The sequence below is a fragment of the Conger conger genome, chromosome 9 (genome assembly GCF_963514075.1).
Source record: "Conger conger chromosome 9, fConCon1.1, whole genome shotgun sequence".
Taxonomy (NCBI): Eukaryota; Metazoa; Chordata; class Actinopteri; order Anguilliformes; family Congridae; genus Conger; species Conger conger.
The window spans coordinates 15340745-15484923 of record NC_083768.1 but is presented as its reverse complement, the minus strand read 5'-3'; the positions used below and the strand labels follow the sequence as shown (position 1 = coordinate 15484923).

At 46.1% G+C, this 144179-nt stretch overlaps 4 protein-coding genes across 6 annotated transcripts in view; 3 read left to right on the top strand and 1 right to left on the bottom strand.

The window, feature by feature from the left end:
- The window catches only part of LOC133137777 (ETS domain-containing transcription factor ERF-like), a 44789-nt gene extending 20702 nt beyond the window's left edge, over positions 1-24087 (bottom strand). Inside the window, exon 1 of the mRNA XM_061256113.1 lies at positions 23516-24087. Coding sequence (XP_061112097.1) covers positions 23516-23537 — 22 coding nt within the window. The 5' untranslated portion in view covers positions 23538-24087. The remainder of the gene's footprint in view (positions 1-23515) is intronic.
- A 25025-nt stretch (positions 24088-49112) lies between these two features.
- On the top strand, positions 49113-106049 carry LOC133136492 (protein capicua homolog). Of its 2 annotated transcripts, none has more exons than XM_061254031.1 (21): positions 49113-49953; positions 55946-59783; positions 86699-86848; positions 87240-87432; positions 88251-88359; positions 88746-88928; positions 89272-89404; positions 89545-89735; positions 89815-89953; positions 90449-90546; positions 91386-92370; positions 93704-93834; positions 95419-95579; positions 95740-95927; positions 96828-97226; positions 97688-97989; positions 98405-98550; positions 100580-100731; positions 102513-102647; positions 103287-103421; positions 103919-106049. In XM_061254031.1, exons 2-21 carry the CDS (start codon positions 56129-56131, stop codon positions 104197-104199), a joined length of 7866 nt encoding a protein of 2621 aa, XP_061110015.1. In that variant the 5' UTR covers positions 49113-49953; positions 55946-56128; the 3' UTR covers positions 104200-106049. The 2 variants fall into 2 exon arrangements, with proteins under 2 accessions (XP_061110015.1, XP_061110014.1); XM_061254030.1 differs by having other exon boundaries at positions 93704-93954.
- A 3020-nt stretch (positions 106050-109069) lies between these two features.
- LOC133137166 (glycogen synthase kinase-3 beta-like) lies at positions 109070-127160 on the top strand. 2 transcript variants are annotated; one of them, XM_061255249.1, is made up of 10 exons: positions 109070-109441; positions 114263-114447; positions 114859-114942; positions 119020-119130; positions 120273-120403; positions 121591-121795; positions 122540-122635; positions 122727-122913; positions 123053-123130; positions 123857-127160. In XM_061255249.1, exons 1-10 carry the CDS (start codon positions 109267-109269, stop codon positions 123922-123924), a joined length of 1320 nt encoding a protein of 439 aa, XP_061111233.1. In that variant the 5' UTR covers positions 109070-109266; the 3' UTR covers positions 123925-127160. The 2 variants fall into 2 exon arrangements, with proteins under 2 accessions (XP_061111233.1, XP_061111232.1); XM_061255248.1 differs by having other exon boundaries at positions 109072-109441; positions 114260-114447.
- A 1899-nt stretch (positions 127161-129059) lies between these two features.
- On the top strand, positions 129060-142443 carry LOC133136175 (zinc finger protein 665-like). The gene is made up of 7 exons (XM_061253436.1): positions 129060-129276; positions 131051-131208; positions 134371-135376; positions 135588-136053; positions 137114-137211; positions 138968-139392; positions 141608-142443. The coding sequence occupies exons 1-7, from the start codon at positions 129270-129272 to the stop codon at positions 142067-142069; spliced, it is 2622 nt and encodes an 873-aa protein (XP_061109420.1). The 5' UTR covers positions 129060-129269; the 3' UTR covers positions 142070-142443.
- Positions 142444-144179: the final 1736 nt, after the last annotated feature.

Genomic DNA, 144179 nt, shown 5'->3' with positions numbered 1-144179 from the left:
TTTCAGACTAAGAGCAGGGGGACTGAAATAGAAGAGGGGGGGAGAGGGGGAGAGGGGGACGAGTGCAACAGGTGCCCTGTGTCTTCACAGGGCTCCATCACTAGCCTCCAGCGCGTCTCTCTCAGCCCGTTATTTAATAGTTCAGTGCTGTAGGTGTGTCTCCTGGGACTGGGACACACACGCACGCACACATACGCACACACACACGCACACACACGCACACACACACACGCACAAGCACACACAAGCACAAACACACACCCCTCGCCCACAAACACGCGCGCTCACTGCCGAAAACAATAATAGGAAGCGCACATGCGTCTTCCTCTCCGCAGTAAACAACTGCAGCTTTCCTGTTGCTGGAAAAGTGGCCTGTGTTTATCTGATCTGGAGACTACAACCTGTTGCCAGCAGAGATGCTGTAGAGAGACCCAGCTCCTCTGTGTGTGTCCTTCTCCTCAGTCAGCCGCTGCATGCAGCGCCGTGAAAAAAGGTTTCGCCCCCTTCCCAATTTCCTCTATCATTGCAAATATCACACTAAATGGCTTCATGCACTTATACAAAATGTAGTTAGACAAAGGGGAAAAAGTAAATGGCTTAGCTGGTTGCGCCACCTTCAGCTGCAATAATTGCAATCAAACACTTCCTACATTTTGACAGTCTTTCACATCGCTGAGGAATAGTCGCCCACTGCTCTTTGCAGAACTGCTTTGATTTAACAAATCGGTAAGTTTTCTTTCAGGTCCTGTCGCAGCAACACCATTGGGTTCAAGTCAGGACTTTGATGAGGTTGCTTTTGTCTATTACATCATTACAAAACATTACATTCGGTCTAAAGATCTCAAACCATTCAGTGCGACGTATGCAACAACAGACGACATCAGGGCGGGGGGGAGCTGTGTGTGCGTGTGTGTGCATGTGCGTGTGTGCTTGTGTGGGTATGTATGTGCTTGTGTGTGCATGTGTGGGCATGTGTGTGCTTGTGTGTGCATGTGTGTGCTTGTGTGTGTGTGCATGTGTGTGCATGCTTGTGTGTGCATGCGTGTGCTCGTGTGTGTGCATGCGTGTGTGTGCATGCGTGTGTGTGCATGCGTGTGTGTGCATGCGTGCGTCAGTCACTCAGCTCAGCATCATCAATCATAAGCAGCCCCCTCATCGCAGTGGCTAATTACCCCCACTGCTCCAGCTCCGTTTCAGCGCCACTGTTCCCACACTGTGGGCCTGGAGACGCACGTCACCGCGGAGCGCTCCACGCACAGAAACACTGAGCAAACACACGCTTCCTGCGCCGGCGTCCCCGTTTCCCCCGGCTTAAACTGCGGGGACGGGGGCGTTTCGGTCCGGTCTCCCGGCTCTTCCGAGAGGAACTGCTCATTTCCATAAGAATTCAGCAGCGCCGTTAAGAGCGTGTGAGGCCTGTGTTTAAGGGGAGTGTGAATTAGCCACGGGTAATGCGGAGGATAATTGACTGGCGAAGGCTCACAGTGCTGAGCGGGTGGTGCTCTGGGCTCAGGCTGACTCTCAGGCTCTGTCTGAGGCAGCCATACAGGCCTCCCTCTCTCCTTCCTCCCATTCTTCCACAGGGCGATATTTATCTGGAGGAAAGGGGTCCGTCTGCACCGCGGTGCAGAAAGGGCGGGGGTGTGAGGCCTCTCCCTGTCTCACAGGTGTAGCGCTGACTGATCCCCACACGCAGCAACCAGAGCCACGCCGGGTGACCTCACCGGGTGTCATTCCAGGTGATGTCACTGCCTGTGAGTGTTCTAGAACCCCGTGGCACGTTGGTGTTCTAGAACTCCAGTTGCTTACAATTCTCAGCAGTGATGGTTACGTCAGCATTAGAATGCGGAGTTAAGAACATTCTAATTGCATACTTGTGATGTCACACCGTAAAGAGCAGCTACTGAAGGCCATTGGGCCTGGCTGCACCGCGCCCCTCAGGCTCAGCAGGGGTCACCGAAGAGGGTCTGTCCAGGCCTTCGACAGACCCATCTGCAGGCCCCCTCTCCATACTTGGGGGGGGGGGGTGGCTGGATATTGGCAGGGTCAGCACATGCAACTCTTGAAAGCAGGCGTCCCGTAAATGGATTAATTGGCCGGATGAATTGGGCTGCTCCATGGTGCATACGTGCATTAAACACGTGGCGTTTCACTTCCGTGGCGTTTCCTGGGAGACCGTAACACTCAGCTGGAAGTTGTGTAAGCGTGGTGATGTAACAGTGCGGGCAGGTCATGGGGGGGCATAGCCAGTCTATGAAGCTGGACACAATGAGGAGGGTAATAAACCCAGAAAGACACAGGATGAGAAAAAGGGCAGTACACACTCACACACTCTCTCTCTCACACAAACTCTCACACACACACTCTCACACAATTGAGTGCGGCATTACATAACTGAAGCGCATGGTGGAAGCCAGAGCGTGTGAGAGAGACAGAGAGAGAGAAAGAGATAAATAGAGAGAGAGGGAGAGAGAGAGATTCGCCGATCCTGAAGGTCACGGACAAACCGCCCGTCATCATAGGGGATGAATAGAGTTGTGGAGACGGACAGGAAGCCGACTAAAAGCCTGGCTTATAAAACACGTCTCTCCTGAATGAGGTGCAACTTTTCTCCCTGCAGCTGCAGAAGAAGCTCCATGAAAGCACCCTCAAGGATGACACACAATAACCACAACTATAAATACATCCTTCATTCAAGTAATATTTCATTATTTCCTGTTCAATTTCCACGTTGGGGCGCAACTGGGACGCCGGGCTTGAAACGCTGCGGGATCAATGCCCGAGCCGGGGCACGACTGCCACAACTCAGCACGATACTGAACCTGAACTCTCCCAGGAGGACCCAGCAGTATACAAGTACTGTATAGGCCTATATAATGTGACTTGCTCTGGGGTTCATATGTATACATGTACTATACATGGTACGTATGTTTCATCCGGACATTTCATTACATTACATTACATTCTGAAGCTTTTCCACATTTCCACAAGCTTTGTGCTTAAAAAAAAAAAAGTCACATAAGCTTACAAACCAGCTAGCCAAAAGTAACTTTCCTTTTATTTACACACACACACAAAAAAAAAAGCTTATTTATTCAGCTTAGCCGCCTTGTCACAAATAGCAACGCGGCGACGTGAGTGTACGCTCCCGAGACAGTGTTTTAGCGTCGGACACGAGTAAAACGGGTCTAATCACCGTTTACGGGCCGACGGCAGACATGTAATTCCACGGCTGGTAATAAGCAGGCTGAGCGCGGCGTGCAGGTCTGCGCGCACAGCGCCTGGCTCCAGAGAGCGGGGCGACAGCGGGCAGACGAGGGGCGCGCCCCCCAGCTCAGCGCTGCGGGAGCGGATGTGCCGGAGAGCGCAGCGTGAGGGGCGACGAACACTGTCCCCCCACCCTGTCGCCTGCCGTTTACCCTGCCGTTTACCCTGTCGCCTGCCGTTTACCCTGCCGCCTGCCGTTTACCCTGCCGTTTACCCTGTCGCCTGCCGTTTACCCTGCCGCCTGCCGTTTACCCTGCCGCCTGCCGTTTACCCTGCCGCCTGCCGTTTACCCCGTCGCCTGCCGTTTACCCCGTCGCCTGCCGTTTACCCCGTCGCCTGCCGTTTACCCCGCCGCCTGCCGTTTACCCCGCCGCCTGCCGTTTACCCCGCCGCCTGCCGTTTACCCCGCCGCCTGCCGTTTACCCCGTCGCCTGCCGTTTACCCCGTCGCCTGCCGTTTACCCCGTCGCCTGCCGTTTACCCCGCCGCCTGCCGTTTACCCCGCCGCCTGCCGTTTACCCCGCCGCCTGCCGTTTACCCCGCCGCCTGCCGTTTACCCCGCCACCTGCCGTTTACCCCGCCGCTGTTTTTTGTTTTTTTTCCTGGAAGGACGACGCAGACGGAAGTGAGACGCGTGAGTTGCATTACGTTACGTCAGATTTCATTCGGCAGACGCTTTTTTAAATCCAAAGTGTCGTGCTAAGTAGATCGTTAGAACATACAGAGCGGGTTGGATAAGCTCGAATTCACAAAGAAACTCTTGTACAGCCGTGATCATCGTTTCCAGCGCACGTGGCAAATAGGTCAGGTTGGGGATTAGGACTAACTACGGCACCTTGCCAGAAATACGAATGCAAATATGATATGAATATGAGTTCAACTGCGGCGGTGAATCACAGCGGTGGAGGGCTGTACATTGAGGCAGTCCTGCGACCACACCAAACACGGGCACTGCCGTAACGAGCCACAGGGCAGGGCCTCAGACATCACCTGCCTCCACACCGCAGGGAACCCAACGATGTTCCGGCGCTGGAGTGCCTGGGACCCGAAAGGCTGGTGGTGTAGCCACCACAAGGTCCATACACATAAGCCCTTAGGCAAGGCCCTTAACCCCGCATTGCTCCAGGGTCGCTTTGGATAAAAGCGTCAGCTAAACAGCTACGGTAATGCGAGTACATCCGTGAAGGCAACTGTCAAAAAGTTGGCCAATCTCTTCATCGGAATAAACACATAGGTCGGGCCTATTCATGAAGCAGAAGGTGTGAAAATGCGAGCAGCCAGCCAAGGTTTGAGAGCGGGCGGAAGTATAGGAGACGACTCTGACTCAAAAGACCCAAATTGGATTGTGGGTTCCAGCCGTAGGTTAGGTTGGGCCTGCCCCAAATGGAAAGCACAAAACTTTCGAAAGTCTTTTCTCCCCCTGGGCAGGAGCCTACCTTCTGATTGGCGGACATGCGTTTTTAGCCCGGGTTGCGCACACGCTGTCTTTATGCCACACGGACGGAGGCGTTAATCTAATCATCTGTGTCCATTATCAAAAATCACAAGCAAGGAACTGCCGTCACGGCACAAAAAAAAAACATCGAAAAATCATTTTGGTGGGATTAGTGCTGAAACGCGTTAGCGCTTAAGCGGGGGGATTTGAGTTTAGACTTCTGTAGAAAGGTCACATGGGACTGCGTCGGAATGAATGCGAAGCCGAGTGAAGGCACTCGAGGAGAATGAGGCGATTACTTCAGAAGCCATGGAAAATGGCTGATTTGTATACGCGAACATGATCTTGAGAGTACTTCAAAGCAGCCAAGGAAAAGAGTTGGAGGCAGTCCCCCCCCCCGTACCGAAGAGTCGAGGAACGGTTGTGGTGCCGAAGCCCTTTTTCCATCTCCAGTTTCTGCTGCTGGAGGAGTGACAGAGACGGCTAATGGTATAAACTATCGCAGACAGAGAGTGCGCTCTCCGTAATTGAAGCCACACTTCACCCAGCCGTTTCACTCCCCTTCAGCGGCTGAGTCATAGACCACACAGCCGCACGGGCGTCCCCACGGCCTCCCACCCCGACCGGCTCCGCGCAGCCATTTTGGCTCTATTGCACTCCGCGCTGACGCCATGCGCCGGCCTATGGACAGTTCAGTCCACTGAGGGTTGGAGAGAGGGTTGCTGGGAAATGTAGTCCAATGGGGAGACTCGTCGGGAATGGGGTCACGCGCCAGGTCCCTTTCCTTGTGTTATTTAACCATACTGAAACGAGAAATTCACACATGCTCTACATTTGCTGTAGGATACGAACGGAGGAGGAAGTCGGAATATTTGACAAGTGAGGTCAAAAAGTGGTTGAACTAGGGGTGTAAATGGAGGAAGATTTGTGTCCTTCAAACAGAACTCGTTCTGGCCTACAGTCAACACGAAGCAGAGAAGTGTGCCAGGAATGGACGGATGGCCAGTCAAAGGCCCGAGTGAGTAAACAGGAGGCTGCAACTGCCTGTCCATCACAGGGCTGCTTGCTGGGGTGGGACCAGGGGTTTGAGGCTCCTGACCATCCCCTCCCTGTAACAGTGTGCACAGAGGGCAGGCCTTGGACTCAGCACCCAAACTCTGCTGCAGCACTGAGGAGGGCTCAGAGCTGCAGGCAGCCAGCTGCTGTATGTGTGCCTGTGTGCGTGTGTGTGTGTGCGCCTGTGTGTGTGTATGCGCATCTGTGTGTGTGTGTGTGCGTGCGTCTGCATGTGTGTGTGAGCCTGCGTGTGTGTGTGTGTGTGTACACGTCTGCGTGTGTGTGTGTGTGTGTGTGTGTGTGTGTGTGTGTGTGTATGCGTGAGCATGCCTGAGGAGAACACAATGGTCTCAGTGTGCTTGGGGCAGCCAGGTGTGCTGGGTGCGGGCCTGGCGGGTGGGGGGGGTGATGACGGGCAGGCTGGAGGCTCTGAGCTCATTCCTCAACACTCACCACCCACCCTCCAAACAACACAACAAACATGCTGTGTGTGTGTGTGTGTGTGTGTGTGTGTGTGTGTGTGTAAAGGTCAGTTCATGACAAGACTGTATGGAGCATGAGAGCCACTCCTCGCTGAGGTCAGAGCAACAGAGACAGACGGTCAGAGGAAGTCTACAGCGAGAGAGAGAGAGAGAGAGAGAGAGAGACAGACAGGGTGGAGAGGGAAAGGAAAGGAGGAGACAGAGGACCTGGGGACAGTCAGGGGAAGTCTACAGCGAGAGAGAGAGAGAGAGAGAGAGAGAGAGAGAGAGACAGACAGGGTGGAGAGGGAAAGGACAGGAGGAGACTAGGTTCTCAGGGTGAAGAGGCGGCGGGAGATGAGTGAAAAGAAACGGTTAACAGGACAGGACACGGACTGGCCGTCTGTCACAGAGCGGCTCGGCGGATGCGTTTCTGGGCCCGCGCCAGTTTCACATGTTCAAACCGCATCTGCCGATTCTCGCGCTGACATTTCAGGGAGTTTGTTCTGTAAACAGCCACACCGTGACCAGCGCACACTATGAAAAGGCGCTAACGCATATACAGAGGCACGCTCACCCGACTTCAAATAAAAAAAACTAAATGTACCGTACATACGTGGCACACAAATACTGGTACCGAGGTCCGTTTGATCGCTGGGCGAAAAGCCGGAGACTGACGTTCGAGACAGGCGGTTATTCCAGTCCCACCACACCGTGTCCTCAAGTTTCCGTAACGGCCATTTTCACGCATGCGGTCTCACCGGAATGTTCCAGAACTTCACCGTTAAGGGGGTTACGTGTGAATGAGAGTTGGAAGAGTCGCTCTGGAAATTCGGCTGCTCAAGACCTAGCAGCATTAAAGGCATGTCGCGTTTTTAAGTCAGTGTAAAAGATTTTTAAATAAAATTAAAATAAAAAAACGTGAAAACGTGTATGCAACCTCGACTGCACTTCACCAAGACTTCCCTCCAGCAATGTTTCTTGCTGCTGTACAGAAATTACAAAGCAAATGGAGCTTGCGCACCAAGTAAATAATGCCTTAGTAATTGCATACACAGCACACAACTATCATGGGTACGCACACAAAAGCTTCTGCAGTTGCCACAGGAGCGCCGTCATATTAAAATGTAGCAGGCGAGAGATGACTTTAGCGGATAAGATTAGATTATTTTTCATTGGCAAGTTACGTAATATTATCTAGCCGCGGATTAGTAAGTTCAAAACAAAAGGAAGACGGAGATAAACATAAATAACTTTTCCCCTAGAGAAGGTTGCGCAGCTTCAAACTGCTCACAACGGCCGCAACGTAGCATCCGATAACACCCTGGCCCAGTTACCCATGCAAAACCCAACCTGCACGCCACGTCTGCAGTTTCTTCAGGAAGGTGGATATACAGTAACAGACTGTTTTCCAACACTGCATAATTATCTACCAGCTAACTCAATACCGCATACTCGCCTACCAGCTAAGTCAGTACTACATATTCACGTACGTGCAAACTAAATACTGCATACCTACCCACCTGCTAACTCTGGACACTTGCCTACCTTCTAACTCACTGGTGACCTGCTCTCAGATGCATGCCAATACACTCACGAGTATTGCCTGCATCATTGTGTTACAGTGACACACGCATACAAGCTGTTGACGTACACTACCAATATGCGCTTACCTAGAAACCATTTCTAATCTGTGCTCTCTGTGCATACGGACTATGTTAAGGCTTCAAGTGTATTCCAGCGATCGAGCACACGCAGCACATCAGGGCTGCATCACATTGTCTTTCAGCCTCCTTTACTCCACTCGCCCACTACCACTCCTCCACTCCAGCGAGAGTCTGTGGAGCAAAGGAGCGGAGTGAACGAGTGAAGCAAAGGAGTGAACGATGGGGGGGGGGGGGGGGTCGTTGAGAAAATTGGGACAAGCTTCTTTTGGCCGTCAAAACAGCCCCATCATAATTGCTATTATTTCCCGAGCCTACAAACAATCCCCACAGCCAATTACAGATCCCACACGTGGTCAGTCCATTCAAAGCTACAAAATGATTTCTATGTGTCGAGCACAAGTTTCGTCGTAGGATACAGTAGCCAGTAAAACACGAACCTGACATTGCTGTCCGCCTCGAGACACCAATTAATATGTAACCAGCAAAATTGGATCAAAGTAAAAATCTAAACAAACATAACTATTTACTGTAATCCCAGAATCCCAATGTGCCCTATCTGAACAGTTTATGTCCTTGGCTACTGTCAGTTGCATATCACATACACAAATTACACCAAAACATTTCAATAGATTAGTGAAATGTAGCCTAGCCTATATGGTGCTTCATATGAGTTATCGTTTTCCAATGTTCGGTGTTCACATAGAAAAACAAGTATTTCCCACCGTAACATCTGTAACAAATTTATTGGTAATAAATGTCATTTGGAAACGGTTGGTTAAATAAATTAATCCATGCACGTTTACATAAGCTACTGAAATAATGGTTGATGCCGGGTTTATTTAGAGTTATACTGGTTTTATGTACAAACAAATATATCAACCCGCTTCCCTGTTTTAAATAGCTGAATTTGTTTGTAGGACATGAGGCACGAAAACAAACTGACATTTCGGTTAGGATGATGCGTGATAATAACAACACGCAAATTTGGCTAAATATTTTGCATAATTGGGGGAACTCAAGTTCCCTGCCATCTCCACTTTCTGGATCTGAACAGCGCCAGGAAGGCATTCGGTCTCAATCGCATTTCACCCGTCGACCGCAGTGTTCAGAACGAAGGCCCCCAAACCAGACCGGTCCGGTCCTGAGAGAGAGGAGGGGAAGAGCGCCCAGGGAAGAGCGCCCAGGGAAGAGCGTTGGAGCGGGGAGAGGGAGAGGAAGGGCCAGCACTCTCGGCGTCTGAAAGAGCGGCTGTGAGCGGTAAAGGGGCGACTCTCATTACATTACATTAATGGCATTCGGCAGACGCTCTTATCCAGAGCGACATACAGTTGATTAGAGTAAGCAGGAGACAATCCTCCCCTGTAGCAATGCAGGGTTAAAGGCCTTGCTCAAGGGCCCAACGGCTGCGCGGATCTTATTGTGGCTACACCGGGTATCGAACCACCGACCTTGCACCGACCTTACAGGCCGCCCCGACTCTCCTGACTGAACCTCCAGACTCTTTTCCCACGGCCTCGCTCAGCCCGGGGGGGGAGGAACAGGCTCTTTCGCTCCCGCCACACCTGTGTCTGGGCAGGCTTCACCCGGCGCGGTGCGGTACAGAGCAGCCACACATTTACATGCATTTGCTTACCGCGTCCACAGCCGACACCGCTCACGTTTTTACATACCGCGCGTTCCGCCAAGCGGTTCGGGCTTAAGCCCCGGGGCGTAACGGCAGCGTGCCCCGTCTGGGACGGGAACACGCCAACCCTGCCAGTTAGCCATGAGCCCACGGCCGCGTCCTCCGCTTCACCACCGTCTCGGCTCCCACTCGGCACAGAGCGGGGGCAAGGTGACGCACAGGACGCCAGGTCTCCGGAGTCCCAGGACTTTCCGAAATCAGTGTTTTCTACAAATGTATGCGCATTCTGTTAAAAATAACCATTTATTTTGCCGAAATAGGCGAACTCACAATAACAACACAATAAATGTAGGCCGATGCCATTTGTGATTATATTCCGGCAACAGTGGCAGAAGCAGGATGAAGCGGCAGAATTGGCGAGAGGAAATAAGGTGCTACGTATGGGGCCAGTTTCCCAACCGAGATTAAGCTTAGTCCTGAGCCAAATATTTTTCTGCAGAGAATCTCCCTTCAAAATTGAATTTAGTCGAGGACCAGGCTTAATCTGCGTCCGTGAAACCGCCGCAAAATGTTCCGGTGCTCTGATCAAAGTGTATTTTTACCAAACAGGCTAATATCAAAAAGCCCAAGGAGCGATTTGTTTCAATTTACTCACGTCGAGCAAGCTAGCTAGAGCGTGGCGTCTTGTTTTCAACTTTTTATTCGAATGAATAGCTTTCTCTTTGAACGCTACCAACAGCTGTGTCAATATTATGATCAATAAACAACACAGATGTCAGACACCAAAAGACAATTGGCTCAGGGAAACGGGAGTAATTATGTTGTGGCTTAAGTCTGGGCCATGGCCTGTTGAATTCTTGTATTTTTTTGAATATCTGTATTTACAGGACAGTTGAATTTTGCTGGATTTGGGCTTTTCCCCCCATGGCACTGGAACCTGCCACGCCGCTGCGCAGCGCAGACGTTAGGGGAGCGGAGGGCTGGAGTCAGACTGGGTGACACCGCTGTGGGCCCACCCTGGCTGTTCCTCCGCACGCCCAGCCAACCCTGAGATGTTAATTTTAGCCTTCACCCCCCCACCCCCCCCCTCAGTCTGGAACTTGGGATGTGTCGAGGCGTGTGGCGACAGATCGGCTTCCCCTCACACCACCTCAGCGCTGGCCGTAGCACGGACACACACACACACACACACACACACTCTCGCACACACACTCTCGCACACACACTCTCGCACACACACTCTCGCACACACACTCTCACACACACACTCTCACACACACACACACTCAGCGCCAGGGACATTACAAACCATGGAGAAGTATTACAGCATGCCTTTATAATCCAGCAGGCATTGCTGTGCCAGGGAAGGGCCCAGACAGGCCCACTCCTCTCCATGTCTGAAGTTCTTCACTTATCACAGGTGCAAGTTACCCACTAAGGCATGCCAATCTAGTTTTTAATGACACCGTTTTATATAGATTTTATATTTCACAATGCTCTTTAACCAAATGACTCCAAAGTAACCATGTTCCTGCAAATAACAAGTGGCAGAGCAGCCCGAGTATGAAACGTTTCCTCTCTGCGTAGGAAACGAGCCTTAAACAGGTGCAGCCCTTCCACTGACTGTAATGGGATATCCTGTTGGGGCAGAAGCCTGCTGGTGATGCGCAGGGCTGTAAAGACGCCAGCAGAGCTCACTGCACCAGCCCACAGGAATACATGCACGTCCATGAAGGCTCAAAATGAGCACCTGCGACCTGCTGGTAAAGGGTGCGTGTGAGAGAGAGAGAGAGAGAGAGAGAGAGAGAGAGAGAGAGAGAGAGAGAGAGAGTGTGTGAGTGTGAGTGTGTGTGTGAGTGTGAGTGTGTGTGTGTGTGTGTGTGTGTGTGTGTGTGTGTGTGTGTGTATGTGTGTGTGTGTGTGTGTGAGAGAGAGAGAGGGTGTCTGTGTGTGTGTGAGTGAGTGAGTGAGTGAGTGAGTGAGTGAGTGAGTGAGTGAGTGTGTGAGTGTGTGTCTGTGAGAGAGTGTGTGAGTGTGTGTCTGTGAGAGAGTGTGTGAGTGTGTGTCTGTGAGAGAGTGTGTCTGTGAGAGAGTGCGTGTGAGAGAGTGTGTGTGTGTGTGTGTGAGCGGGTGAGTTGTTCAGCTGTGAGTAGGCCAGTGAGTGGGTTGGTCTGTCTGTGTGTGGAGGGCCCCATTGCAGAGCTGCAGCTCTTTACCACAGATGCCACCACACTTCAATTAGTTTGTTTTCTGGTTCTGGTCAGAGTGGCAATGCGTCATGTGCACTGCATCCACCACACCTGCCTTGCTTAGTCCGTTTGAATCGAAACCTGGTGCGCTTCCCCCCCGGTGCGGTTCTTTTGGGCAGGTGTGAATACAGCAATAGAACCCTGGTGCAGACCAAAACAACCGTACCGAGACGCTGTTGAGACTACGGTCTCGTTCCGGTTACAAACAAACTCTGGAGTTGATCATTTGTGGGGAGAACATGATCCGACCCAATTACAGCATCGTGTATTTTGGGTTAAACCGGCCGCCGTAGCGCATTATGGGATAGGGAAACGTTTTGTTTTTCTGGTGGGTCAGCGCTACAAATTTCTGTCCAATAAATGAACGACCTTAGCACACAAGTGGTTTTGGTTAGAAGTCATGGTTCACAAAAAAAATGTAAAAATAAAACCTTTTTTAAAGGTAGTGTGAAACGTAACCACACCAAACCAAAAAAGATATTTGGTTTGGACCAAATCAAGCAAACAATAGGTATTGCAAGCACCCCTTAGAGGGCTGCAATATTACAATGGGAACTTAAGTAAATGATATGGTCAGGATGTGGGCAATTAGCAACAATTCACAAAAACACACAATGCAATGTGTCTATACGGATCCTTAAACTGGTAAGGATCACCTGGAGATTACATTCTACAACCTCCATTAATGATAATGTGCAAAACAATGCAATTGTCGTACATGGACTTTAAAACCAATTATGATCATCTAAATGTTAAAAGACTGTGTGGCCATACAGAGATTCAGCATTATTCCACCTTCAAAAACAAAATTCTTGAATGTGGAGATTTTTTAATGGCCTCGATCGATGTTCTGCCTTCATATGATCCCTTTGTGTTTAACCCACCTTTCTTCACTCAGTGTTGCGTAACTTTGGCTTTGAACCCTATGCTTGAAAACATAGCTCGTGAATGACAGTATTATTACTTCTGTTACAGACTCAAACGCAGGTATGAATGCAGGATCCAACTGGCTGGCTCAGGCCAGGGACGAAGGGAAACGGTCACACAGGTTTTGATTTTCATAAAGGCCATCTTAGCAAAATCTATCGCACAGGGGCGTCACCCCAGCCCAACGGGCAAGATCGTTTATGCAAAGCGCTTACGACTTGTTTGTTGTAACAAAAGGGGTCTTCAAGCCAACAATGGAAGCAAAAATAATAATAAAATTGGAACTCATGGGACTGCTCAAGAATCTGTATTCACACTGTCCAGAAACCGTGGCAGAATACCATTAATTAACACCATTCACACCCAGCAGATAGTCAACAAAAGCAGATGTTACTTGTTGCTTTTCGTTTAGTTTAGTTGCATGTAGTATTTTTGTAGTGGGTATGATTTGTTTTTTTGTTTGCTTTTTTTAGGTTCAGGGCCATTTTTTCAGCTAAATTCGAGGACAGGCACCATAATGAGTTGGAGTTTGAGAACACGCCGTCTTCAGCTTTTGGACTCGAAAATCAAAACGGTCAAACATTTACCAGTAATCCAGAACAAACACAGTAGGGAAGAACTGGAAAAAAATGTTGTTAGAGGTTTACGAGCAGACTGGGAGCAGTCCACAAAAGAGCTGTCACAGTGTGCACGGGTGCCTGTGTGTGTGTGTGTGTGTGTGTGTGTGTGTGTGTGGCATTCTTTTTTTCCTGCTCCAGTGAAACCACATCGAAAAGCAAATTTTACCGCTTTCATGTGTCGGCTTCAAAAATGGAAAATTCCTGTGGGTGAAATGGTGGCGTTGAAACGGTGCTTGGACTCACAGCAAAGCGAAATCTGCAGTGAAACTGGGCCCAGTGTGCAGGGAATCCCCAGAGGCTCACTCGGCTCCCTCGCTGGCTGTGGCCGGGGGTCCCACAAGGTGAGCTGCGGCCTGCGGTGGGGGGGGGGAGGGGTCTGTGGACCTCTGGCCGCAGGGTCTCCCCGACCTCGTGCCTCACCGGTGACCAATCGCACACCTGCGACCTGCCTATACGGACTGGGCAGTCCTCCAGAGCAGCAGATTCCAGAGGAAAACAAACAGGAGTCTGAGGACGTGTGCGGTAGGCCCCGCCCTCCCCCAAATAAGCAAGGGCCTTTCAGAGTCGGGACCGGACTACGCTTTCAATCTGGCAGGTTGATTTGGGGGTTAAAAATTTAGGAGGGAAAAAACGTTCGCACACTGACAAGAACTCTTTTCACAGGGGCGCAAAAGCTGCTTTAGAAAAAAGTGCTTTCGAGTCCTCAAGAGGGCTCGGCGAAAGAACCGAGAGTTCCAACGTGAACATTCCGCCCGTGCGCATCAATCTCGCGCTCGGAATTGACCGCTTCGCCCGCATCTGGACTTCACGGGATCGGAGGGAAGACTGTAGCCCCATTCACGGCTGGGTTCGCAAACGCAAATGCGACCGGCGTGCTTCTGGGAAATGACCTCCAAGTGGAGAAGCGCTTCAGTGGGTCACACGGGCGAGGTGGCGATATTGAATTTTCAGGCGAATTTAACACGCCGCCGTTCCGAATGCACTAGCGGCAGAGGCTGGAAGCCGAACGCCGGCGTTTCTCTCTCAGCCGCGTACGGAGAGCCGGAGAGGCTGCCAGAGGGAGCCCTCCTGGGTGAGGATCTGGCAGCCCTCCTGGAGACAGCGCTGGCCGGTAAAACGTCACGCCCTCACCCGACCCATAAACGGCGCAGTGGTCACACAGTTTATCACTTGGCCCTCAGCCATTGCCGCTAGCAGGAATAGCCTTTTTCTTAGTGAACAAGTAGTCATCCTTCGCTCTCAAAATAGCCTCGTCTTGAAGAAAACATGAAAAATGTGAGGAACTGTTCCGACAACTAACAACGCTTTAGGACTTGGCATTTATTTATGAATAAATAAATGAATTTAAAAAAACACAATGCGGAACCAGAAATTGGTTTCGTCCGGTTTAAAAACAAAAACAAAAACACGAATCGCAGCATGCGGCTCTCTCGGTTGTTTAATTAAAGAAATTAGCCTAATTAGCAGGTTAGCGTAGACAGCGGAGGGAAGACGGGCCCAGCTGGCTCCTGAGTGTGGGCCCAGAGATGGCGACAAGCCACGCCAACAGATAGCTGCTCGCCGATACTCCGGCAACAAGAGGGGCAGTGTATCAGACCACTGCGCAGGCACGAGCAGGAATAGGTCACAGTCTTACTCAGGTTATTCCGCCAGATTCAATTTCACTCCAATGCTCCACGCTAATATGCCACAGACACCGAGTTCGGTTGTCCACCGCTGGAGTCAAAACTCACTGGCTTCGCTTCTCCCTTTTGAATGAGATCGGCCCATTATTCATTTGAAGTGCACTGTGCTTAGGGCGGCCTGTAGCGTAGTGGTTAAGGTAAAGGACTGGGACAATCATGGTTGGTGGTTCTAATCCCGGTGTAGCCACAAAGCCGTTGGGCCCTTGAGCAAGGCCCTTAACCCTGCATTGCTCCAGGGGAGGATTGTCTCCTGCTTAGTCTCATCAACTGTACGTCGCTCTGGATAAGAGCGTCTGCCAAATGCCAATAATGTAATGTAATGTAATGTGCTTACGACTTCTTATCAGCAAAACGAAATGCACTTGCTGTATGTTAGTTAGAGGACGGCACTATCAAGGACGTTTCAAGACCTTCCTCCCGGCTCCGAGATTAACAACTCACACAAACCTCACAAAGCCAGTGTGCTCATCTGGATTAGAGGTGTGAAAACGGTTAGATCTTAAGAGTGGGGGACCATGTTCTGGGGGCGAGAGACGGGCCTTTACAGACATGCCTACCGGGCACACGGCTACACATCCACCGCTTTCCCTCAATCCTCCATACAGATACAGGTTCATATGGAAACACGCAGGAGTGTGTACGGAGAGTCACTGGGGGGATGCTCACTGAAGACCAGAGCGCGGAGGGAAACAAAGTCGAAGGGGAGGAGTGAGTGAGCGAGGGGGAAAGAAAGCGAGCGAGAGAGAGATCTGGAAAACCTCACAGAAACACAGGCTATGAGCAATCTGGCTTCACGGTTTCCACAGAGCTCCTCACTTCAAGAAAGAGAGAGAAAGAAAGAGAGCATGAGAGAGAAAGAAAGAGAGCACGAGAGAGAGAGAGAGAGAGAGAGAGAGAGAGAGAGAGAGAGAGAGAGAGAGAGAGAGAGAGGTTTCATGTCCCATATAGTCTGTGTTGCGGTTTGGTCTCCAGACTCTCTGTCTTTACTTTCATTTTCCTCCAGACGCACACGCCAGACCCACAGCAGCTGACAAAAATACAGCAGCTCCTGAGCTCTGGGAGTCAGATCAGTGACAACACCACCTCCATCTTTAAACAAGTTACCCTCCTACACCACTGCCTCCATCTTTAAATCAGCTACCCTCCTACACCACTGCCTCCATCTTTAAACCAGCTACCCTCCTACACCACCGCCTCCATCTTTAAACCAGCTACCTCCTTCACCACTGCCTCCATCTCTAAACCAGCTACCCTCCTACACCACCACCTCCATCTTTAAACCAGCTACCCTCCTACACCACCACCTCCATCTTTAAACCAGCTACCCTCCTACACCATTAGCCTCCTTCACCACTGCCTCCATCTTTAAACCAGCTACCCTCCTACACCACTGCCTCCATCTTTAAACCAGCTACCCTCCTACACCATTAGCCTCCTTCACCACTGCCTCCATTTTTAAACCAGCTACCCTCCTACACCATTAGCCTCCTTCACCACTGCCTCCATCTTTAAACCAGCTACCCTCCTACACCACTGCCTCCATCTTTAAACCAGCTACCCTCCTACACCATTAGCCTCCTTCACCACTGCCTCCATCTTTAAACCAGCTACCCTCCTACACCACTGCCTCCATCTTTAAACCAGCTACCCTCCTACACCACTGCCTCCATCTTTAAACCAGCTACCCTCCTACACCACTGCCTCCATCTTTAAACCAGCTACCCTCCTACACCACTGCCTCCATCTTTAAACCAGTTACCCTCCTGTCTCCATCACTGAATTATCATCCAGCATCTCTGCTGTAAGAAGAACAGAAGAGCAGTGTTGCTCTTGGTTACATCTCTGTGGTCTTTTTGACCTCCACTTGTGGCCAGACAAGTGAACACACAGTCTGATATGCACCTGCTGCTGCCGTCAATCTCAAAGCCACAAGTGCATACAGTGCAAATACTTCAACAATGTCACACCACCAGGATATCCACCATATAACCCAGTATTCTTTCATTTCACAGACAATTTGGGCCAAACCAACTGTCAAATGAATGACACAGTGCACACTTCTGCTGAATACCATATTCACGAGTCCATCGCACCCAAAACGCATGTTGGCAAACCGAAATGATTCAAAGAGGCGGTGGCTCTGTGATTCTTTCAAATTGCAGTTATAGCAAGTGTGGCTTAAAGCCTGCCTACTAAAGCTACGGCTGTACTCGGTGACCTTGGCGTTCGTGTGACCCGTGTACACGACAGTCCTATTCCCTTCCCACACCCACTCTGTTCACACTACATTCAACTTGAAAAATGAACTGCCATCAGGAATAGAAAACACAGTATAAAAATACAAAGCCAGTCAATGTGGCGTCACCACAGAGATGGCAATCCAAATGCACACGAGTACAAGTGTTTGCGCGTGTGTGTGTGTGTGTGTGTGTGTGTGTGTGTGAGTGAGTGAGAGAGGGAGAGTAATGCAGTGCAGACAGCAGTGATTAAAGTTCTAAGCTGTAATGTGGTAGGTCTGGCCTTTAAAATAAAATGAAAACGAGTGTGTGTGTGTGCGCGCTCTGTGAGACAGTCCTAATAAATTCCTACAAATATTCATAACCTCATATCTTGGTTGCCAAAGTGCATCTGGCCCAATGATATTCTCTGACAGAAGTCCTTTAATTGATCTTTAAAGGCGTGTTTTTGGTGACATTTTGGGCCGGGGTGTTTTATCGGTAAAGCCTGTGAAATTAAGTGGAGTGTAATTAGCATAACAACTGCAGACTCGCTACAGTACGTCAGCGAGGGCATATATACATGCAGGGCTCCATTACAGCCCTGGGTTCAACAACCCAGCCCGCTTCAGCTAGCCCAACCTTTTCTCCCCCCCGTTTTATTTTTTTCTTTTATTTATTATTTTATTTTTTTCTAAATACATTTTTAAAAAACAGGGAAAAAGTTGGGCTAGCTGAAGCGGGCTGGGTTGTTGAAGCACTACAAACGGACCCTTTCTTCTCACTTCCCATCCCCCGGCCCTGTCCTTCCCACTGCACCTTTGCCTCGTTCCTTTGAACTGATAATGGGGCCAGAACACTTGGACAGGCAGGAGGAGGGGAGGGGAGGGGGGTAAAGGGGGCCAGGAGAATAAAACACAAGTGGGGCCCATTAATCCCCCAATAATCAAAGGCAGTTACATTCCCTCCAACCGAGTTCCGCAGCGGGGACCTCCACTGGTTCAGACCACACCAAAGGGCGGGCAGACGGGGGGGGGAGCAGACCCCCGATTTCCCGGCGGCCGTGCGCGGGGCCGACGCCCGCGCGGCGGGGCGCTCCACCGGCTCCGGTCCCGGCGGGAACCGCACCTGGAAAAGCTGAGCCGCGGAATCTGCGGCGGCCGTGCCATTATCAACACTCGCGCGCAGAGAGAAACCGCCCGGGGCGTCCCCCGGACGGCCTCAAATAGCACGGCCGGGCAGGCCGCCGTGAGCGCGCCCCCGCCAGGCTGAGGGCACGGCCACCGCAGCTGCAGAGCCGCCCCTCGCAGCCCTGCTCCGCACCGCTCTGACCACAGGGGGCGCTGCGCTGAAGGGAACGTGCCTGAACACAGCAGCAAAAAAAAAAAAAAAAAAAGCCTCGTTCAGATTTCTCACGTCTTTTCTCCAACTCAGGATTGGACTGAGATTACCAACAGGGAGAAACCTGATCTTTTATATGACTATGAGAGAGAAAAAAAAGGAATTAATCAATGCTCAAAGACGGGCAGGGTGGCAGTGCATTCTTGCCACCGCAAACCTCCTGTACACGACTTAAATGGCACAGTGATGAAAGTTTAAATCATGTTAAGAGTGCAACTTGGATTTCTGATCGCCAAAGAGCCAGTCGACAACAGAGCCCATTGACCTTTAACAGCCTTCTGACATTGCCTTCGGACTGATTCAGAACGGACCTGCAAATGGCCCTCAGTTAGCCCTGCTATGGGAAACAGGGACGAAAACAACCCAGTTTCAGGGGACGAATTTAGACATTCCATCATAACCAAAAAGTAGACTTTCTGGATTTTTGCACAGGGAATTTGCTGGTGTTTTCACAGAGCGCTGGACAGGTCTGTGTAGGGAGAGTAGTCACGAAAAGCTGGCTCTGCTCTCCCCTGCCTGCGCCGGAGTTATAATCATCTGCGAATGTTGTTTTTGCTACATGCAGGTACAAAAGGTGTTGGGTGCCGTTTCTCCCACGATCATTTAGAAATCGTGCAGTCTTGGCGAACGTGCTGCCAGTGCAGGACTATCAACACGCCCCCACAGTCAGTCTCTTCTCCACTTCAGTCCTATGGCTCCCTTTAAACAACCAACACTTTTTTAAGACTGCTTTATTGTGAATGACTTGAAGTTTGTTGGCCTTCCTGTGCTGAAAGCGTATTTCTCCTTGCCCACCTCCACCCACCAGCCAGCTGTCCGCTACCTCAGGTCAATCGAGCTAATGGCGTCGTCCTCCAATCAGACGGGCCTGAGAGGAGCGGACTCCACCTATGAGGACGGAGAATGTAGACTAGACTCCAGCTCCCGGCCGCTGTCACCACAATGTCCAACTCCGATGCGTCTCCAATGGCAGCAGACCCAGTTAAGTTTGGGCCATATATATTTTTTTTTTACATCCAACATCCCCCAAAGTAAATGGTGTCTTCTACATGGGCCCCAGAAGTCAAGTCTCCACAGAACCTTTCCATGGCTGCACAACAGCCACAGCTCTGTGCCATTCTGTCACCGCGTGCCCGGACTACCATTCCCAGGGTGCACTTCCATCACGGAGCGAATGACAGACCCCGACGCGTATGGGCAGTACAGCGGCCGGGGCTGCCGCGGGTGAACCCTCGCGGGAGAGCTTTGGTTTCAGGTGCTTCCAGCGTGCCTCCCGCCTTCCTCCACGTACAGCGCTGCAGCTCCAGGCCAGTGACGGTGAAGATAAGAGGGCACGAGGAATGCAGTGCGGGCAAGTGCTCTGGAGGTGTGACCGAGAGGTCAGGGGTTCACGTCACGGGCTGCGGCACTGCGGGCTAGAGTACACAGAACAGCCAAAACTGACCAAGGACACGAACACCACCGCTTTACAGGAAGAGTCGCAGGAAGAGTCTGCACTAATACCGCAGACTGCTGCACAGACAGATATGGACATTGACAAACAGGCGATACAAATGGACATCTCTCCTATAAGCAGCGGTAATCAATGAGCAAACAAAGGGGGAGAAGGGGGGCGGGGGGGGGGGGTCTCCCATGTGAATATGAATTCCACTATAGGTAAGAGTCATTGTGATCACATTTGTATTCAAAACAGTCGTACGGTCAACAATGCAAAACAATGCCTAGGAAAAAAAAAAAAAGCTTCTATTTACATTTGAGGTTGCTGCAAACCGCACCCATTCAATGTTGATTTCCCCTGCATTAGGGCTAATTCAAACAAAAGGCCAGTTGGGATGAAGGTGGCAGCCCTGCCACGGTGTGAACGACATGGCTCAGAGCACTCAATTCAGAGACACTGATAATGAGGAAGCCATGTAAGTGATCATCCTGAATGTTTCCCCTTTACTGAAACCAGAGAAAAAAAAAAAACTGCATCTTTAAAAAAATTTGTGACCAGCAAGAGCGAGTCCAATTAGTAGCCCACTATAACATGGACCAGAGGTGTTAAAAAAAACAGTTGTACCATCCCAACTTAAAATAATGAGCATTTGCAAATGTCCTTTTTTTTATTATTTTAATACAGGTTTTTTGAAATCACAAAAACCAAACAATTAGGCAAAGGCTGCAGTGTAGGCAAATCAAGCAGAAACTTATCTGGGGGCACATTAGGTCATCTGACTCTTAAAATCACTATCAGACTGGACCATTCGTTCAGCAGTACTACCAAAAAAAGCACAGGCAGCACTCCATTGTACCTGGGACTAGGTACGCCTGCCAAGTTACCCTTAGCCTCTCTATGCCCCCACTGATCAAGGCAAGATAACCCCACTGCTAATGTTAGTACAGCAGGGAGTCACTCTGTATTCATTACAATATTGTACTTAAAAAGCCATATTTCAACAGACGTTTTTTCTATGTGTGGGGGTGGGTACAGGACAAGAGCAGCGTCGGCACAACAAACTCGGCTCTCCCTCGCACACAATCACAATATGCTTTCGCGCAATTTCAAACAAATAATATCAACAGTTCCATCTGCAAAACGGTTAAGATTTTCCGTATTTATTTCAAATAAATGTAGCATTCATCACTACTAACTTAGACCCCACCACTGACACAGCAAATACTTCCACTGTAATAGTTCCCTGTGATTCGTGTCCATCACTAGAAAACCTCAATGTTGGTAAAACTCGTAAAAACTCTGCAGTAAAACACAAATCTTCCGAAAGATCATGACCCTAGTCCGCCTAATGTTGTTGTTTGTTTTGGCAGTCTCATTGATGGCTCGCTCAGTGTGGGTGAGCGCATTATCATTTCAGCATCGATGTGTGAATTCCTTTTGTGTTATTGTCAGTGAACGGGTGGCTGTGATTTGTTACTTGGGGGAGTAAAGTTATTGTTTGCACAGGATGCGTAAGTGGTCGACTGAAAAAATCGGCAGCCCAATGTAGGACATTTAGGACGAAGACAGAATTTACAAAGCGGATTGTATAACATTGCCTTAAAAATACATGTGCATATGAATTCACTGGCGACGTATTTACTTTAATGAAACCGTAGCTACTGTGAATGGATTCGATCTATGCCAATCGTGCTCAGTAGCTATCCAGTTCTACATTTCGGATTAATACAAACTTTATATTTTGAGTTTTTAAACTTCCCCGGAACAACCGCGTGTATATAAGTAGCAAAATCAAGTAAATCGAACAACAGCCGAGTTGCAAAAAAATAAAGTTTCCAAGAGGTAAACTATATTTCAGACGTACGCGGCGGGGGCGTGGGGTTTGAAGGAAAACATGATTTAAAATGAACTGAAGAGGGGGGATCTAACACTAGCTAATATGGATTCCTGATCATTCCACAACTTGTGAGCTAGACTGAAAACATAACTTCCGGAAAAGGGAGAAACTCGCGAGCTTGCTCGCAAAACCGGGAAGCTACAGGGATCAAACCACAGAACAGTATCACAGCATATGTTAGCCGGGAAACTACACATACCGACACAAAACTAGCTAGCCTAGCGTTAGCTGGCAAAGAGGTCGAAAGAGACATGAACTCGAAGCATCTTCAAATTTGATGGAAGTTTCAAAAAGTGAATTACAAATGAAAACGAACACCCCGAAAAATACGATGTTTAAAAATAATAATAACTAGCAAAGTTAGTTCCAAAACTAGCCATTCAAGCTAGCCTATGCATTTGTCACATGTAGCTAAGAGAACGCTCGCTTCCATTTTGTAGGTATGCGCATTGCCCATGTTGCTAGTTAGCAAATCAGCTAAAAGTAGACCGCTAACTACTGTAGCTAACGCTGGCAACATAATCTACCTGCCAAAACACATTGCGTTTGCAATCCAAGTGAGAGGAGGGTTATATTTTGCTAGTTAGCGAACAACTTTACAGATTAAGGTGTGGGAAGAAGTGACAACGTAGTCAAGTTACCTTCTATTAACCCCTCGCTAACTTTATGACTGTCAAAATTTGCATTTCAGTTGTTTTCCCCTTCTCGCATAATAGTCTGCAAAACTCAGTTCTAGTTAACGTTAAAGGAAAATGTTCCATGCACTCAACAGGTCAACGGTGTGCTTTCTGCTCACGACATTAGCTAGCTACGCAGTTATCTTATAACTGTTATACATTTAAGTTTATAAATTGCAGATGAGCAAACTTGAACTAACAATGCCCGAGCCAGTTGCAAGAACAGAAGAAACCCCTCCAAATCATCAACGTTTAACGTTAAATAATGTCATTTTTACGTTAGTTACATAGGTATAGCCACTAGTATGTGGTATCTAGATTAATAAACGTCAGCCTTCTTAATGAACAAATACAGCAATTTACTATTATTATTACTAAATCGTTGCCTAACCAGGCGATTGCACCATTGGGTTAATGTGTAAAATTAACGTGTATGTTAGACAGCCAGTTAACAACTTTGCAGTTAAATTAATCCAGCTAATAGCGAAGCTAACGCACATTTTATTCGAATAACGTTACCGATAAGAAACAAAAAATAATTAACTTAAGTGTCACGTTATCCAAATGCCCCATAAACTAGCTAGCCCCTTTAACGTTAACGCGAACATTAAGTGTGTGCCACAACATAGCTAGTAGCTAGCTAACTAGAAATGGAACAAAATAAACTTTTCTGATGTTGCCACAGTCTCAAGAACTCGTAACGTTAGCTAGCAACTTGCAACGCTAGCATTAACGCTACTCAAAACTCTCAAGGAATTTCCAAATTGAGTAAGTTAATTTACGTAGGCTAGCTGGTTATCCAAGTTAGCTAACGTCAGGACCACCCATTTTAAGTTAACATTTTTTTTTTTTTTTTTACCAAGTGAGCTTATAAAATAAATATCAGAAAAATTTACCCGTCTCTCCCGGGGTTTTCATGATGAATGTAGGTGGGTCAGTTGTTTCGGGAGGTGAAAGTCGGCCTCCCTCCTCCTCTCGCTTCCTCCTAGCGTATCAGCCGCAAAACTGAAACTTTTCTTTCTGTCCCCCTCTTGCGCTGGTTCGCTTCCGTTTTACTGGCTGGTTCAGATTCCCCCTCCACACTCACACTTCCCAGGCCCCCTACGGTTCCCCAGAGTTTATGTTGCTGTTGTAGTTTTCTGAAAATCTCGAGAACGCTGAACGTGGCCCTGGTCGAGGGCACAGTCACTCCGTAAAGCCGAACTTGCAGAGAAATACACGGGCTAGTGGTCCCAATGGACGACTGGGATACTGTGAATTGTGTTGTTGTTTTACCAGTTTGTACTGTGCAGTTGCGTGTAATCCCTATTCCAGTTCTTTCCTGGAATCACAACACCCAGTCGCCGAGTGAGAGAGTGAATCCCCTTTTTTCTGGTTCTCTGTTTTTGCCGACTTTTTTTCTTCTTCTTCCACTCACTCTGTACTTTCTCCTCCCCCCGTTTCTCTCTCGCCTCTCTCGGGGTGTCGTGTTTCCTTCTCTCTCTACAGCACGGGGCCGCCCACGCCGATAGGGGGGAGGAGATCACGCCCACTCGCCACGAGCCCGGCGGCCGGGAGCCATGGAGACCGCCAACGCTGTGTTGTCATTACGTCACATGCACGTCCTACACACGCCGCCGACGTGATAACAAAATGACACAATCACGCCCGATTTACGTCATTTATAAAACACACATAACACAACCTATATATTTCATGGTATTGATAAGACTTATTGTTTACTGCTCGCATTCTATGAATGATCGCAGAAAGTAATGGGCAGATAAACACAGAAAAATATTCTGAGGAGTTTGTGGTAATCATGCATATGAATCAAGGATTACAAGTAAGGTGGAACTCAAAAGGTAAACAGTAAACAATCTAGGCTACTTGCTACTTCCACCTTGGAAGAGCAAGTTGGTCACTTTTTATTGAGGCATGCTCCAAGTACTATATAATATAGACCTGCAATTGACATGGATGTTCACAATTCTGAGAGAAATGTTAGTTAATCTTCTGATACACCTCAATGGGAACACTTCTTGCATACTAAGTTTCACAACAGGCGTGTGTGTGTTCTTGTAGAATGTTCTCATATATGGGGAGGAATGACGTAGATGCAGGTGCCAGATGACATTTGTTGTTCAATTACTTTGGTTTGTAAAAATAACTGCTGAATTAATTAAGGGCATTGGAGGGCCATGGGATAGTTGTGAAGAGTTGCAAATCAAATCTGACATTTCTAGCAAGTTGTCATTACTGATTGTAGCTTCATACTTTTTGTGTAATATGCTTCTTCATCCCTACAGTGCCAGGTACTCTCTTGACAGAAAAAAAAGACATGCCTGGAAGGGCTGTTTGCATCTTCAACGATCTTTATGTTCGACTGTCTCCAGGTGTTTTGGGCATCCGCACTTATTACTTCCTGTGACGCACAGTGCAGCGCGTGACCCCAGACTTGTAAAAAAATAATTATGCATCAATATGGTTTGTATTCTTATGTATTTGGGGGGCTTGTGTATTTGTAAGCGGGGCCCGTCCTCTTGTCTCCGGCGGCTGGTCATTGTAGCTGTCAGTGTACACGGTAAGATAACATAACATTTTGGGCATCCTCAGACCCCATCCCCCAGTAGACAGAATCTGTGTGCCCTGTGGGTAACGTCACTCCGCCGCCTGTATTAGCTCAAAACAAACACTGGTGCTAGCCTATCAGGCCGCTATAGGGACCACTCTGTTATATCTTCACATCATTTGATCATACACACCAGCAAGACCTCTCTGCGAGCAAGACATCACTCTGCTGCAGATATTAGCTGGTATCAAATTCAAAACACTGGTGCTAGTCTATCAGGCAGCATATCTGTTATATTTTCACATCATTTGATCATGCACACCAGCAAGACGTCTCTACAACCTTGGGGTGCCTGGAAATGAACCACTAGGAAAGTTAGTTGGCTAGATCAGGCGAAATAACTCTTTCCCCAGGTTTTTTTAAAATAGAATTGCCCAGTGGCCCTAGTAAATGGTTGGCATTTATATAGCGCCTTTATCCAAAGCGCTTTACAATTGATGCTTCTCATCCACACACTCACACACCGACAGCAATTGGCTGCTATGCAAGGCGCCGACCAGCTCGTCAGGAGCATTTGGGAGTTAGGTGTCTTGCTCAGGGACACTTCGACACAGCCCGGGCGGGGGATCACCGGCAACCCTCCGACTGCCAGACAACTGCTCTTACTGCCTGAGCCATGTCGCCCCTTAGTAGTCATCTTCTCCCATAAGTGTGTGACTCTAACACAGATGGGATTTTGCTGAAGCGGAAATTATCTGCTCTCACAACCTCGTACCTGTTCATTTTCCCTCCCTCTCCCAAGCTCTTGTAAAATAATCTCGGCTCTTATGAATCAGACGTGTCTTTTCAGACGGCTGTCCTGGGCCAGGGTACCGTGTGACTCTGTACAGTGACGATCTGGGTGTTTCAGTGCACATCCTCTGCGGGGCATCTGCAATTCCGAGTTGATGTCAATAATAACAGGTGCAGCCTGTAGCCTATAGGTGGATAAGTGGCTAAGGTACATGACTGGGCCCCGGAAGGTTGGTAGTTCAACCGCTGGTGTAGCCATGATCCACACAGCTGTTGGGCCCTTGAGCAACACCCTTACCCTGCATTGCTCCAGGGGGTATTGTGCCCTACTTAGTCTAATCAACTGTAAGTCAAGCTAAATTACGAATTATTATTATTATTATTATTATTATAACAGTAAGGCCAATTCCTTTGTTTTTGAAATACACTGAATACATTTGGGGTTGAGATAAAAATATGAACATGAGACAACTTAGAACATAGCACATTTTATATCAGACCACCCAACATTTAGGTGAGCAAAAGTATTGGAACAGAGAGTATTTAAAGTAAATTAAAGTAAATAAGACTTAATATTTGGTAGCATATCCCTTGCTTGCAATAACTACATCAAGCCTGTGACCCATTGACATTACCAAACTGTTACATTCTTCTTTTGTGATGCTTTTCCAGGCTTTTACTGCAGCCTCTTTCAGTTGTTGTTTGTTTTGGGGGGTTTTCACTTCAATCTCCTGTTCAGGAGGTGAAATGCATGCCCAATTAGGTTAAGGTCTGGTGATTGACTTGGCTGAGATGCGCTTGCCTTCCGACTCTTCCGACTGATGAGTGGTTTGCATCTTGTGGAATAGCCTCTATCTTGCTGCTCTCAAAGTATTCTTTGAATGGTTGATTCACCCTTGCCCTGTAGGGATTGTTTGTGATGTCACTGACTGATGTTTTGGGGTTTTTCTTCACAGCTCCCACAATGTTTCTGTCGTCAACTGCTGTTGTTTTCCATGGTCGATCTGCACAGCGAGCCAGTGGTTTCTTTCTTTTTCAGGAAATTCAAAGTGTTCCCCAATGCCCAATTTCCCCTTTTTTCTAAGCTTTAAAATGGCTTGCTTTTTTCCCAAAGACAGCTCTCTGGTCTTCAGGTTGCTTTATCTTTTCTAACACAAATGGAGTCTTCACAGGCAAAACCAAGAGTAGACATTCAGAACTATTTATTATTTAACCAATAAAACTAACAGGGCACATCTGGGCAACAAAATGGTAAATGGTTGGCATTTATCCAAAGCGCTGTACAATTGATGCTTCTCATTCACCCATTCATACACACACTCACACACCAACAGCGATTGGCTGCCATGCAAGGCGCCAACCAGCTCGTCAGGAGCATTTGGGGGTTAGGTGTCTGGCTCAGGGACACTTCGACACAGCCCGGGCGGGGGATGGAACCGGCAACCCTCTGACTGCCAGACGAGCCATGTCGCCCCAAGAAACACCTGTCAGTCACATGTTCCAATACTTTTGCTCACCTAAAAATTGGGCGGTCTGATACAAAAGGTGATATTTGCCTATTGTTTTTTCCCTTTTGTCTGTCTTCTCCATGTTTTCTCTCTGTTTTGCCATTTTCTGTTTCTTGTCCAGTGTTTGTGTCTTATGTCCCACTTTACTGTCCGTAGTCTGTTCTGTTAGGCTTTGTATTGTTCTATTTTGCAGTTTTGCAGCTTTTGTTGCTTTCTGTAGTTCTTTTAGTCTGTTCTGCCTTTCATTCCTTTCACCTGTTCTCTATTTAGTGTCGCCGCCTCCCACTCCTTATATGTATTTCCTTCCTGTCATCTTGTGTTTGTACTTTCACTTGTTTGGTCTGTCTACCTGGTTTTTGGACTCTGCTTATCCTGCATGTACCTGTCTGCCTGGATTACGACCATTGCCTGTTTCTCGATCACATTTTGGATCTACCTTCTGTTAATAAATCCTGCCTTCTTCATGTCATCCCTGAGCCTGCTTTTGGTTCTTCTGTCCCACACCCTGACAGATATGTTCCAAGTTGCTTAACAAATCTAGATAAAACTCCCAGGAAATAAAATCTGAAATTCGGATCTGTCATCTCATGTACATCTTTTGACCTCAAACTCAATTGTCTTCAGTGTATAGCAAAAACAAAATAATTGACCTTGCTGTTCCAATACTTTTGGAGGGGACTGTATGTCAGAGTGGTCCAGTGGAGGAGGTCAGTGGGTCTCAGGCATGGTTGCAGGCTTGAGCTGAACCACACAGGTTCTCAGTCATACCTTTTTCATCCCTCTGCCTCTGGCTCACCACCGAGGAGCTTTTAGAGGAACTGGGTTTGAAAATAGAAGGTGGAATTGAGGAACGTAAGAGGCTATCTCAGAGAGAGTGGAGGAGAAAGAAGACAGGGAAGCAAAGAACACTCATTCCCCTCCCCTCTCTCTATTTCCCTCTCTCAGTCACTCCCTCTGCCGCAGTCTCTCCCACCATCTTTCTTTCGAAAGTACTCTGCCTGTCCACAAGTGAAGTTACTGACATCTTCATGCAGTTCCCCCAGAACAGATCAACAGGCTCCCTCTCCCCTCAGCCTTCATTTCCTCTCCTCCCTCCTTATGTCTTCCTCATCCTCTGCTATCTCTCCCCTCACCTTTCCACCATCCCTCAACTCATCATTCACTTTGTTTGCCACTCTTTGTTCGCAATCTCCCAAGTCCAGTGCCAATGTCTTTGCATCCAAGCTGAAGTTTATGCGCATTCATCAATCTCATTCGTCATTTATTATTATTTTTTATCAAATTGAGGCGTGATATGCATCATGTGCACCCACAGCCATACATGCGACAGTGAACCCTGCGTGTACCCCTGGCTTGGAATATATTGGCAATGGGATTATCAAATAAATATTATGCAAAAACACTTGTGTGAGTCAGTCGTGCCGTGTGGCTGAATCTGTCTGTTCTGTGTATTTGTTACCTTCAGAATTCTGACACCACCCACCCCTTGCAGAAGTACCCATCTAAATGCCTGGCTACCCTGCAGTTGTAAACCCTGACACTGGCACAATGACTGCATTTATCTGAACACCGTGTAACCTAAAATACAAAGGCAGGAAAAGAGAACGTAGCATATGTAGCGCTTCATTCAGACAGCTTTTGAATATAGATGTCAAACCAGCTTGTTAAAAATCAAATCAGCGTTCCAGAGAATATTTAAGCAGTTCTGCAGTACTGTAATTTCAATGAGGTAAAACAATTAAGCTGTTTATTTGGAAGGAAAATTGGACTTTTTGGCAAAAGAAAATTTGCTGACTGGTTCTCATTGCTTGTTCATATTCACTGGTTTTAGTTCATCTTCAACAATCTTGAATCTGATTCACAGCTGTCAGTGTACAAAGGCAGAGAGAACACAGGTGTGCAGGGCATCCTCAGACCCACCCCCTTGGAGCCAGAACTGGTGTACCCCAAGGGTAACTTATATAAAGGGTGATTTCTGAGTTACCAAAAGCACTGCCTGCCCAGACATGTTTTTAACAGGTTCATATTTCGAAAGGTCTGCACGGATCCATCGATAACAGTAAAAATACATTGTGTATTTACCTTCTTCTCTTGAGTTACTTTTTAAAGGGTTCCAATTGATGCTCTCTGAAAAAGAAGAAGTTCCTCTTAACTTAACTTTTTGTTTTCAGTCTACAGTACGGCAGGTATTTGGACAGAGATACAATTTTAAAGGGCTGTAATTCCTACACAGTTCACTCCATATGGATGTAAATACACTCAAATGAAGGTGTAGACTGAGCTGTAATTTGAGTGGTTGGTAATTTCGTATTTACATCCACATGGAATGAGCTGGCGGCACGGATGGTGCAGTGGGTAGCACTGCCGCCTCACAGCAAAGAGGTCCTGGGTTCGAATCCCCGTCGACCCCGGCCTCTCTGTGTGGAGTTTGCATGTTCTCCCCGTGTCTGCGTGGGTTTCCTCCCACAGTCCAAAGACATGCAGGTTAGGCTGATTGGAGAGTCTAAATTGCCCGTAGGTGTGAGTGAATGGTGTGTGTGCCCTGCAATGGACTGGCGACCTGTCCAGGGTGTATTCCTGCCTTTCGCCCAATGTATGCTGGGATAGGCTCCAGCCCCCCTGGGACCCTGTTCAGGATAAGCGGGTTCAGATAATGAATGGATGGATAAATGGATGGAATGAGCTCTGTTGGAACTGCCGCTCTTTGATATCTGTAAATTCACTGACCTTACAATTTGAAATCCATTGAAATGATTTCCCAATGTTTATTTTTATTTAATAAAAGAAAAATAAATCTCCATGTACCAATGAACAGTGGTGTCAGCACATTGGTTAGTTTTATAATTCGTGTGTATTGTCATGTTGATTAATTTAGCATTTTCCGTGTGCTTGTCCTTTAGTTTACTGCCACATGTGACAGTGGAATAATAAACCTTTTATTTAGGTGTTCAGCCAAAGTCTTACCTTGTCTGAATTCCTTCTGTCTCAGCGGTGATGATCTGTGATGAGTTCTCAGTAAATTTTCAAATTAAATTGATTGAAATTTAATCTGTTTCAAGTATTTCATTGATTGCAAACCACTCAGGAGGATGACATGATGATAACTCAATTTCAATAAAATCAACCTCTATGCATTCATTTCAATGGTCTTTTTTCAGCATAGCGTGCAGGTTACCATCACCAAAGGCCTAAAGTCAGAGAAAACCCTAAAAAAAAAACTCATTCCGACATGAAATTGACAAATAGAAACAGATTATGTTGATTATCTTTTCTCTTCCTCTTCTCTGCACTGGTCAGCAAATGTGTGGGAATGTTGCTCTTTTTAAGGGCCTGAAGTGTGGGCAGAGAAATGGCTTCAGGCAGTGATAGAAGAGCGGCCTGTAGCGTAGTGGTTAAGGTAAATGACTGGGACACACAAGGTCTGTGGTTCTAATCCCAGTGTAGCCACAATAAGATCCGCACAGCCGTTGGGTCCTTGAGCAAGGCCCTTAACCCTGCATTGCTCCAGGGGAGGATTGTCTCCTGCTTAGTCTAATCAACTGTACGTCGCTCTGGATAAGAGCGTCTGCCAAATGCCAATAATGTAATGTAATGTAAAGAGCAAGGCTTCATGAATCCCTACACGGGTGGGGCTTCGATGTCATATATTTGACTGTGATTCAAACACATTCCATTATTTTTCTATGGAGAACAAAGTGTTTTGAGTGATTCATATAATCAGTGATTGACATCACATGGTAGGTCAACCCATTGTGGAGTTTGTGAAGCCGCATTTGCCGATTGTCAGCTTGAAGGGTTCGCTGGATTTAGTAAGAGCTCTGCTGGAATGAAACGCAATCCTCACAGACATTGAGAAGTCTCCGAATGAAGCCAGAGAATTCCTATCCCCGAATATAATACACCCCTCAAATATGCACACCCTGAGTCTTTTATGAAATAACGTCTCCATCTCTAACCAGAACGGTATGAGAGAAGTGGGGAGTGAGAGGAGCCTCAGTGGAACGCCCCCTGTGTGGCCGACCTACACACAGTGTCCCTGTTAATGGGGCATTGAGACTGATTCACTCTGGCATCATCATACAGCAGGCAGGAGAGTGTTGGCACTGACTGTGCGACGCAGAAATAACACACCATTGAGAAGAGTGGGCAAGGGGCCCCATCTGCATCCACACACACACACACACACACACAAATGTGTGCACACACACAAATACATGCATCTGCACGCACACACACCGACACAATGGAACAGAGAGGATGAGATATAAGTGCTACTGGCAAACATAGCTGGAGACTCACTGAGGATTAGTCAACAGAGAATCAAATGAACAAACAAACAATTTTGGAAAGAGAAAGAGAGGGAGGAATAGTAGAACGGTCTTTTAGGTCTTGTACAGTCAAGTGTTGGGCCCAGAGAAATCCACCCTCACTCAACTCCTGAGCCATATTTAGCCTACAACAATTGATTCACTATACACTCAGTGAGCACTTTATTAGGTATTTTTAAAACTTATTAAGTCTTCTGCTGCTGTAGCCTATCCACTTAGAGGTTTGACACGTTGTGTGTTCAGAGGTGCTGTTCTGCATAACACTGCATAATGTTGTATTGCGTGGTTAATTGCGTTACTGTCACCTTCCTGTCAGCTTCGACCAGTCAGGCCATTCGCCTCTGACCTGTCTTATTAACAACATGTTTCCGCCTGCATAACTGCTGCTTACTGGATGTTTTTCGCACTGTTCTCTGCAAACACTAGAGACTGTTGTGCATGAAAATCCCAGAAGATCAGCAGTTTCTGAGATACTGAAACAACCCTTTCTGGCAGCAACAATTCTACTGTCAAAGTCACTTTGATCACATTTTTTCCATATTCTGAGATTTGGTCGAAAAAACAACTGAACCTCTTGATCACGTCTGCCTGCTTTTATGCATTTAGTTGCTGCCACATGATTGGCTGATTAAATATTTGCATTAACAAGCTGGTATACAGGTTTACCTAGTAAAGTGATTACTGAGTGTATCAATTATCACTATTGTCTCATTGTTGGTCCCTCGTGGAATTGCATAGCATTTGTAATTTTTTGGAGTGGGGCTGTAAGTTCAACTAGGCTTCTGATGACTTTGTGCCCTGATGGTGTAGAGATCAGCCAGACAAGCTTCAGAAAACAAACCAATCACGGTTAATGTACCAAAGTGAGAGGGGATTCCAGTGACAGTGCAAATCTCTTTTTTAAGCCAAAAAAAACCAAAACATCACCCGTTCAAGTCATAATCACGCCAAGTAAATGGGTGCCAATCAAACCCACACCCTGTCCCTGACCACACAAGGAACGTCTGAAACTCATGTGGCTCAGGTCAAACCCAAAACCACTGACCTCCACTGGTCCACGCTGACACCAAGCAAACTGATATGCCACAGGCTGAGGCTGAAACAGAATGCCCGTCAGCCAGCGGAGGTTTACCGTGCCCTGTCCTGGGACGATCCCAACAGACGAGTTTGAATAAAGGCGAAGGCTTTTCCGCAGGTCCATTCATTGTTATTAAGCAATTCACCAGATATTATTATTTATTATTCCTGAGTAAGGGCGAACTGAGGTAGGGTCAGTGAGGCTCTCCCCAGTCCCTGCGGCACTCTGACAGCCCTGAAAAACCCCTGCCAGAAGAGACATGGAAGGAAGGGAAGACTCCGGACGACGGGAAAGAGAAGAAAGGATAGGGAGAAAGAGGGAGAAGAGAGACTGGGTGGAGAGAACGAGAGCGATTGGGTGGGCTCAGGCGACCTGGGGGAGGGGGTGAGGGGCACAGAGAGGCTGAATGGGTTCTTTGTGACCAAAGAATCTGTTTATTTTCTCGGCTCTTAAACTGCCAGGCTGCACGTTCCGTCCCTCTTCTGGCTAACATTTGTCCTGCTCTGGATTTCTCTGAACTCAACTCATCCCTCTCTCTCTCTTTCTCTTTCTCTCTCTCACTCTCGCTCTCTCTCTCTCTCCCACCCTCCTTTTTCGAGGGCGAGGGTGCCCCGGCACGATCGTATCCGTGAAACATTTAACCGCCGCTCAGCGCCTCCCCGTCTCTGTTGCTCTCCGCGTGCTCTCTTTATCTCCATCTTTCTTACCTCCCTTCGCTCGCTCCCTCCTTTAATTTCTCTCCCTCTCCCAGCTGGTATTCGTGCGCGGGGTAATGGGATTACCACACTGCGGCGCAGAGGAAGGAGAGCGAGAGGGCATGAAAGGGGAGAGGAGTGGCAGGAGACAGCGGAGGGAAGCGCAGGCGAGGAGAAAGGGTTCAATTAGCGAAGAGCGGGAGAAACGGCGAGAGGGCTGAAAAAGAGGAAAACAGGTGGAGTGCAGAGCAGGGTGAAAGAGAGGGAGAGGCTGGAGAAGGGAGCGGGGGGGGGGGTGTCTGGATATTGTTTGAATAGAGAATATTGATTTCCATATGCTAACATATGACAGCATTTTAAAGTGTAAAAAAACTGTAATGTTAAAGACCCGTTTAAATCTCTCTCAAATTCAAATTCAAATACCTTTATTTAAATGACAAGTGAATTTCTGTTGCTAAACCACCATAATACAAAGGCGATATTAACACCCCCAACACCACCTTTATCTCTAACTTGAAATCCCTTTTTTTTTTTACCAAGAAGGTCAAAATACCATGCTGAAATATTCATGCACTGATGCACTGGCCTTGTCATTTATGCACTCTATAACTTTGAAAGTTATCTCAAACAAAAAACATGCACACACACACACTCCAGAAATTTCTGAGGCAGAAGCTGTACTGTCATTAGTGAAGTGTCCGGTTCCCCCATTAAAGTGTCAGTAAAGTGCCCTAACTTTACCAAGAGTGAGAGGGTAAAGGGAGTCAGTAAGAGGGAGAGACAGGGAGGATATGTGTGTTTTATTAAACCTGGTCCTGGCAGAATGTCAAACATATGCAAAGAGAGGGGAGAGTGGGAGGGAGAAGGCCCATTAATTTAGTGGGGAGAAAAAGTGAAAGGACAGTGAAGAGTTTGTTAGTGAGGGACGAGGGAGTGAGAGAGAGGGAAGAAGCGAGGGAGAGTGGTGGAAAGAGTGAGGGAGAGAGAACGAGGGAGAGGTATGCCTGGCACTGTGTCAGTTTCTATATTGAGCGCAGCATGTGTGTTGACAGTGTCTCCTGTATCTCTGTGAGGAACACATTCTTCCTATTGGCACTGATCGCTGCTTCCCCCTCTCTCTCCCTCTCTGCCCCCTCTCTCTCTCTCTCTCTCTCTCTCTTACTGCCTGACCCACTCACGCCTTCTTTCCTTCCATAAGTCATTCCAGGACTGATATCAGATTAAAAATTTAACGCCCATGCTTCTCAGAAAGCGCAGGCTCGGAGTCAGATTAAAAACGAACCCTTGACAGAAGTCTCGGCCCCCACCTAATGACCTGGATCAAGCCCTGTTTTGGAAAAGCTGTCAGTGGTGCTCTGGGAATTGAGCAGGAATGGCATTAATGTCACCGGTGATGTGTTTCAGTGTCTGGACAGCATGTTGTGATAGATTTAGTTTGTAGTAGCTGTGTTGTTGTGATCGCACACTTGTTCTGCAGACTCCCACACCCGTGGTGGGTTCAGTCACGGTTTGGGCTGGTTAGGGAGGGGAGAGATGCATTGTGGTCTTGGAGCTGGACTCCCCTGGTGATGTGAGACTCCCAGGCTGCCTCTGCAGCGCGGGGGCTCCAGTGTGACCAGGCCTTCGTCCACCCCCACCGAAAAACTCTGGGGGATGCTAGTGGGCGGGCGCTCTGACTGTTTTCACACCAACCTCTTCTTCTCTCTTTCTCTCTCTCACTCTTTCCTTCTTTTTTTCAATCTCTGAGTGTCACGCTTTCGTTTCCCACCATACAACCTAGTTCTGTTTCGCACCACAACAACACCAAGGACAAGTCTATGACAAACATTCATCCAGCGCATGTACTTTGTTATGTTTGTAACTTGGTATGAATCGACCACAGGGCCCAGAAAAAACTAGCGGTCTAGCATTATACTTCTCCACCGGTGGTCTGTGGGCTGCCTCATTCTGAATGCAAACACATGGCAGAAACAGACTCTCTTGGACCCGAGGGGTGCCGCCATATTGCGAGTGGTGCTTGATTTAGCCACAAGCCTCTGTCACGCCGACACCCACGGTGACACACTGAGTGTGCTTCACAGGTACTGGCAAGGCTGAGGTTGGCATGGAGACTGAGGTAGAGCGAGGGCACATGCAACACGTCACCCGGCTCATGGGCGGTCTGTCGAGCTTTAGCTTTCAACCTTTGCTTCTAACCGATCTTGCTCACATCGCAGGCTCCGCACAGACGACTGCATCTCACCAATCGGCCCGCCCCAGCTCTACACCTTGAGGGCGTAGACACTGACCTGGGCCTTCGGTTTGAAGCACAATATACCAGTGGACAGAGAAGTGTGACATGGCTCTGTTCTGAAACAGTGTTGGAGTGATTGAAAGCATTACGTTTGCATAAACAAATGTGCAATAAAACTTAAATACAGGTGTGAATTTTTGAGGACCTGATATAAATGTACAGATTTTTTTTTTTAAGTTACACTGAGTATTCTTCCCACTTAACATCCTTTCTAAAATATCCATTGTTTTTTTTTTCTCCGAATGTGTTACCTGAGAAACACTGAAGTTCTATTTCAATTCTCACCCTCAGGTTGTTATAGCAGGCTCTCTAATTGCAGCAAGTGAAGGGCTAGCTCAGCTTAATCTTGATTGAAGACCATGATTAATTCATTCACGGAATTTGCCAGAACAAAAGGCTGCTCCCACGTCAACCCTTTTCAGATCACATTGGACACTGCTGTGATAACTGAATGTTTCATTGAAATTAGTGCTATTCATGTATCACTGTATGCTTAACAAATTGCTTGAGAGAGCCCTGCATTAGTTTCTTGTAGTTGTAGAATAGAACTACAAGTGAAAAAAGAGAAACCAGGAAAAGCTCATTTCCCCGCTCAGAGCAAACATCTGGAGGGTCTGTGGCAGGCCTCGTCTGCATGTCAACACACATGGTGAGGAAGACTATTTTTGAGGCTGTGGATCATCTGCGTACACCGGGGAGCACTTGGTGCATGGTTTGTTTTCCACATTTGTCACAGTATTCAATGACGCAACAGCAACAGCCATCTCGCTGGTATAGACACGCGTGTGTGAGTGCACCCAGGAACGATTGATGGGTAGAGATGCAAGGTATATAGTTCAGACTAGATCGATCCACTTTATTTTTTGAAAGGAAAGAACAGAATAAGAAAATACAGTCTGAGAGAGAGAGAGTGGTAGAGGGTTCAAAAAATCAGCTGAGGCACTGGCTACAGTTTAATCGTAGTGCAAGACACTGAAATAGGGTTTTAGTTGCATCTGGAACATATGGTGGGGTCAGCAAAGCGGGCCATATGTATCTCTGGATTTCATGACAACTTCTGCTCTTAGTTGTTTAATAATTCGATTTTTGTAGAACTTGTAGGCTCCTACTCAATTACCAACCTCCACACCAATAACCGCTGCCCCTCAGCACCAGTAATGAAGCAACCAGCAACTCCGTTTCAAACTCAGTGAGGTTCCCTGGTTAAATTAAGGTAAAAAAACAAACAAAACTTTCCAACAACTCTACTCTGAGGGAAGAGGACATGGGTGGGAGAACTAGAAAAAGAACAGGAGGGATATTTGTCAACAAACAGACGTCCTCTGACTCAACAGAGATAGAGGACTCTTCGTCCTGGAGCTGTCATCTGCTCTGTGTCTCATCTCACTGTAGTCATCGCGATTACAATCTCAAGCACAACTCCCGAGACCAGGGCTAGCGCTACTGTAATGCTGCTTTGTGTTGAGGCGTGTGCCACGTCAGGAGCATTGTCACCTCTTGAGGATTGTTTCAGTTGATCAATGGCCTATTTTGGTTTGTTTTTGTTTTTCATACCGAAACGTCCCATGTCCCTGTGATCGTTATGTATTGGACGGTCTCTCACTTACGTGTCCCTTTTCTCCAAATTCAGATTCATAACATTCATTCTCTGGCACACTGTGCACATGCCAGTCTTGCCAAAGTACATACAGTTGAAAACAACTTAACAGTGAAGTTTAAGGAGAAACACTTTACGGGAGATACAGAAGTATATAATCTTTGAGCAATCGATCACAGCTTTTAAAGTCTTTTAATGTCAACAGTACCTCTCTCACCTGATTGCCTCTCTATCAAATTTCAGAAAGGTTTCATGAAGATGCTGTGGGGAGGTCCTCGGAGGTCCACAGCCATAGCAGAAGCACTTCACAGCCTTTCATTGTGGAATTCAGCACCCATTGGGACAGTTGCCAAATGTTGCTCAATGCTTGCCAACTGCCATCACCCCTGGTAATGTCCTTTGCCAATTTTAGATCAGAAAGTGGTTACTGTTGCACAGAAATAAAGAGGCACAGGTTCAGTTTTTGGAAATGAACATATCTGAGACAGAAACATTCTAGTCTATGTGCTGAACAAGTGGTTGAACATTCTCAGTTGCTGATACCAAAGAGGCAGATAGACAGCTGCCTATAGACTGTGTGGCTATTCACATAGGCTAAGATCAGGTTATTGAAAGACTGATTACTACATTTCATACACAGCTCTGTATTTTTTTTTTTTAATGGTAAAATGGCCATTCCGAGGTAAAAGTATGGCACTGTGTCAAGAAAGCTTGTACTGTCAGCTATGTCCACCCCCATTCATTATAGAATCTGGAATATACCCATGATAACTGTCATGGTAAGCATGTTTGAGCATACTTTGTGGTGAGTTGCACGTCAGCTTCTGTCCAAATTCATGGAATGAGTAATTTGCCATTTGGATTTTAATGTTGGATTTGATTCATAAATATTTCTACCAGCTTTGTGTATTTGCATTAGCATGTTTTTGCTTCAAAATCTTTTTCCATTGTTATTTGCTGCATGTTGCATTAAAGAAGTTTACCTGCCAGGAAATCTACTTTCAAAACTATTCTAGGTTTTGTGAGGCTCAGAATATCGCTGTGTGTGTGTGAGAGAGTGAGTGAGAGCGAGAGAGAGAGAAAAAGAAAGAGAGAGAGAACTATAGCTCACATTGCCTTTCAAGAATAGGAAACATTAAAATCTGACGCTTCATTTTCATTATTTGAGAACTACCTCCCTCTGCTGCTCATAAGAGTAACTGCAGTCATGCAACCATACTTGAGTCTTTCAATCAACTTTCAAAGGTAATATGTCCATTCTATTAAAATTAAAATCCCTTACTGTTGTTAATGATTAATGTCCCCGGAGAATATTATGTTAAGGTGGTTCCATAAAAATCTCTGTCTGGACACAGGGGTGTGCAGTAGATATGGAACTATGGAACTATGGAACTTTTTTGAATGAGTAGTGTCTTGGTCAGATTCCCACAAAAGCATCTCTTTGCACCTCATCACCTGATCAACCCCTGTTTTGGATTGGTTTAATAATTTGTTTAAAACTCATCTGGTCATGACTTCTGAGTATAAAAGAGAATTTGGCACTTACCTCTTAATTTGTCAAGATAAATACTGATAGACATTAGAGCAGCACCACAACCCAGTTTGTACATTCAGCTAGCCTGTACCGACCTGTGCAAAAAAGGCCCTGTTGCAGGGCCCTCTCTGATGTACTGTGACTGTGTGGGAACATCATTGTCCCTGGAGGTAACCAGAACTTCACCCAGCTGGCAGCCTCAGTGGCTTTCAAGGCCCCTCATGGGCGCCCTGGCTCCAGGCAGGTGCTGTTTTGGCATTGACAGGGCACGGTGATGGTCTCCTTTTACTACACTCAGACGGCCGCTAATGCGGCCGCTCGGCAGAGCAGTGTGGGAATCTGGAGGTGCATGTGGGACGCTGCCTCGGATTGGCTGGAGCGCTGAGGCTCACGGTCAGTTTCAAATGCAGATTAACCGCTAGCCTCTCAAAACCCAGAGAAGCCCCATTTCCCCTTGATCTGGAGTGGCAGGCGTTCGCCGACCTACAGCACGGTCTCAACGTTCCCTGGTACGGGAGATTTGCAGCTCACCGGTACGCTCCCATGGCACTGTTCAGGAGATAGCATACAGCTGGCAACTGACCACGACGGGCCTGGCACAGCACTACGCACAGACAGGAATTAAGCCCATAAGTCACTTGGATGTAGTCCAGTGCCTGACCCGGGATGCCACACAGCCGGCTGCCAGAAGCGCAGGGAGCCAGCCGAAAGGACAGGAAGTGGCGGGAGCAAGTCTGACGTGCAGAGAGGCACGTGCCAAGGCGAGGACACCAAAGACAGGATGCTTATTTACATGGCCGCCTTTTAACGGGGGCAGTCAAAACCGTGATTTATTTGGACTTATTTGAGCTGCTTTTCTGAGAGCTGTGCTTCATATCTGGATGGGCTACATGCACAGGGCAGACGGAATGACCTCTGCCTCTTGTCTTGGTCAGCTCTGCTGTTATTCCTCATTCTAAATGCTTCTACCCGTGCCGATTACGTTTGAAACACAAATCTCTGTTCTCTCTCCGATTGGCTCTGTAGAATTGGTTTTCTTATCTTCACTTGCTGTTGTCTGCTCTCTTGCCCAATCACTTGGAGCTGTCTTTGACAAGTATATGGAAGTATATAAGTGAGTATGGAACACGGTGAAGGGCTTTTTTGACTGGCCGAGGGTAGGGTGGAAGGTCAAAAGTCCTAAGGTGAGCAGTAGGGGAGATTATGGCTGTGTTAGAAACTGCATAGTCCGCATGCTACTCGTATTTCATTTCAATATAAATCAGCCTGAAATTTAGTAAGAGTATTATGCTAGTATGCGGTGAGTAAGTAATTACCCGGGGTGGTGGTTAAGCTGTCACAGCACATTTGGACCCGATCTACGTCATGTGGCGCAATGGTCACGTGCTACACTTTTTACAGCATATCGACTAATGCATAAGTATCCAGTTACAGTACAGTATTTTTCACTTATTCACTGTATGCAATTGTTGTACTAGGATGAGTGACCCATTAGCCAGGCATTACTATACAATTTATCTCACACTCAAGCACAGAACTATGTTTGCTGTATACAGTATAATTCTGTTTCATGTGATCCTGCTATGGCTCAAATGATATTTATATTCTCCCCATAATTATTTAATGAACCAATTATGCTGTTCTTCTGCAGTCCTTTATCTTTGTCGTGTTTCACAGTATGCTCTCAGGCCTCAATCTCCTCTGTGTCTCTCACCCCGACATGTACACAGAGAGCTCTCAGAGGCATAACTAGGCATGATGGCCGTAAAGTGGAGATGTGCCTGGATGCTGTCTATCCCGGTGCATAATGTGATTTGACCAGTCTCTCAAAGGTAAACAATAATTGGATTTCAAATTCCAGCCAATCTGCCTGCAAAGCACCTTCAATGGGAAGAAGATCAGGAGCTTGGGGGCCTCATGACAGCCTTTGGGAACACTTCTCCCCTTCATACAGTAGGGAATCAAGGGAAGTAGAAAAACTGTTATACCGTATGCCTTTAAAAATGTAGATTGCTGCAAATAATTTCAATCTGCAAGTGTGTATTTGTTCAAAGTTATGTCCAAGTACTGTTATCAGGGGTAGTTTATCATACTTCAGTGCTTCTCGCACTCATTGACTCCGAGGTGGTGAATTATTTGCTTATGTGTGATATGCTAAACAAAAAACTGAATATCAACATGGATGAGAGGAAAGAAAGCTCCCATTTTATATTAAAGATGAAAGTTTTTTTTCATTACCAGAGTACAGCTTAGCACAGCCAGAGTACACACACAGAGCTAATTTCCAGTTAAGAAATGCTATTGTGTTAATGGCATATAGATGTTACCTTTGGGTGCCTAAAGAAACTTCCTGGTGGCAAGAGCTGGTATTCTGAGATTATTTTCAGAAATTGCCAGGCAACAGATTGATTAAGCATTTATTATGTAGAAGACGGGGATGTTATACCTTTAATTTCTCTTTGTATAATACATATACACTCACCAATATTAGGAACTTTTTTACACCTATTTATTAATGCGATTATCTAATCAGCCAATTGTGTGACAGCAGTGCTGTAGATACGCAATCATGTAGATGCGGGTCAGGAGTTCAGTTAATGTTCACATCAACCATCAGACTGCAGAAAAAATGTGATCTAAGTAACTTTGACCGTGGAATGATTGTTGGTGGCCGACAGGGTGGTTTGAGTATCTGATATTGAGAAACTGCTGATCTCCTGGGATTTTCACACACACTAGTCTCTTGTCACATAAATAAACACACATTACTACAGAGGTATGCAGGCGAGCATCTCTGAACACACAATGCATCATAACTCTAAGTAAATAGGCTACAGCAGTAGAAGTCTAAAAAATAAATCTAATAAATACCTCATAAAGTGCTCACTGAGTATATATAATATATAAAGTAATACATTTAGCATAATTTAGCATAACCACACCATGTACTGAACAAAATCTGATATTAGACCCTGATAATGGCAGTCTTGGAGGGCAACATATTACTTGCCATACTGTCTGCAAAGGAGGGTTTAATCCACAGGATTGTCCTTGTCTCATTATGAAATGACAGCTTCTAAAGTCCACCTGGGCCAACTGCACATGACCATGACAAAATTACAGCACAGTTTAGCTGGTGGATTGTGGCATCATAAGAAGCACTTATGAATGTTCATTCTGATATTATTTCAGTGTTTATTTACACATTCCAGAATTAACTAAATGGCAAATGGTTGGCATTTCAATAGAACCTTTATCCAAAGTGCTTTACAAGATGCTTCTTATTCACCCCACCCATTCAAACACCAATGGCGATTGGCTGACATGCAAGGCACCAACCAGGGGCAGTCAGGGGCATTTGGGGGTTAGGTGTCTTGCTCAGGGACACTTCGACACACCCAGGGCGGGATCGAGCCACCAACCCTCTGACTGCCAGACGACTGCTCTTACCACCTTACCACCAATGTCGCCCCTAACTACAAATAATAGAGTGCAGACCTTTGCCAAGGCACAGTAAACTCCCATTGCATGAAGGTACACAGCAAATGTTTCAGCAATCCAGCCATTACTTTTGGAGAGATGTTTGGCCTGGTGGTGGCACTAGAGGAAAGGTCATGGGGTCATCAAAATCAATAGTTTTCTTCTTCTGGGTAAGATTAATTTAATGGCAATCCGGCCATTACTTTTTGAGATACCTTATATGTCAATCACAATTTGAAAGTTTGGTCTGATGCTGGCACTACAGGAAAGGTCACACGGTCATCAAAATCAATAGGGCTCTACCTCTTGGGAACATAAATGTGCACAGTCATGGCAATCTGACCATTACTTTTCTGTCAAGGACAGATGTACAAACAGAGAAATGTACAGATGGATAGACGGACATCATTATATAGCCTCCTTGGTGGCGGTAATAAACTTAAACTCAAACTGAAGTCCAGCCCAAAGTATCATCAGCAATCAGGCTAGACAAAAATATACACCATTCTCCTCTGACTGGAAAAATACTGATGCTATTTACTTTTACTTCTCAAGTCTATTAATTTACCACAAGGTTCCAACTTCATTCATTCATTCATTATCCTAACCCGCTTATCCTGAACAGGGTCATGGGGGCTGGAGCCTATCCCAGCATATATTGGGCGAAAGGCAGGAATACACCCTGGACAGGTCGCCAGTCCATCGCAGGGCATACACACCATTCACTCACACACTCATACCTATGGGCAATTTAGACTCTCCAATCAGCCTAACCTGCATGTCTTTGGACTGTGGGAGGAAACTGGAGTACCCGGAGGAAACCCACGCAGACACGGGGAGAACATGCAAACTCCACACAGAGAGGCCCCGGCCGACAGGGATTCGAACCCAGGACCTCCTTGCTGTGAGGCGGCAGTGCTACCCACAGCACCATCGGTGCCGCCCAGGTTCCAACTTGTCTGAACTAATTGTCCACTGAGTATGTGAGTTGTCATAGAAATGACTGTTATGGTCTAAATAAGAGTGTTTATGGTCTCCTGGAATCCAAATGGCTTCAGGCTTGCTGTGTGACTGCTGATAGCACTCAGAGAATTCTCCTGTCCTGACCGCCACAGACCACAGCATGTTATCTTGCCAAGGCACAGAGCTGGGATAATCAAGATTGATGTGCAAACATTCCAATGCACTTACAGGCATACAACCAGGTCAACCACAAGAACATAACAGTTTGATGATGAAGATATACTGAGGAATAGGATAGCATCTGTATTGTGAGTGCATTCTGCATAATGGACAACACTTACCTTTTTCAGCTCATTTTTGCTTTGGAGGTTTCTCACTGATGAGGTATTCTATGATTCTGCTCTTATAACAGATGGGTGGCATACTTCACTGGCCAGCTGTCTGTTGAATATCGGCTCAATCTCAGCTTCACTGTCCTTTACACTTGAGCTGCAAGAGAGCAGCAATGCTCTGTCCTACTCCTGAACATCCTCTGCCGGTTGACAGGAGCTCCTGGGCGGGAGGGCTTGGATACTTTGGAGTTTCATTTCCAGCTTATAAAGGGTCAGAATATGGTGTTTATTTATTTATTGACTTTTTGTAATTCACTATTAGTTTTTCCATTCTTTTCCTCCAAGAATCAATCAGATTTTATCAGTGCCCACTGCTAGAATCCTTGCTATCGATTTGGGAGAGTGCAGACAAGCACAAGCTCTCCTCTGAAGCATGCAACGCTGAGCACCACCTCCTATCACACTGCAGCTCACAAGTCAGGCTCAAGCAGAGATGAACTTCATCGGCAGCTTGCAGGCTGATTTTCTGGCGCCCGATTAACCAGCAGGGGTCGCTAAAAGAGGGATGAGACACGGATCTCTGCTGACTGAACTCTCCCTAACCTTGGGTGATGGTGCAGCCAATTATGTGTCGACCAGCAGGGCTTGAGTCTGGAATTGAATGGCAGACACTGACCTATCCTTGCACTAGAACAAGAAGAGAGCCGAGTGGGTAACTGGATAAGCCACCCAGCAGCCCCAGTATTCTATTCTAATTGAATACTTTGTGGATTAGTAAACTTCATTTATCATTTACTTTTTTACTTTCAATCTAATTGGTCTTATTTCTGACTCTCTCCTAGAATTTGGACAATATTCTGTAAATGCAGTTGTTAATGATCTTTGTGTGACTCCGCTGAGATCTTTGGTTTCAGCCCCACATTCCTGATATTATACAGTAGTGTACAAAAATGTGGGCACCCCTGGTTAAAAATCCTTTTAATTACTCTACAATTCATATCTTAGTGAACAAATGCAAACCTGACCTCTAAATGATACAAGGTTAAACATGATACATTTCTTAAAATTTTAAAGCAAAGATGACTTTTTATTGCATTTTTTTACAGCTTCAAAATAATAAAAAAAGGAAAAAGACTCTATACAAAAGTTTGGGAACCATGTCAGTCAGCTTGTAAATGCTTCCTGTAGCCAGCTCAGAGTCTTTCAATTCTCACATTTGGAATTTTTCCCCATTCTTCCTCGTAGAATGCTCAGAAATATTCTTCAGTCTCCTTACATGTGCGGCATGTTTGAGATTGGTCCACAAATTTTCAATGATATTCAATTCTGGGGACTGTGGTGGCTATTCCAAAACCTTCATCCTTCTTTCCTGGAGGTACTTCATGGTTGATTTTGAGGTATGCTTTGGATCATGGTCTTGCTGGAATACCAAACCTCTTGTCAACTTCAGTGTCTGGACTGACCTTTGAACATTAGCCTCAAGAATTTGGTGGAATCCATTCTCCCTTCCACTCACACAATATTTCCCGTGCCCCCTGCTGACACACAACCCCAAAGCATAATGGATCCACCTCCATGCTTCACTTTTTTGCAGTGATGTGTGGGTTCTTCTGAACATTTCTCACCAGGTCTCGGGCCATTCTATCTGAAATCTTTCTTGGTCTTCCAATCCTTGCTTTGACTTATATAATAATAATTCTGACAGTGGAAATAGGTCGTAACCAGCTTCATATCCTTGGACAACTGTTAAGAGGAATGCATGGTTGTAAACATCAGACAGATGTGGCATAGAAGGCATGGAGTTACTTCAGAATACAAAGTTCAGCCCCGGAATTATACTCACCTGACTCATTGAAGCCCTAACGAGTAAATCACCTGGGTCTGGGCCTTAGCAATCATCTCTTTTAAAAGTAACAACGAATAATCCAAAATGGTTTGCATACTTTTGCACAGGGAACTTTTCCTGGTAAAGATTTTGCCTGGTAGGGTACTTACAAGAACTAACAAATGAGGACATATCAGTATTGCACTTGTCTCTGAGTCTCATTTAAATTTAGAGTTGTTCTTCTCTTAACTGCTAAACCAAGGCTTTAAAGCCAGAATACCAGAATAGCTCAGCAAACTACTTATCCTTTACTCTCCATCACATTTGCTCCATTCACAAGTTGTGAGCTCTTTGAAAGATCCAATAAAAATAAAATTACAGTTGGATTCAACAGAGCTCTGTCATATGGAATGATCTCCTTTTGCATGTTTTTATTATAGACACACTTCCTTCAAAAGTAATCTTTTAGTCAATCCTATAGTTAAGGACATATGCAACAAGTGGATCACAATGACATATCTGTCAGGTGAGCTGATCTAATCATGCACTCACCCTGTCACTCCATTTGAACAGTCTGGATGTCCTTATGTGCAGTGGAGGGGTGCCGCAGGGTCAGCATTGCTCTTATGGTGTACATCAGTTTCTTCTAATCTTTTAGATATGCCACCACAGCATGTCATCCTGGGACTCCTTCATATTTACAAGCCTCTACATGTACAATAGTTAACTTATAATGTAATTATCTAGTCCCTAACCCAGTTAATTTGTGTTCTCTTACTGGGGACTTCTGCCCCTTTTCCCCACCCTGAGTTCACTGACTGCCTTCTACTGGTTCAAGCCCATGATGCAACCTAGAGGCTGGGATTCATAGCCTTGTTCCTCTGGCCTGCATATTACAGTATATTTCTTGACTTGGACTACAATTTAACAGTGAATTTCTTGGCTCAGTCTATAATTCGTCCAACCACTATGATTATTTGCCGCTATACATTGCCCATTACCTCTTTAGCCTATTTTTAACTATTAACACCAAACTGGCCAGTGGAGGATAGGCTTCCACATAGGCTGGGATACCCTTTCCAATGGAGGAGTTCTTCTCTGCACACTGTTTGAGTGTGTTTTTTCTTTTCGCTCACTTAGTGGTTTTTGGGGGGCTTTGTCTTTTTGGATTTTCTGAAGTAAAACATCTTTGTCACAGTGAGAAAATGCTATACAAATAAAATTAATTCGAATAAATTGATTTCATCTAATAGTAGGTGCTCCTGTGCGTTTCTTCTTTTTGCTGCTATAAACCATGGCATATTTTATTTCCTCTTACCTGTGCAAAACAATGCACCATGCCTTGAATATGCATCAAGCTTCTGCTGATTATTTATCTTTTTACACTGCGCCTGGTGCCTCTGCATTGTTGTGACCAAAAATACTGTATATTTGTTCTGTCTTGGATAGGTTACATCTTAAAACAAGCTGTCATAATTCCTTTTGGGTTCGTACACATGTACAGTTTGTAGGCTGTCTCCTATCAAAATGTCAAAATTTGTGTAAAGAGTTGTATGCGGCTGGCGTACCGCCACATTAATCTATGAAAATGATGCCTCATTTGCCCCCCGACAGCGTCAGATTGGTGACACTGCGCAAGCTGCAGGTTAGTAAGAATTCTGTGCATGTATGTCTGTACAGATTAGGCTGTGCATGAGACAAATTTTGCTAATTGGGTTACATTACTACTAGTGTGTCATGTGAAGCACTGTGCATCTTCCCTCTGTAATGCTTCAGACTGCATTTAGTTTGGTCTCTACTGTGTACCTGCCGCACCTTGTTGACCTACATGGAGTTAGTGGTGGCTACAGTCACTTTTTTTAAACTCACAGGATATTCCTTGCAACTCTACATTTAAGAGAGGAATGAAAGTTCGCCAAGATGCAACAGTTTCTATAGAAATAGAAAAATAGAGAGTAATAAATGCAAAGATTCAGTGGTTCCACTGCACAAAATTGTGCACTACCTCATGTGCCAAGCAGTTGTCTTTCATTTTTTAGCCTAGAAAGATGAAAGGCAGAAAATTGCACTTCACTTATCATGAAAATAGTAAAAATAAACTATGTAGCAGTACTGTCTCCTGAAGCTTGCTCTGAATGATCATATTTCCACAGTATATGTAGGCTAATTTACACCACCATTTCCAATTCCATTAAGCCATTTCAAGCTTTTCTTAGAATGTTCTGAACATTATATTTTCATTATCTTGTTTGTGGTCATAGTATAGTCCATATACAATTTTTTTGCCTTAATCAAAAACCTTTAAAATGCATCATGGCAAACAACACTGAATGAATTCAGCATTCATAAAATCATGATACAAGGATTTGTGATCAAAAGCATTTTCTTGGTTGTTTGGAACTCAAACCTGACTGCACAATTTAAACATAGAATATTGAATAATTTATGTCTAGATAATCATGTGAAAAAAGCAAACTGTTTGTGTTGATAGAGAGAATAAACACAGCAATTTAATTTCACCATATGAGAGAATGCATATGAAATCATCATAATTTCATCATCTGATTATACTATTTAATACATTTTTATTTCTGAGAACCATGAAAATATTGAACAGCTGCAGAATTAGTGCCAATCTGACGTCTCTAATCCAAGAATCATTTTTGAACGCCAAAAGTGCTGCTGGTGTAGCTATAATTGCTTCTGCAGCTCTCAATCTCTTCATTCATTCCTTGTCTCACCCTACATGTTCTTGCTCCATCATGTGCAATATTTCAAATCCCCATATCCTGGTAACTCTTTATTTATAAAAGTAAAAGACTGCAGGGGCTCCTGAGTGAGGATGCTGTATACTGATTTATATAAACCTTAGTTATATCACGTTGGGGCGTGGGGCTGCTCTTCTTTTTTCTGTGTATGCACATGATTATGTGTGACTGCAAAGTGCGGTTACATAACTGTTACGCTGTTTTGCTGCATGTGAACCAGACAGAAACACATATTACTGCACTGTTCTAATCCTCCTCTTTAACTGTGGGCTCAAAGGAGGGCAATGATGGCATTACTATCATACATGTGTAATGGTATACAGAGGAACAGTAAATATAGAATACGAAACAGGAGCAATATTTCATGCATTGAGGAATGACAAATGCCATTATTCAGAGACGGTGTTAACAGACATCTTGTATACGGCACTGCTAATTATAATACGGCTCTTTTTGTAGTAAACACGGGGTTAGCTGAGTTTACTGAAAACCCCGCCTTTTCGTTCCATCTGGTGGCAACAAGCGTAATGACATCACCATTGTACTTGGTCATTGGCTTGGAGGATTCCATCTCTTAGCCAATTGCATTGTCGTTGAATGACGTCATCTCAAAACTCAGCCCAGGTTGGTTGAGGAGGTTGGGCTGGACCTTTGCTGACGTCAGGTGGAGACCGTGTGAGCAATGCGATTGGTTGGATTGGGCAAGGTGAGGGGCTGTTGCTAACAGAAATAGAGCGATGGTGAGAGGAGTGTGGAAAAAGTGAAGAACAGTGTATAGGGAATGTTAAGAGAATGATGCAAGGCATCAGTATGCACTGAAATTAGCTGTTGCATGTACACTTACAGCAGAACTGGCGAAATGAGCAAATAATATAATTTGAAAGAAAACTACTTTATATCATAGTTTTCTCCTCTAAGGAAAACGTTCGCTCTCCCACCAATAAACCTGAGATAATATACGAAAAGAGAAACTAAGATGGGCCGATTGGAATTTTTGCAGCAGGAGTAACTACAGTTGTAAATTGTCTCATAAAACAATGAACAACACATCCCAGAGTGCACCGTTGGACAGAGAGTAGGGTCTGTGCTGTTCATAACTAATTATTCACATGTAGCGTGTATTTTTTGTTTTCAGATTGGCTATTAATGTTATATTTCCTTTGCTTAGCCCACCTACTCGCTGTTTCTAAGCCTCTCTGGTCTCTAATTGGGTATTGTAAACTTTATACAGAAGCGCCGGCTAGGTATTTTCCCACAGCTCGATTCGCTAATGGTCAGTGTCAATTACCTGTAGTTTGACAGTTGACCACGCCCTTCTGTTTAATACCTTAAAACTACAGGCTACTGTACCTGTCAGTGATTTCTGATTGGCTAAACGGACCAGCTGTTAGAGATTCATTCACCATTTTGTGATTGTAGTGTAAAAGGGATTCAGTTTTTCCTCCTTTGGGTTGCTGTGAGAAGAAAGATATGTTTTACCAAGGAAGAATAAAGTAAAATCCTTGACAAGCAACAGCCATGGACGGCAGTGTCATTTTAGCACATTTCCTACTGTCTCGACAGCAAACAGCACCGTAAATCGTTTTTGGGGTGAGTTGAACAAACGAGTTTATATCGTTACTCTCTTCTGGTCTTTCAAGCAAACTATGATATGTTGCTATCTGGCTAGCCCTGTGTTATCTGTGATGCTGTTTTGCAACCGTCTCCGTCTGGAAGAAGAGTAGGAAAGATTTATTGCTGGGTAGCTTGCTACCTAAGTATTGAAACAAGACGAATGAAAAGAGGGGCACGGAGGTGGGGCGTGGGAGTGTAAGTTACAGTCAAAACTTTAACATTACCAAAAATTAGTCTAACACCAAGACTCGGGAGCTTGCTTACGTTAATTAGCTAACCGAGCGCTAGCTAGCTATTTTGGTTACTGCGTCGCAGCTGCGACTGATAGAGCTAGCTACTTAGCACAGCCCTAAGTTATGAACTCGACTTTATACAGTTAATTTGCTACAAAACAGATAACCCATTGCACAACAACAGTAAACTCACTAACTGACATTAAGAATTATTCAATAATTCTCATTTCAACGCCACAAATAAGTTGCTTTGGTTTGGTTGTCTGCTACTTGTCTAGCCGGCTAGCAAGCGACAAGCTATGTACAATTTGATTATTTTAACGTTACTAGTGTACTACGCTACGACTCTACTACTATTAGCTACTACTGCCACTTCTGCACCTGCACATTGAAACGGTATGCTTAGTTTCAACCGAACTTTTTGTGTCCGCTTCATTTTTTATGGTTATTGAGATAAGTTACCCTTTTTAATTTATGTGCATTAACTTATTAATTTGTATTATGTCGTTGGTTAGCGAGCTAGTTGAGTATTGACAATTAGCTAACAGATGTAATTCTTTGCAAAGGGATATTTATCTGTATATTTAACAAGCTAGTTAGCTAACTACCTAGCAGCATTTGTTTCAAAAGAGGCCTGTCTAGCGTCACTCGATCCTGTTTTGCTGAGACCGTAATCTGCTTTAGTTGCAACACTCCCTATGTAGTAGTACCTACTGAGGTAGTGCTAGTAGTTGTAGATCGTAGTAAACTGTTCTACAGCCAATCTTGGGTTTACAACCGTCATGGCCATAACCAGCTAGCTAGATAGATATCGAAACGACTTGTATAAACGATACTAGCTCGCTAAGGTTAGTAAAGTAAATTAACGTTATTTAGCTAGCTAATCCTCGTAGGACAGTTGTCAGTGCATTACAATAATTAACTAGCGAGATTAAATTTAACAGTGACATTTAATAGTATCACGAGCATAGTGTTTTACACAGAACTTTTAAATTGTTTTTAGGTACAATTGGTGGTTAACTATTGCGAAAATATGCAGCTGCAGCGTTATTGATAATCTTGGACTGCATATCTATAGATAGACATAATGACGTTATGTTTTTTCTGACTGCGTTAAGCGCTCATGTTTAGGCTAATTGAGCCCTGCCATTACGTTTCTTGTTATTACGCTTTTATATTATGCTAAATGTGCCAACACCGAGAACAGTAGTATATTTTTAATGGGAGAGTAACAGTGGTTAGTGGAACTGTGTAGATGTCATTGAACTATAATATAGGTGGCTAGCGTTACTACTGATAAGACTTACTGCCTCAAACTGATGTCACTACTGCTGCAACATCACTACAAAGGTTATGTACCCACGTTATGCATTCACTTTGAAGCCACTAGCTACAAACCACTAATATCGAATCAAACCTCATGAGAAAATGGGCTTTAGCTTATGGAATTCTATCAGTGCTCTTACAGCTTTTGCCTGTTGTTGATAATGTGCGTTCCCTGGTGACCTAGTTAAGGCAAAGCTAACCTGATAATGTCCCAAGCCAAACTATGCTCCTTTACGCACACATTTTTAGTACTACACTACCTTCACAGTGACGTGTTGTGCACTAACGTTAATCCACAGTCCACAGGCCTGTAAAGTACACTGAAACATATGTCAGGGCACACGTATGCATGCTGCACATTTGGAGCATGGTACTCCATGCCGACAGATGATAATATAATGACGTACAGGAGCAATTTGGTGCAGTGTGGCCCGTCTGAAGACTCCTGTCACAGTGCAGTCCTGCACCACTGCACAGTGACACAGGCATGGCATAGTTCGCTTTTGTGCTGTGCCGACAGACATTGCCATAGACATCATATTATATTGGACTCAATGCTTTTTCTCTAGAGTGCATTTCTATTTACAATGTCATAAGCTGGTGTTAATTTCTTATCAGTATAATCTTTCTGCATGATCATCTGCATTGGGTTGAGCACTTCTGTAATGTCACCCAATGCCCAAAGGATTCGAGATGTGTGCTATATATTTGTGTGCTCTGTGTTTGTCCCTGGACATTACCTGACTCTGCAGATGTATGTAGTTGGGGCTTAAGTGGTGTCAGCTTTGGGTTTTTTTTTTCTTTCTTTTTTTTTCCAGGGGAATTCCTGGCAAAATAACTAATCACAAGCAAATGTATCAGTCGTATTGTGTCGTATTGAGGCACAGTCATACTGTATGTGTGGCAATACTTTTTGTTATCCGTAATTTTAAGTCAAACACTTCAGTTAAGAATTCAAGAAGATAATTGAAGATATTGAATGCACATGTTTTTCAGTAATTTTCTTGTTCTGCTGAAGAAATTTTGTTTTTTTTAGGGATTCTGTTTTTTTAAGGTCATAAGTCTAGACATGAGACATGAGCTGCCGTTACTTTCAAATCGTGAAATATCAAGGCCTAAGTAATTAGGCTTTTCTTCAGTATTTTTAAATGGACCTACTTATTATCAATAAATGGCCTATACAATGTTAAAGCTAAACCAAGTAAATAACCTTCCAAATTTGCACATAATTAAGAAACTTGATATAGTTGTGGCTGACCTCGGTTTCAGTTTTTTGTTTATTTAAGTAAGGAACATGTATCACCTCTTGCAGAATGTCAGAGTTATTCTTTTTTTCCTCTGTAAATAAATAAGCAGCGAAGGGAAAGAAAGAGGATGTGAAAGAGGCGGCAATGGACGCAAAGAAAACGGGCATTTACGCACGAGGAAGTGACATCATGGTCTTCGACAGGAAGTGTGGATTTGCGCCAAGGCGGCGGCGACGGCAGCTTCGGCAGAGAAAGGGTTTGAAATGTTCACCAGAACGAGCGAGAGGAAGAGAGGGAGAGACTGAAAATAGAGCGAGAAGAATTCCCCCGGAGTCACTCTGGCCGTTTGGGCTAGGAGCCCTGTGTGACTGTGTGTGTGAATCTGCGGACGCACTCGTCTGCGTGCCAGAGCTCTTATTTTCCACAATTTGTGTTCATTATATCACCATGATACAGCAGATTATAATGCAATCTGTCCTGCATGCTGTTGGCTTGGGTATGCAAATGAGAACACAAAACAGAAGGGGGTGAGCACTTGTTTAAGTCTTTTTTCCTCCTGCTTTACTCAATATGATCCACAGCAGATTGCTTGTGTGAAAGTTCTCCTTTTGTTATCGGTCCCATTATCGGCTGTCCAACAGGCCCATTATTGCTGAAATGGTGCTGCTGGGACTTATCGTTCAAATGTCTCATGACTTGTAAGGTTTGGCAGGTTTGGCCCAGCCTGTACAGAAACGTGGACTGATTAATGCCTTTTCCACTTACTTAAAACTGCTATTAATGCACGGTTAAGCAAACGGCAGGGAGTGCTAAATGAACATACGTATGTGAAGTATGGAGGGATCTGTACACGGACAGACAAGGTTCTGATTCTGCTGCAGTGTGTCCTACGCCTGCCCTCAGCTACGGATCTGAGGCACTGAATCAAACTGGTGGCAGCCTCTCAACAGCCAAAATAAAGTCTCGTTTTTGCATTGCGTTAAGTCTGTCTGAGAACTTTGGGTGCACATCCTACACGATGGCGTTTTCCCATATTGAAATTGACTGCATTTTTCAGCGCATTAAAGATCTACAACCCAAGTTGCATGGGTCTGTGTGTATATATTTAAAAGTCTGTATGCTGGTTTTGTGTCCACAAAGAGGTCACATTATGAACCACCAGTTCTTCACATCTGGGATTGGGCCTGGGGGTGGTACCGGAAATGAGCAGCTTTGAACCAGCTCAGCACAAAGGCGCATTAAATTCATTCTGTAAACCACAAACATTTGTGATGGGCAAAAATGAAGTCATCCTGGCATCTGACATAAACGGTTGAGACAATGAACATCAAATCTGGTTAATCAAATTGTATGTTCTTCTACTCAGTAAAACAGTTGACCTTGATAAATGCCCTTTTGGCATTATGTCCTGGGATAGTGGGGAAAATTTCAGCCAATTAGAAATTATGATGTTGCATAAAAATAGCCTTGTAATGGATATTATCTGTATGCTTTTGTTCTGCCTTCATGGGATAAGCATGTAAATCAATATTCTCTTCAGAACAGTATGTATTATATATAATAAAATAACCTTACTCTGCATATTCACTGTATTTGAAATTATTGATTGTGTAGTTGTTGCCCAGGATAATACTGCTGTTCATGCTTTCTTTTTTGATAATGGATGTAGTTGGAATAATGTCAATGTTCCACACCTGCAGCTACCAAAAATAAATGTAGAGCATTCCACACCATATTCTGCCAAGCAGCTGGCACCACGATTCTTTAGATTCTTTAGAACTATGGCATTTCTACTATCTAATAAAATTATTATTATTCCTGAAGAAAATAATGTAAAAAAATGTTTTACCCTTTTTTGCCGTCTCTCTAGCGCAGTTTCTACCAGTTGATTTGCGTAATCTATTTACAATTTGCACACAGTTGACAAATTGGCCTTGACTTGGCTTGATCAATCTTCGAGTCAATAAGCAGAGTTGGTCTAATCTCAATGACTAGTGCAAGCCTGCTAAATGAGACTGATCCTGACTTAAAGCGCGTTTGTGAAGTGGGCTCCTGGTGGCTCCTGGTGGCTCCTGGAGGCTCTGCTGTGGCAGTGGGTCACGGTGCGGGGCCATACGTTTCGCTGTGCAGACTGATGCGGCCCAAGCAACATGAGGAGAGAAGATAACCCCACTGTGATTAAAAAAGATATATAGCTATTATTTTGTGCCAAAAATTGTTTCCTTTAACAAGCTAAAAGAAAGGCGCAATTTGGAAACGTATGAAAGTATCTGCCATTCTCAGGCTGCTGCCAGGTGTCAGTTTACGGACATAATTTCCACCTGCATGGGAGAATTTCTGTACATTTTGACAGCCCCTTTGCCACAGAATTAGTTCCAGGCCAGTACCTCCTTCAGATCAATTTGGCAACCCGAATACCAATCTTGGTCTAATCACTTCTGCTTCTTTTCACTTTGGAGTAACATAAATTAGCCTGTGCCCAGTGGCACCTAAATTGCCATGTGTAAGCAGCAGTGTTATCAGACTTAAGTGAAATAGCTAGCCGATGGAACTGAAGATGTTTGTCATGATAGTGAAAAATAGTTTTTCCACCTATTTCCATGTTTTCTCCTTGTACACAATACACATCCAGCTATTAAATGGTATCAAAAGCCTAGATATTCATAACTGATAATCATTCTTTGCTGTAGGCAACGTGCTGAACATTCCATTATCTTCAACAAAGAATTGCAATTTCAGTTAACTTAAGTGGTGTTTCTAAGCTGAGTGAAGCCTCACACATTTTACGAATTGAATAATTTGGAGAAAAGTTACCACATTAATCCAGGCATTGTTTGCATTTTATTTCCGGCCTTTGTTTGGAAATCGATTCTCTCGGTTCAATGTTCAAAGCAGCTTGGCGTAGCATGTGTTTAAATGTTTTACTCTGTCTTCAATTACAGATTATTTCAGAATCCTTACTTGATAACTGAAACTGTCCCCACAGCTAATTGTAGTGCAGAGTGGAAAGGGACACGAACCTGCTTTGAATGGGCAGTGAAGTCTTATCCCAAACCACAGCAACTCTATGACCACAGATGAAGTCACCAATGCAATGCAATATAGTGTAATGTATTAATAATGATAATCAACTGCTGTCTCTATCTTTCTTCTCCATCTTAGTCTTGAAAAGCCCAAGGACAGGACGGGAGGAGAGACGGAGTGAGAGAAAGAGAGGGAGAGCGAGGGGGCGGGAAAAAGACACAAGAAACTGGGAAGAAAGGACTCAAACAAATAAGAGTGACAGGGAGCAGAGGGAACCCGCTGTGAAGAACAAGAGGGCTGAAAGGAAGCAAATAAGAAAAGATGAAGCCTTTGAAAAAGCAGGGTAGGCGGTCTCCCCCGTCAACCCGGGCGAAGGGGGGGAAGAGGCGGGGGGCAGCGGAGACGCCGGGCGAGGGAGAGAGGAGGGAGATGCAGGCTCGGGGCCCTGAGGCACCGACGGAGACCGCGCCGAGCAGACAGACCCCGCCCGGCTCAGACACCTGTGGAGACCAGCCCGTCAGGTGCGGTGCGATTCCGGACGGGCCGGGGCCACGGGAGACCACAGAGGATTGTGGGAAGCCGGAGGAGCACAGCGGGAGCCCCAAAGTCGGGGGCACGAACGGCAGCAGCAGCGGCAGCAACAGCGCGGCCAGCACCAACAGCAGTCCCAACCCGCCGTCCAGCCGCAAGACGGCCACGTTCAAGGCCCGCGTGCCGAAGAAGAAGTACACCTACGAGCACTGCGCCGCCGCCACCTCCACCCCCCCGCACAACAGCAACAACAGCAACAACAGCAACAACAGCAGCAACAACAACAACAGCGGCAGCAACAACAGCGGCAGCAGCAGCAGCGGTGCTCCCAGCACAGGCAGCCAGACGGGGCCGGTGAGCGCGGTGGCGAGCGAGGACAGCACGGACACGGACGCCCACAGCCACAGCCCGCCTGAAAACCGCCCCACCGACCGCGTGGCCCCGGGGGAGGGAGACGCGGAGGGCCCGCCCAGCTCGGTGCGCTCGTCCTCCACCGACACGGCCAGCGAACACTCCGCTGACCTCGAGGTAGCCGAGCCGCCACCCGACACCGAAACCAATACCGACCCCGTCTCCCGCCACAGCCCCCTCCCTGGCCCACCCGTCCCCCCGCCGTGGCATGACCCCTCTCCCCGGGATGGGGAGGCAATGGAGTTGGGCGAGGTGCTCGCCAAACGGCTGAAGAACCAGCGGGTGCTGGTCCGGCAGCGGCCAAGGGGGCGGGACGGGGAGGAGGGCGGATGGAGGGCCGGCAGGCCCCTGTCGCCAGTGTTTCGGGCGGGTGTTGTGCGTCAGGCGGGGGGCGAGCGCTGCACTGTGTGGGTGCAGCTGAACGGGGCGGAGAGGGCGTTGTGGCACTACCCCCTCCCAGACGGGACGCCCCACAAGCGAGAGCCGGACCTCGTCCTCGACACCCCGCCGCCCGGCCCTGCTCCGGTGGCCATCGGGACCCAGGTGTGCGTGCCGTTCGGTGGGGACGGCGGGGAGGGCGTGTTCAGGCAGGGCGTGGTCTCTCAGGTTGACCCCCATCCCGCCGTGGCCTTCCCCTACCGCGTTGTGCTCTGTGAGGACCGGGAGGTGCTGTGGGACCCGGCGGCCGATGAGGAGGAGAAGATGAGGGCCGGCGCCCAGGCCGTCTGGGTGTCCCGCCAGAGTTTACGCCTCCTCGCACACCCCTGGGAGCTGCCCCAGCCCAAGGAGGAGCGGTGGGAGGATGGGGAGAGGGAGGGGGATAGGGAGAGGGAGAAGGAGGAGGGGAGGAAGAGGGAAGAGGTGGAGGTGGAGGCGGACGCGTTTCGGCTCAGCGACGGGGGGGCCAGGCACAGACACGGGTTCCCGTCCAGGGCTTTGGGAGGACAGGGGTTCCCCTCTGCACCCTCCTCCTCGTCCTCCATCGCCTCCACCACAGTGCTGAGCCTAGCCACAGACAGACACCGAGAGCGGGAGAGGGAGATGGAGATGGAGATGGAGATAGAGAGGGAGAGGGAGAGGGAAAGAGAGAGGGAGAGGGAGAGGGGGCGGGAGTGGGAACGAGAGCAGGCGAGAGAGAGGGAGCAGCAGATGCAGAAGCAGCAGGCTGTCCAGCCCCAGACGCCGGAGGAGGACATGGAGGTTTCTCGCTTCAGCATGGCTCAGCTGCAGGAGGGCGGCGTGGCCCCCGGGGCCCCTCACAGGCACATCCTCTCCAAGCCCCCCAGCTACCCAGGCCCCCAGCTGTCCGTGGTGCGGGCCCCCCTTGGCGCCCCCCCACTGGCGCACCTGTCCCTCGCCCCCCTGGCGGGCCTCCACCCCCCGCCCTCCCCCGTGCTCCAGGGCCCCGATAGGCCGGGGCTGATGCCCGTCGAGGCCCACCACCTGCCCCCGCTCCCGCCCTGCTCTACCTCCTCCTCCTCCTCCTCGGCCCGCAGCTCGCTGGGAGCCCCGGAGAAGACGCCCACCCCGGGCTCCACGTCGTCCTCCTCCTCCTCGCGGTCGCGCACGCCGCTCACGGCCGCGCAGCAGAAGTACAAGAAGGGCGACGTGGTGTGCACGCCCAACGGCATCCGCAAGAAGTTCAACGGCAAGCAGTGGCGGCGACTGTGCTCGCGGGAGGGCTGCATGAAGGAGTCCCAGCGGCGCGGCTACTGCTCCCGCCACCTGTCCATGCGCACCAAGGAGATGGAGGGCGGGGCGGAGCGCGACCGGGGCGGGGGCAGCAGCTCGGGCACGGCCACGCCCTCGGACCTGCGGCTGGGCGGAGGGAGGGGCAGCAGCGAGTTCGACTGGGACGAGACGTCGCGGGACAGCAGCGAGGCCAGCAGCCGCGGGGGGGACTCCCGCCCGCGCCTCGTCCTGCCGTCCATGCTGGCGCAGGACCTGTCGCGCTTCGACTTCGAGGAGTGCGAGGCGGCCAACATGCTGGTGTCCCTGGGCAGCTCCCGCTCGGGAACGCCCTCCTTCTCGCCCGTGTCCAACCAGTCGCCCTTCTCCCCCTCGCACTCGCCCTCCCCGCTCTTCGGCTTCCGGCCGGCCAACTTCAGCCCCATCACCGCCTCGCCCGTGCTGCCGCCCCGCCGCCACCGCCACCTCAGCGGCACCGGGGGCGGGGGCACGCCCAAGCTGGGCACCGAGCGCGAGCGGCACCCCTCGGGCGTCCCGCCCTCCTTCCAGACCAGCCTCACCTTCACCGTGCCCATGAGCCCCGGCAAGCGCAAGTCTGACTGCCCCCTGCCCCCGCCCTCGGCCCAGGACTACCCCAAAGCGGAGATGGAGCACGGAGAGCACCTCGGCCTGGGCTTGGGTCTCAACCCCGCCGCCTTCCGCGTGCTGTCGCCTCAAGCCCAGCAGGGGGCGCCCTTCTCCCGGCCCCGCAGCGTCAGCAGCCGTCCGCCCTCCTCCTCAGCTGCGGCCTCGCCCCCGCCAATGCTGGTCTCCCCCACGCCCCCCTCGCCCCTGCCCCGCCTGGCGTCCCAGCAGGCCCCGCGCGACTCGCCCGTCATCGTGCGCAACCCCGAGGTGCCCCTGGCCAAGTTCACGGAGCGCCCCCTGGGGCCTGCGGCCCGCCCCAGCCGGACCCCCCAGCCCACGGGTGGACTGCAGGTCCCTGTGCCAATAAACGCTGCCACTGCCACCAACGGGGCTGTCCTCCTGCGAGGCCCCGCCCCCGCGCTGGTGCTGGTGTCCTCGGCCCCCTCCCAGCCTGCGGCCGCACCCCTCAGCCGCCCCACCCAGGCAAGCCCCGCCCTCTCCTGCATCTCTGTCTCCAGCCCCATCCTCAGCCCCGCCCTGGCCAGCGCTGGCTCCGGGGGGCGGGACCGGGGGGGCCACGCCGGAGTCTTCGGCGGGCCCCTGCAGCAGCCGGTGGCCTGCCACCCCTCCCCGACCGCCCTGCTACCCCTCATCCTCCCTGCCGAATCTCCGCACCCCGCTCCACGCAAGGACATCATCATGGGCCGGCCCGGGACAGGTATGAATGCCTTTGAACTGTTCTAATTGTTTGGATTGCTTTGAGAAGGGATTCATGGGCTGGCAGGAGGAGTGAGATAACGCACTGAGATAGATGTCAGCAGTGTCAGTTGAGTGGAGTGATGAATGTCGGCGGTGTCAGTTTTGTGGCGTGATAAGGGAGACTTCGGAATGCAATAGGGCAGGCAGTATGTGAACGCTTTGGGCTATCCAAGATGGGAACCAGATAAAGCGATAGGACAAGGGGAGCTTTTATTCAGGTTTGATTGGCTCGCCTGTAGAAGGAAGGCGGCTCTAGTGCTGAAGGTTGTGCTAATCAAAGGGCATGCCTTCACCGGTCTTGGCACTGAAGTATCTGTCAGTGAATGTGCTTACCGTTCTTGGGTTCAGCAAATGCGACCTGCTTATCGTTTCCTCTCATTAACTTGCTCAATTCCTTTTTTTTTTTTTGAGAGAGAGGGTGAGAAATGAAAACGAGTGAAATTACACTGCACAGATCAACAGCTTTTAGTTGCAATTATGGAATAGACGTAGGCTAAATGGATTTTTCAAAACGGAAAGAGGCGTTTTGCATGTCATTAATGTAAAATGAGTTTAGTAATGAACATTTTCTCAGAATAGGTGGGAGGAGGTGTGCTTATTGATTGACATTTGGCTGCACTCTACTAAAAGTATGAATTAGCCTTTAGATTGTTTGGGTCTGTGACTGCATTTGGCACATAATCTCCTCAGCTCTAATCCCGTTACCATTTTGACTGATTCTGGAAGGGTTGGTCATCGGCAAAGATGACGTGAGAAATGAATGCCAGGGAAACTGATGGGATATTGAACAAATGCTTAATTGTAGATACTATTTGTAGTTGCTGAAAGCATGTGTATGTTTTCAACAGATGTCACGGTAACTGGTTAAAATAGCTTGTGGATGTGTCCACAATTGTTAATTGTTGTTGAGTCCCTTTAGTTCCTTTTTTGGATCAATTTCTTGAGTTTAAACTGAAAAAGTATCAATTTGCCATGCTAAAATAAAAAGCATCCAAAAGAACAAAACGCCAGTTTAAGTCTGCTATATCAGAGGAGTCAACTATATCAGTTTGGTCTTTGCATAACCCGTTTGCTTGTGGACTAAGATGTGTGCCATGGATCAATGTCACTCTGGAAGCTTCTAGGTTCTGAGAAAAGGAAGCTAGGATTTTAGTCAGAATTGGCCTGGAGGACTTCCATAGTCCAGCTTTGCATGAATTGGAAGGAGGGGCACCAGGACCAGAGGATTTTAAATAATCCAGAGCAAGACAGATGTAATTCCGTATTTCACAGAGGGGATGATGTTCTTTTCGGGATGAGCTGCTCCTTTGTGTGGCACACGTCCTGCTGAAGACCATTTCTGTGGAGCTCAGCGTTTGTTTTTATCTGACCATAAAACATAGTCCCGAGTGTCATTACATACATACGGTTTGTCCAATTGGCTCCACTTTCTTTTTATATCTTGCGGCTTATGAAGAGCCCTTTTCAGAAATTGTTTTGTGATGAAGACGAACACCGTTTTAAATCCCTAAAATCCCCAATTGTTTCCAGGTTATAAACATGTCTTTCTGTTCAGTTTTCATTCAGACCTTTTGAGGAATGTTTACAGATTTTGTTTGTCCATGCTCAGTAAATGTATTCCAGTCTGAAGGTTTTCAGGAATTTGAAGTAAGTGTGAGTTTTGTCAGAACCAAACGGCAATTTGAGGAGACTGATTTTTGCCGTTTCAGAATTAGGAAATGGTTTGAGGCGATGCTGTGCAGTGCAGTCTACAGGGCAGTTGGCTCTCAGACCCATTTGTGAATCCACCCACACGGACGGGTCCAATTTTCCGGATACTTTCTGTTCTGTAATCCTGTCTCTTCCTGTAATCCTCTCTGCTATCCCCGGTTGCATAAAGTGAAAAAATGCATAAGGAGGGCGGACTGCGTTCTGCGTTCTGCGTTCTGCCATTCAGGTGGCTCCTGAAAGAGTTCACTGTGAATTTCTTTATGATGAAAGAAATGCTGCTAGCTATATTAACTTAAGGCGCAGTGCTTCCCCTAGGATTTTATTCCAGCAGGGATGCATAGGCAAAATTTTATACAAGTGCACGCACACAGCTGATGCTTGCAACTTTACTCCAGCTGAATTGTGTCTCGGCTGTTTCACTAATGTTAGTGGCAGCATTTTGTTTTCATGTAGCTTTCATCCATCCTTCACTCCTATGCGTTTCCCTCTCAGTACTGCAAGAGACACACATAACACTCTCTGAAACGACTAACAATGACAAAGTTGACTTAAAAGCAAAAGTAAAATTTACATTTCCGTATGTTCCTCCTGTGAAAATTTAGTTCAAAAATTGACATTTTAATCCAGAACTATTTCTTCTATTGCTGGGACTCACAAACTATGTCCGTGCAAGTTTCCACCAGAGCACACCAGTATTCTTGGGCAAAGTGTCAAATGTTTTGTTCAGTGTTTAGCCAGCTGTTTGCTGTGCTTGGTTTGCATATCAAAACCTCACAGCATACAATAACCAGCTGTGAACTTTACTTTGTGAAATTGTACCAAGACAATGTAGAAATTCCTTTAGCTCGCAATGCCGGACTACAAAGAAGATATTACATTAGTCATTTGGCAGACACTCTTATCTAGAGCGATATACAATAAAGTGAAAATCAAGTGCGCTGAAAACCCTAGAGGGAATTATGGTCCAAGTGCTAGGGTGATCACATAGATTAAAAACTTGAACGCTTGTAGAATAATCAGTGAAACTGACCAAGACGTAGCAATACCACAGTTTTGGCAACTAGAACACTAAGAATAGTAAATGATAAGAGTGATAATTACAGCTTGTAGCATGATTCATTGTACATTACAGGGAGGATAGGAATGGAGTAGTTGACCGTTGTTCTGCAAAAAGAAAGAAGAGAGTTGGTTAGAGGCAGCTCATTCAAGTGATTTGGATAGAAAAGGAAGAACAGATCCTGGATGGTAGTTCTGGATTACAGGCTTCTTCAGGAGTGGGGTGATGTGGGCCCTCTCTAAGAATGAGGGGAAACATCAAGAAGGAGTTCACAAGAGCGATGACAAACGGGAGGACGTCTTGTGCGAGTGCCTGGAGGAGAGTTGAGGGGATGGGTCGAGACCACAAGTGGTGCGGAGTTGGGAGAGAAGGAGTTTGTGTCTTGAGAGGGGAGAGAAAGTGGAGAAACAAGGGGCAGGCGCAGAGAGGGCGGCCGTGAAGGAGCTGTGGATGTCTGCGGTCTTCTCATCGAAGAACACTGCCAAGTCCTCCGCAGCAAAGGACGACTGAGGTAGGGGAGGAGGTGTGCTGAGGAGAGAAATGGTGAACAGTTGACAAGGGTTAGAAGTGGACTTTTGGTTTAATAGTAATCTACCTTGGCGGCGGTGATGGCAGAAGAGCATGCCGCCAGGAGAGACTGGTATGATGAGAGGTCAGATGGGTCCCTGGTTTTCCCCCTGCTTACTTTCAGCTGCAGGTTGGCTGGCCCTGGAGGTACGTATGGTGGCCCTGGAGGTACGTAGGTTGGCCCTGGAGGTACGTATAGTGGCCCTGGAGGTACGTAGGGTGTCAGACATCCATGGACTGGGAGGAGAACAGCCTGCAGGCCTAGAGACAAGAGGACAGAGAGAGGCAAGTGCTGAGGAGAGAGGAAAGCAGAGTGGAAGATGCAGAGTGGGGAGATTGGAGAAGGATTCAAGAGGGAGGAGAGAAGCAGTGAGAGTGGAGCGCGAGAGGAGGGTGAGGAGGAGGGGAGGGGAGGGGGAGAGAGGAGGGTGAGGAGGAGAGGTGGTTACGGTGGACTGTGATAGTGGGGACAGGAGGGGGTGTGCTGACTGGGGTGTGCTCGCGGCAACTGGGTAGTCCCAGCAATACAAAAAAAGGCAAAAAAAAAAGTTTTGAATGAAAATGATTTACTGTGGTATTATATTTGGAAAGAGACATTGCTGTTGTGTTTTCTGAAGGTATTTGGATTCACTTGAAGTGCATTTCTTTGGGTCAGACTACAAACCCGCAAATGCCGTCTACCCAGGGCTGGATTGGCTATATAGTCTACATGCCCACGGGCATGTGGGCCGGTCTAGTTTTGGGCCGGTTTGGGTCGGTATGATTTATTTATTTATTAAAAAAAATAAATAAAATCATCTGAATCTGTCATGTAACCGATTGTGGTGGGCCGGTCTGAGCCAAATGGCAGGGCCTATTTTTTTCCCCAGTCCAGCCCTGCGTCTACCTGCCACTCTGCATAACTGTGGGCTTGGCTAGTTGGTGTCAATAGCCCTAGCTGCTAGAATGAAAGCTGGCTGAAAAAGGGCGGCACACTGAAGTGAAGGCCACGTGATGCTGCAGAGTCGAACCACATGTGGTTTTCCTGCAGTGTGATTAGTGCTAAGTGAACTGAAACGTGGTTGTGCATGTGAGGTAAAAAGTCATGTGGAAACGACAAAGTTAAAAAATAAAAAAACTCCATTGGGCATAACATCACTGGGCAGTGCCATAGTCAACTCTTCCATTACTCAGCAAAAGCACACCATTTACATGCAATCCTCACAGTTCCACCTCTGTTATAATAATGCCATTTCATCTAGAGTGAGGAGTGAAAAAAATAATTTTGTTCCCCACTGTAATGCACTGGGTGAATGTCCTTCCTGCATTTACTTTTTTTGTTAGGTAATAAAAAGCGTGGGACCACCAATGCTCAGAAGTTACAGGAACAATGTGATACCTTAGCTAGATCCACAGGCATTTTCTTCATTATAAATATCCTTCTTTCTGAATAATTGAATTGCATGGTAAACAATACAGCATTAGCAACAATACAATATTACCTGCTTTTTTTCAAGATTGGTAATAGCATTACATTGGTATTGGAGGAGAACGTGAGCGGCAGTGAATATAATATATATGATATACAGTATGTATAAAAATATTTAGTTGCATTATGTCAGTACCATCAAAATTGCATTCTGATGGTATAGGCCTGTATAAAACCACTTGTGCATAGGGATAAACATTTCGGACCGATCACACTCCAGTGGCGAATAAACTCTGGATTCATAACTTCAGCTCCGTAAATATCCCTACGTCTTGCAGGCACAGATTAAAATGTGCTATTACGAAAATGGAGAAAGGCATATTCAGGTTTATTCATCTGGGCCAACTGTCTGCCCTCTGAATCTTTCATTAGTACAATCGAATGCAAAATAGGTGCTGTCACATACTGTTGTATTTATTTGTTAATGACAGATCAAGATCCAAGTCCAGAGCACCGTTAAATAATTTATTTCCAATGGAAAAAAAAAAAGCCTGTATGTCTGTGTGCATTATGATAAATATTTATGAGTTAATTATGCGTATATATCTTGGCCCATTTTGTAGTGACAGGCACTTTATTTCCAGTGTATTTCAGACATATCATTAGAGTTGTGTGTGATTCCAGGGCCTGATAGTGCTGTAAGACAGTCCACTGTGACTGCATGGAAGGCACTGGGGAGATCTGCACACGTCTTGCTGCAATCGATTAGCCTGTAAGGCTAAGAGGCTGTCATTTCCCCAGGCTGAACACTAGCCCTTCCAGCAGTTCCCAAAGTGGTCCATCAGGAATGTGGACATATTGACTCTGCATCATGGGAAACGCAAAAGTGCATTCCTGATGATGTCATCGATGGGGATATTCCTTACTACAGGCACAAAGTGGCCAAGGGAGACTCCCAACACCTGACGTCACTAGTCAAAAGCAAACCTCCGCAAAAAACAATGTTAAAGCATGGCCATCAGCAGGATTTTAAGCGTAAGCCACACGGCCTCTTGAATTTACCCGTCTGTACCCTACTGTAGTGCATATTCACATACTAAGGCAGGGGTATGTTTTTATATGTGTCGCATCATGACAAAGGGGGTAACATCACACAGCTCTCACTTTTACAGAATACTTAAATAACTGTCAGATTCAATTTTGTTCAATAATGAGAAGTGCAGATTTGGAATCTTCAAATACTCGTCTATCCATTCCGAATCACAATGAGAAAATCCATCCATCCATCCATTATCTGAACCCGCTTATCCTGAACAGGGTCGCAGGGGGGCCGGAGCCTATCCCAGCATACATTGGGCGAAAGGCAGGAATACACCCTGGACAGGTCGCCAGTCCATCACAGGGCACACACACCATTCATTCACACACTCATATCTACGGGCAATATAGACTCTCCAATCAGCCTAACCTGCATGTCTTTGGACTATGGGAGGAAAACGGAGTACCCGGAGGAAACCCACGCAGACACGGGGAGAACATGCAAACTCCGCACAGAGAGGCCCCGGCCGACGGGGATTCGAACCCAGGATCTCCTTGCTGTGAGGCGGCAGTGCTACCCACTGCACCATCCGTGCCGCCCACAATGAGAAAATGTGAAAAAGAATTACAAATATAAAGTCCGGTCACATTTCCTGTTGGTCCTCCTCATTCTTCTTTGCTGGTGCGTCAGCTGTAGCTTTCCAAATGAACTGGTGATGAAAATGACATATATGGTAATTGACCGTTCCTAAGCTCTGTCCACTCTAGCGACCACAGTGTAAACATTCCTTCAAGATGGCCCTACCCATTAGGTAAACTCGCCATGCTCTGAACAGGACACAAGGAAGTGGCCGCTTCCACCAGAAGTTAACATCCGTTCAATAGTAGTTTTTCCTCTCTCTGTGGTAGTTGCTTATTGACTATCCCAGACACCAAAACACTTTGATTGATGTGAATTGGACCAATATTTATAGAGAAAAGGACAAATAACTGCACAAGACCGAAGGTTCGAACACCCATTCACCTGCCCAGTTCGTAGTCTCTGGTTAGCAACAGCTTCCCCACTACAATATCACAGTGTATCAGCATTACCATGTCACTGTATGCTGAAATTGATAGGGTATGTGACTCATTTTTATGAAAATCGAAGGAATTTAGCTTAACACACAAAAACCAAAGCTTATCTAGAAGTGTTTTCATTTATTTATTCGTCATGAAATTTGCATTGTTCGGAACATAGTGAGCTAACTCATAGTGAGTTTACGTTACCATTCAGCCAGCTACTGCAAGAAATAATTATCTTGTTGTTGGAGATCAGATGGCCTACCATTTCTTTAAGCCGACAGCCTTACATTATGTTGTTGGGGCAACTCCTCGTTTGGGCATCCAGTTACAAAGTGCTTTTATTCACATTTCAATTGCGAATAAAAAGAACGTCTTGGAATAAATACAATAAATACATTTTTTGTGGTGAAAAGTCCCATCTTGTTTTTTTTTTTGTTGGCAAAAACCCATCTACGTTTGATTGAAAAGTAAAGCTTTACTCGATGACATTCTGCAACACAATGAATGCAATATACCCTCCATGGCTTTTTCCCCAAATGCATGTGTTTTTAAAATAAAAGACTTGACTCACTAAAGAAATGCAGACAATTTGTGCCATTTTCAGGAGCGAATGGGTGGGTAACTCAGTCAATCCTTTGAAGAAGACTTCAAAAGCTGCAATATAGAGGCTCTACCACAAGATGCAAACCACTTGTCAGTAGTCAGAATTGGAAGGTGATGTACAGAGATGAGCCACAAAAGTTCTGGAACAAAGTTTTATGGACTCATGAGACCAAGTTTAACCTCTATCATATGTGATGGAAAGGCCAGTGTGGAGAAAGAATGGATCTGATCATGATCCAAAACATACAAGCTCATCTGTGTAGCACTGTGGAGGAAGTGTCATGGCTTAGGCTTACAAGGCTGCTTCTGGAGTGGGCTCACTACTCTTTATTGATGATGTAACTCATGATGGTAGCAAAGATGCTATGATCTAAGTAGTTTAACACATCTAGGTGTAAATACCAGTAAATAGTCTCAATGCTGAAATTCTGAATTCTTATCTCATGTTCATCTTTTTATCTCAACCCCAAATGTAATTAGTGTATTGCAAAAACAAAGGAATTGGCCTTGCTGTTCCAATACTTTTGGAAGGGACTGTACGTGTGTGGAAGTGGTGCACCCTAACCCAGAGCTCTGGCAGGAAATGCGGCAGTTAATTAGGGTTGCAGTCCCACCTGCACTGGTGCCCTATTTCCCCTCCCAAATCTGTCAACAAGAATGCAATGGCTCACATCTAATGATGAATGAAATGTAGAGGACTACTGAGAGGATAGCAGTTGTTTTTACAGCATGCGGTGGATGAAAACTGCATGGCGTGGTGGCCTCTGACTGGCTGAATAGCCCATTGATTGGTTCCTTTTTTGTGTAGGCGGCCAGGCAGCACCCAAAGGGCAGATTGCTCTGACTGCTAGAAGCTACAAGCAGTCAAACCAGCATGAAAGGAAATAAGTGGCTAAACCTCATGTTTCCAACTGTCAGATGGATATATCTATGTAGAGAATCCATTGTAGTTGTGGATTTTAGATTTGTACTAATATGATATTCAAGGCATATGTTTTATTCTCATTCATTTAATGTTATTGTCCCCTCTAGAAGTAAGGTCAGAAATACTATCTGCTCTGACTTTTAAATATTTTATTGCCATCTGTAAAAAAAAAATAATAAACCCAAAAAAACAAATACATTATATAAATATGTGGAATACTCATCTTTAATTTGAGTTTGTGTTATTCACAAAAATTGTTTACTTAAATAGGGCTCACCAAGTTAAATGTACACTGCTTTGTTTTTCAAATTATACAGAGGAAAGTAGTTTCCAAAAACAAATACCAAAACTAAAAAAAGAACATCCATCATAACCTCTTGTGTGAGCATGTGAGCATAACCGTTTAAAAGCACATTAGTATGCAGGAAGCAATAAACCACTGAATTTGTAGTTTCACCTCCCACCGCAGGCAACAAAAAGTGATTATGAGGGTCAATTTGGTTGCTGAGTGCTGGCATTTCTGAACAATGTCACCAATTGTGAGTCCTTTATTAGATCTGATCTGCTACATGCCAGGTGGACTCTACATTTAAAGCAGAGTTGAGTTTTGCTGCCAGTAACAGCCTGTTTCTCCCTCAAAATGAGACCATTGTACAGATTAATACCAAGCAGGTCAGTCGGCTAAAAGGAAGTCTCTATGAGAGAGCTTTTCATGAATTCACTTGCTCTACACCCTGAATCATACGAAATGAAAGCTGTAACTCCTCGGGGGTATTCGAGAAATTAGGCCTCGATATTTGATAGCATTGTAGCGTTTGTGTGAGGACAGTATCATGCTTTGAAGTAATGAAATAATGCTTTTGCAGTGAATTAGAAGGAGGTCGGCGACGGCTGTTAATTTCCTGTGAAGCGATGTAAGTTCTAGTGCTCGGCACGTTGGACACCAGAGGGAGTTACACAAGTGTGCGCGGCGTTCGTGATTTATATGTTTTATTATTTACTCTTTATTGCTATATATTGCTGTGCCTTGCCCCTGCACTGAATTTGGGAAGATGGATTTTAGCTCTTGCGCTCTCTGGTATTGGATGCTCTCGAAACAGGCTCAGCTTCAGCTCTTCATCCCTTTGTTTGTTTTTAGGAGTTTGTTACAAACATAAAAGCTGACACATGTTGCTATGACCGATAAGGTGCTGTGCAATAGTTGACCACTCGTGAGATCATTAAGACTCTCTGTTTTATGATTGTGGTCTCTACTGTACAGTGCTGGATTGTATTTCATGCTGTGTGTTACAACCTCTTGGCTAGGGCTCCCATGAAAAATATTTTTGTCTCAGTGAGGCTCATCTGGACAAATCAATGGTAAACAAATAAAAATATAAATTCTATATTTTTTTATAGAATGCCCAGCAAAATGCAATGCCCGGGTTGCAGCTTGTAGGCCTGTTCCATCACAGCGTTGTCATCGGGCAGTTTTGGAGTTTGGAGATGATTGTAATTGAGTATGTGCGTGCTTGCAGTTAGCCAACAGATGATGTGCAGCTGATGCAAGCATATTACAGCCGTCTGATTGGCCATAGCGAGTGACGAGGCGTCAGTTACCGTGTCGACTGCAACTCCCCCTCCCTGGGTGGCTGTGTAGTTATTTAGCATGACCCCTGCCCTGCTCGGTACAGTCAGAGTCTGGTTTAAATTTTTCATAGTTTGAAAGTAAATCACGGAAGCCATCGATGCAGCAGATTGAAATTCATCTGTAATCACCTGCCTCTTGCAATGGGGTGTAATCAGTAGCTCCTGGAAGTGCGGTAGCACACCTTGTAGAACTCGTTATAGTCTGAGAGGTATTTTAAGAGTGCTTTAGGGAGCTTGGTTATAACAGACCTTTTCTTGTGGCGCTTTTGAAACACCTCTGAAAAGGTGTGCTTGTTGCATATTCCTTTCTAGAGACTTTTCTATGGCACTTCTTTTTTAAAAAAAATGCAACCAGCATATGAAAATACCTGTGAATGGAAAATAATTATCATGACATTCCTGCTCTCATTAAATACATTTATATGATGATATGAACAGGAGAATGTAGCCAGGCTACCAACAGTTGAGCACACTATCAAGCTGTTAAATGCAAATGCGTAGGAAAATTAACAGCATTGCAATATAGTGGTGACATTAAAAATGCTCTGGCTAGAGGTACAAATGTATAATCTACATTGCATGTTGTCCCTGAATATGTTAGTATTTGTCAGGTTATTTGGGAAAAAAAAGGTTTATCGGATCATAAGAAAAGCTGAAAACTGACTGACAATTTTGGATGAATTAAAAAATATCTTTTGATCTTTCAAGGCTCATAAATTTGCCTATCTATGAAAACGGGAATGTATTTAAGCTAAGCTTGTTCCAATTAGTCTATCAGTGAAGCTATCTTATCGTATCAAGTTATCTGTTTAAACAGTTTCAAGCTTTCTTTGAACAACACCAAATTTACAAAGCCTTGAAAACAAACTGAAGAATTGGCCTCCCCACAAACACACCCAACCATTTTCAATGTTCCAATTTCGAATTGATGATCTTTTGAAACTGGTCCAGTTGCTGAGCCAGATGAGCCATTTTATTCCATAGTTACAGGAACACCAAAGAGTGAGAATTTTCAGGGCACTGTTGCAGCAGGTGTGCTGTGTAGACATGTCTCATTTTACATCGACATGTATTTCACCAGATAGAGAGCTAGTTAATCTTCAGCTGCATTTACCCTAATAGAAGTGTGTTGTGTAGACATGTCTGATTTTTACATCGGACATGTATTTCACCAGATAGAGAGCTAGTTTCTCTTCAGTTGCATTTACCCTAATAGAAGTGTGTTGTGTAGACATGTCTGATTTTTACACCGGACATGTATTTCACCAGATAGAGAGCTAGTTTCTCTTCAGTTGCATTTACCCTTATAGAAGTGTGCTGTGTAGACATGTCTGATTTTTACATCGGACATGTATTTCACCAGACAGAGAGCTAGTTTCTCTTCTCCAGATAATGGTGTGCCATGTCCAATTTCTCCATTGCATATGTTTTTCACATAATAGAGAGTTTGTTTCTATTCAGCCATATTTTGCTGGTCTCTTGCTCCAAATCTATTTGTATTGACCCACAATTGGTACAAACACCCCTATTGTAACGCAAATATTTGATTAATTTAGCTCTTGTTCATTCATCTAAGCTATTGTTTAGGTTACCAAACCAAATGCCTTTCCGCTATCACTTTTTTTTTTTTTTTAGCAGCTATACTTTTTGAGAAAGTATATGTTGGATTGATAGTTGACTGTTGGCTTGGCTTGCTTACAGTGTAAGAAGCCTGACTGCATCTGGTGGCTCTGAAAGGGGTAGCGGTACTCTTCCTTCCCTTTTCTCTGCAGAACACACGTCTCTCAATCCCGCCCCGCGTGGGCCTTTCCACTTTTCTGAGCACCAGCACGGGGATTTTTCAGGAGGTGACGCAGGGCAGCCAGGAGTCCCTGCCCTCCTAACTCAAAACATCCCTTCACGGCTTCAGGTTCTCTTTTATAGTGGATGACGCCAAGTGTTAACGAAAAAAGTGTCCGTTTTTAAATTTGCGTGTTTGAATTTGGTACATGCTGAACTTGTCAGTTTCACTGAGTACAAATGGGTATGTGTGTGTGTGTGTGTGTGTGTGTGTGTGTGTGTGTGTGTGTGTGTGTTGCGGTGGATATGCACAGACATGCTTGAAAAATTGAAAATTGACCTTCTGAAATCCCCTGGGAGAGTGACAGATGGAGACAGAAAGAGAAAGATGTGTCTGTGTGTATATATATATGTGTATGTGTGTGTGTCTGTGCAATAATAGCTGTTTGATAGGAGTTTCTGAATGTCTCGACCTCCTGCGATTATATAGATCTCTGTATGTAGCCGAGTACAAGGTAGTGGGAGGGTTAAAATAGCAATTTAGTAAAACTGAAAAGGAACGTTGACAAACTGTCTGACTCAGACCTGCCCAGACATGTAGAGAGAGCGAGAGAATGAGAGAGAGAATGAGAGCGAGCGAGAGAAAATGGGACAGCTAGAATGAGAGAGAGGGAGAATGGGAGAAAGAATGAGAGAGAAATAAGAACTAAGGTGGTAATAAAGAATGTCTGGCGAATTTATGGGGAGTGGATATGGAATGCTTCACGGATTGAGCCCCAAATAATAATTTTAAAGTGGAAATCTATGATTTTTTTTTTTTTTCATGTGAACAAATACCATATTTGAGTCCTAGTCCCACTGGCATTTCTCTAGCAATGACCATTGAGACCATTTGCCTTGTTTAATATCATTTCTATATTAGAACATTTAAGTTAGTGGAGGGCCCACCATTCACACCCAGTATGGAAATGTATGCATGGAAACCATGGAAACCTGTTGAAGAAGTGACTGTTGTGCCACTGTTACGATTGCAGAGATGCGTTGTTTGTGTGAAACTTACTTCTGGCAGTGACGCACAGGAGTTTGAGTGGCATGAACACAAGAGGAGGAGGAGTTTGAGCACAGTTGTCATTGTTTGCAGTAACTTTACAACAATGGATGAAAGCACAAGTAGTAAAGTGACTCAATAAATGGGAACCACCCTGACCATCAGAAGAAGGAAAGCGCTTGAGAAGGCTGGATGTCACGGGGAACTATGCAAATTGAAGTGTAGTATAGACCTGTTATGACCACCAGTCACCATGGGTGGCCGCTAAACCACCAAGACCAAGGAAATCGTAGATTGGCATCTTTGGATATTTAATACAATTTTTTACAAAAATTTAAATAAATCCTGACGATTATGATGGTCTGGATACTGATTCTCCCCTGATGTACCCTCGATGACCTCTCTAGTGTGGGTTCATGAGGGATAGGGATAACATTGATAACATTTAACAACACCACAGTACGCACACTTGCTTACTGTGGTGTTGACCGTGGCGCTCTGCGTCATTACGTGGAGTCTGCACGGGCGCAGGGCTGTGAGGGTAAATGTGCGAATGAGACTGAACTTCAGACTGCACTCATTGCCGTGAATACGACCCCTTATAAACTTAACATAAAACGTCAATAAATCTATGTCTGCTAATAATTTTCCAACATATGTCATGGGGTCAGGGTTGTAAACCCATAAGCGTGGCATAGGGGAGTTTTAGTGCACTGCATTATAAATAAGAGGCTGATAAGAATCTTAACTGTCTTTTCAACAATCTGGCATCGCCAGTTGCTACGTTTTATTAACGTCACAGTTTTTTGTATGACATGAATATGAATGCAATAATAATTTCAGACATTGATGATTCAACAACAAAGGGGCAGAGAGGATGGGGTTAAGGGTGCCAATAATTCTGGAGCCCACTGTATATGAATTACGTGTTACATAGATCGGATGACCTTCTTTGGTTGTTTTTCTGTCTATTATTATGATTTTGTCTTTTTTATATATTGTCGCGTCCTTATTCCTATGAATTTCGGGTAATCCCACTGGCAAAGTCCAGTGAAGTCTGCACCCAAACGGATTCTCTGGAAATCCGCACCAAAGTCCACAAGCCCCCTTTCAGACGTGATTTATTGCACAACTGGGCAGCCCTGGCCTCTCCGGACTGCAGGGAACACCAGTCATTTGGGTCCAGCCGATGTGATTTGTATTGGTGGGATAAGGCAGTGGTGGAGCTACGCAGTGTTATTAATTAATATTATTTAATCTGTTCTGTGAAGCATATCTGAAGAGCAGACAAAGAAAGTGCTCAAACTCTTGAGTTGTTGTTTTTTTTTTAACACGGACAAGAAGAGATAATTAGTAGTCGAAATCGAAAGACGAAAATATGTTTGTCAGTATAAACAGCGGGAAAGTGAGAGGACGACTTCTTCACCTTTCTAGCCAGTAGCACTGGGCAAAGTGCTGCCCTGCCTCATCTCCTGCTGTGCATTCCCTTCAGTTTCACATACAGAATGACTGCACTCTCTCTCACCTTCTATACAGACACACCATAAACATCCACGCTACACTATACAGATGGCAAAACCTTTATGTACGCACGCACGCACGCACACACACACACACACACACACACACACACACACACACTCACAGGCACGCACCTCATATCCAGATACACCGTGAACATCCACATGTATGTAGAGGCATGCAGTAAGTGACCACTTGAACATATGCGTTACGCAATTTCTATGAAGAGAAATTTATTTAGTCTCTCTCTCTTTGACACCTCTCCGCTCCTCGCTGTGTAAAGGGGACGCATTGAAATCTCGTACGAGTTCAGCCGGTGCTGCGCCCCCGTATTCCATGCATGCGGCTGAAGCGCCTGCCCTCCCCTCCCCTGCCCCCGCCTGCCAGCCCGCGCCCGCTCTCTGCTGCTCAGCTCAGCTCAGCTCAGCTCAGCTCAGCTCAGCTCAGCTCAGCACCAGCTCCTCCCTTTGTTCCACCTCAGCTGCTCTCTTCCCGCTAACCTCCTGGATTCTCTCACCCAGGCAGGCCTTTGATAGTCAAGAGTATGACGTCCGTCACGTAAGCAAGGCGTGTCGCAGACACCGGTCGACATTAATTGGACTCACTCGCTGAATAATTGGTAATTCACTGAGTCGGCTTACCACGGAAGATTCCCGCATCGGCCTGATCCAGTGCAAGCAGGCAGGACCGCTATAAACAAAGTTGATTCCAAAAAAAGTCTTTAAGTCAAACCGCAAATCCCTTCAGCACGTGGATGTGTTGGTTGTCAGGTGGCAGGGATGTGTAGAGTTTGGCTGTATTAAGGTGCCCTGCTGTAAAGGCTATGGGCTGGTCAAGCTGGTCATAATGGTCTACCTGGGTGTCAGCAGTTCAACCAGCATGGTCAAACTGGTCATAATGGTCTACCTGGGTATGAGCTGGTCAGCCAGCATGGCCAAACCGGTCATAATGGTCTCCCTGGGTATGAGCTGGTCAACCAGCATGGCCAAACCGGTCATAATGGTCTTCCTGGGTATGAGCTGGTCAACCAGCATGGCCAAACCGGTCATAATGGTCTACCTGGGTGTGAGCAGTTCAACCAGCATGGCCAAACTGGTCATAATGGTCTACCTGGGTATGAGCTGGTCAACCAGCTTGGCCAAACTGGTCATAATGGTTTACCTGGGTATGAGCTGGTCAACCAGCATGGCCAAACTGGTCATAATGGTTTACCTGGGTATGAGCTGGTCAACCAGCATGGCCAAACTGGTCATAATGGTTTACCTGGGTATGAGCTGGTCAACCAGCATGGCCAAACTGGTCATAATAGTCTATCTGGGTATGAGCTGATCGACCAGCTAGTGCTGTTAGCCTGTCTGAGTTGAACCAGTCAACCAACTACTAGCTGTTTCAAAACCTGGCTTGAGCTTGTTTTTTCTGCTGGGTAAACATCACATCTAGCCTACCTGTGCGTTTGAAGGAAATGGCGAATGCAGCTTTGTTGGTAGGCTATATGTGAACACATCATTGAGAGAACTGCATTCACTCTGGATCACTGAGAGAATCAGCAAGTCAGATCAGACTTTCTTTTGGTGAAATTACTTGTAAATATCAGTGAACAGCCTAGATGAAAACATCATCCAGATAGGTCGTAATATTCACGGAGACACCAAATCGGCTTATCTGCATACAGTGTCGAGTCACAGGCTGGTGGCCAGCTGCCACATTTTATTGACTGAGAGGGAGAAGGTAATGCAGTGTCAATCCAATTTTGTCAATGGGTTGTTCCACACGCCATGTGACTCCCCTGGGAGGGAGATGCAGGAATTTTTCCCTGTTGATTGCCAGAGGGAGCGCGAACGGGTTCCAGTAAAAAAAATATATATATACATTTACACAATAAACTAAAATAAAAAAAGCTAAAGAAAGTTAAAACCGAGCAACAGCTTTCCAGCTCGTTGCTTGGACCTGATCACCTTTCAGCCAGCCAGCTCGCACAACAGGCACTCTGGAGCAATCTCCCAGTCTCGGCCCCGTACGGTGGAATCAAGCACACTTAAGCACCTGGGCTGATTAGTTAAAGGAATATACCAACATTTTTGGAAATACACCTTTTTTCCCAACCTACCCAGACTTGGACGAGATATTAAAATTTTTGTGCATTCACTCGCTGTTTCCATGTTAACATAACGTGTTAGCTTAGCATTAAGACTTGAAGCCTAAGGGAGTCAGTAGCCTACCTCCTTCAGAGCGAAGAAATACACCTTTGAAAGTAACTACAATGCGGTCTTATTTATACGAGGTATCTGAAATAAAAAAATCCTTTCATCTTCCGCTGGTGGTGCGCAGTGATCTGCGCACTTTCTGAAGGTAGAGCTAGTGCACAAAGTGCGCCCACTCACTTGTAAACAAAACTCAGGTGATTAGCTAGCTAACACTTTACTGCTGATCATGGCTGACTTTGTAAGAGAGGATGAAGATGATTTCTTCTGGAAAGACGATGGCACAGAACCTTATCTGTTTGAGTCTACAGATGTGGAACTACTGCTTTTGGATGCTGAGAGGGCAAGGAGCGAGGCTTGTGTAAATAAGAGCACTTTGGAGTTGCTGTGCCCAATAATAAAATTAAAGCAGACCTCTGAAAACAGTTTTACATATCTGTTCAAGCCTTTGTGTTTAGTGTTGCGTGTTTAGTTTTGACCTGGATAAACATCCTGAAAGACAGTTGTTTTATTGTTTTATTAATAATGGAGAGTGATTATAGTATTCATATTTTCTAGTCACAGTATTCCATCTAATCTGTTGGGGAAATCTTGAAATGGCTCCTTGGATTAAAACTGTCATTATCAAGACACGTAATTCTGTTATACGTGTAAACCTTTCTTTGTGAAAAGCCATTACACTTTTATAGCAAAGTACAGTGCCAGTGAATCGGTTTCCTTTCAGTCTATTAATAGCAGTATTGCCTTGTCCAGTTATTTCACTGTATACTTTTACCACGTGAAGCTGTAACTGTAAAATTAGATTAAGTGCTAACACTGTAGCCTCATTTGGGTGTGGTGTCCTCAGAAAAAGAAGACATTTGAGACAACTTCAGTCCTGATCTGATCTGTTTGTGAGGTGCTGATGTTCTGGAAGAACCCAGAAGTGCTGTTACCTTCTTTTGTATGTTGCCGAGCGATCTTCATTTACTGCGGCCTCTCCTTCTCTTTCACATCCAAGCGAGAAGCATAATTCTCCATCTGGGAGGCTTAAATAGCACGTAAATATAATCGGCGTTACAAATGCGAGTCCTCCTCCGTGCCGGGAATGCAGAATGCTCACGCAACCTTGAATTCCTCTTTCAAGCGTCGGCTATCTGTGTCAATTATCTTTAAGTGCAATACTTTTAGTCTGCAGTCTCCTATAATTTAACCTTTAACCCCAGTCTTTTTTGTGAGAAAGTTTAAGGCAGATTGACCACACAAACTAGAAAAAGTCAGAGAAGGGCCAATCATCAAAATGAGTTACTGTACTATTTGGGCTCCCTGTTGAAACTGATTAGTGTTTGATTAGTGCTAATCTCTTTAATTGACTTTTTTCCAACAGAAAGTGTGGGGACCAGCAGGGGAAATATACCTTTTTTTATTTTGTGAGTGGATCTGTCACTCACCAATCTGCAGAAATGTGCGGCTGCCACAGGTCTGCTGTTTCCATGGAGACACTACAAACTGTGCTCTGGCCTTTGTCAGAGATAGACGGGTGCCTGTGCCCTGGGAGGACCTAAGTGGGCCAGTCTTACAGGCCAGTTTGGATTTCTATTGTAGAACCCAGGCTGTAGGAGTACAATACATCACTTCAGTGTACAACAAGCAAAACATGTCGCTGCAGACACGTTAGTCGTAGACAAGAGAGAGACACAGTGCAGTGTGCAGCTTCCATTTAATGCAGTGTGTTAGGTTATGCACAGACCACCTTCTGGGGACGTCTCTGTGTGCAGGTTTTGCTTCCAGCTGGGCTCACAGTTAGTGGGGTCTGATTGAGTTGCTCGCTGAATACTGATCTTTATTTTATTTGAGTCTTCATTTAAGCTAACACGAAAGAAACATGGGAGCATAAACGTGTGCTGGTTTAAAAAAGAGCAAAGGTTTCTTCAATGTTCTTTTATCTTCCACTTTGGTGCGTGTCTTAAACTGGCTTAATTAGTCGTTGAAATTCTAGACCCCGTTGAACTACAAATTGCTCTTAATAAACTAAAAGTCGTCTGCATTGCTAATTTAAGGGGCTTCAATGAAGAGAAATGAACAGAAGTACCTTTATACCTCTGTTAGATGTTGTTGAAAATGTGTTCTGAAGCAAACGGCTAAGCCAATGCATAAATAACAGCAAATCCATATCAGTATTCAGTTAGCAGCTCGATGTAGCCTCATTAAGAGAGTGCAGCTGGAAGAAAAGCCAGGAGACGCATCGAGACCCCAACAACAGGCACGAGACACTGCTCTATCCAGTTAAATTCGTCATCAGATTTTGGTACGATCCACCATCGCGGAGTTATTCAGACTTTATGCGATTAATGTGAATTTAGGTTAACTATCGATCAATAATAGACCTAGCCGTCACACAGCATGTGTTTTAAGGAACGCAGACAATCGTCGGAGAGACTAAATGTGATTTGGAAGTGGAATCTTTTCATTGCGAGCCAGTCATCGCACGATATCGACCGCAGCTCACTGTAACGTTCTTTCCGTTGACTGACACACTACGCTACTACGTTTGGTTTTACAGTGGAAAACAAGACAGCCATACCAGGGCAAGGAGGCCTGGTTCAACATGAGTGGCAAAGGGGAATGACTCCTCCCGCATAATAATGCGTGTTACTGTGTTTAACATAGAGTCTGGGTTTATGAACCCTGGAAACACACAAAGAAACTTGTTGCCACAACAAACTCCATCACTAGAGACAGCGTGCTGAATGTCTTGAAATATATTCCCTCTTTGCTTCCGCGTCATTTTCTCTCCACGTATAACCTGTATAACAATTTTTTATGTTTGTAGAAAATGTCTGGAGCTGATTTCAATATTTATATGCAATTGCCTTTTGAGCAATGTGGTCCTCTACCACCACTGGCTTCAAGTTCTTGATCTCCTGCCTTTTACAGATCCGTGATATAAGGGGAAATCTCTTGGCTATATGAATTCACCAATGTATCCGTTTTCATTATTTTCCCGTTTAAGATTGAGTCTGTATTCTAAAGAGTAGTATCTCACGGTGAAATAGAAATTAGTATTCCATTCTTTAAGTAGTGAGTAATCTGGCATTCTCCATTCCTGTCCCTGAATTGGCAAGTTTTTTTCCTCTGACAAATACTGCCGCCCAGTGGGCACAGATGTGAACTACAACAGCCGTGTGAAGCTTCTGCATTGTTGAAAATGGCGTTTAGATCAACCAGTCCTGCGGGACTGGTTCTTCATTCACAGTTGGCTGGTAATTAGCCCGTAATGCCAAAGCCATTTTTTCTCGATTAGCATGCATAATTGTCCATGAAGTGAGCTTGACTCACTAACTGCCAGTAATCCAAATCGAAATCAGTCCAGGTTTTTAAGGGGTTTTCCAGTCAGTGGCAGCCTCCTCTAAGAAGGTGGTGTTTCCTCGATTCTAATTCTGCCACATGATTGGCTGATTAAATATTTTCATTAACAAGCTGGTGTACAGGTCTACATAATAAAGTGATCACTGAGTGTATGTTCCTACTGTTGTACAACATGTAAACCACCTGTTTGAAATGTTGACTGTAGGTAATAAATTGTGTGTAGCTAAGTGAGTCAGTTCATTCTCTTTGATCACAGCAACAGAGGGAAAAAACATTTCTTCATAGCTGTTCCTTCTCCACCTCCCTTTCTCTCTCTGCACAGAATGACTTGTGGTCTATTTTTGTTCTCCTTGCTATTTTTCCTTCCCACCCATTTCCCCCTCAATTTCCAACCCTCTCTTCTCTTTCTGTGTGTGTGTGTGTGTCTGTATGTGTGCACACTTATACATGCATATGTGCATGCATGTGTGTGGTTTAGCTGTGTGTGTGTGCGCGCATGCATGCGTTAATTGGTTGTGTGTGGGTGCACGCATGTGTGTCGATTTTGGTGTTTGTGGATGTATGCGTGTGGGTGGATTGTGTGTGTGTGTGGATTCTGTGTGTGTGTGTGTCTGTATGTGTGCGCACTTATACATGCATATGTGCATGCATGTGTGTGGTTTAGCTGTGTGTGTGTGTGTGTGGGTGTGTGTGTGTGTGTGCATGCATGCGTTAATTGGTTGTGTGGGTGCACGCATGTGTCGATTTTGGTGTTTGTGGATGTATGCGTGTGTGTGTGTGTGCGCGCGTGTGTGCGCGCGTGTGTGTGGATTCTGTGTGTGTGTACGCTTGTGTAGATATGCCCATGTGTCTCATGCCTTACTTTGTAGGCCTTGCTAAGCCTGCCCTAACCTGTGCTTTAGGAGGTCACTTTCTGTTTAACAAAAAAAAAAAAGAAAAGTTTTTTCAAATCAGCAGCTGGTCTGGGGAAATTCCTGCAGTCACAACTCAGCTCCTGCCCTGTGGTTTCAGCTAATGTCTGCCGTTTGTGGAGGTCTATTTTAAAATCACATGCACAAACACCAGACTTTATGTTGCGGTCAGAGCCAATGACGAGAACGTACTAACTGTGACCGGCGTGGTTTGGCCTGGCTGTGCTTTATGGGCGACTGCACTGGGACTGGCGCACATTTAGCCACGTTCAAGTAAACCAGTGGCCTCGCCGCTGGACTGTCTAATGGAAACGGGGCTGCGCTGATCCTGAGTGCGTCACTTTCTCAGCTCTGTGGGGGCGGAGGGTGTAAGCTCTTACGCATTTCTCAGACGAGTGCGCTCTTACATAAGCCCGCTGCACTTTTCTGCTCTTGTGCGCCCGCTCTGCGTGCAGGTCTGTTGGTTTTGAGGTGAATAATTGAGTAGGAAAATGATAAAAGGGGTTAAGCCTCATTTGTTATTGTGCGTGGTAAGAACACGGCACCTCTCCTCCATTTTCCTTTTTTTAAAATAGTGCAGGGTGATGGGTGTTGACGGATACATTCCGTAAATTAACTCTGCGCGCGGGCGGGCGGGCGGGCAGGCGTGTGTGTGTGTATGAGGTTATGTACTTGCAGTGTTAAAAGTCTTTCCCTGCTGGAATAAAATATTAATTTGTGTGGCATTGTAAGGCCTAGTTGAGACCTACAGCAACATTCAGAAAGATAAACGTGTTCATCTGTGCTCTTTCTGTCCCTTTTTATTTTGCGATTAGTGGACTTTGTACTTGTCAGCAGAAATGAATGGCCGTTTTCCCTTGTATAAGCCATATAGTATGGCATTCATCACAAGTAGTTGGATTAATCGAGCCACAATGTGTGACTGTTTAATACCTTTGGAATTGCATGCAGGCATAACTGAAGCACAAAGGAACTGTAAATGAAAAGCCTTATACGTTCCTCTCAGTGTGTTCTGTTTTTATAGTTTTGACACTTCTTAGTTTGCTTATTTTTGACCACAAATGGTTGGCAAGAAACTTCAAATAGGAAGTCACCTGCAGCATATTGTCTTCATTATGTTTGAATATGGCACAATTTGTTTAGAGTCTGAATCAAAATTGTTCACCAAAAAAAAGACACTATGCCATTTTTATCCCATGTTTCTTGTTTCCTAAATGAGACAATATATAGGATTTTCTCTGATTCCATCAGACAAGTGTGCACTCTCCCCTGAGACAAGTGTGCACTCTCCCCTGAGACAAGTGTGCACTCTCCCCTGAGACAAGTGTGCACTCTCCCCTGAGACAAGTGTGCACTCTCCCCTGAGACAAGTGTGCACTCTCCGCTGAGACAAGTGTGCACTCTCCCCTGAGACAAGTGTGCACTCTCCGCTGAGACAAGTGTGCACTCTCCCCTGAGACAAGTGTGCACTCTCCCCTGAGACAAGTGTGCACTCTCCGCTGAGACAAGTGTGCACTCTCCGCTGAGACAAGTGTGCACTCTCCCCTGAGACAAGTGTGCACTCTCCCCTGAGACAAGTGTGCACTCTCCCCTGAGACAAGTGTGCACTCGCCCCTGAGACAAGTGTGCACTCTCCCCTGAGACAAGTGTGCACTCTCCCCTGAGACAAGTGTGCACTCTCCCCTGAGACAAGTGTGCACTCTCAGTAACACGCTGCTAGCCACTTCACTCTGGAGTTCACCAGTTGAGCTGTGCAGTCATTGTGTCAGTCAGAGCAGAGCCCTCCACATGCAGCTGCTGCAGACAGACTGCAAGCGCCCGTTTGACCGGACCGGAGGGGTAGCTGTTGCATGGCGAGACGCAGGACTGAGGCCCAGTGTGGGTAGAGATCATGGCCAGTCACATCTCCTGTCAGGATGGCAGCAACACTGGCATAGTCACAGGTCCATAACGCACGGAGGGGTGCGCTACACCTAAAATCAGTCCACAAGATGAGCTGCTTAACGGCCCTGCAGTATTTCAGTGGCGGGTAATCGATTGCTTTGGTCTCACACATAGATATTTAATAAAGATGGAGGTGAAATGACCCTGAAGGCAACATGAGCCACTGATCAAATGACTGCCGGTTTGATGGGTGTAGCATTTCAAAACTGCCAAAACTTACAAATGGTGGCTATGCTGTAGGGAATGTTGGATAAATCTAGGACCGATTTTATGGACACAGATTAATCTTAGTCCTGGACTAAACTGGGTTTTGTATGAAGAATCTCAAGAATCCCCATTAAGACTAGGCTGTGAAACTGCCCCATAATATATGATATAACAGGGAAAATCACACTGTACGATATAAAAAAAGGACAGTAGGTCACTTTGGAAAATATTACATGCCTGGCAGTGCAAGTAGTGAATTCAGATAATAAAAAATTCAAGTTGACAACAAAACGTAAAGGAATAACTAAAAAAAAAATATATATATATATATATCAAAGACTTTCATTTCTTTAAAAGCATAAAATGTTTAAAATATGCTTTGACATGCTTGGGGTGTTTTCTTTTGTGCTCTTCTTGTCTGAAAATGCTGAAACCTACCTAGCCTCTGGTGATCTTCAAAGCTGATTTGCCTGAGGTACAATTGTATTAATCTATATCACTTATAGTGCCCTCGTGTGGTTAGAACCATTGTTGCACTTCAGGCATTTGGGGGGAGGCTGTGCTTTTAACTTATTTCAGTGTTTCTTTAATTTATTTTACTGGCTTTCTCTCAAATCCATTTCGATCTGTGAATGAAAGATGACAATATTAACCATAATTATATTAAATGCCTGAAACACGGCTGCACTGGATTAAAATGTACTAAAAAAATGAGGCCCAGTGCACATACAAGTATTTTTTTTCACAAAGTGGATTGACCACTGCATGCGCGTGATTAATCTGGTCCAATCACAGTCGAATGCGTTATACATTGTAAAATGTACATGTGATTGACAGTCCTACTACCAATCAAAGAGACGATGAGCGTCAGAGCCAGGTATGGGGCGGAATGTGGCTTTTGTTTTGGACGAGACTACAGAAAATGGACAGTCTTGTTTTGGGTAGAGATAGATCGAATGAGAGACGTAGGATGTGTCTGAAATTGCACTCTCGTGTACTTGCGCACTCGTGTTCTTATGAGTGCACCAACAAGTCAACTATTTGGAATGCAAGAACATAAAATATATTCCTTACATTCCTTTGTAGTTGATTGCATATTTAAAATTCCAATTTCTTCTTTGCTGTGGGCTCTGAAAACGCAATGACTACAGGGAACGGAAAATGTGCCCGAAGCCGCCTTGAATTTTCGGTCCCCCACTAGAGAACTAGTGAATTAGATGTGAACTTGCCAGTTTTTGTGCATGAGTTTGGGACACACTTGATCACATTACCGTTAACTTCCGCGCTTGATTTACGCACCAACTAGTCCACAGTGCGTAGGACTAAAGTCTGCAATTTGAGACCGCCGTAATGTTTTCCAAGAGCGGATGAGTGTCTGACCAAAGCCTGACAGGATTGCAGGTTGTGCGTGTCGTTTAGAACAGCAGTGACATTGAATAACGTGCAGACAGCATACACTGGCCCTAACTATCAGTCGCTTAGATCTACATTACATTATATTACATTATTGGCATTTGGCAGACGCTCTTATCCAGAGCGACGTACAACAAAGTGCATACCCATAACCAGGGCTAAGTGCGCTGAAACACTTGACAATTAAGCCAATGTTTCATAGATCTTATCACTGAATCTGCACCATGTGCAATTGCGCATTGTCTCCTGCAGTTCAGAGCCTTTGAGGTTATCTGTTTTGTCATCCAGTTGGTACATTTGTTTGTGTCCTCGTTAATCTTAATGCAATTCTGGCGTAGTAAGGTCTCATTTGCTGGATAAAAGCGGGGTTGTATGAGTAAAACTAAAGGCCTAGCGCAAGTTACTGCATTAGATAGCTGACATATGAGAGATTCTGAAACATTGCGAGCTAGACACTACAAAACTAAAGATGGAAGAAATATACATAACCAATAAAAGTTGGCTATTCAGCGTCATGAATTCTATGTGCATCGTATGGTACGGTGGCTGCTTAACTTCAAAGTCGATGAAGCTGACCTGTCTATAGCTACATTATATAATTTAGATATTTAAATAAAAATAAAACTTTGTGTATTTAACGTTAGCCGACTATGGTCTGTGAAGATGTATCACTGTGTAACTCCTGGTTGATACGGAAAAATGTACTGCCCTGTCAACTTCGCGAAAGAAACTGATGAGAATCTCCCGTCACTTGCAGTGTGACTACTGTCTGGAAGTACTAGCTATGCAAAGACGAGGATGTGAAAGAGGCCTAGTCAGTGCTTGCCAAGTCCGCTCATATTAATGCATTTCAGTGTTATCCATCTATACTGTGATAATATCGAAGCGATTATTCTCTCGGTTACAGTGTCAGAATTACTCAAATGAAGACTACTCTTAAACTGTAAAGTCTCGAATGCTAAGTGCTCTTCGCTACTGTGACATTACCTCAGTTACAAGTGTAACATCGTAGTAAAGGTCTCGAAATGTTAATGTTTGACCAGCTAGTTGGCTAACCTCTAGTAAATTTGCATTATTTAATACCTACGTATGTTGATAGGTTCATTTCGCATGCTATGGATCGAAACTTCTTTTCCACCTAATAAAGGCAATTTGCTTGTTCCGTATTCTTGGTTTGGCTTGCTTGATTAGCATGACTGAATCCAGGAACTTGATCGAGAATCGGAGAACACGTGCCCAGCGTAGCCTAGACTGACTGCTTTTGAACACTGTCAGACCTGGATTTAATTATTTTTCATGCATCTATAAGGACTTAAAATGCCAGTCTTATTAAGGATGACATTAATTTATACGTTTACTGTGTAACTAGGCTCTTCGGAGTGTTGATAAATTAAGAATGTTTTCGGCGGAAAGTCATCAGCATCCCCCGCGAGGCTTGAGTATGTTCGGTCAGTATAATATCATCCTATCTATACGAGTCGTGATAATCTAGCTACTTATTATCCATCAACCACTCATATATTCCATTACATTTAGCACACGTGCGATTAATGTATTTACATGATACTGTCTGCCTTAACTCGACGAGTTTCAGGTTTGCTCATTTTGCGCTATCTTACTGCATGCGTGTGTAACATTTTTCTTAGCCAACTGTCATAAAAGGATTACGAATGTGTCTTGTTTAATTCCAGTAGGCCTAACTGGTGATCCATTAATAGTGATGGGCAAAAGTAACATAACACAGTTGATATGATATATGATAGTGTAGCTAGTACTATATAGTTGGTTATGTGATTCCGAAAGCAAGTAATCCGAAAAACTGATTAATTTTAACGCGAGTTCTCTGTTTACACCAGGAACAAATGTTAGCCTAATTTGTTGTAAATGGGTCGTGGTGCAGATCCTTCATAAACATACAATAGCCAGACACAAGAGCACACGTGTGCATTAAACTAACAAACGGCCATTGATGAGCACCGACTGCCATGATGTCTTGTGTTTGTAGTCGGACCATTTGTTTTAAAACTTGACAAAAGGAATGGAAATTATTTTTTTCTTTTATAAAAACTGCCCTTGGGTTGGCAATGACATGTCTTATTTCAACAACAAAACTTTACTTGTGGTAAAGTGTACTCCTACAAGATTTAAAAGGCAGACCCCAGTGGAGTGTCCTCAACCATTAGCTCATAAAGCTAGACAGTCGCAGACTAAAGCCATGATCAGTTATTGAAGAGAAACTTGAGTCCTGCATACCATCGTTAAGAACTGGCTTAATTTATACTGTGTATTGCTGCAGCAAGTTGAAACTAGCCTATTATCAACTAAGAACACTTATTTCTGCCCCATTGGATAATGTAAATTATGTGTGATTATACAGTTCACATGAGCAAGGTGACAATGCTTTGTTTAAATGATTGTAATTCCACTTGTTTTGTAAAAGAAAGATGTAATTTCGTACAGTGCCGTATTTGTGTTAAAATCTTCCTCCTTCTTTCTCCAGTGTGGACGAATGTGGAGCCCCGGTCAGTGCCTGTGTTTCCTTGGCACTCATTGGTCCCTTTTCTGGCACCGAGTCAATCAGAATCATCTGCCCAGCCAACTGATGGACAACAGCCTGTAGATCAGGCTCATACAACCAATCAGAGCAAAGGTAGGATCAGCACAGTCTCGCAGTAAGAGCACATTTGAAGTATTTTAAGAATTATTTTGAGCGTTTTGTGTTATATGCACATTATGTGTCATGCACCCCTGTGAGGTGTTAAGGACAACAACATCTACTAAACAGAAAACACTGAATGACTTCATTACATTCGTTACAAGGTCTGCATGCAGTGATACCTCTAATAATCAGAAATTATTACTTTAATGTTCCCTGTCACCGAGATTCTCCAGTGTAAGAAAGAGCTAAAATCCTGTCACATCCAAATGAGTGTTAAGATGTTGTTATTGGTGTTACTCTGACAGTTGTAACTGAAAAATGAAATGTCAGTCTGTGATTGCAGTAGTCTCTTTCACCAACATCTCTTTTACCAATGCGTCAGAGCCGCAGTGTATAACGGCACCGGTGACCGACGGGCGCACCGGCTCCCCACACGTGGAGAGGGCATCCCCGTCTCGCCCACCCGCCACCACGAAGACGTCCCCCCCTCCGGAGCGGGAGAGAGAGAGGGAGAGGGAGAGGGAAGCGCAGAGACAGAGGGGAGACAGCGAGACAGAGAGCGATGTGGATGACCCGTAAGCATTTGAACTGAAAACACTGCTGTGAACAATGCTAAAGCTGCTAAAGCTTGGGAATAGGAGGTTGCCTGTGAGCTTGTCTGTACTGTGAGCATGTCTGTACTGCTGGTGTGTCTGTACTGTGAGCATGTCTGTACTGCTGGTGTGTCTACTGCGAGCGTGTCTGTACTGCTGGTGTGTCTGTACTGTGAGCGTGTCTGTACTGCTGGTGTGTCTACTGCGAGCGTGTCTGTACTGCTGGTGTGTCTGTACTGTGAGCATGTCTGTACTGCTGGCGTGTCTGTACTGCGAGCGTGTCTGTACTGCTGGTGTGTCTACTGTGAGCGTGTACTGCTGGCATGTCTGTACTGCTGGCATGTCTGTACTGCAAGCGTGTCTGTACTGCGAGCGTGTCTGTACTGCTGGTGTGTCTGTACTGTGAGCGTGTCTGTACTGCTGGCGTGTCTGTACTGTGAGCGTGTCTGTACTGCTGGTGTGTCTGTACTGTGAGCGTGTCTGTACTGCTGGCGTGTCTGTACTGTGAGCGTCTGTACTGCTGGTGTAACTACTCAGCCTGCTGGCCCTGCACAGCCTGCTCCAGTCAATATCCACTTCTGTACCATTGCGATGTATCGACCTCCTGTTTAATAGCACTTTACACTCAGTAATCACTTTATTAGGTAGACCTGTACACCAGCTTGCTAATGCAAATATTTAATCAGCCGATCGTGTGAATGCATAACTTATCGTTGATGACAATACAGTTTTGATTTTCTCATTGTGCAGCTCGCTAGCGGTGCAGATTAAACCGTATCCCACCCCCTTTCCCATGGCAGGTTTTTTTCGGGCGTGGTCCCTGACGCTGTCCTGTCAGCATCACCTGGGAAAAGGCGCACTCAGTCCCTCAGTGCTCTTCCAAAGGACGACAAGAACAGCCCTGGGAAGGTACGCGCCCGTCTGAGCGTGGCTGGCATCTTCTCTCTTATTGGCTGTGCTTCTGCGCCAGGCACCCTCAGGTCACTGACACTGATGGAGTCTGCTTAACGCCGCCTCTGTCCTCCTACCCTCATCCTGTCCCTCACTCTCTTTCCATCTCCCTCTCTTTCCATCGCTCTCTTCCTCTCTTTCCATCACTCTCTCCCTCTCTTTCTGTCGCTCTCTCCCTCTCTTTCTGTCGCTCTCTCCCTCTCTTTCCATCACTCTCTCCCTCTCTTTCTGTCGCTCTCTCCCTCTCTTTCCATCGCTCTCTCTTTCCATCGCTCTCTCCCTCTCTTTCCATCACTCTCTCCCTCTCTTTCCGTCGCTCACTCTCTCCCCCTCTCTTTCCCCAGAGGGAGAAGGACCACATCCGGCGGCCCATGAACGCGTTCATGATCTTCAGCAAACGCCACCGGACCCTGGTGCACCAGAGGCACCCCAACCAGGACAACCGCACCGTCAGCAAGATCCTGGGGGAGTGGTGGTACGCTCTGGGGCAGAAGGAGAAGCAGAAGTACCACGACTTCGCCTTCCAGGTGCGTTTCCCCACCCAGTCCCGTCGCTCAAGATCTCCTTTTCACCTCCCATTGGGTGCCTCCACCCAATCCCGTCGCTCAAGATCTCCTTTTCACCTCCCATCGGGTGCCTCGCCTAGAAAAACGAATGCGCTTATAAACTGCTGCGAGATTACATTAAATGTATTCATAACGAAACATAATTTAATGGAGCAATTGAAAAGCGAATTATGAATGAAAGGCCGAGGCGGGTAATCGAATTGATTAGCTATTTATAGAAGGACAGTGCTGGCTGTGGCTGGTCCGGTGCCCATGCTGATGCCCTCTCTTCTGGCTCCCTCCGTGTCCTCCCCTCCTCTCTCAGGTTAAGGAGGCTCACTTTAAGGCACACCCGGACTGGAAATGGTGCAACAAAGACAGGAAGAAATCCGTCCCTGAAGGCAGGGGAATGCCCGGAGGCAAAGACGTGAGGGAGAGGAGTATGTCTGAAACCACTGGTGAGGGAAGGTGGCTGTGCCTCTCTGTTATACTGTGTGTGTGTGTGTGTGTGTGTGTGTGTGTGTGTGAGTGTGAGAGTGTGTGAGAGTGTGAGAGAGTGTCTCCCACCTCACTTTTCCCCTCTCCTTTCACCCAACAGATTCTCCGCTCGCCCCTCTGGGGGTGGAGCTGAAGGGGGCGGGGCCCGGTCCGTCGGGCGTGGCCGAGCAGAGCGCAGGGGCGGGACCCATGACCCAGCTGACCCGCCCGCGAGCCTTTTCCCAGAGTGCCGTGCACACCCTGGAGAAGAGGGAGCGGGAGCGGGGGACCGCGCCGGCCCTGGAAGAGCTGGTGAGCTGACCCAACCGATCAGCGCTCCCCATATTCCTCGCGGTCTTTCCCTGTGTTCTGACGCTCATCCCTGTCTTAGATGTGCCGGGACAGAGGGGCCCAAGGCTCGGCACGCGCCCCGCCCTACTCCCAGCCCCAGCGCGGGGTGAGCGAGGACATGACCAGCGACGAGGAGCGCATGGTGATCTGCGAGGAAGAGGGCGACGATGATGTCATCGGTGGGTCCGCGGTCCTGGCACCCCTGTGATGTCACGAATGTGCGCCTCATTGCTCTGTGTTGAAGTTTTTGCACCCGGCTCGTGAGTACGTCTGACTGCGGGATGCGGGAAGGGCACAGACACGTTGCGTCTGTATCATAGAGTTCAGTGTTCTGTGCAGCCCACACTCTTCCGGTACTTCCGGTTCCGCATTTTTAATGCGACTGTAATTATGAAGTTTCAAATTCTCATTAATCTTTCCCAGAAATTTTTGAATCGCAAATATAGTATGGAATTAGAAAATGAATTCTCTCCGTAAGGTTTTGTTAGCTGCGATAGTCACTACATGCTACGAGAATCGCAGGACTTGAGAAAAAGTTAAGAAAAAAGTTAAGAAAGTCATAGACATTTTTATGTGGGCGTTTATACGTATATGGGCGTTCACTAGATGAGGATTAAGGAGAAGTGAGCCATTTGAGACACAGCCAAAGTCTTGGTTGTCTTTGTACCCCACAGATGACTCCTACCCTGGCAGCTCCATTGACCTGAAGTGTAAGGAGAGAGTCACCGACAGCGACAGTGAGAACATCTCTGCTGACGAGGCTGATGGAAAGGTGCCACCATTCGCTTCAAACCTTTTAATCTCATTTCAATATGTGTCTGTCACATGTGCACTCAGTGATCACTTTATTAGGTACACCAGCTTTTAATGCAAATATTTAATCCACCAATCATGTGGCAGCAACTAGATGCATAAAAGCATGCAGACGTGGTCAAGAGGTTCAGCTGTCTTTCAGACCGAATGTCAGAATTGGCAGGAAATATGATCTAATCTGTGGAATGATTGTTGGTGCCAGACGTGGTGGTTTGAGTATCTCAGAAACTACTGATCTCCTGGGATTTTCATGCACAGCAGTCTCTAGTTTGCAGAGAATGGTGCGTAAAACAAAAAACATTGAGTGAGCAGCAGTTCTGTGGGCAGAAACGCCTTGTTAATAAGAGAGGTCAGAGGAAAAGGGCCAGGTTGAAGCTGACAGGAATGTGACAGTAACACAAATAACCACTCATTACAACAGTGGTATGCAGAAAATCATCTCTGAACGCACAACGCGTCAAACTTCTAAGTGGATAGGCTACAGTAGCAGAAGACTTAATACGTCTAAAAAAAAGAAGTCTTAAATACCTCATATACTCAGCACATTATTAGGTATGTTCATAATATCATGATCTCAAAAATTTTATGTCAAATTCTCTCCGTCATGAACATTGAGCTAGGTAGGGGTATATTTGGGGAGAAATTAGGAATGCTTTTTTTTTGGGTTTAAAATATATATATTTTATGGGGAATGTATTTAGTAAATTCTTGATAAATGTAAGGGCTGTGACTTGTGTATGTGTGTTTTTCATAATACGGTCTATATGATTTAAACTTTTCTCAACTTCTCTTCTACAGCGCTCCTTTGCTCCAGGGATCCATTCCTCCTCTGCCTCCTCCCCCTCAGTCTCCTTCTCCTCCTCTCTGGGGGGGAGCACCTCTCTCTCCTCCTACCCCGAGAGCAGAGGAGGAGGGGCCTCGGAGAGCCGACGGCGGAGAGGGAACGAGGGCAGAGGAGGAGCAGGAGGGGAGGGAGGGGGTGGCAGGGACGGAGCCGGAGCCGAAGGTGGAGGGTCAACCCCCGCCCCTTCACTCCCCGCTTCCAGCCAGTCCCTATTGGCCAGCTCTGCCCCAGGCCCCGCCCCTCTGACCCCCCTGGGCCTGTCCCCCATGCTGGGTGTGGGCCGGATGGCCTCCACCATGGTGACCAATGTGGTCCGTCCTGTGCTGAGCACCCCCATCCCCATCGCCAGCAAGCCCCGCGAGGGCGGGCCGCCACTCAGCCCCGTCGCCCCGGATACGAAGCTTGCCCTCCAGCCGCAGCACCCGCAGGCCCAGCTCCTGATTGGAGCAGGAGGAGGAGGGGCGGCCAGAGGGGGTGGGTACTACTCCTCCACCTCCCCCTGCCCTGTAAGCGTAGGCGCCGTCGGCAACGGCGGGCTGGTCACCAACCTGGTCTTCCCGGCTCCGCCCACTGTTCAGCTCATAACCCCTCCTCAGCCCACGCCCCAGCCGCTTCCGGCCACGCCCTCCGGCCATAGCAACGGCCCCGTGCCCCTCCCCCTCCTGCAGTCCCAGTTCCTCCCCGGCTCCCCGCTGGCGTCTCCGTGCGGTGGCAAGGCCATCACGCAGGTCCAGTACATCCTGCCCACCCTCCACGCCACCACTCACTCCAAGAGCCCCTCCCCTCAGCAGCCCCTGCAGCCAACCAGTATCTTCACCCTGCCCACAGCTCCTCCCACTCACGTCTCCTTGGCCAATGGAAAGCAGTCGGGGGTTGGGCCAGGAATAGCGTATGCCACCAGTCCAGCGGCCGTGGGAGTGGTCAGCCCCGGAGCCAGAGGTGAGCGGGGCGTGAGGGAGGTTCGGGCTTCAGCACTCAAACCCGTTACATTACATTTTATTTTGCAGACGCTTTTATCCAAAGCAACGTACAAAACAATCATATATGATTGGTTGTAATACCAGAAACATGTCCAGTACACAAGGTAGACAGGCCAAGTTTGTAACTACCATACCAAGACAACTATAACTTTAGGAACTACAGTACCGAGACAAATACAAATTAAGAAGTCCTAGATTAAGGTATGAAATGCAAGGGGGTAAAGATAGGTGACAGACAAGTGGCAGTAGGTTAGGGGACTCCTGCAGAGGAGTTGAGGTACAGTGTGAAGAGATGAGTCTTCCGACTGGGGAGCTAGGGTGGAGAAGCCAGAGCCATTCACACTGCTGGCAGGATAACCAAAAGCCACGGCCTGCTACAACACTCTCGCTTCTCTCTCTCCCCACCTCCCCTGTGCACACCCCAGTCACACCCACTCCCACATTCACTCTCACATTCACATGCACATGCACACCTGTATGTTCATGTGATTATGATCAAGGTTGGGTATTTGTCACAGAAAATATTGTGTGAAGAGTTGTTGAAAATCACAGAAACCCAGAAAAACTTTTTTAAAAGTGTGTTAAATGAATACATCTGAATTAATAAAAGTTAAACGCTTTATTTAGCTTGCAGAACTGCTGTAACAGTGAAGTTTTAAAAAATCAACAGGCGGTAACCGGCTGCTCAGAACGAATGGCCTATGATTAAAATGCATTGATAGTGCTGGTGCATAATTGGGTCCGTCGTGGAAAGAAAGAGCGTGATGTTTTGACTTTGACAGCATGCTGTTAGAAATGGTGCTAAAAGTTTTGTTTCGGCATCCAACATATTTGGTTTGGTGAGGGACTGTCACTGAAAGGCAGGAAGGAGCGCTGTGTCAGCGGGGCTGTCAAATATATGAATGGACAAGGACGGATCCCAGCGCATTCCAGAATCCAGAAATGTTGTTGCACTTTGTTTCTCCCAGCGTCTCCCAGAAAATATAGTTAAAATGTGTATGCCTATAATAACGCTATATTAAGGTTGAATTCTAATCCAAAAAGTCACAGAAAGCACAAAAAATGTGGAAAGTCACGGGACTGCCCACAAAAAAGGATAAAATCGTAGAATCTGTGACATCCGTGACAAAACACCCAGCCTTAATTATGAATCCTAGTTTCACTTGGACTTTTAATAGCTTTAAGAGGTTGGTGAAAGCACCATTAATTGTCTTGTTTTCTGAATAAAAATGAATGAAGTTGGAGAATCTGCTTATTGAGGACCCCCCCCCCCCCCCTCTCTTTCCCTACAGGTCACGCACAGTCTCCAGTGTTACAAGGCAAGATGCTGGTTCCCATGGCGACTGTGAGAGCCGGTTCCGCCCCCCCTCAGCAGGTGGCCCCTGCTCTCCCGGTCCAAAATGGCGCTCAGCCGGGGAGCAAGGTAGGCGTCTACAGTTCTGACCTTCTGAAGGAGGCATCTCCGCTGCTCACCTCTCACCCCCGGGCTGCTCTGCTGCTGCTGGAGCTTAATTGCCGTGGTGTATCATTGTCACGGCACCAGGCAAGGCTGCCTTTTACTCTCTCTGGCACAGCCTGCTCGTTTGTCTTCTGACAGATTGTTGTTTAAGCTAATGCGGGCACTTCGCTATGGAGCCCTTCAGAGACTCTTTTTAATGGGACAAAGGGGACCGCTTACAATAAACTTAGATAACCACACTCTTTGATACATCATTCTGACATAAAAAACACATTCGCGTACATGAAACTCGCCGCTCGAAATGCAGCCCGACGAGGGCATCGGTGCGGTCGCAGTCTGCCTGAAATTAACGTCTTATTTACGAAGACTGCGCAATCTGCCAACGGGACTGCCTTTCACATTTCGTGAAAGAGGGAGATCTTAAACGGCGCAGTTAAAACACATTAAATAGCTTTTTTATATAATATTGAATATTGTGGCATATTCCTTGTATTGGCTGCCATGTAAACGCGTATCCAGGGCATGAAGAAATGTGTACATATTCCAGCTGTGGCCGCCATTGTCGAGATGTAACATTGCAATGAGGTTGACTTTTGCCAGGAAAGAATGGGAACGGAATTTTATTTCTCCCAGAAGCGCAATTATTTGTATGGCTGGTTGTTTGTCACGGAACTCTTTCCCTGTTTATTTTCCGTGATTGCTTTGGCGGATAACTGATACAAACGCAAAACCCTGTTTTTATTATTTTAGCAATGCCGGTTAAGCATGCTCTGTTTCTAACAATCTTCTGTTAAAAGGCAAAAAGCATGTCTTTCTGTGATGGACAAAAGTGATTGAAAGCAGCATATCAATGCATTCAGCCTACACATATTTTACTAGCAACAACAAGTTTTTGAAGCTTCAAACACTTGTCATTTCCCCACAGCTTCGCATGAGATGTTGGTTCATTTATTGGTTAATATTTATTAATATATAAATTATTTTCAAAATATTTTTTGTGACAAACACCCAGCTTTAATTATTGCTTGGCTGCAATCATGAATTAATATACATTAATATACAGAAACGTACAACAAATGTCATATGTGCGCTTGAAAATCATCGTAAAAGGCTTAGTAAATGGTCCATGATATACAAGAGGTCTCTCACTGTCGTAATCTGATCTCAGAGACTGCTAAACAGTAGCCAAATATAAATGTTGTGATTTGATCTCTCAGTTGCCGAGGAAGTATCAAATATTTTTTTGAGCTTTGTGATTGCCGTCGCTGTCTGGTATCCCTGGCAGCTTGCTCCCTGGGCCCAGTCCCAACGTGACAAAAACGGCAGCAATTTCCCAGCTCAGTTCACACAGGGCTTAGCCACTGGAAGAATGAAAGGAGGCGCCGATATGGCCAAAAGCCAGCGAAAGGACAATGGTTAAATGTGGTTAAGTACTTGTTAAGTCATGATTATATTTGCCGTATTGGTAGACTGGAAGCTTCGTGGTGTGGAACTTTGAACAGAATCTGTGCTCTCTGTGATTTGACGCGCCTCACGTCTCCTGCTCAGATCATCCAGATTGCGCCCATGCCAATGGTCCAATCCCAGCTGCCCACCGGGGGTGCCGTGCATGCTGGGAGCCCCTTCCCTGTGTCCGTGGCGACAGCGACAGTGATGGCTTCAGGCCCCGCCCCTTCACAGACGGTGCTACTTCCACCCCCACCCACAAGGTACTGTTGCCAGGGAACAGAGTCTGACATCACAATGCACCCCCACCACTCCCCAGCGCTGTAGTGACACCACTGCTGAACGCCAATGTGTTTCTAGCATTAGTATCGCCGTTGAATGCTATTTATTAAATTGTGTTCCTCCTCCTCCTCCTCTTCATAGGATCACATATGTTCAGTCCACCCCTGGAGTCCCCACCCCGCTGCCGCTGGTCTCCACGGTGACCGGGTCCTCCCCTCAGCCAGTGCAGCCCCCTCCTGCCCCGGCGTACATGCCGTCGCCCCTGGCAACTCTGGGTTTCACGGCAATCGCCCCAGCGGGCCAGACCTTGGTACAGCCCCTCATAGCAGGTCAGTTTACTGTAAGAGTCACCACTGGTGTGATAAACAAAAGGTATCCAGTGGGTCGTCTTCCCCCTTAGTGACCGGGTGTGAAAGAGTGAGTGTTACAGGCATAGTCTTCCCCCTTAGTGACGCAGTGTGAAAGAGTGAGTGTTACAGGCATAGTCTTCCCCCTTAGTGACCGGGTGTGAAAGAGTGAGTGTTACAGGCATAGTCTTCCCCCTTAGTGACGCAGTGTGAAAGAGTGAGTGTTACAGGCATAGTCTTCCCCCTTAGTGACCGGGTGTGTGAGAGTGAGTGTTACAGGCATAGTCTTCCCCCTTAGTGACCGGGTGTGAAAGAGTGAGTGTTACAGGCATAGTCTTCCCCCTTAGTGACCGGGTGTGTGAGAGTGAGTGTTACAGGCATAGTCTTCCCCCTTAGTGACGCAGTGTGAAAGAGTGAGTGTTACAGGCATAGTCTTCCCCCTTAGTGATGCAGTGTGAAAGAGCGAGCGTTACTCATTTAATGTGTTTCAAAGCCTTAGTAATTACATTATAATTATAGCTAATGTTATAGTATAAACAATGTAATTGTATTTAATACATTGAGCGGAGCCAAAAGATGCGGTTCCCATCACGATGGAGTAGAGTGCTCACATTTGCCCTCTGGTGGTGGTTGTGTGAAAACAAACCTAAGCCACTATGTATTGTGAGTAATTGCTACAAATGACTACTCGGCCTGTTACAAGCCAAAATGCAACGTGGCTGCCCCCTACTGTCGGAACCTAGCAAGTACTATTTCCCGACCAGGGGAATTCTTGCCACAGAGGCAAAATGTCAAATGAAATACGAAACCACTGTAGGCATAGTCACCCCTAGTAATCCAGTATAGGAGTGCTAATGTCATTCTCCTCTCTTTTCCCCCCAGGCCAGCCACCCCTCCTGGCTCCAGCACAGTCTCCCAACTGCCCCCCGCTCACCTCCTCAGGAGTCGGGGGGCAGATAGTCACTGCCATTTACCCTCCGCCCAGCGTCACCCTGGCAGCGGGGGTGGTCTCCGTGACGACGGTGCCCCCTGGCGGGGCGTACGCGGGCTCCTCGCCCTCCCCCCCGCACATCCTGCCCAAGCACCCGCAGACGGACAGACTGACGGACAGGCCCGCCCACGTGCAGGCGGAGCCTCTGGCAGAACCTCCCACACATTCCCAGACGGACAGGCAGGGGGAGGGACTGGCCTCAGCCAGGCCCCCCGGAGCCTCAGTGGCGGCCCCCAATGGTGTGGCGGGGCCACTGCAGCCCAGGAGCCCCACACTGCCCTCGCACATGGGTATGGGCTGACGTACATTTCATTTGATTGATTTTCACTGTTTTTATGTTTCTCAGGGCTGGTTTTTCCGACTATACGGCCTCCCAACCAGATCTGAAAAATGTCACAAATGCAAGCACCTTCTGATTGGTCAATGTGTCGATGCTTGCAAGACAATTCAAGCCGACAGTGCCTGTTTTTTTTTGGTTTTTTGGTTTATGGGCTCCCAAAAAAGTCTGATCGGTGCGGAATGGTATCTCATACATAGCGAGTAGCGAGGTTAAGGCCTAACGATTTGGTCCCAATAACAGTCAGGGGCCCGCTAGTCATATACTGTACGCCTGCCTTTAGAGAAGCTGCAGGCTCTTTGGGTTTAAATAGTCTTCGCTGTGTCTTCCTGTTTTTAGACCATCTCTCCTGTTTGCTCCTGCGGTTGCAGCTCTCCTCACGGCTGTGCTGTCTTTTTTTTTTTTTTTGAGCAGGCGCCGCACAGGACGCCCCCAAGCTGCCCTCGGTCTCAGCGAGGGCCCCTCAGAAAGTAAAAGCCACGGTAGCCAGCATCCCTGTGGGCAGCTACGAAGCAGGTGGGCGGGGGAGGGAGAAGGAGAGAGAGAGGGAGAGGGAGCGGGAGCGGGAGAAGGAGGCTGCCCGTGGGGGCCGTTTCTCGTTTGAGCCGGAAGAGTGTGGGGGCCCCGGCGAGGAGGGCCCTTCGGCGGGACGTCCCGAGGGCCACAGCGATGCAGACCGCCCCAGCAGTCGCAGCAAGGACGGAGGTGCCAACGAGGTAGGCCAGAACCACTCACCGGCACAGCGCAATGTCATTTAGCTGATAATCTGTTATGTAGCTGACACTTTTATCCAAAGTGTCTTAAAGTTGATTAGACTAAGCAGGGGACAATTTTGTGTTGTTTTATCGTGTTGTGTCACGTCCTGATTGGAATTAAATTGAATATAACAGTAAAAAAAAGTTAACTTCAATGGCAGTGCCATCTGGACAGCCATGGACATGGAGTTCTTTATTGTCCTAATCAAATTTTACTGCGGTGCTCTCATCCATTATAATGACATCCGTTTTGCCGTTTACCATCGACCGTGATCCATGTGAATGCAACATAATGCCCCCATTCAGGCTCACACATTTATGAGAAACGGTGGGCATTAAGGTATACATCTTCCTCTCTCTTTCGTTTGTGTGCAAGGATTCCCTCCCCTCCTCACCCTTGGCCCCATCTTCTGGGCCGGACACCCCTCTGGCACCCCCGCAGAACGACAAGGATGCCCACCTGCAAAAGAAGGCCAAGTCCCGCCCCCCTCCACTCAAGAGGACTTTTGACTCAGCGGACAAGTGAGTGACAGACATGCAGAGCCATTGGCAAACCAGAATCTGATCAGAAAGAAATGTATTCACATCAGTAAACTATCAAATATATAGATAAGAGTCAGTTTGTGTAAACGGAGGGACTGAGTCTCACTAACTCTCAACATTACATTACATTACATTATTGGCATTTGGCAGACGCCACTGACTCTAAACATAGGGACTGAGTCTCACTGACTCTCAACAGAGGGACTGAGTCTCACTGACTCTCAACAGAGGGACTGAGTCTCACTGACTCAACACAGGGACTGAGTCTCACTGACTCTCAACAGAGGGACTGAGTCTCACTGACTCTCAACAGAGGGACTGAGTCTCACTGACTCTCAACAGAGGGACTGAGTCTCACTGACTCTAAACAGAGGGACTGAGTCTCACTGACTCTAAACATTACATTACATTACATTATTGGCATTTGGCAGACGCCACTGACTCTAAACATAGGGACTGAGTCTCACTGACTCTCAACAGAGGGACTGAGTCTCACTGACTCATCAGAGGGACTGAGTCTCACTGACTCATCAGAGGGACTGAGTCTCACTGACTCTCAACAGAGGGACTGAGTCTCACTGACTCATCAGAGGGACTGAGTCTCACTGACTCTCAACAGAGGGACTGAGTCTCACTGACTCTCAACAGAGGGACTGAGTCTCACTGACTCTCAACAGAGGGACTGAGTCTCACTGACTCTCAACAGAGGGACTGAGTCTCACTGACTCTCAACAGAGGGACTGAGTCTCACTGACTCAACAGAGGGACTGAGTCTCACTGACTCAACAGAGGGACTGAGTCTCACTGACTCTCAACAGAGGGACTGAGTCCCACTGACTCTCAAGAGAGGGACTGAGTCTCACTGACTCTCAACAGAGGGGCTGAGTCTCACTGACTCTCAACAGAGGGGCTGAGTCTCACTGACTCTCAACAGAGGGGCTGAGTCTCACTGACTCTCAACAGAGGGACTGAGTCTCACTGACTCTCAACAGAGGGACTGAGTCTCACTGACTCAACAGAGGGACTGAGTCTCACTGACTCAACAGAGGGACTGAGTCTCACTGACTCAACAGAGGGACTGAGTCTCACTGACTCAACAGAGGGACTGAGTCTCACTGACTCAACAGAGGGACTGAGTCTCACTGACTCTTAACAGAGAGACTGAGTCTCACTGACTCAACACAGGGACTGAGTCTCACTGACTCTCAACAGGGACTGAGTCTCACTGACTCTCAACAGAGGGACTGAGTCTCACTGACTCTAAACAGAGGGACTGAGTCTCACTGACTCTCAACAGAGGGACTGAGTCTCACTGACTCTCAACAGAGGGACTGAGTCTCACTGACTCTCAACAGAGGGACTGAGTCTCACTGACTCAACAGAGGGACTGAGTCTCACTGACTCAACAGAGGGACTGAGTCTCACTGACTCAACAGAGGGACTGAGTCTCACTGACTCAACACAGGGACTGAGTCTCACTGACTCTCAACAGGGACTGAGTCTCACTGACTCTCAACAGAGGGACTGAGTCTCACTGACTCTCAACAGAGGGACTGAGTCTCACTGACTCAACAGAGGGACTGAGTCTCACTGACTCTCAACAGAGGGACTGAGTCTCGCTGACTCTCAACAGAGGGACTGAGTCTCACTGACTCTCAACAGAGGGACTGAGTCTCGCTGACTCAACAGAGGGACTGAGTCTCGCTGACTCTCAACAGAGGGACTCCGTCTCACTGACTCTCAACAGAGGGACTCCGTCTCACTGACTCTCAACAGAGGGACTCAGTCTCACTGACTCTCAACAGAGGGACTCAGTCTCACTGACTCTCAACAGAGGGACTCAGTCTCACTGACTCTCAACAGAGGGACTCAGTCTCACTGACTCTCAACAGAGGGACTGAGTCTCACTGACTCTCAACAGAGGGACTGAGTCTCACTGACTCAACAGAGGGACTGAGTCTCACTGACTCGAAACGGAGGGATTCACTGTCTGGCGCTCCTGTTCCAGGGTCCTTTCCGGAATGTACTTTGAGGAGCGCTTTGCGGAGTTGCCGGAGTTTCGTCCGGAAGAGGTGCTTCCGTCCCCCACCCTGCAGAGCCTGGCCACCTCGCCCCGCGCCATCCTGGGCAGCTACCGCAAGAAGAGGAAGAACTCCACCGGTGAGAGAGGGAGGGAGGGAGGGAAGGAACAGGGAGGGAGATGGGATAAGGAAGTAGAGAAGAAATATGGGCCAGCTGACCTAGAAAGTGAATGACTCCAGCAATGAGATGAGGAGAGAGAACATGATCTCAGATTACCCGATGGGGCTGGATGGAGGGGAATGGAGTGCGTTAATGCCACTGTACTGTCACTTTTTATACCAGCCCTGTACGGTCCTGCACAACATTAAAAATGAAGTGAGTTATGCTGAGCTGAGAGTCTGCTTATGAATCCACCTTTTACTGCCTCTGAACCATGAATAACTCTGATGAGCATTATTGTCCATTGTAGGACTCCAGTCATACAGACCCCGTTTACACTTGGTTGCGACTTAAATATCCAGACAGTGATTATCCTCATTAAAATGCAAATGTCATTTTTAAGAAACTGAAATATGCCATACAAATTTTATATTTTTGTAGCGGCTACCATGTTTGCTTTCCGAGAGGCGGAACAAGGCAGGGAGTGGGTTGTCTGGGTTTTGCATTTTACGTGCAAAATATCGATCAGGTTTCAATCTGCCTAACCGGAAATGCATCTGACTACCAAGTGTACATGCAATGTGGTTAAATCATTTCCTGATACTATAGATGCAAATCACATGAAACGACCAAGTGTAAATGGGGTCCCAGTAGCCCTTCAGACAGGGATCAGCAACTCACTCTTCGTCCAAGAGGGCAGAGAATGGCTGTTTTTCCCCATCATCCCTTTATATTTGGGAGTCAGGTGTGAAGACAGTCCAGCCAATCGGTAGCACATATAGGAGTTCTATGTATTGGAATGTGTTCTGAGGGCAGCATTAGATGTGATTGGTTCTGTCAGGCACTCAGGTAGAGGTAGAGTCACTATTCAACATGCCTGGACAACAGACTCGTGGTTTCCACAGTGTGGTGGTTTGCTTGATGGTCTCTGATGCAGGAGACCGAGGCGTTCAGGTTCCTTTCCTTTTCTCTTTGTTTTACTAACTTTTAAAATTATATTTTATATATAATAACAGATTATATTTTTCAGCTTCTCTTGTTCTATCATTTTGTTCATTGCTTTTAATTTCAGTGATGACTTTTGACCCAACATAATCTAGGTCTTAATGGAGATCAGGCTTGCACTTCCTATTCCAAATGATCCCACCTCCTCGCTTTCATGATTGGGCGCCTGATGGAACCAATCACATCTACATCTAATTCTGCCCTCAGAACACATTCCAATAAATATAATGTGCATCAGTAGCACTAATTACCCGGGAGAAAAGAAAACCAGGGCTGGATTTGGATTTGAGGTCCAGAGTTGATGATCCTGTCTTAGAAGCTTTCACCCCCTCCCCCTATATCATGGGTCTCAAACACAAATTCTGCAGGGACGGTATATGCTGGTGTGTGTTTGATTATTGTGCTTAATATAATATAATATAAGCCGCACGCCTTGTTTAAAAGGCCTAAATTGTCTGCTGACTGAAAGGAAACCACTGTGGTGGCCTTCGGGCCTGTAGTTTGAGACCCCTGCCGTGTATTCAGTGTCTCTTTTGACCTCTTCTGGGTATACCACAATTTCCCAGTGCTCAATTTCCTTTTGAGGAGTTGGGGGGAATTTCATTGCATTTTTCCCGACATTTTCTTCCACTCAAATGTTTTCATTCCCGTTGGAAATGTTCCACACTGAGGCCCGTGTGGCAGTGTGACTGACGTGCTGTACAGAGTAACGGTGAATAGACGGGCTGCCTGACTGAACCCTGACCCTTCCCCAGACCTGGACTCCTCCACCGACGACCCCATCTCCCCGAAGAGGAAGAGCAGGCGCCGCTCCAGCTGCAGCTCGGAGCCCAACACGCCCAAGAGCGCCGCCAAGTGTGAGGGGGACATCTTCACCTTCGACAGGGCAGGTACGACCCCGCCCGCCACTCTTCTTTCTGTCCCCTCACCCCTGTCCTCTCTCCCTCCCCCCTCACCCCTGTCCTCTCTCCCTCCCCCCTCACCCCTGTCCTCTCTCCCTCCCCCTTCCCCCCTGTCCTCTCTCCCCTATCCTCTCTCCCTCCCCCCTCACCCCTATCCTCTCTCCTTCCCCCCTCAACCCTGTCCTCCTACCCCTCACCCCTATCCTCTCTCCTTCCCCCTCACCCCTGTCCTCTCTCCCTCACCCCTATCCTCTCTCCCTCCCCCCTCACCCCTATCCTCTCACCCCAATCCTCTCTCCCTCCCCCCTCACCCCTATCCTCTCTCCCTCCCCCCTCCCCCCTCCCCCCTCACCCCTATCCTCTCTCCCCTATCCTCTCTCCCTCACCCCTCACCCCTATCCTCTCTCCCTATCCTCTCTTCCTCCCCCTCCCCCCCTCACCCCTGTCCTCTCTCCCTCCCCCTCCCCCCCTCACCCCTGTCCTCTCCCTCCCCCCTCACCCCTCACCCCTATCCTCTCTCCCTCCCCCCTCACCCCTCACCCCTCACCCCTATCCTCTCTCCCTCACCTCTCACCCCTGTCCTCTCTCCCTCCCCCCTCACCCCTCACCCCTGTCCTCTCTCCGCAGGCACGGACTCAGAGGACATCCTGGGGGAGCTGGAGTTTGACAAAGTGTCCTTCTCCTCCCTGCGTCGCACGCTGGACCAGCGTCGAGCCTTCGTCATGCAGCTGTTCCAGGAGCAGCACGGCTTCTTCCCGTCAGGTGACCTCCCTCCCCCTCACCCATTGGCCAGCCTCATCTGTCTCTGCCCATTGGCCAGTGTCATCTCTCTCTACCTATTGGCCAATGACATCTGACATCTCCCTTTACACTTTCTTCCCTCACTTACTTTTCTCTCTGGCGGATTAAACTGCCTTTAAATATGTAGACCTAAACATCCTCACCCATTGTCCGGGTGGTTAAACGCATCATTACCATTAAGCATCACCACAGTTGGTCATAGCTTGCAGCTCTCACCATCATTTGACTTCCTACTTGGACAGTCTCAGTATCTCAGAAGTCAAATTCGTACTGGTACATGACATCGGTTTCGCTGTGCCATAGTTAGCTACATTTTTACTAGGCATGAACCCATCCACTTAAACAGATGATTTAGGGACTGAATTCAGCCGAGGTCTGAGAGCTGCATGCCCTTTCCTGGCCCTTTCCCGGCCTCGCTCCGGCGCTAACGCTGCTCTCCCGCCTTCTCCCCTTCCCAGCCCAGGCCACTGCCGCCTTCCAGGCGCGCTACGCCGACATCTTCCCCAACAAGGTGTGTCTGCAGCTGAAGATTCGGGAGGTGCGTCAGAAGATCATGCAGACCAACGCGCCCTCGGAGGCGGGGGGTCCGGACAGCGCCGCCTCCTCCCCGGGACCCTCCAATCCCCCGCAGGGAGAACCTGGAGGGGCGGAGCTGGCTGAGAGGGAGGCGGAGCCAGTGAGAGAGGGCAGCCCCAAGGGGCAAAAGAACACCGGCGAGTCACAGGAGTCCAGCAGATGAGCACCAGAAGAAGTCCTCCCTTGTGTCTCCCTAGCTAGCAGTCTCCATACGCCTGGTATACATGGGGAGATTCGGAAAGGCTGTGCAAGGACTCAAAGGAATGGGATGTCCTTACAAACGTACCCACCCTCCCCACCGACACTGAAACTTAGCCAATGAGCGACCCACGGAAGACTGACCACTCTACACGCCACTTAAATTGGTGCACCATTATCATCACTATTGTAACCGTCAGGCTTTCTGCTGTTTTGTGTACCCTTGGCACAACGTTGCAGTCGTACATTCACAGGGACTCCAGTCGCAGAGCTACTTTTGTCACTGGACTTGACCGAGCGGAGAAGGGCTTTTATTCGCTTCTGAAGAGAGGTGTGATCTTGCGCCACCTCTTGTTGGCTCCATCGGTTTGAAAACTCGAGTTGCTGACAAGTGTTAGTTTCAGTTTAACGTTGCTTCCGATGTATTCAACTGCTCTCCTGTGATTGGCTGTAGCTGGCAAGCGGTCAGCTCTGAATTACTAGCCAGGATGGAGGGCAGTGAGGGGAAGGCAGTCTGAGGGTTGTAACGGGTCAAATTGTAACGAGAGCCTGAGTTTAGACTCAAAACAAACTGCAGTGACCTCTTGGAAAATTGTCAAAACAAAATAAGTGGAGGAAGAGAACGGTAACGCTTTCCTCTCAAGACAAGCGGTGAGTTTTAATTTTAATCGTTAAAAAAAAAAAGTTAACTCACCCTTGTGACGATATTATGATTGTTATTGCTGATCCTCTCAGTGTTGATTTTGCGGGTCTCGTTTTGGGTAGATTAGCAGCCTCCACCTCTTATCTTTTCACCAGAAAATGAGGGGATCTGTAACAGTCACCCCCCCTCCCCCCACCTCTTTCAACCCCCCAAAAACTCCCTGGGTCTTCCTTCTGACCTTTGCCCCCCTCCACCCCCCTTTCTTATTTTAGCTTTCATTTTATTGGGGGGACGGGGCTGGAATAGAACATTTTAAAGTTTTAATGAAAAAAAGTATTTTTATAGATGTATTAATACTCCCCTTTCCTCTGTCCTCTTCTAAGCTTTAAGCTTCAGATTCCCACCCCATATCATTCCCTCTCTCCCCAACTGATCGTCACTTTCTTCTCTTCTGTTCTCCTTACAGGGAGCAATAAGAGGAAATTAGGTTTGGGTGTTACAGTAGCAAAGTCTTCATTGTGCAAGACTGGTCTGACCCATAGATATTTACTGTAGAGTCAGACGACTCATCAGAATAATATAAATGATATTAATAAGATTCATAATTGAGTGTTACAGACATCAAAGAAAAATACAATTGTAAAATAAAAATAATTTTTATGTAACTACTTGTTTTGCTGATAAAGTAAAAAAAAAAAAAGATATATTATATATAAATATATATGAATTATTCTGAGTGTATCTGTACCTTTCAGTATACAAATAATGTTCAAATATGTATGAGTGAGTGTATGTTTCTTGTACTAAAAGACTGTCCAATCGGAAGTTGTCAAATCTTTCTGTTCACCAGACGCACTGCTATAGGGAGAGCAATGAATACAGGGTTTTGAAGGATGAGAGAATTGAGATGAAGTCGGATGGTGTGCTGTTTTGTTTTATTGTATTAATTGAAACTTTGACCGATTTTTAACTAAAAAAATCAAATTTGCAGTTTCAATCATACAGCACCTGTATGTGTGTACTTTGTATGTATGTGTGTGAAATAAATTGTTCTTATTTTGAGAAGGAATTTTACAATGAGACTGATGGTGAGTGATAGTTCCTAAACAGGGCATGTTGACCATGTGCAATATTTCTTACTTAAAAAATAATATTAAAGACTTAACACAGTATACTGTCTACATGTCATTTTTACATGAAAGATAAGGGGAAAGGAGAGTGCTGTTGAAGCAAGTATCAACAGTTCTCCAGAGAAAAATGCCCACAAGCTGCTACAAGCTGTTACTGAGACGCAGACAGTGGTTTGGCTGTTACTTATACAATGCAGCTAGTATTAGTAGTACTACAGTTACTCTTGATTTAAAATAACCAGTTTCTGTAGCATACCACATTAATTCTTCATATTTGTGATTTCTTCCATCTGCCATTCCTGTTTTTAAGGGAAGTAGGTAGAAACTCACTGGACCAGGCCGGAGTGTGTTGCTTTAATTAGTTTTGTGGTAAGGAGGAATCATTTGTGGATGGATCTTTCCAGAGAAGGAGATATTACTGACTGATGGGCCATGTTGAAGATGAAGAAAGGGGTTGCGGATCCATGGGTTGAGAAGCTCAGTTTTAAGTGCGGAGGCAGCCTGGGCTATGATGGACCAACTAATCATGAGATGGCTTTGGAAAAGTTTGGGGAGGGATTGTGTGTATACTAGTGGTTCTTTTGAGATTTTCTTCTTTGAAGGGTGTCCAAGAAGATACAAAACTGCATGGGGGGGGGGGGGGGGGTTCTTCTTTAAAATAAATATATATATATATATATATATATATATATATATATATATATATATATATATTTTTTTTTTTAAAGCTAGAACAAGAAGACAAAGCTAGAATATGGCTATATGACTGTCTTTAATTGCCTTGAACATTATGCTGTTCCAGGCTATCCACTATTTCAGAGAACACAGTGTTCTAGCTTTAACCGGTTTCCTGCTCCATACTTAACTGTAACGTCACAACTATCACCAGCTATTCTATTTATGCTCCTTCAGTTGATACCCTGGGAGGATACAGGGTAGTAGAGTGCTTTGTTTCATTTTAAGATGTACTTTACCCCGAAGATGAAAACGGCTACAAAACAAACAAAAAGGAAAAAACCCTGTGGTCATTGGGAATGTAGATTGTAGAGCATGTGCAAAAACAACTTATCAGGTTTAGGGTCTGAGCAGACAAATTGTTCACATCTAAATGATAAAATATCATAAAAGTATTTACCGAGGCAATGTACTGTATGCATTTAAATGAGTCTGCTTAAGGTCTCCTGATATCTTCACAGAATGGACTTGCATGAACTGTTATTTTGTTCACCTCAAGTGCCATTCATGATGGGAACAGCAAGCTCTGGTGCTTGTATATTATTATCCTTCAGAGGACCTTAACTGCACAGTCTCTTCACCTGTTTCCAGCAATTTGTAGAACGGCACTCGCGGTGGTCCTAAGCAACGGTAGAGTAGTTAGGAACGAGCAGCTGTCTGAAGATAGACGCTGTGGGTTTTTTAAAAAAGCTATTAATATACAGTGTATTTTATATGTATGTGTAGTAATTATTCACTACTCTTCATATCAGTGTTGAATAGCCTAGGCCCAAGGTTTTATTTAATCTTGCACAGATACATGAACTACTGCGCTTACAGAAATACTCTCACTACACTAGATCAGAGGTCACCAACCCTAGTCCTGGAGAGCTACTGGGTCTGCTGGTTTTTGTTTTCACCTTAAAATCAGCACCCTTCTGAGTACCAGGTAACCAGGTGAGGTGAGTTAGCTGTGTAATCATCTGCTCTAATTGATCAATTAAGTGCAGAGTAACAGCGAAAACCAGCAGACCCAGTAGCTCTCCAGGACCAGGGTTGGTGACCTCTGCACTAGATGATTATGGTTTTGTAAGCAAGTGGGTTCAAACTTGCATCATAAAATGCCCACATAGATTATTTCATTTATACAGCTCAAACACAAAGTGCTTGCCTGTATCTCCATACACTGCAGACTATGAATAATTGGGCCCTATATGTCAGATGGTGTGTATACACCAATAACTGAAGTGGAGGCATTTCCTCCTACATTGTACACCTACTTATTCATGTGATTATCTAATCAGCCAATTGTGTGGCAGCAGTGCAATGCAATCTTGTAGATACAGGTTAGGAGCTGCAGTTAATGTTCACATCAAACATCAGAATGGGGGAAAGTGTGATCTGAGTGACTTTGACTGTGGAATGATTGTTGGTGGCAGACAGGGTGGTTTGAGTATCCTCGAAACTGCTCCTGAGATTTTCACACACACAAGAGTTTGCAAAGAATGGTGAAAAAAAACAAAAACAAAAAACAAATCCAGTGAGCAGCAGTTCTGAAGACACCAGAGGAGAATGGCCAGACTGGTCAAAGCTGACAGAAAGGTCACAGTATCACAAATAATCACACATTACAACAGTGGTATGCAGAAGAGCATCTCTGAGCATACAACACATCATAACTCTAAGTGGATAGGCTACAGCAGTAGAACTATATAAAAAAAGTAATAAATACCTAATAAAGTGCACTTTATTAGGTATTTATTACCTTTTTTTTTTTTTTACTTCTACTGCTGCAGCCTATCCACTTAGTTATGATGTGTTGTATGATGTGTTGTGTGTGTGTGTGTATATATATATATATATATATATATATATATATATATATATATATATACACATACATACACATACATATATATATATATATATATATATACACACACACACACTTGTTGAACCAGTCTGGCCATTCTCCTCAACAACAAGGCGTTTCCGTCCGTAGTACTGCTCACGGGCTGTTTTTTGAAGCTGAAACTGAAGCTCCTGAACCGTATCTACATGATCTTATGGATTGCACTGCTGCCATACGATTGGCTGGTTAGATAATTGCATGAATAAGTAATTCCTAATAAAGTGCTATATATAGTACGTGGGTGCGCGCACGCGCGTTTGTGGAGGATTGTGGGAATTGTAGTTTTATTACGTGTTCTGGCTTCTTTTGTGTGGAAATCTAAGACGGAGCGCCATCTCTCGTTCAATTTACAAATGTCATTGCGGTCCTTGTAGTTGTTTTGGTTTTTCAGAGATACTGGAGTCATTTCAGAGAACTGCTACTTCGAACTTCGTTTCCCAGGAGGCAATGCAAACAGTCAATGCGTCAGGTGTAGCTGTCCAGACAAACGGAGAGGGGCACTCAGCGATATGCTTTTAATGCGGTCTCTATTTTAACGATTATTTAGCTAAGTCAACGGAGACCCAGCCGTCGCTCACCTGGCCCAATTTAGCGAACCCCATCCCCCCCGCCCCGACACCCTCGCGCACAGTCATGAGTGGCAGCGGGCGGCCCAGGGCCAGCTCCTTTGCCGAGCCACCGGGTGCTCCCGGAGCTGCTGCAGCCGCTGCCGGATCGGCCACTGCGGGGGGGAGCACTGCAGGGAAGTCCGGTGCTGCACAGGCCTCAGGGGGCAGTTCGTCTGGGTTCGGAAACTTGAAACTAAGCAGTGAGTATTTATTATATTTGAACTGCCCATAATTAAAACGGACGACGACATGAGCAACTTGTGGAGTTATCCAGTAGCTAGGTCTGCTAATTATATGTGAAGAGAGTCGTCTGGGGAACTAGTTAGGCAAATGTTAGCTAACGTTAGCTAGCTAGGATTAAAATAGGGCTTTGGTTGATGGTGAACAGCTGTTTTGGGCGAGCTTTCTTTCATGCATTGGGTAGAATTTGGGTAACTGGTCGTATTGCATTAAATGTACATCTAGGCGTGTTTCGTGTTGAAGGTAAAAGGCAGGAGTTCTGGTTAAAAGAAAAATACGGTGACTGAATACAAGCAAGCAGTGTCTGCTTCCACGTAGCTAGCGATACCAGATCTTTGTGGTTCGCTGGCTAAGTTAGTTTTCGACCTACGTTAGCTAGTGTAGCTCCACTTTTGGTCGGTGTCCATACACGAGGCCATCGGCTTTATCTTGTTAAAGGTTCTTGGGTAACGTTTGACTACTGAAGACCCTCTCGTCCGATTGCATGTCTTCGCTTGTTAGCCATTTACGACTCCGTTTCCTTGCGAAGTCTGTAGCCAGCTAACGTTAGCTGTATGTAATTGCATTTAGTTTATGTCACATAGCTCGCTATCAAGCCTTCTTACGTGTATGCCCCCAGTTAGCTAGCTAGCTAGCTAGCCATCAACGTATTTATAAAAATGTATTCTATGTAATTGACCTTCATGTAAATCGTTAAACAACGTTCGCTGGCTAGCTAGAGTTCAGCTAACTGATTTTTTTTACCTGTATAGCTTTCCTTCGTTAGGTAGCTAACCACGGTTGATTAGCTAGGCAGCCTAGCAAGTTGGTTAGCTAACGTACAGTGTTGAGGCTAGCTCATCGAAAGGCCACTGAAATGGCAGATAACCGTAAGTTTGTGGTATACCTAGCTGTGCTGTCGAAAGATTGTTTGAAGGTGGAGTTGAGACATTCGAACATGCAACACTCAATTGGCTACTAAAACGGTCTCTAAGAAAGTTGGGTGAACTGACGTTAGCTAAATTTCGTTTGTGATTACAACTGTGATCTAGTTCACTGGACAGTAGCTAAGTAACAGTTAAGTTTGGTGAATAGAAGTCAGAATTGAACTGACTAACATATTTGATCAGTCGGAAGGCCAAGTCTGAATTCCAACAGAGGACTGGGAAACGCATGGATACCATCTCGTTGCAACGTCAGCCTCGCTTGAATTATCATTGATCCGAACGCTCATTCTCCGGACAAAAGGAACATATTCCACCCAATGCTTTATTATTTTCATTTTTCACAAACAACGTAAAAATCTCATGTCGAGAAATTAGGATTTGCACAACTGCTCAGTGAACGCTTTCCGGGCATGCATTGGCACATACTAGCTAAAAGTCTGTAGCCTCAGTAATTATACTGTAATGTGGGTAGTTTAAGAATATATCGCCCTTCAGGCCTTAATATGTTCGATGTTACTTCATGTTTCCTATTTAGTTGAAGTCTGTTGGGTTACCAGTCATGAACCAACTGCCGCCGGTCCTTCTGTGTCCAATATGTGCTCTTTCAGCATAATTAAGAAAGAGGAAAGAAAATGTGCTGGGGTGTTTAGAGCCACAAATAAATTATGATTTTTTTATGCGAGTATTCTTCTAATCTATATGTTCTGGAATTTGCCTCCACTGAAACATGAAGTCTGAATTGCATCCATGCAATCCCAGTGCACAGTGATTGGCAGTGCTAGTGTACAGTATAATATTTAGATATTTTGGTGGGAATGTGGTGAAAATTAAAATCATTTGGATTTCCAGGCTGGGGCTTCACCATCTGATCATGTGTGATGTCCATCCTGCCGTTGTGAATATCACTGTGGAAATCCATTGGTGTAAGACAGCATCCCAAGTTTTTATCCTTTAACTGGAATATAAATGTGAAAGCTATATAATTTGTGGGCCTAATGTATATGTAATTGCAAATACTCTCAACAATGTTCAAAGGATACTGCCGCAATGGGAGATTCAAACGTTCAGGACTGTATACATTATTACATTACATTTTATTTAGCAGACAGTTTTATCCATAGTGATGTATAAAACAGTGCATATCAAGGTCATACAACAAACACGTCAGATAAGGTACAATTCATATATGATTGGTTGTAAGGCCATGAACATATGTCCAGTCGACAAGGTAGACTACCATACCAAGACAACTACAACTTCAGGAACTACAGTACAGAGACGCATACAAATTAAAAAGTTCTAGATTAAAGTATAAAATATACAAATTCTGTGTCGATCTAGGGTCCAGTCTTAATGCTGTTTTCAGTTATCGATTGCTGTTGCATGACATAATTAATATCCTGCAGTAATAACAAGTGCTCCAGGACTCAAACAATGAGCCTTCCATGTTTTTACTCCCCACTCCATGTGTCTCCCAGAGAGTATTTGTGAAGGTTTGAACTTAAAATCAGTGCAGTGTTGATTCATTTAAATGCTCCCTGTGGGGGAAGAAAGAATGGCAGTGCTTTGTTTGTACTCTAATCAGTAATACTTGATGGGGTACTTGTATGGAAAATGGAGGATTGAACAAATCACTGTATACATTGGCAATCAGGTGATAATGTATACATTGTATGAAAATATGTGCATGTGTGCTGTTATAAGACTTAACACACATGCACTTGCAGTATTTTGCAGACACCAATTTAGCTGAAAGTGTATGTGTATTATGAATAAAAGTACAGCAGCTCCATTTGTGCATTTCTGGTGTGAATGGTAGGTAGTATCAGCGTGGCAGACTGGCTACTTCTGTTGCACTAGGAAATGGAAAGGAACCATGCACCTAACCTCATTATGCCATTTTCTGAGACGCACAACTGTGGGGGAGAGAGGCAGAGGTGACTTCATAATCACACACAAGATGTTAAAAAACAAAAACCACATTAAGATGAAAAACCAAGCCAGTAAGCCCTTGAAGCACCATTACTTGGTATCGGGTCATTCTCCACACTGTTACATCACCTCAGTATCTGTCCACTCCTAAAGCTCAACATACAGGAGCATTGTAAGCACGAAGGAGCCCTGAGCATGAAATGAATGTGTTAATTTAGAAAAGGCTTATAGTGAGTGCACGCTTTATAAAACATACCCTGAACACAGCAAATGATTGTTCACACTGTTCCTTCCTGCCTTTCTTCACAAAATAATGTGATTTAATCTGACAAAAGAGGCTTTATTCTTTTTTCACGACCATTATGTTTTTTTTGGCCTTTCTGTATTTTGCGTTTTTTTCAGGATACTTGGGTCAATTCAGAGTAATTCCCTTTAGTGTCCTTTCGAAACCTAGTTTAACAAAACCTTTTAAACCTTTTTCTTGGAAGTTGTATTGCAGCCGGTCATTTTTAACCGACTTGGCATCATCAAAACCTGTCATTTTTGATGCTGGAGCTGTTTCAGTCGCATAGTTGATTTATGTTAGGCGGTGCATTGCATGCATAGTGAGGTATAGTGAGAATGGGTGTGGCATCCGACCATGCCTCAACACGCATGCTTTACAGGGAACTCTCTTGCACATTGTTGCTCAGCATGACCGGTGCCTTCGCCGAAACCATAATGGTTACACTGAAGAGGGAACCTCCCGCACCAAGTCACAAAACTGGCCCGGCCCAACTTGTCCAGTAAAATTAGCGAAGAATGTGGTTATCGAATGCTTTTTCTCCACAATTTGGTATGCGTGGTCATGCTCGCAGTGCAACGCATGACCAGGGGCCACAGCATGCACTTTCCCCGGGAGCATGCGATGACTCTTCTTTTCAGACCGCCCTCTGGTACTCCGCTGCCAGTGATGGGGGTGCTGTGGGCCTGCAGGACGCTGGAACGGTCCCTGGAGCCTGTCCAGGCCCAAGTGGGATGAGCCCCCAGCAGCACTCAGTGGTTAAAACCATAGACATTATTAGTTTTCTGGAGTGTTAAAATTCTTTTTTCCCCATCATTGAATGCATGCATTTATCGGTCTGATTTTGATGTTTACAATTAGTATAATTCCGTAGGTTGAGCCTGTCCCCCAGATCTGACCCTGGGTCAGGTTTGGCTTGTTTTTATGCAGTATTGTGTTTGGGGACTTTGTGATTTAGAGATTTTAACTGAGGCTGGGTTGCATTAAATTGTATTTTATATGGCCAATGCTTCAATGCAAAAAAAACAAGAGGGTTCAGAGGGAGGTAAGAGAATGCCGTGTCAGATTTTTATTTGATCAGTTGGGTTTTTAAGAGAGATTGATCCTGTTAAAATCAGGGGTGTTCAAATCTGGAGGGGAAAATGCCAGCTGAGAATTTGAGTCCACTAATCGATGCGTCCCGTTCAGATCGGGTATCTGTTATGCCGTGATGTTTTCCTTGAGGAGTTTTCAGCAGTGCTAATTGGTAGTACACAGATGTTGGCTAAACATTCGGCGTGAAGGAGGCCCGTTGCGCACTGGTGGGTGAGCCCCTATGAATGGCGTCCGCCCGCCCGCTGCAAGCAGAAAGCCACACCAAGGAAATGCGCTGTTTGTCACCTACCTCGGGGGACAGTCTGGTCTGAAACGGCTTTAAGAGTGGGAGCCGCTCCCTCTGGAGCAGCGTTGGAGGACAGCACCTCCCATGTGACTTCCTCTGAAGTGGAGGGCTGATTGTGGCTTGTCCCCCCCCCCCCCCCCCCCTCCCTGTGGATACTTCCAGGGCCAGCTGTTGTTTTGGAGACTGGAGACAGCCGTTGTGGGACAGTGGGTCTCGTGCTCTGGTGTTGGATAGTCACTTTCGTTGTGTTTCCCAGGAGACAGTGGTAAGGTGACCACGGTTGTGGCCACGCCGGGTCAGGGGCCCGACCGCCCGCAGGAGGTGTCCTACACCGACATCAAGGTCATCGGCAACGGGTCCTTCGGCGTGGTGTACCAGGCGCGCCTCATCGACAGCCAGGAGATGGTGGCCATCAAGAAGGTCCTGCAGGACAAGAGATTCAAGGTACTCGATGCTGCGGACATACTGGTGATGAAGCCACATTCAATATTACAGGGTATACACCTCTTATGCCCACGTTTATGGTTGTAATGGAATACATTCAGATACTGTTTTTGCTGTTGAATCAAAAGGATGACTAACACCACAAGAAATGAAAGCCAGCACTCACAATTGCTAATAAAATGCTTGCTTTTTGTTCCTGTATGCACATTCTGAGTATGTGTAAAAGAATGCGGTAATCCGTAAGGACTGGAATGCGGCCCACGAACTGGCTCTATAAGCAGTCAGTCGTCACCCGTGGGTGTAACGCGACTAAGCTTTCTGTATCCTCGTGCGACGTGTAGAAAGCCAGCTGTGCGTGCTGCAGTAACGTCACCTGTCGTGCTGTCACTGTGCTCCTCGCCCCTCCTGCAGAACCGTGAGCTGCAGATCATGAGGAAGCTGGACCACTGTAACATCGTCCGGCTGCGCTACTTCTTCTACTCCAGCGGAGAGAAGGTACCGTCCCCCGCCAAAAACGCTCCAGTGGGGCCCACTGTCACTGTGTCTCACTGCAACACGTTCTCCCTCCTGCTTAAGATTCCTCAGGCATGGATTAACCTTAGTCCTACATATTTCTCAATGGAGATCTTCATCGAGTTTTATTTTAGTCTAGGGCTAGGCTTAATCCACGTCTGGGAAACCAGACCCGTGAGCGGTTAGATGTGGGAAAGTGATGACGATTATGGCAAGTTGAAAGTGTTGCTTGTCGTACTAATGACCCTCAGGGAGCATGTTGCTGGGTATAGGGTTTAGGCCCTTGTGTGCCTCGTGGCCCCGAATGTGATCGTGCCTCTGCACAGTGTAGCCAGGGCTAGTTTTAAAGCAGCCGTGGCTCATTTTGGAACATTCTGGAAACAAGTTGTGGTTAAACGCCAGCGAGCAGTTGTTGAATTGTTGTTGCTACCCAGCAGGACAGAAGCTGTCAGGAGAAAGTGGTGCAGATTCCCCCCAGATTAATGTGATCTTCCATCTGTCTCTGTGTTGTGCTCCGAACAGTAGAGCTGTCCCTGCCAAACACATCCGCCCGGCAAACAGGCTCTCTCTGCTTCTGCCTTTTACGCAGCAGTTCATTTTAAAGCTAAAACTCTTTACGCTTTTGTCTCAACAATTTTTTTTAGTGTTCAGCTTTTCACCAGTGAAATGACGTTCAGTGTCAAGTAAATCTTGCCTGCACGCTGTTGTGCGCACTAAGTCTTTATGAACTATAAGCCTGTAGAGCAACTCGGATCATATGAATTGCTATGCTCTGAATGATTGCTCGATTTAGTTTAATGCCCTGGTGTATTGTAGCTACTCGATTCGCTGTTAAAAAATGCATTTCATCATGCTCAGTTAGCTTTAAGTGACAATGAACTGTGCATTTGTAATGTTTTAACTGGAAATCCCAGCCTGTGGGAAGGTTGCCATAAACTCAGTCTGCCTCAATCCATTAAACCACAGAAAAATTAGGGTTTAATGGAAGAAATGCAAGTGTGCAAAAGTTAAAAGTACTAAGTAAAAGTAGGTCAAGTTTAATATGACCGGAATAGTACAGGACCTGTTTGTTGGAAGAAAATAAAATGCTTATTACTGAATTATCAGTCTTTTGTCCATGCCCTTATGATGAAAGATGAAGGGCCCTCACAAGGATCCGGCTCTTTCAGGGATAGCTTTTTGATAGATTTTTTTCCAGGTCTTTCATTTTTCTTGGATTTTGCCTGCTGAGCCGCTGACTTCAATTTGAACCCGGTCAGTTGGAAGCCTAGGCTATTGTAATGGCCAGGTAAACTTGCGTTCACGTCACCGTTTCTTTGCTGACACGGATAGGCAGTCTGGATTATCGTCATGTGCGGGTGTCAATTTCTAGACCAGCCTTAGCCTCTGAGCTGTGGAAGCTGCATTCTAGGGCTCGATTTCGCGGTACGTTACGCATCTGGCCTGCGTTCCCCCCCTCAGATCTATCCGAGACACGGGGATAAGCCAGAAGTCCTCCCCAAAGCAAAATGGACTCCTGCCCGCACAATTCAAATCGCTGTGGATAACTGTGTGAAATACTGGCTGTTCATACCGCTGGTTCCGTCTGACCCTGACGCGCGTATCGAGCAGCGTGAAGTCGCGGTTTCTCAGACGAGGTTTCACTCTCGCTCAGCTCCGCTATCTGCCCTGTGCAGTCGCAGCCTGAGCTGCTCATCGCTTCCGGTGGTGAAAATATCTTCCTCCTCCTAGCCAAGGTGTCACAGTCCCAGGAGCCTTGAACTTCATGCTACAGTGGAAACGCATTTCGTTTTACCTTTTTATTATTATTGTTTTTTTCAGGCGGTCATCAAATAATGGAGATTAATTACCATTTTTCTTGAAATATCTGGATCCCTGTCTTGACTTAAAGCGTAACAGTGCACGCTACTAATGGATTTGCTGATCCAGTGCATAACCTCCTTTTATACAGTGATGAGAGTGGCTAGAAGCTTCTGATAGCTTTAATTCCATGGAAACCTTTATTTTATTCTTTACTTGGAATATATTTATTTGTCACTGCCCTGCGCCGTTTTGGTGATATGCGAATGGTGATCTTTTTGGTAGGGATGCACAGAATAGGAATTCTGGGGCCGACATCAATCAATGTTTAGCTGCCGTTTTAGCTGATGTTGATACCTGTTGCACAAATAAACTTTAATCAGGTTTACACACTCATAGGAGAAGTAGACTTAGATTAGCACAGTTGCAAGGAACAACTTTATTTAGATATAAATATTTTGACTTACTTTGTTTTTGTTAAAGCGTATGTGTCGAGAGCTACAGTGCCATGGGAAAGGATTTCCTTTATTGCATATTTGGCACACTAAATGATTTCAGATCTTAAGACAAAATGTAATATATGCAATCTGGTTAAACACAGAGATCAATGAAAGAAGATATCATCAAACACTGATATGCCATGTGAAAAAATAATTGCCCCCTTAAACTTAGCTGGTTGCACCACCTTTAGCAGCAATATCTGCAACCAAACGCTTCCTATAATTTGAATATAGTCTTCTGCATCACTGGAGGAATTTCAGTTACTTTTCTTCGCAGAACTGCTTTAAATCTGATAAATTGCAAGTTATTTCAGCTCCTGTCACAGCATTTCTATTGAGTTCAGGTCAGGAATTTGACTAGACCACTCAAAAACTTTTTATTTTGTTTATTTTCAGCCATTGAGATGTGGACTTGCTTTTTTGCATTATTGTCTTGCTGCATGATCCAATTAAGTTTCAGCTTAATTCATTTTATGGACTGACAGCCAGACATTCTGCTTAAGAAACCTCTGGTACTGAGCAGAATGTATGGTTCCTTCAGTAATGGCAAGCACACTACCACCACAATGTTTGATTTGGTATGCTGGATTTGCTGCATGCCAGACATAATTGGACTCATGTTGTTCAAAAAGTTCCACAGCACCGTAGAACATCATCCCAAAATGCTTGGGGATCACCCAGGTGTTTTTTTTTGCAAATGTGTTATGAGCATTGATGTTTCTCTTGGTTAGCATTAGTTTTCCGCCTTACTACTTTACCATAAGAAAGAGACCGGGTAAAAATGGGATTCATGGTAGAGTCATGAACACTGACCTTAGCTGAGGCTAAGGAGGCCTTCAGGTAGTCTTCTGGGATCTTTTGTGGCTTTCTGTAGCTGCGCCCTTGGAGAAGCTTTCAGTCCTGCTAAGTTTTACCAAGTGTTTGCCTACATTTCGAGATAATGGCTCATCGTGGTTCAGTGGAGTCCCAGAGGTTTCCAAGGTTCAATATGAGTGAGGTTTATATTCAACAGGGCTGGCTCACAGTGTTTACTCCAGTCCCCTTTGGTTTCGTATGGTAATTTTGCATGGCACTAGGTAGAATCTACCACATAGCTTTGCTTGTGGGTTTCGCTGGTACAAATGACAATAAAGTGAAAACAAAAGAAGAGCAGATGATTATGATTAGGTTCAAACATGACTCTCAGTGGCACCTCGAATGCATGGTTTCTGTGGAGCATGTACAGTGCCCAAAATCTTACCATCTTGTGGGTGGACCAGTGTGATTACATTGAGGCACGGTGTTTGTATTACTCTGATCTGTTATCTTACCCCTCTCAACCTCATTCATTTCAAACAGATGCTAAATATATAGGTGCAAAAACTGATACAATCGCGCTCAACCACTTCATAAGAGTGGATTTGGGTGTAATACCAACAACTCAAATATACTTCTGGTTCTCACACAAATGCACTTTGCGAAATCTTATTTTGGAAGCAGCAGGGGGAACAAAACTGTTGTTGCTTTCACTAACTGCTAGTAAATAAGAATAGAATATATTACACGGTGCATTTCTGTGTGCGAATCGTTTTATGAAATCTATAGCTGCTAAATGATAAAGGTAGCTAAAACCACTGTGAACACAATGGGGAAGAGCAACTATGGTCCCTTTCTCTTCACATTACTAAGTCATTGTCAGCGATGGCATGTTTCAGAGTGAGGGATTGGCGTTATAAACGAGAGCTTTATATAGCCATGTTGGTGATATTTCTTTCTCCAGAAAGACGAGGTGTACCTGAACCTGGTGTTGGACTTTGTCCCAGAGACGGTGTACAGGGTGGCCCGGCACTTCAACAAGGCCAAGACTACCATCCCTGTAATCTACGTGAAGGTAATACTGCTTAACCATCCTCAGACAAGACCGTCTGTCTGTCTGTCCCTCCCTCTGTGTGTGTGTGTATATAGTCAACTCTCCATATTTTCAGGAAACCAGTTGTTTCCTTCTATGATACAATTTCCTCTCATGTTGCTCTTTATATACACCACTGTCTGCCACTTTCTTGCTGTCTGCCACTTTCTTGCTCTCTGTCTCTCTCTCACTTTCCTCCCTCCCTCCATCCCTTGTTCCCCAGCAACTTAATCTCTTTTCAAATCTCACCCATTATGTTTACTTTTAAATACTGAAAAACTATAATATTTATACTGGCAGCCTTCATCTGTAGCTGCTTATTGGCCAATTTGTCTGGTCAGGTGTATTAAAATTTGAATGGCAAGACAGTGTTTTAAGAAACATTAAAATTTGTTGAATAAAAATATTTGAAGGGTATACATGAAGGCCAGGCTTTGCAAATTGACTGCTGTTTGGTGAATACAGTCCCCCCCGGTGTGACAGGACACAGGCTGCTGCTGGCATTGGGCGAGCCAGCCAGCGTGCACCTGAAGTGGCCATAAAAATACGCATTGTCACAAGCAGGTGTTTTGAAGTCCTTGAAGTTTGAGTTGCAGTGCAAACGGGGGCAGTTCCCTCCCCGCACCGGCACATCGTCCCCACCCCGCCCCCCGCTCTCCACGGCGTGCTGCCCTGCTCCCCTGTGTGTACCGACCGAGTGGGGTCGCTGGGGCGCCCTTCCCCGGCCCGTCTGAGCGCCAAAAAGCCCTCCTCTCCCTCGGCCTGCTGCGTTTCATCACGCCGAACGTTCGTCTCGTTAACGCCCCGGCCCCTCCGCCGTGTGTGCTGACCGCAAAGCTGTGGAACCGGAGGGCGTAAGAGTGATGGAACGGTTCGCGCGGGGCCGATTCGCCGTGTTAAAATAGCTCCTGGCTCATCGCTCACCATCGCTCAAAGTGGAGAAAGTTCTGGAACTTTCCCTGAACTTTCCCTCCAGTTGAGAGGAGAGCTGGAGCGGGAAGAGGAATGGGAACATGGCCGTTGGAGATGAAGCGTGTCCTGTTGGTCATTACTCAGCGCGTCTCTGGGCTGCATCGGCTGCAGTGACGTGGCTTTATGTAACCGCCCTTCTGTCGCCCCGGCAGGTGTACATGTACCAGCTGTTCCGCAGCCTGGCCTACATCCATTCCCAGGGCGTCTGCCACAGAGACATCAAACCCCAGAACCTGCTGGTGGACCCAGAGACGGCCATCCTGAAGCTGTGTGATTTCGGGAGGTAGGTCTGCTGTGCCCCTCTCCTCTGGCTCTCTCCTGATGGACTAGAGCAGGGGGGAGACTCACTCCATTAGGATACTTGCTTTGTTATATTAATCTGGTGCTGTACATACTTCATATTTGCCCATACACAAGGATTTTAATTTTCTTATGCTTAAGAAACAGCTTCTAATCACTTTCAAAGCATGTTAAAGGTACCATAATCGGTAAGGTATTTTTGTGTTAAAACATTGTTCAAAGACCATTGTAAATACCTTCCTTTCATTGAAAAAGGCTTGCATGTTTGACACTACCAAAACATTGTATAGCTGTACAAGAATCCAAGCTCATTGGTTGAAAATTGGTTCTAATTGCCATAGCCAATGGCATGGGGTGGGGCGGGAGAGGGAAGGGGGATAAACAGTGTTGTGGTTTGAGGGTGTTTGATGCTGCAATTCTTCTCTTGACCGTTAGAAGTTGGAAATGACCCATTTTACCTTTAAATATTTATGTCACTAGAATCCATTGCTGTCGGCTAGTTTTGATTTATACCTTATGTGTTTTTAATGCAAGCTTACCAGCATAGATCTTTCCTTGTTGGTGACTTATCTCCATATCATTCACTGGGAACAGCTCTGAACAATGGGATTCATGCAAGAACATATTTTTGTATTCTTATAAATTTATCTTGGTTTTTTTCTAACTAAGGGCTCATACGAGTGTGCCACGTTGGATTTCCATTATAATACAGTTTACACGGTACTGTAGGTGGGTTCCATTGGATAGATGGCCAATGGGATTAACGAGAACAAGGCACGACTTATATCTGATTGGGTAGACTGTGGTTCCTTTTGGCAAAGTGTTTATCAACAGTCCACCATATATTATTACGTTTTGCCAAACTTTGTCTTTTTCTTTTAAACAGTCCCATAAAATACATTTCTGAAAACATTTGAGGTGAGAAATAAGCAATGCAGTTGCTGAATCTGGATTCATATTTGAATGCCTAGGTTGAATGTTTGAAGTTCGGTTTAAGCAATTTAAGAACAAATCTGTTTGTACAAGTGGTTCTTGCATGAGGCCCATTGAGACTAGGAATGGGAGAGTATAACCCAGCTTGTAGCCATGTTGTAGTAATGGGGGGGCGGGGGGGAAATATGTAAAAAAGGAGCTGTGTTGAGGCTGGTTGCTAACCTCCCCTGTCTGTAGTGCGAAGCAGCTGGTGCGTGGGGAGCCCAACGTGTCCTACATCTGCTCACGGTACTATCGCGCCCCAGAGCTCATCTTCGGGGCCACCGACTACACCTCCAACATCGACATCTGGTCGGCCGGCTGCGTGCTGGCCGAACTGCTGCTGGGACAGCCCATCTTCCCCGGGGACAGCGGGGTGGACCAGCTGGTGGAGATCATCAAGGTGAGGCATCGGGCTGCACCATGGTGTCCAGATTCATCCACAGGTCATCTAGACCAGCGCTGCCCAAACCATTTTCCTGGAAATCTACTATCCTATTCGTTTTCCCACTCTATCCCTAACAAAGTCCACCTTATTTAACAGTTAGAGATCTTGTTGAGCTGGTAATTGTTTGAATAAGGTGTGCCAAATTAGAGTTGAAGTTGAACCTTACAGGACGGTAGTTTTTCAGGAGCGGGGTTGGGCAGCCCTACTAGGGACTGTCCAGATGGTCAGCTCCTTATCCTCCTTATTCCTATACATGGGCGGTTGTAGCCGAGAGTGGGTTTTCCATCAATGGCCTGATCCCGTTATAAATGCTCGTAGGGTGCATCAACTTGGGATGTTTTTGAGCAAACATTCAGTGTTCGCAATGCAGAGCTCAGTGTTGGGGGATCTGTAGAACTTGTGGTCACCGGTCATAGTGCTTAAAGGATCATATATCATGACCTTGGAATTATAAGGTTTTGAGATATTAAACTTCAAGGCTTTCACATAGTAATGCAGCAAACTGTAAGGCAGGGCAGTTCTTTATCGATCAAAATGACAGAAGCCCTAAAAATACTATCAAGGTACGGTATCAAAATCCTATCAAATTGCCCTATAAATAACATATTTATGCCATGAACTCATTTTTGACTCATTCTTGTCAAAAATTAAGGTTTCTATTTGCGTCTGAACCTCCTTCTCGCTTCGATTCCCTCCCAGGTCTTGGGGACCCCGACGAGGGAACAGATCCGAGAGATGAACCCCAACTACACAGAGTTCAAATTCCCACAGATCAAAGCACACCCCTGGACGAAGGTAGGCGCTCTCTTTCCCCTGCCCTTTTGGGTCCCGTATCGGCGTCAAACGGCTGCCTGTGACCGAGCCTCCGTCTCGTCCCCTGCCTCAGGTGTTCAAGCCGCGGACGCCTCCGGAGGCCATCGTGCTGTGCTCCCGGCTGCTGGAGTACACGCCGGTGCGCCGCCTGTCCCCGCTGGAGGCCTGCGCCCACGCCTTCTTCGACGAGCTGCGCCAGCCCGGAGCGCGCCTGCCCAGCGGCCGGGACCTGCCACAGCTCTTCAACTTCAGCCCCGTGGGTCAGTCCGTCGCCCGCCCGCCTCGCCGGCCCCTTTCTTCCCAGAGGAAGGCCGCGCTTTATCGATTCGCCCCCCCAACCGTTGAGTCGAGTCTGGGCGAAGCGATGCGAGCGTGTTTAACCTCTCTCTCCTCCCGCAGAGCTGTCCATTCAGCCGCAGCTGAACCCCACGCTCATTCCTCCCCACGTCCGCGCACAGGCCACCGCCTCCTCGCACGGTACGCTGCCCTTTCGGGTCCTCCCGGTGCGCCTGTTGAAGCCGGTATCACGGCCGTTTAATGACCGTAATAATGAATGTTTTTCTTGTGTGAAACTCTCTCTCTCTCTCTCTCTCTCTCAAGCCTGATTGATGCTTTATCTGGCAGCCTCTGTATGGAGCGTACTGTCCGGAGACTCTGGACAACAGCGTGTGCTACCGAGACTATAAAATAGCTTTGTTTGAGAATTCGGATCAGTACGGAGCATGCCGTACAGTTAAAATAATTCAAGTTTTCTTTCATGTTTTTTTTTTTTTTACTCCGTTCTGACCCTCCGCCAACACCGGAATCTCCGGAACCACCATATGGAGGCTGGCAGATGAAGCATGAATCAGGCCTTACCCTCTTGTATGCATAGGATGAATTGCAGAGCACCAACGTAAAATCTTCAGTTAGGATTAACACTTCCCATACTTCTTTGATGCCAGCCGAGGTCTTGTCATAGACATGTACAAAAATATACAAGTGAACCTGCAAAGATGCTTCTGTTGGCATGATTTGAATTCTGTCATAATCAAAGTCCTTTTGAAATTCAGAGTTATTTCAGTTGTAAATTATTCAGTTCCCTGCTCACATTTTGTGCCTGCGTACCGAATTTGAAAGACTGGAAATGAGCTCTGAGCTCAAGGACAGTGGCAGTATAAATCATTAGCTGTGTGTGATGCTGTTTCTCTCCTCCTCCTGCAGAGGGCGGTGTGTCCGACAGTCCAGCCCAGCCCAGCTCAGCACCTGGACCTCTTAGCAACAGCACCTGAACACTTACCCATATGTGCCCCCCCCCCCCCTCCCTCCCCCCATTTCCCTGAATCTCTTCTGTTTGTCTGTCTCCCCACCTCCAGACTTCCTTTTCTCTCCCTCTGCCACCTCTCATTCCTCTTTTTATTCCTTATCGGCTCCAAACTGTAGTAAGCAGATGACACACTTTGACACACGTGCACACACAGACACGCAGTGATACGTTCCCGTTAGCCCACCCCATTACCTGACAGCAGCTCTAGTGTAAATGTGTAGTTCTGCAGTAGGGTAGCAAGAGTGGGAGTGTCATTGCCATAGACAGTGAGTCCAGTTTTCATGCACAAGTTTAGACTGCCTGGTCAGTGGAAACCTCACTTTGGCCCAGTATCTGTACCCGGATGAACAGAGTCGGTTCAGATCCGCGACTCATCGTCCGGGTCCCTCTGAATCTCATTATTGCCGGTAGTACTATCTGCAATATTCCAGATTGGGGTTTTGTTTTGTTTCTTTATTTTTTTAACAGGAGTTTTAATAAGGGAAAGGGGCAGGTGGTCTGTACAGTTAGCACATTTTTTTTTTTTTTTTTTCATTTTTATTCAGTAATTATATTTCTTTTTAAATAAATGTTAATTTATTTGACTCTTTAGACTTTTTTACGATGATGACAATGAAAAGATATCAGTGTTCTGGCAGTATGCACCGCAGGGTCGATGCCTCATTGCACAGTCAGGGTTACTCTCCCCTGCAGCTCTCTCACCTTCGCCAGTTGACACCGTAGCTCAGGACCAACAACACTGACGACTAGTGGTGGATCCCAGCGCAAGTCGCAGTCTCGGGAGTCCATTTGCACAGACAGAACCGTAGTGTGGATTCGTACTGTATTAATATCTCAGCTGCTACTTTCTTGCCAGTTAAGGCCAGTTTGTGATGGCTCTCTGTTTCAGAACGGGCAGGGAGGTCTCTGCTGCGTCAGGAGAAGGTATCCCCTGCTGTTAGACCAGTGTCCACAGATGGCACACCTCAAGTTTAGTTGGAAAAGCATTCATCCTCTTTAATTCTCCATACTTCTGTCTGTTCTTAAATGGTCAGTTTACAAGCTAAAGCAGGGTAATTTCCTTGTGGTTATAAATGGAGAAAAGAGGCTGGGGTTTTTATACTTTTTATTAAATTATATTTAAAAAAAAGAAAATGGAAACTGCTTCTTTTTTTTTCTTCTTTTTTTTTAACACTTGCGTGTAAATGTATTTATTTTTATTTTTGAATGGACATGGAAGATTATGATTTTTATTTTGTTTTGTCAGATTTAAGTTAGGGTGGAGATGGGCTGTGAGTTCTGTATCGACATCCAAATGTCCCACAGTGGGTAGAGCTGTTGCTGGCTGTTTTATAGAACTGTTTTGACATTGAAAAATGTTGATGCGAAAGTCTTAATGTTAATTGTTTCAGGAGGGACCTTTTAAAAATGGAATCTGCACACCCCCCCCCCCCACCATGTGTATATAAATGCATCAATGTCAATAAAGCAGATATCAAACTGAATGGAGAGGAGTTCTTAGCATCACACCTGTTTTATCAAGGGAGCAAGGGGGCCTGAGCGCTGGCAAGTGCAAATTTGTGTTGGGGCCAAGTACTAATCGCGTCAAATTCAGGCTCTGTTAAGATAAGTGCTTGAGCACTGTTGCACTGAAGCTAGGGTAGATGACTCGCCAGAATGGCTGCATTCATTCGGTTTGGCAAGGTGCAAACTGCCTGTTCTCTGTTGTGCGCACGCTACCTCACACCGTCTCATCCAGTTAGAGTTTAGGTTTTTCTTTTCTTTTTTTCCCCCCACCCCTTTCAACCAGATGATTGCACTTGCATGCCGTGGTATGCACTTTGACTGTATGTGTGCGTCTGTGTGCATGCGTATCTGTATGCGAGTGATTGAGAGGGGGAGAGTCTTATGAACTTGAGTGGGGGAAAAAAGTATGACTGAATTGTCAGTGACGCGTGTGTATCAACAGTCTCAATGTGCAGTGCATATTGAGCTGCTGTCGTGTTTCGTTTATCCAAAAATCTTGATTGCATGAATTATTGTGCTGTCATCACTGCTGTTCGCATCAGTAGGAATTCAATGGTGGTCGGTTGGTACATTAGTCTTAATATTCACTACCACTCGCCCCTCACTCCCACTACTACAGAGATGGAAAGCTTAGCTGGATTCTTAACTTTACAGATCTCTCCCTGTCTCTTTTTGGAGCCGCCTTTCCCTTCCTTCCCCTTTACCTTTCTCTCTTATGATTAATCTGTAAATATTGACTACCTTTATTATTTTTTTGTTATTGTTATTATATTGGGGTTTTTTTCTCTTGCGTAGGAGGGCTTGTTTGGGTGTTTCCAGTCTTCAATCACTTCAGTCTCAAGTCTGTAAATACAGTTATTTTAAGTCCTGGGGTCAAAGGAAAATCAAAATGGTCTTTTTTATTTTTGTTTCTAATCTCTCTCCCACCATTTCTCTCTGGCTGTCTCTGCCACCTCTCCTCAAATGTAATTTTGTTGCTGTTGCTTTTATTTATTGTTTATGTTGGGGATTTTTTTTTTTTTTGGTTAAAGTACTTGACATGCAGCGCTGTCAAGTTCAACATATTCAGATATTCTCGAGAAACAATCAATACATCCAGTCAACCACTATACAGTGATTCTGGAGCCATAATATATCAAACCAGTTTAATGTGAAAGTGTGTACCTACGTGACTTACGGCTTACAGTGGTGGCGTGGGTGTACATGGTGTGCATTCCTGAATATGCCCGAGCCTTCAAGGACAGTGTGGGGAATTTGTGTATTCAGATATGGACATGGATGAATGGAATTCAGGAGACAATGTTTCACGCTCTTTTCTTTCCTCTCCATATGAGCGGTGTTGTTTGAAAGACTGCGTGAAATATGTTGTGAAATGTGTGAGTGTATGTGAAAGCTTGGACCTGCTGCTTGTGTCTCGAGAGAAGAGTGTGCGTAAGCGTGAGTATCATCAGTGTCTACGGATTGAGAACATGTTCCCCGATTGTTGTTCCCGTTTTTGTGTTTGTTCCCAGTTGTACTGCCAGCCCCAAATGAAGAAATTACTGTAAATGTTTCTTAACCTTTTATTTTATGGGTTGATTTTAATTTGTTTGCGTTCTTATTCTGACAGCCTGCCCTGGGTGGATGTTGGTGGGAGGGAGAGGGAGACTGTGTTTGTTGGTATAAAATGAACTCAATAAAGTGATGAAACTGAAATTCATCTTGGTGCATTTTTGCTTTTGTAAATTGCATCCAGACATGCAATACAGTGCATGCGTGTCTAAATCCAATTACGACAAGCATCAAAATGACCAATAAACAGACAAATTAAAGAAACTCTGAATTCGTGGAGAAACGCAATGAATGCAAATGCTTCCGTACAGGTGAACTGCATGATACTGTAAGGCACTGTACTGGGCATGTACCTGAAGCTCTGCTGTGTTGTCTGTGTACTGGGTGTTTGTTATGTACAATGTGTTTGTGGCTTGCTTTCTGTAAATGTTTTTACTGTAAAAGGCACATTTCCACAAAAGTGGACAAAGATCTATGGTGCAATTAACATCCTATCATGGTCTGTGGAATGTATATATATATATTTTTTAAAGCTAAGCAGGCCCAGTTTAATTTTGGATCAAGATGGCAAGTGAAAAATATCAAAGTGACTTTGAAAGAGGGTTAATTATTGGGGCATACATTTGCTCACATAGACTGTTCAACTGGCTAGTGTTTCAATAGAAACAGTGATTAAAGTGACATCTGCATTTAGAACAATGGGAAAGACATCAGTATATGGGGTCTGAAATTGTGGTTGAAAGCGCATATTCAATGACCGTGATGCTTGTACATTCGTCCAATATGTAAAGGAAAAACAAGTACACATCAGACTGTCAGCTAGAAGAGTCTGTCAACAACTACTTGGAGAGGGATGTTACAGTAGGCCTGCAGTCCATAAACCCCTCATTACAAAGCACACTTGAGAGCTCAGTGGTGCAAAAACCAGACACTGGTCTACAGATGTATTTAAAAAAAGTGATATGGTCAGGTGAGTCATCCTTCACTATATTCTCGCCAAGAGGGTGAGTGCATGTGTGGTGTACACTAAGAGAACAATACAGGCCTGATACCTACAGGGAGTGGGTTAAGTGTTTAAGTGATAAAGTTCACCTTTATCCTATGATGAAACATTTCTATCCTGATGGGAGTGGTCTCATCCAGGATAACAATCCGCCCATCCACAGGGTACAAGGGGTCATGGAATGACTTGAGTATGAAAATGATGTGAATCGTATGTTTGGCCTTCAGTCACCAGACCTCAACCCAATTGAACATCTATGGGAGAGTTTGGACTGATGTGTTAAGACCGTGCTCGCCACCACCATCATCAAAATTGCAAATGAGGGAATATCTTTTGGTTCTTGCATGACCCCTCCAGTAGATTTCCAGAGACTGTAAAATCTATGCAAAGGCACATTGAAGCTGTCCTGGTGGCACGTCAGGCCCAAAACCTTACTAAGATACTTTATATACTTGATTTTTTCCGTTTGTCACCTGTCTGTATAAATAAAATCTGGCACTTTCTTCCGGCTCACGTCACATTCAAGATTTTATTTTGTCGATTGGAGTAATTTCCTTTTTCAAATATTTAAATGTTCCAGCCCGGTAAAGCATGCTATGCAGTAACTGCAGTAAATTTAAAATTAACCCAATTCAACTTCTAAAAGAATGACAAGCCACAATAGACGTCGATATTTGTGCAGGATAACATCTATCTGTTTACAAACGATATTAAAACTAGGCCTAGCTATATGTAGCTACATAGCCTATATGCACCTTCAAACGCGTTTTAGTATATATATAGCTAGCCTGTTGACTTTGACTAAACAGACAAGAAGCACTTTTGAGCACACTAAACTGTATAAGAAAAAATCGCAATGGTCTCATACCGTGTTGGGGGTAGCCTAGCTAGCATAAAGCAATTTAGAACTTTTTTAAAATCTAACTGTAAACTTCACTTGTGGGACATCAACGGCATGTTCAAACGATATACATCTGAACGACTAGACATCGTATGTTTCGATGGTTCGCATTTCTACGCATGCGCTCTTATTTTTGTGTCATTTCAGACCACAAAACTGTTTCACAACTTTCAGCACCGTCATGGCGGAGGCAAAGCGATGGCGCCATTTTGTAGCACTTTGAGAAAACAGCCTATCTCTTTACCATAGCAATGAAACCATTGGTCTTTCTAACACAGTGATCAAACCAATCCGGAACGGTCTTACTGGGACGTCGTCGAGGATTTTGACAAAGAATGTGATATCGTCAATGCGCAGTAAGTAAAATGTTTGTTTAGTTTTAGTTTTTCCATTACACGACACACAGTACCATTTCATGTCGTTATGTTCGCTTGAAGCACTTCACGTGGTCAGCACCTGAGATTCCTCGATGCTATTTCCTTGGCATACAGGAGCATAGACATTTTAACCCGCGCGAGAGAGGAGCGGCCATCGTACCATAGAGCGTAGAAAAATAATGTAGAGGGAAGTCTTTGGGTCCGCTGGGATAGTTGATCACCTTAAGAAGTTTCCTATTATAATAAGCGTACCGAGATTAAACAGCAACAGAAGCTGAACAAAATTAAAATTATGTTGGTGATTAAGGTAACATTTGTTATCTCAGAAAATAAACAACACTTATAGCTAGCTAGCAAGCTAACACAATGAATGTGTGAATTCCCATATAATTTAGTGATTCCAATATCCCTACAACGTTATGCATTCACTTGGTAAACGCCCCCCCTCTCCAAAAAAATAAAATAAAGAATGAAATGCTGCCGTTGCATGTTTTCTTGTTATAGGGAGTTTGTGTTCCAATTGCAGTTATAGACGCCAGGGGGCGAGATGTTGTGCAAGTGGAAAGGTCCAGTGGTTATCTGGCTGTGCGATGCTGTACTTCAATGCAACATATCAGGCCAACGAATTTAGCTATCCCTACTTGGATATTATTAGCCCCTCTTATCCTTTGTTCTAGCATGACCCCAGTTTATAATTGAAAAGTAAAACCAGCATTGTTATGTGCTTAATTGGTCGGCAGAATTGTGCAGGCCTTCTTTAGGGTATTATTTTTGGTCTAGCATTACCAGATAATGTTAGGATATATGATTAAGGATCTGTAGTGCCATGAGCAATGATGGCTAACATTGCAGTCACAAAGCAATCAATTATATCAATTAACCATTTACAAATTCTCAGAAAGCGAATGTAGCTAACTGTAGTTAAATGTAGCAAGTCATTGTGACCCCTTCTACTGTGCCAAACTATTGCTCTGCTAATTGCTTTGGAAATTATGTCAAACACTGGCAGAGTAGTGTGCTGACATCAGAGGTGCAGTAACTACTGGTTACCTAGGTTACACAACCAGGAGCTGGCCTGCTGTCTGTGTATTGTCAGTGGCAAGTAATGTTCTGAAAGCTATCACATTAGGTAGGTAAAAACAGAACAGGGATGTTAGTTCATTTTGTCTTGAGTACATCTCTTTTTTTCCTTTTCTTTTCTGTTGCTGTGCTAATATTCTCACATTTTGTATTGTAATGCCAGATGGCTGGGCATATAACTACCTGTAGCACAACTGCCTAAAACAAATCAGTCGTGCAATATACAATAGAGATCGATTTTGAAAATTGATGTGTGCAGTGCTCTCCAAAATTATTACCATTGATAAAGATGGGCAAAACACACACACGCGCGCACGCACGCACGCACACACACACAGAAAGTATGAATCAGAAATTGTGTCCATTGAGTCGCCTGTAGTCATTAGCACGTTTTTCCCTATGGACATATGTGTGGAGGTGGGCAGCATGCGACTGACCATCTGTCTGCAGCGCGAGGTGCCTCTCGCTCACGCTGTGAGTCTGTGCAGCTAAGGAAGGAGAAAAGGACAAAGGAATGTGCCCCGTGTGGCCAGCACAGGACACAGTTAACGGGGGCCGGTGGCCGGTCTGTCACGTCCTCTGCATGGTTATCCCCTTTAAGTGCAGTGTCAACAGAACGCAGGGCCAACACTACGCAGGGTCTCATGTGGTGCCTGTGTTCTCTGCCTGTTAGGGATGGACAGCGGCTCTTCTTCCCTCTACATGTGCTCTCCTTGCTGCCAGCTCTTTGGCTCTCTGGAGGAAGTTCTGTCCCACCAGCTCACCTGCCACTCCGATGACACGGGGGAGGAGGAGGCTGCCCCTGCAGCGCCCCCTGGCACACAGACTGAGGTACTGCATTAAAATAAAAGAGGAAATGGGGCGGGGCACATTGGTTGCATTCCTAACCACCTGTTCATTCATGCTGACAGGGCATTTAATGTGTTGAGGAGAAGAGAGTTTTGTTGAGCTTAAGGGGTGTGAACTTGAATGGCATCTATTAAGGGGTTTGAACTTGAATGTTGTTTTAATAGGAGTGACTTAAACGGAGTGTTCTCCAACATGAATGCAGTGCAGTGGTTTTCATTTGAAAAAAGAAAATCTTTCGCATTGGCACCTATGTTTATTTGACCTTAATTGCTGGAGTGTATGTATGTGAATTATTAAGCTATGTAAGCTCCCTGTGCAATGTGGCAGTTAGCAGCAATTGTTTTTCAGTTACTGGATATCGTGACCTTTATTTCAGCTAAAATTATTAATTCTTCTAGCATTAACTACATTGAAAACTTTCAACAACAATAACAACGAAATATTGGTCATTTATTATCTTAATTAATTTATTGTTTATTAATTGTTTTGTTGGTCGTAGAGATCACTGATTGGTATCTAAAATATTTCTCAAGCTACTGCAATGAAGCTAAAACAATAGGTTGTTAAAGTTGAAGCTAAATCATTTTGAAAGTTATGTTTAGAGCTTGCGAAAGTGTTAAGAAGCTGATTGTGCCTGTTGGAGCCTGCACTCCACTTTTTTGCAAGGTTGAGTGCAAGGTTTTTTGCAAGGTTATTTCATTTTTATGACAGAAACACACTGAGCCTCATAAGAATATATAGATGATAATGACAGGGACAGCACTCACTTTTCCAGACATCTGTTTCCTTTATTTAATGTTGTCTCATTAAGCTGTGATGAAAGCTGAAAAAAGTTCACCCAGGAAATATTTTTGCTTATATTTTTCATGCATCTGTCTGACTCCCTTGAAATAGCCTCCTATTTAATATGTGCTTCGCACATCTGACAAGACCCTTTCCAAGGGTTTAATGTTCAAACAATCTTGAATGATTGCTCAGAAGACTTATAGCCCAATGTAAAGTTGATTTTGATGTGCACGGTAAAAGATAAAATTGATGTAAAGTAATTGATCCCTTTTCAGGGAGCAAATTGAGCTTTCCAGCAAAAAAAAGAAAATTACTGGAGCCGTAATGGCCGCCGACGTCCTTGAGTGCGTTTCATAAATCACAGCACTGTTCCTGCTCTGCCATGTTTCCCGGTGAAGAAGCTCGCCTTACGGCTCTAACTTATCTTCATCTGCTTAAGAGAGGCATCATAAAGCAAGGCACTGTGGGTGATGGGCAGGTTGCATGTTGTGCGTCAGGCAGGGGAGAACCTGAGAGAGATGCAGGCCCCCCACATCTCTTCTTAATGAATTGCTCGTTGGCTGGCTGACAGCCGAATCAGCTGTTGTGACACCTGGTAAAACCTAAGCGCTGCATGGTGTTTCTTGGCCTGCGTCCTTGTCAACTGCTTAACCGCCACTGCTTTGACTTCATTAACTAAATGACCATTACTGCTCTGTTACATTAAGAGGCCTTTCTGTGAAAAGCTTTTATCGGGGGAAGGCCGGACCGCAGTGAGCTTCTGTTGTTTAAACACAAAGGCCCAGTTAACCTTGTATCTTAAATAATTTGGCCACAACACTGCCTAAAATAGGAAGTCATTTCTAGTAAATTTTGGGTAGTCAGCAATGTGTCACCATCTATAGGATGTGTTGCCCTTCCAGAAATGATCTCTGCAGAAAATGCATGCCACTTTCATGACCCCATCTTTGTGCCAGATGCTCCTTATATGTATATTGTGCAGCGGAACAATAGAATTGATGAAGGCACTAAAGGGAAGGGGGCGGAGCCAGGTGCCATGCCAGTGAAATGTTGAGGCTTCTGTAATTTGATTCTGAGAGAATCAGATTGAGTGGGAGGGGCAGGGCTGTCTGTTAAGCACCTGACTTCCTGCTTCCCCGCAGAGAATGCCAAGATCGTCTCTGAGCCCGGTTCTTAAGGCTGCAAATAAGCCTGTCTGTCTGAGTATTCCCTATCAGAAATGTGAAATCTACCACTGAGTGCCCATAGACACTGAATCATTTATCTTACAGAAAGGAGGATGTTCCATTCCAAGGGTATTTTTCTGTTTCACCTCAAGAAACCAGAGAAATTTGCCAAAGGAATTTTCTGCCTGAAATCATAACCGTTTCACACTTTGACGTTGGAAAGAAATGACCCCCTCCAGCGGGGCCCGGGAAATCTGGCCGGCACCTTCTGAAATCCGCAGGATACTGCACCTGTAGGTGAAAATGAAGGACAGGCTATTGGACGGACACGCCTGGCAGCCACCCAGAATAATTCACTTTAAGAGAGTGACGGTGCAGGCGTTCACTGTATCATATCGGTGATGGGCATGGGAACACCCTAATATCCTAATAGCCTGATTGAATGTGAGGCACACCAAGGAACATTCTCAGCAGACTCTTATCAGCAGAAGCGCAAGCTAATCTTACTGAAAACTTTTATGCAGTCGTGTTGTTATGACTGCACAGCAGATGTATTGTTGTATGATATAGTCTGACTGACTGCCGTTTGTGGTGATGGCGAATAGTTATGGGTGTGAATAGACATTGTAGGACGGTGCTTCAGTCAGGGATTCAGACAGGAAGAGACAGTATTTCAGGGGTAGGCTTTATTGCAGTTCACTGAGGGACCCTACAGGGGCGCAGGGTTTGCCTTGTGGCTGTAGCCTCTCTTTATTCTGCCCTCTCCCTTTATTGTTTTCTCCCAGTCTGTAACTTTGAAACACTGTTTGCCTTTTTTCCCTTAATTTCCATTCATTTGGAAAAAAGTGCTTTGCTGGCAAGGTTCCCCTTTAAAGCAGGGATATCTGGCTGTAGTTGCGGAGGGCTGCAGTGTCTTCTGGTTTTTCGTGCGTTTCAAGACTTAAATTCATTCAAGTCGCTAATTGGCTGGAGTCCCAACACCTTGTTGCCAAGGCCAGAATTAGCCAGTTGATTGAAAGGAAGCCACAAAAACCCAACAGATGCTGCAGCCCTCCAGGACTCGAGTTTGACACCCACGTCCTAAAGGGACGTTATGAACTAAGCAACTGTAAAGTGCAGTGCTGGAAGTTGCAGTGAATGACACTTCCCCCGAGTTTGGAGAATAAATCTCTTCCCATGTTTCTCCCCTCAGTCTGTGCTGCTGTACCAGTGCGCTCAGCCCAGCCCTGACCTCCAGACTCCCCAAGCTAACCCCGCCCAGCAGAAGAGTGCACCCTCCAATCCCGTGTTGCCTCCACAGGCCCGCCCCTCCCTCCAGAAACCCAGCGGCCTATCTCGACAGAGCCCCGCCCAGAGGACCCAGAGACAGCCCGCCCTCAGCTCCGCCCCCCTCATCCGCTACCAGTGCGGGGACTGCAGCTGCCTGTTCGAGTCCCTGGGCCAATGGCAGCAGCACCGCAAGCTGGGTCAGTGCACCAGGACCGGGGTGGAGACGGGCGCGGACGGGGCGGGGGATACCGGGGCGGGCAGGGTGCAGGGGGAGGTGAAGATGGAGGAGCAGCTGGAGGAGGCAGGAGAGGAGCAGCCAGACCAGGCTGAGGGACATGAGACGGACGGAGTGAGGGAGGATGAGGGAGGTGAAGAGATAGGAGGCGGGGAAGGTGTGGGGCTGAAGGACTGTGCGTGGAAGGAGAGAGCGGTCAGCCAGGATCACTCCTACCTGCCCTACGCCGGAGAAAAGCAGGAAGAGGATGAAGAGGGAAAAGCCAACCAAGCTCAGGACCAGGCCAATGATGAGTCTGGAATGACGGGCAGTTCAGAAACCCAGCCGACGGACCTCCAGGCTGATGGTGAAGGAGAGGCTGGGGCTTCAGACCACAGCTTCCTGTGTGTGTGCTGCGGGTCCGGTTTCAGCTCAGAACCGGCACTGGTGGCCCACCGCAGGAGCGAACATGGCCTGCAGGAGGCGCTGCACCACTGCCCCGTGTGCGGGGAGAGCTTCATGAACACCACACTCTTCCTCTATCACCGCAGGCAGCACCGGGAGAAAGAGGAAGGGTCTGGGGCCGGGCCGGGGCCAGGGGACGGGGTGAAAAACACCAATAAGGCTTTGGGGCTTCTCTCTTCCTCAGCGCCCTCTGGTGGAACGAAGAGGAAAAACTGTTCAGGGATCAGTCCATCACAGAAGAGCCCTGCAGGTAAGGACCACAGGGTGGTGTCTGAGAACCTTAGAAGTCTCCAGAACTTATCCTGTTGCCAGAGCTTTTTTTATTTTACTTACCAACTCAACGTTGTGGTATAATCATAACAATTTCATTGTTGAGCATTGAGAGCTGGATGGGGGCTTTCAAAGTGTGTAAAAAGCCTCAGAATGACATGGCCTGTTTCCTGCCCCTCTGGTGTGCGTAGCTCCGGCAGGGGCCATGGCTGACGGTGAGGAGCAGCCGGAGGGAGGGGACATCGACGGCGTCGCCCCGCCGAGCCCCGCGGGAGCGGAGCCCAGGCGGCCGCCCGGCCCGCACGCCTGCCCCGACTGCGGCCGCGTCTTCAAGCGGCGCTGCCACCTGCTCACCCACGTCTACAGCCACACGGGCAAGAAGCGCTACACCTGCGACACGTGCGACAAGGCCTTCTCCTACAAGAGCAACCTGGCGCGCCACCGCCACACTCACGCCTGCGCCAAGCCCTACTCCTGCGAGCGCTGCGGCAAGACCTTCACCCAGTCCGGCACGCTCAAGCAGCACTGGCTCATACACGCCAAGGCCGACGCCCTCAGCCAGGGGGCTGAGGGGAAGGAGGTGGTGTTTCAGCTCCCTCACCCCTGCGTCGACTGCTCCTCCAGTTTTAAAACGCGCACTCAGCTGCTCATTCACAGGTACCGTGCGTGTGGCCGCCGGTGTACTGTTGGTGGTGAGGGTAGTCGGCAGTTTGTCACCAAATACTTTTCTGCGCTCGATTGATCTTGTCTGGTGCAAGTGAGCCAACCAAGAGGACCAGAATGTGGGGTTTGCTCTTTCTGAGAGTATTTAATCGGTTCCCAATACACCAGACAAGCTTAGTATTTGAATCCAAAACATTTAGGTATTTGACCCAGGTGTGATACAGAGGCTGAAGCAGTGGTGATGTAAGCAGTTGTGACTACTGGGGATATACTTGGAGGACTCACTACTCAGTCAGTGCAGTCCATGCAGAGATAAATCTATACTCACCGAGCATTTTATTTGGTATTTATTAGACTTATATTTCAGACTTCTACTGCTGTAGCCTATCCACTTAGAGTTATGATGCATTGTGTGTTCAGAGATGCTCTTCTGCATACCACTGCTGTAATGTGTGGTAGTAAAAGTATGTAATATGAGTTATACAATGGTTTTAGTGGATTGGGGTGTGTTTTACTACTGTGCATTGATGCTTTTGAAGAAACTTTGAGATAACCCCACCCTGACCTCACCATCATATAACTAATAGGTTGAGAACATTCTGGACATGATCCACAATCATTCCAAGCAGTTTCATTTATGGTCGCACAGGGAACAACCATTGGCGTAACCTCCTCCTCAAATCACCTGAATGATATTTAATGTATAAAGGATAGTTTAACTGAATGTTGGGAGAAATGTGTTGACGCTACTCCTATGTGTGTGTGTAAAATTAAACTGTTAAGTGAATTGGGTGTGCTGACTCCTATCCTGCGTATCCGGCTGAGATCATCTGAGCCCCACGCCCACCCACATCATTTCTCCTTGTGGGTGGCCGTGTTTAAAGTTGTATCTGATCTAATGCCAGTTTTCACTGAAGCATATTTCGACAGTGGTACCTATATGTCTGAACGAAATGGCATGTGTAATTTGAGGAGTTCTGATGTTTCCTCAAAATAAAAGGATGAAGGATGTGTTTCATTCTCTCATGTTTTGTTTTTGTTTTTATGTGTTCAGACACGTCCACACCGGGCAGTACCCCTTCTCCTGCTCTGACTGTGGCCAGACCTTCCTGCGCAGAAAACAGCTGCAGCTGCACTCTCTCAAGCACCAAGGTCAGGGGTCACTCTGAGGATCAGGGCTAACCGTGACTCAGCTTTGTTCTCTTTCGCCTTTGCACCCGTGTCTGTGTGTGATGTTTATTTTGCCTCTGTCTATAATCTGATTTAGTTAAGTGTAGGCAGTTCATGAGTTGGGCCCTTGAGCAAGGGCCTAAACTCCACATTGCTCCAGGGGGAATTGTCCCCTGCTTATCTAGCCAACTGTAAGTCGCTTTGGATAAAAGTGTCCGCTAAATTACACATTATGAATTATAAGAGAGTCAAGCCTCAGTTGAATATGCATGTGTAATATTGTGTAGGGTTGCCTGCTGATTCCCCCCCCCCCATAAATTAATCTGTAGATTTATCAAAAAATGTACATTTTTAAACATGGTAATGCTAAACCTGTTGATTAAATTAAATATTCATATTCATATTAATACTTTAAATATGAATATAAATATTCCTTGAAATCTAATATAATGCTCGCTGAAGGCCTGCTTCTAACTCCCTGTCCTTGACTTAATTGGCCGGCAAATTAATTTGACGCACTCCAGACTGCAATGGTGCTTTTCTTTTTGACGCTAGCTGAGCGTAGCTGAGTCAGACTGGTTGTTGGAAGTTTGCCTATTACCATTTTCATCTAGCTGGCTAACTTTAGCTCTGAAAGGATGCTTTGCCTGCAGGTGACACTGTAAACTGGTCGCACTGCTCTTATATGAAAAGCTCTGTTGTGGACTTTGTTTTTGAGGTTTATTTCCCATCTGAAAACGAAAATAAAATGGCCTTGTAGACTGTAGCAGAAATAACAACCTAGATGTTGAGGACTTCCTTTCCCCAAGATAATGGCGCATTACCATTACGTACTTAAAATGTTAAAATTTAATATTGAACAGATTTGTTTAACTAGAATTTGTATTCCATCAAAGCATTTGTTGATTCATTGGACCTATTCATATGTTAAATATGCTCGAAGGAGTATTACATTTGTATTTCATTAAATGGTTTTCAGATCGATCTACAGATGAATTAACTCAGGACAAATTTAGCCAACTAATTTCACACAGACTACATTTTTAGTATTGCTCAATATGAATTCAGTGTGACGTGCTGTGCAAACGTTAGTATGGTATTTTAAGTCCTGATGGTACAGGGCACTTCTAATGCAGTACAAATTCCCTTTAATTGGAACATCTGAGAAAAGGATGAGCGTTAACCTTGATTCCCACAGTTACAGCTGCATGAATCTGGCAGCCTCTGTAGCGGAATGAGGTTGCGTGTCCATTGCCGTCGTCTCTCGCGGTCGCACGCTTCTTTTACGCCCGAGGGCCGTTCATGTCACGCTGGTGCGTGCGGAGCTGCAGTTCCAGCGTTCCTGCGGTTACAGTTCTCTTCCGTGTCTGAGGATTCTGGAGCATTTCTGTGGCAAGGTCAGCTGACTCACTGCCACTGCTATCCATCATTTTAGCGACCACTCCGCTGCCAGTGCTAGTATGCTCAGGAGAATGCCTCTTGCACAGGAGTTTCTGAAACCATATTGCGTATTGTCGTGCTTCTTTAGCACTGCAGGGTAAATCTGCGTCGCATGAATTATGGGGTTGCGCTGCTAGAATTGCCTGGAATGTTTCGCTCTGAATTGCTTGCACGCTACGTGTGTATTCAATATTTTATACATTCCGCCGCGACGCCTCACTGTTTTGGAAAAATAAAAAATAAAAAAATTAAAACCAAGTCAAAACTCGTTTTGCTGCATTTGTCGCTTTTCTTCCAGGTAAAGAGCCCATTTCCTGCACCCGTTGCTCCACCCAGTTTTTAAACCAGGTGCTGCTGGACGGGCACCTGCAGCGCTGCCTGGGGAAGGCGGGGCGCGGGCGGGGCCGGAGCGCGGGGCAGCTGGAGTGTGACATGTGCGGCCATCGCTGCGTCACGCAGGAGGGGCTGGACCTGCACCGGCTCTCCCACACGGGCCAGACGCCCCTCCGCTGCCCCCTGGCGCCCTGCCGACGCCGCTTCGCCTCCGGCCCCGCCCTGGAGGAGCACGTCCTCGCCCACTGCCGCTCGCCCCAGGACCCCGACACCCCGGGCCCCGGCCCCAAGCCCCGGCCCTTCCACTGCCAGCACTGTGGGAAGGACTTCACCACCGCCTCCTCGCTCAGCGTGCACCTGCGCATTCACACAGGCGAGAGGCCCTATCAGGTGACAGACTATAGCGCCCCCTTCTGTCCTCTGAGCATGTTTTTCCTCACTGCTCTTATTATTTTTTATTGTTTATTTAGTGTAATAAATGTGTAATTTATTATTGTTATTGCCTTACATTTATGGCACTTGGCAGACGCCTCTTATCCAGAGCGACATACAACAAAGTGCAAAGGCGTACCCATAACTAGGGATAAGTGCGCTGATAGACCCTGGAGGGAAGTACAATTTCAACTGCAATTACCCGCAATTAGACCTGCAGTCCTCTCAAGCGCTCGCCTCTGACAGTTTTCCAAACTACCGGGCACACAGTACTACAGGTCAGCTAGCGCAGCCTGTCGGGGTTGGAGAGCCATTTCTCTCAGTGACACATGGTGGTGCCTCGGCCCGTCGGAATGCCCTGCCTCTCCTTCGTGACAGTCTGCTGTTCCCGCCACGGGGCACGGGTTAGCCTTAGCATTAGCTTCTCCAGTGCCCGAGGCACCTGCAGCCTGTTGAGTCAGGTTTTAATGTGAACTACTTCACTTTGATTGATGATGTTGTCAGGGGCAACCAACACAGTCTAGGAGCGGTTAGGCAGGAGTTCAAGGCCAAGTGGTTGAAAGGTGGAGAGATGGAAAGATTCATCTCCATTTTCTGGCTGTTATATCTGGCTTATATCATCCAAAATCAACCAAATGCGAAGGAAAAATCAATGCACGCAAATGACTGAATAAAAGCCAGTTTATATGCACTTGCCCTTTGATGCTTTCCCTTTTAGATTGCTGTGTATCTCTCTTTGTACTCTATTTTTAATGTCAAAACAGCTTTTCAGATGTCTCCCTTAAGCTTTCTGCAGTGATGTTGAAATATGCTGTGAAAATGATCTTATGATAATAATTCAATTTTGCTTGAAGTACCATATCGGTATGATAATGTGTAAACATCTCCATCGAGTGAAATGGCACACAGAAAAAGCAAACATCCTGCCAAGAAATTCCAAATAAACTCTAAAAGGCTTTTAATGCACTCGCCGCCTGTGAAGTCAGTCAAATAGTTTTTTCTCAAGCAACTGGCCCGCAGTTGATCCATTAGCATTGTTATTGTTAAAACATATCTATTTCATATTGTAATCTGGCCTGATAAAACGGTGGCCACATTTGTTGTACTGTATGTATCCTGTGTGAGCTTGTGGCTGTTACAGTAAAGCACATTTGTTCTGTGCTCTGAACAGAGGTCAGAGCAGGGTGGAGTAGAGCGTTTAAAAAGTATAGAACAGGGTAAGGCTGTTGGGAAAATGGAAAAGCTGTTCTGAGAATCATTTTCAAAGTGTGCATTTTTCCAATCCAGTGAGCAGGTCTGTTAACGACCCCATCTTTCCCCAGCCTTCTGCTATTTGTTCAACGGTCTGCTCACATCTGAACCCTGCTGCTCTCCTCACTGGCTCCCTCTATCCCACAATGCACCGCTTCTCCATTCTCCTTCTCTGTCCCTGACCAACCTACCGTGTCCCACAATGCACCCCTTCCCCATTATCTCTGTCCCTGACCAACCTAACCTGTGTCCCACAATGCACCTCTTCCCCATTATCTCTCTGTCCCTGACCAACCTATCTTATATCCTACAATGCACCTCTTCCCAGTTCTCGCTCACTCTCCCTGAATGACCTATCCTGTGTCCCATGATGCACCTCTTCCCCAGTCTCCGTCTCTGTCCCTGAACGTCCTGTCCCATGATGCACCTCTTCCCCAATCTCCCTCTCTGAATGACCTATCCCCGTGTCCCATGATGCACCTCTTCCCAATTCTCTTCACAGAGAGAAGTGGGGGGTGAATTACTGGTAGGAATTGCTTATATAGTCCACTCCCCACTCAAAGGACACAGAAAAGCTTCTCAGGACAGAAAACCCGAGCAAATGGACCCTTTTATTACCTATATGCTCCTCTCGGGACTTTTTAACCCATTTTCCTAATGAGGATTTTGTATTGATTTCTTTATTATTGTCAAATTTGTGCTTGTAATATTGAGTGTAAATATTTGACATTTTTTTCAATGATTAAGTTTTGCTAGTTCTTATTATTGAAAATAAATGTAAATAATGTGTTATGTTAGACATTATGTTAGTAATTGTCTTTGCATTATGCTATAAATGTTTAAATTCTTATTTGTGTATAATTTATTGAATCTGTAAAGAGATGTGAAACCAATCTTCCCGATTCTCCTGTGTGTCTCTCAGTGCACGCAGTGCGGGAAGCGCTTCCGGCAGATTCCGCACCTGCGGGACCACGAGCGGCTGCACAGCGGGGCCCGGCCCTTCAGCTGCTCCGTGTGCGGGAAGAGCTTCGTCCTGGCGGCGCGGCTGGCCGAACACGCGCGCACCCACAGCGGGGACAAGCCCTACACCTGCCCCCTGTGCCCCCGCGCCTTCCGCTCGCTCTCCAACCTGGGCAAGCACCGCAAGACGCACGGCCGGGGCCCCCCGGCCAAGGGCCCGGGGCCCGAGGGCGAAGCCGCCGTGCGCACCATCCTGCTGGTGCAGGCCCCGCCCGCCGCCCTGGAGGGCGACGCCCTGTCTGCCTCCGCCGCCTCTCAGCTGCTCCTCCTGCACCCCTCCCTGTCCATGGGGGAGGGTCAGGAGGGGGAGGTGCTGCCCATGATGCCCCACGCCTTCCAGGTCATCGTGGAGGAGACCGTCTGAAGAGCGGCCGGAAGAGTGGAAGAGAGGAGGACACGAGGGATGTTTGGAAGAGAGGAGAATAGAGGGATGTGTGGAAGAGAGGAGAATGGAGGGATGTGTGGAAGAGAGGAGAATAGAGGGATGTAGAGGCAAGACGGGGACACCCCAGATGGGGCACATTACGCTGAGAAGGAATCACACCAGGGATGAAAATTTAAAAAAGAATAAAAATGACGAAAGCTTGAATTTGGTTGGCTGAATTGAAGGACTAACCGTATCAAATGGAAACAGCATGGTATCATTGGCTGTACGTGAGGTGTATAGCAGGTTTTACGGGTTTGGAACTTTACTGACAGTTGAATCTGATATATTTCTTTAATAAAATGCTTCCTCTATCCGGTCTGTACTGTTGCCATTATTTTACCGAGCCCACAGTGACAGGGTCTTAGCTTATGGTCTCTCTTTCTCAGATTCTGTTTGCTTCGCTGATTTTCTTCATTGTCATAACAATGAATTTCTGTGCTTTACTCAAATATTTCCCATTTGTAAATGCACTAATACATTATGAATAACAGATACAAGCCATTTCCTGTCTCTGAACAGTACTTCGGAAAAGTATGAATTTTAAACATATCTACCATGCCAATGTCCTACAGGGACGGAAATTCAGTGGAGGGAGAAACTTAAATTCTTTCCAACAAAATAGTCACTCATCTCTGTGGATCTTAAAATTTCCATTTTGTCTGCTGTTAGTATGAATAAAATATTGGTTCATGTTGCATGTTTGCATAATGCAATGTATTACTATTACTAAATAAATTTAGTAACATAACCTTGACGGTCAAGCAGATGCTCTGTCCAAAAAAAGTATGCTAGTTACAGTATACAGTAGCTTCACAAGCCTTCACTTTCATCATACGTTCAACAATGCTTTTAAAGCATTCACAGCATTTCTCATCTCTCCCTTTTGATAGGCCTGCACGACTGGATTTGTCAAGAGCACTACAGATAACTTACTTTAAAAAATATTTTTAAACATTTTAGTGTATTGTGCCATACACAGTCTAATCTCACATGATGCTTCACTTATTCCATACTCCAATAGGATGGTGTAATGTCAGCATATTTCCAGGGGTTTATTTGGGTGTCAGGTATTTTTAGATTTAGGACAGTTACAAGTGTGAAGTATTCAGACTCCTTCACTTTTGGCACACTTCATTGTGTTGTAGAATTAAAAATGATCCTTGAGATGTGTCTAGAACCTGATTGGAGTCTACCTGTGGCAAATTGAATTGATCTCGGTAACACCCCTCCATGTATCTGACTATTCCTTCATCTTTTTCTCTTCCACTCTTTTCTAACACTCATCCATCCTCCCACTATCCCTTGCTGGCGCAACCTACGCCACCTGTCTAGTTTACCTCCGTAATCCTCTCCTCCCTACCATCTGTGGAGTGTATCTCTCAGCTCTCTACCTTCATGTCTTCTCTCTTCTTTTGACTCTCTGTTCCCCTCACTACCAAACCAGCTTGGGCCTCCCTCCCCAGTTCTTGGCTTTCTGACGCTCAACGAGCTGAATGGACCTAACTGCGGGCAGTGTAGAGAGAAAATTTGAAAAGTTGTGTCTCCGCAGTGACATGGCTTCCTTCCGTGCCCTTATCCTTCCTTCTTCCTCTGTCTCTCTCGCTAAATCTTCCTTCTTTGATTCTAAAATTAACGCAGCCGCCTCTAACCTTCACAAACTATTTTCAACCTTCTCCTCTCTTCCCATCCCCTCTCTTCCCCCACCTCCCTCATCTCTCACAGCTGATGACTTTGTCTCCTTCTTTGAAAAGAAGGTAGATGACATCCGCAATTCCTTCTCTCCTTCTGCAATTCATCTCTAACGTCATTCTCCCTTTTCACTCTTCCCTAATCAACAATTCCCTTTCTTCTGGCACAATGCCCTCTATCCTTAAGAGGGCCAATCACTCCTCTTCTCAAAAAACCTATTCTTGACCCCTCTGCTCCGAACAACTATGCCTGTCTCCCTTCTTTCCTATTTAAAATGCTGGAACGTGCAGCCTGTTCTGTACTGTCAACTTATTTCCTCCGGAACAATTGTCACGATTCCAACCAGTCCAGCTCCAAG

Coding starts and splice junctions, on each gene's coding strand:
- LOC133136175 (XM_061253436.1), top strand. Junction 137,212..138,967: donor GCACTCTCTCAAGCACCAAG/GTCAGGGGTCAC, acceptor CTTTTCTTCCAG/GTAAAGAGCCCATTTCCTGC. Junction 139,393..141,607: donor CAGGCGAGAGGCCCTATCAG/GTGACAGACTAT, acceptor TGTGTCTCTCAG/TGCACGCAGTGCGGGAAGCG.
- LOC133136492 (XM_061254030.1), top strand. CDS start 56,129: ATGAAGCCTTTGAAAAAGCAGGGTAGGCGGTCTCCCCCGTCAACCCGG. Junction 93,955..95,418: donor TATCATTGTCACGGCACCAG/GCAAGGCTGCCT, acceptor TCTCCTGCTCAG/ATCATCCAGATTGCGCCCAT. Junction 97,990..98,404: donor AGGACGGAGGTGCCAACGAG/GTAGGCCAGAAC, acceptor TTTGTGTGCAAG/GATTCCCTCCCCTCCTCACC.
- LOC133137166 (XM_061255248.1), top strand. CDS start 109,267: ATGAGTGGCAGCGGGCGGCCCAGGGCCAGCTCCTTTGCCGAGCCACCG. Junction 120,404..121,590: donor AAGCTGTGTGATTTCGGGAG/GTAGGTCTGCTG, acceptor CCCTGTCTGTAG/TGCGAAGCAGCTGGTGCGTG. Junction 123,131..123,856: donor GGCCACCGCCTCCTCGCACG/GTACGCTGCCCT, acceptor CTCCTCCTGCAG/AGGGCGGTGTGTCCGACAGT.